Raw genomic sequence first — 144,179 nt, 5'->3', positions numbered from 1 at the left:
TATAAAGAATTAGAAGGGAAGGTGAACGAAAGAATGAAGGAGAGAAAGAAAAGAGATGATTGGGAAGGAAAGAAAATAAAGGAAAACAGAAAAAATAACAGAAAGTTAGAATAAAAGGATGAAAGAAATAATAAAAGAGATAAAAAAAGGTTTCCGTCATTCTTTGAAATGAATATAGAAAGAAAGAAAGGAAGGAAGGGAAGATTAATAAATGTCTCGCAAAATAAAGGAGACAATTAAAGGGGGAAAGGTGAGAAAAAGAAGGAGGAAAGAAAGAATGAAGGAAATAAACATGTTTCCTTCATTCTTTGAAAGAAAGAAACAAAAGAAAGAAAATAAAAATAAGGGAAAAGAATAAGAAGGGAAAAGAATGGAAGGGAAGAATGAAGGGGAAGAGAACGAAAAATATAGAAAATAATGGAAGGAGAGAAAGAACGAAAAGAAACAGGAGACGAAGAGAGAAGGAAGCCAAGGTAATTATAAGGAAAGAAAGAATGAAGGAAATAAAAAAGTATATTGGATAAAGAAGGAAAGAAAAATGAACAGAGAGAGAGAGAGAGAGAGAAAAGAAAATGTCGAGGAAAGAAAGATAGGAAATAAAGATAGATGGAACAAAAAAGGGCAAGCAGAAAGGATAGGGTATATATAAAATAAAGAAAAGGGAAAAGTTCAAACTTCAAGTATACAAAAAATCCAATCATCTAATAAAAATCATAACTTTATTTGGTGTTTTTAAAAATGTATTTTTAAAATTTTAAACATAAAATGTTTTAGAAATGAATAAAATTTCAAAGTGAAACATATTGTCAAACTTAAAAATTAGATGAAACATCGCGGCATCGTGCACACCAAGACTCAAAACGAAAGCTGAAACAACTAGATCTATGAAAAGTCAATAACATTTTCCTCCGATTACATCTCCAAATCATTAAACTGAGAATCCATAGTATAATTATAAGAATTTCCCGCCGATTTTGTGATTATTTTGGTGGAAAAACTGTTTATCATGTGAGGTGTTTGCACCATTGAGAATTTGCTTTGATCCTCCATGCCTAGCTAGTAGCCTGCCACACACAGGCAGGAGGCCAGTTCGTTTGCAATGTATTAGCAAGAAATCATCGCAAAACTTGCAAAAGTTTACAGTTATCGATTTAATTGTTGTCCCTGCTTCGTCAGCTGTTGGTTATTTAATGAAAATTCGTCACTTTTAAATGTATTAACTACATTTTGTTCAATATTCTGAAATACGGGACAATCCCGGGAAATACGGGACGTCTGGTCACCCTGATTTCACTGTTTTCATCAATCATGTCTTCAAGTTCCAAAGGCACAAATTGGACTGACGACGAACTCAGGGCTCTGCTTGTGCTTTGGGCTCAGCCAGCATCCCTTAAAATTACCGGGATTCACAGAAATATAAGACGATCTACGAGTCCCTTTCAGTGGCGCTTGCGAGGGAGGGATTTCAACGGAGATGTGGCACCGCCTGTCGAGACAAAATTAACAGAATTCGTGCCCAGTACTACGGCTACCGAACACCATTTTTGATGAACCGACAAGATTGAATACAAGTAAACAAAAACAATACGAGGTACAATACACGGAATTCTGGAAGTAAAAGATTTATTTTTCGGAAGCCGAGTTGCACTTGCACAAACGATCGCGCGTTAGCTCCGGTGGCAGCAAAAATCTAGCAGCGCAGCCGACGTGAAGTTAGAAACACGCGCGAAAATGTTGACCTATACTTCCTGGGTCAAACTGCGCACTGGATCGGCCCGAATTCAGAGAGAAACAGCGTTAGAAAGATGGTCGTATAAACGCTGATTCTGTCGGATCGTGATTCATGTTGCTGTTTTGAATCATGATTCAAATCGTGATTCCAATCATGATTCTGGGTTGAGGTCGCATAAACGCAGCCTTACACTCCAAAAGGAGCCATAATGCACTCTAATACGATTTACAGTTCACTCCAAAATGACTGGTCCCACATAGAGGAATATGATTAGGTACAAGATTAGCTATTATGCATTTAGAGAGTTTTATATATATTTTGCAGTGAAATGGAAAAGACACAAGAATACCTCTGTGATAGAAATTTAGGTTAACCTGAATATTGCTGAAGATTCATTCTATGAAAAAAGATCTTTCCTTATTGGGATAAGAACTTTTAAAGCTAACGTTAGTTGGACACCTTCCAAATTCGAATGAACATGTAAACTCCATGTAACATTATCATGTAACATTATCTCTACTCACAATTATTAATGGATAGTCTTCATACAATTTTAGCTTGGATTGGACACGGTTATTTATAAAACTTTTCTTAAAAACTGGATTGTAGGGAACCAAAACAATCTCGGTATAAGCTGTAGCAATTATACACAAGTGCATGTAAAGTATCTTTATTTTCCAGAAGCATGTTTTAGGTTACCTGTTATGCCATAAACAAAATGGAGACCTCATGGAATCAGGATCTCTTGAGGCCGATTGTAAGTGTCTAGACCACCTTTTGAGAAAACGCACAACAGCATGCATTTAGGCACAGCACTCTAAAACTTTCTGGCAATTTCTATTGTGTATCCCAACTTTGATTATATAATTTGTATTCATTGCTATTTTCCTACGTGTTAGAAGGTGGTCTTGTTGCTCTACCACATTATTTCCTACTTTTGTTATCGAGATCCCTTTCACCGAAAGAAAGATGTCATTGATTTGGTGAAATACTTTCAACTGCCATCTCTTTTTAGGAGGGTCAGTGAATTATGGCTTCATTTACATGGTGGGGAATTTTATAATTTGCTTAAAGTATTCTATCGTTATCGACATTTTGATGTGTTTTGAGAGGGGTTCTCTCATTGGTTTGGTTTCTAGATTCGTTGAAAAGCCTCAAAAAAGCTTAAGGAAAATTACTGAATGTCTTACAAAAGAAAAGTGAGAAATTCCTGCAAGAATAATTTTTGTTCGATCCATGCATAGCTCTTTCATATATTTGGCTGCTTATTAAATGTTAAGAATACATCAATGAAAATTTTAATCAACAGAAATACCATTCTGGGTAAAGCTTCCTTTTAGAGTTATTGTAATTCCAATTATTTTGATCCCTTGTCACTAATAGATAGATTAATTGTGGAAGTGTGTCATAATTCTATGATAATAGAATGTGTGACAGATGCAGGAATTCACCACAAAGAACTGAAAGGAGTTGTTATCATTTGGTATTGTCAATTTCTGTTTATAGACTATGAGAAAAAAACAACATTGTCTGCTATGAATTTATATGATCTCTAAATACCCTTTGAAATGCATACCTTTTATATAGCCAACAACGGGCGTGTCTACATTGTAATAGCTTATGGGTGCAACTTAACCAAACTTTGAAATTTAATTCGCAGAGAAGAAAGGGCTGAATATAATTTAAAACTTCTACAGCTCCAGCCTCAAGAGATTTATAGTCAACTACCTTTACACAGTAAATTTGCTGTTTAAAATTTATGCAATGCTGTATGAACTTTACAGTATTTATATAATACTAAATAAGTAGTTGCTCAACAGTTTAAACAACCATACTTGATTTATCGCTTGAAATAAACTTTGCTGTTTAAGATTTTAAACACTTGTTTAAACTGTTAATCAACTCTTGTAAAGTTTGTATAGCAAGCTGTGTTGTATTTTAAGCAGCGTTTTTCCCAGTACTACCTGAACCAACATCAAGGAATGTTTCATGAGTATTCTATTCAGCTTCTTGTCAGTATAAAGTCATTCTTTTAGTATTATTCTTGTAAGTAATCTGTGAAAACCACTGACAGAGTTGAGCTGATACCTTAGCAAAACTTAATTTAAACCGTGCCTTGCTCAATTTGGTAAAGACTTGACTGCACATTTGTTTGGGCTAAATATAGAGGATTATTCTTCAACTTTTGACTCCAAATGACCCTTATACCATGGTCACATTTGTTCTACGGCGGCCGTACGGCGAGTCGAAAACAGCCGTTTTAACATTTTCGTACCAGCTAAACATAGGTGGTTTGAATAAAAATGAATAAAACGGCTGTTTTCGACTCGCCGTACGGCCGCCGTAGATCAAATGTGACCAAGGTATTACAATCCTGATTCCTATTATGGTTTTAAATGCTGTTCAAAACTTTTCATTTTTTCTCTCAAGTCAATGGTTTTTGTCTCACCTGCGAAGCAAAGTGAGACTATAGGCGCCGCTTTTCCGACGGCGGCGGCAGCGGCGTCAACATCAAATCTTAACCTGAGGTTAAGTTTTTGAAATGATGTCATAACTTAGAAAGTATATGGACCTAGTTAATAAAACTTGGCCATAAGGTTAATCAAGTATCACTGAACATCCTGCATGAGTTTTATGTCACATGACCAAGGTCAAAGGTCATTTAGGGTCAATGAACTTTGGCCGAATTGGGGATATCTGTTGAATTCCCATCATAACTTTGATAGTTTATGGATCTGATTCATGAAACTTGGACATAATAGTAATCAAGCATCACTGAAAATTTTGTGCAAGTTTCAGGTCTCATGATTAAGGTCAAAGGTCATTTAGGGTCAATGAACTTTGGCCGAATCGGGGGTATCTGTTGAATTACCATCATAACTTTGAAAGTTTATTGGTCTAGTTCATTAAACTTGGACATTAGAGTAATCAAGTATCACTAAACATCCTGTGCGCGTTTCAGGTCACATGACCAAGGTCAAAGGTCAATGAACTTTGGCCGAATTGGGTGTATCTGTTGAATTACCATCATAACTTTGAAAGTTTATGGATCTGATTCATGAAACTTGTACATAAGAGTAATCAAGTATCACTGAACATCCTGTTCGAGTTTCAGGTCACATGATCAAGGTCAAAGGTCATGTAAGGTCAATGAACTTTGGCCATGTTGGGGTTTTTTGTTGAATAACCATCATATCTCTGTAAGTTTATTGGTCTAGTTCATAAAAAGTGGACATAAGAGTAACCATGTATCACTGAACATCTTGTGCGAGTTAGAGTAGTATTCAAAGTCAGCACTGCTGCTATATTGAACCGCGTGATGCAGGTGAGACGGCCAGAGGCATTCCACTAAATTCTTGACCACTGTCTCTTGTCCAGGGCCATAAACTGTTCCTTTGTTAAAAAAAGAAGAAGAAGATAAAAGAACGAAAATAGAGGCTTAGAAGGAAAGGACTTGATTTGATGTTTTCATGGTGTTTTGAAGCCAAAATAGTAGCCATTCATGAAATTCTAAGTAATAAATGTTTTCTGTGCTGGATCTGAATATCATGCTGCAATGAATCTTGAAGTATTCTCCTATCCATCCATTGATTCATTCATGCATTTTATTCCCATTGTTGTGTATAATCCATATTCATTTGCATAATTCTGAGAATTGGGTCAGTTTATGTATTCCCTTTGATATTAAACATTCTGAAATGGCAGAATCACTATAATTTGATAGAAATTCAGAGTGGCACATTTCTTGTTCATATTTACCATCAAGATAGTCAGGGTGCCCTCAGCAGAAGTCATTGGTTTCTCAGTGGTTTCTCAGTGGTTTCTCAGTGGTAGAAGGGTGCGATATCTTCATGTGATAGTATTTTATATTGCCCTTCTGGCTCGAAATATATGATATAAACCTAATTATTGTATATATTACTATTCACCAGAGAGTGTTCTGTCTTTTTCTTTGGGTAAGATGCTGCTTGGGAGAGAAAAACCACAAAGTCACCATGACGCTTGAAGTTTAAGGTAGGTGATTACGTGGGCCCTTAGAGGTAGGGTACTATAACCACTATCTTAAGGGCTTGTCAGGGTCTCGTTAAGAGATATATCTGGAAAGGATTCAAAATTGATTAGGAACAATTACCAATCTATTGCTTTCTTGGTGTGATGATGGAGGATTTGATAGTAAAGACCTAATTTTGTGCATGGTGATACTCAATAAGATTGATATGCACTAATCTAAAAGTGGTAAGTGAAGCATGGATATAGTTTTTTTGAAAACAGGATTGCCTTTGGGAATCAATGCACAGATGAAATAAAAATTTATATCCATATTTGTTAGAGTTTTTGAGTTTGAAATCGTTTAGTTCAATTATATTTTAGAATTACAGAAATGACCTCCAGAGCCATGGTGTGACAAATCTTGTGTAGCCTATGAGCCTGCCATGAAATTTACAAACAGGCCCCAGCGAAAATGGGCCTTAATATTCATTTGGGAAATAGAGAAATATGAAAATGTCACCATCCGACGTCAAAGTACCCTGTCACTTGCCATACATCTCAATTTGATATTATCTCAGGTCTTGCTAGAGATGTTAAATGTTTTGAAACTTGACTTCGTGGTTGGCCCACTTTGAAATGTCAAGAGTTGAAGGTATTTTTAGGATACAGCCATAGCTAATAATGTATTTTTCCTCCACACTTCTGTGTGAGAATGGCAAATGTGTCAGTCAGTGACACTCTCATTTTCAGTGCCTTCCTTCCCGTCATCATCACCTTGTGAGGATGTCATCTGCTCATCCTGGAAGTCTTGTTGAAGACATCATCCTTTCAGGAAGTAAAGAGGGAGAAATAGAAAGAGGGTAGGGAGGAGGGAGGGGTTGGGGGAAAGGAGGAGAGGAAGAGATTGAAGAAATAGTGACTGGAAGTTTGTATGTTTTCCTTCTTATCATTGAATTATAGAATGTATAAGAAGCATGTAGAGAGATTTTCAGCTTCAGTTGATATCCCAGTTAGCAGATTTCATTGCTTTTTATGAAAATACATGGGCTTCGTTGTACAAAAGTTACTATTAGGGTAAGTTTGCCTGTATTGGTTATTCCCATGGTAACAATGCTCACCTAGATAGATTCCATGGAAGTTACCACTGAGTGGCAAGTTTTGGGCAAAACAACCATGGACGAAAGCATGATATGCTGATGGAAAGTCGTCTTCCACTTCCATCACCAGCAGTTAGCATCTGAATCATCCACACTGTTACCTCCCCTCATTCCTGTCAAGTTAAACAAGGTTGAATGAAAGTCCTCAAGTTCAGTTATCCCGAATTAAGTCCAGACACAACCCCTTAGAAATCTCCTTTGCTCCGTCTTCCATCATATTTTCATCCAAAATAACAAATATTTGATTCCCCTGTCCTTGACTCCTACAAATGAAATTTGGCTTGGTAGGCGAGCGAGCGGAGTTGGTGTCTTAACCCCCTTGTAGTTCAGATCCAACTATTGCAGACATATCCAATCATCAAAATATAGATCTTTCTCAGGATGTTCGGTATTGATTAGCCCATAGCCCTTGGTTTCATGTACTGTTCCATGCATGGTTTGCTGTGACTTTTTAAAGTATTGTATTGATTTAATGTGAACGGGAAAGAGGCATAAGGTCGTAGAGGCGTATTCATGACCTGGGAAATATCACCTTGCATGTTTGGTATTGATTGGTCTTACAAAACATGCAGACATGGGCTGACTGACTGACTAACTGACTGCTGATTAGATGTGTAGCAAAGATTTGCTCTCCAAACAAATCTATGACTGTTTGATGAAATATGATTTATGATTGGATAAACTCATTGCATGGACAAGGACATAGTTTGGAATAAAAAGGCCTACATACCAGAGATCTATTTATAAATCTTGTTTTTACAAATTTTGTATGTGTGTGGAGAAGGCAAAAGGCCAAGGATTTTTCAAAAATCAAGATTAGTAATAAAGTCCAAGTGGATATCAAGATTTAAAAAAAAGAATCATCTGAAAAAGGAACAGTTTTCAACAGGTTGAAAGTTCATAAATGAGGCCTGTTTGTATCATTAGGATGATGAAGTCCATTTTCACATCCTTTTCAAATGCATTATGTCCTATTTTCACTTCCACTTGTATATTTTTGTTTTATCTTGTCTGAGGGTGGTGTGGTATTTGGTCATTTAAAGGGGTAAAAAATGCTTGATCTTGCACTTCTAGTGCATCGTATCAGGGAACATTACCACCCCCTCCTGGCTCATGTATGTGGACTAGTGGCTGACATTCTATTTTTTACATTAGTGATGAGGATGGTGAGTGATAAACTGTCTATTACTAAAACCATGGACCTAGTAGGTCCATGCTAAAACAGTGTTCACGCATCCTGTTTTTGGTGATCACTATCTCCCTAACAACTAAGGCATGATGATACTAGTCAATCAACTATGTGTAAGAATGTTGTTTGGTTACATGGATAAGAAACTACAGTAGTGGGGGGGGGGTATATGTCATTTGCTTATGAACTATGTTTGAGAAGGGGTAGTTTACTACTGTGGGGGGGGGGGGGGTAGTATGTTCTACCATGGACCTAAGGTTCTACAGATAAGCTGCTGGTTCTCTGAATACATTGATTATAGGCTTGTCATCACAGCCAGCTCTAGGGTATAATGTGCTCTTTGTATAGATCCTGACCAGGGGTGCAACGTTTCCCCCCTTTTCTCCTCTTGTAATTCATGTGACATTTTCTTGGGTGATCGGAAACGTGTGAAGAGTCATTACACTGAATGATTCATTTCGAAACTGGTCTGAGGGAAATTAAAAAATGGGCCACTAAACTTTGAAGCATGTAAGATGATGTCATGATTGCTATTTCGTGTTAAGAAAGGAGCATCTTAGTATCACCACTGAATAAAGGGGGTTGTTCACCATTACACCACTGGGTTTGCCTAAAAGCAGATATAAAAGAAGGGTTTAGTAATAACCCATTGAAAATGAATTAAAAGTGTTAATTTGTTGACATTATGTGAGTACCAAGTTGCACCTGATATGTCATGTGATAAAATTCTATCGAGTGAAATTCTCTCAGAAAATTGAAAGTAATTTCATGTGTATTTGATACATAATCAGACACATTATTTCACACACATTCAATAATAAGACTGTTCAGTCCAAAAAAGGAGAAAATTACATTCATGGATTACATAATGGATTATATGACTCAAAGGGGCAAATCCTCATATCAAGAATTCAACAATTCATATAACCTACATGTACTCTTTGACAGATATTTCCCAAGCTTTGTTCGTATCTTTCTTGAGTGTTTCATCTTTCATGAAAATCAACTCGGTGTCGGTGTCATACTTACCCTTTAAATGTTTTATTTTAACTTTATTCTGTCAGTAGAATCTGGATCCCTGTTTTAGTAAATGTTCTCACCTCCTTGCATGGACCAAGAAAATCACAATTATAATTTTGCAACCAACACCAAAGTAAGACCCGAAAGAAAGTAGGCACAGCCTACAACAACCAGCCCATTCCCTTCCCCGAGTTCCTTCCTTCCCCAATATGGCGCTTGATAAGGGTTCAAATTACACCCTTTCATAATGAATTAAGTAATAAGAGCCTTTATTGTATCTTTAAACCCTTTCCATTGTTCAAAGTCTAAAGACGTTTGATATTGAAGGTAATATAGGTCAAGGGTACCCCATTCATCTGTGTTTTATTTACTTCCAGGCAGTCTGGTCCAATTTCGGTTTTTTAAACTTTTTTTCTTGTTTGGTACCCTACTCTCCAATCCATGAATAAATCAAGAAGCTGTTGGAGAGGGATTATTTTGGGTCAAATATACTCCCCCTCCAACTAAGTTCCAATTAAGTTTGCTGTAGGTTATCAGTGAAGCTCAATTTGTTTTTCATTAATGAAAGTGAAACGTGTCTTTAGGCTGATATAATCCACTAATTTTTTAGACAAGAAAGATCAAAGCTGTAATAGTCAAGACAGTGCCTTGCAAGTAAATGAAAATTGCTTGTTTTGAATTTGACAGGGGACGCTGATACCATTTTTACATACGACTCGGCTAGAGTGTTGAATCCTTAAGCAGGGTCAAATGCTGCGAAGATGGCAACTGTGATCGCGTTTTTACTGAAACAGAAAAGACGAGTTCGATATGGCCCGCGGGTCACAAGCGGAAGTAGAATAGACATATACGGATATGCCGTGTTTGACCAACTTTATGTGGGTTTGACACGGCTTTCTGTTTACACACGAAAAAAATAGGCCAGTCTGACTCGGCTAGCTGGTTGAAACCTACAGGTTTGGCAGATCAAAAAAGCCATGTTCGACACGCATCACACTGATCGTGTTTACACAGCATAAAATTGGCCGTGTTGAGCACAGCTCGCGCGTCGAACCCCAAAGCCGAGTCAATGTGTAAACACAGTATTGGTCAAGAGGTTCTGAGGTGAAACAAAAGATTGTAAGAGTCCTTGGATTTTTTTTTATACTTTAATGATTATTATTGACTGTAATTGACATTTGTAGATACTGTGCTGATTGCAGTAATTCATTACTGAAGTCAAATACATGCTTGTTGTAGATAGGGATTGATTGACAACATTAGCCTTGAGTGACGAACCAGATAGACACTTGAAGTGACACTTGTTTAATGATGTATGTTAGGTAGAGAGATTAGATTTGGAAAAATTCAGAGGAAAGGATAATTGGACCAAGCAGAAAGTATGGTGACTTGAGAGAAAGTTTTAATGAACACAAAAGGAAAAGGAAAAACCAAAGTGTGATATAGTGAAAGAAGTTTTGAGGTTAATTTTTATAAAATGGGTTTTAAAATTCCTTTTCATGGACAAGATAAGTACATGTAAAATCACATAAAGGGTTCAAAACTTAAGTTTTAGTCTTGACAAAATGGTAAACAATGCAAGGGCAAAAGCAGATAAAGTGTTGAAATGGTTTAAATTCTATCTTGGAAATAGGTAAATAGCTGTGTGTTCCTCTTTTGATATTGCAATTTAGATCTGCAGATTATTTCATTTTTAGAGATGAAGATGATTTTGAGTTAATTTGAATTTATTTCAGATGAAAGAACAATATGCATGTACATTCATCTTGTACTATGGTAATACATGTAAATGTTTCTCACAAACCAGTCAAGCTAAAAAATGGTAGAGCAGGCAGTAGCCAAAACAGTGTGGATACTGTTGCTAAGTCTTTGAATAAGGACTTCTTGTCTTTGATGAAGTGTCTTGAAGATATTCAGTGCAGTGGACTTCAAGACCCTTGGTGGCATGGGGGAGAGGACCATTACTTCAAATACAAAAGTTCCCTCCCATTGTTGCATCCTCGGAACCTTAAATGGGGGAAGAGATGGTGTAAATACATGTATGTCAGGACTGAGAAGACCCTTGTAATGGTGATTATCTTCAACATTGTTTGAATTTATTACACTCATTATTTTCTGATGCACCTGTTTCACCTGTACACTTAATAGCTCTTGAAGAACACCTGATTAAATCATGGAGGTAGTTGATTAAATGTTCTGGATGTGTTTGGCATCTTTGAGGAAGATGGGTTTTATCTTGATGACTGTGTGTGCAGCAAGTGGGATGAACAAGTGTGGATGTTTGAAGGAGGGGAAGGCCTATATGTGTGGCCATGAAAAAGAAGTGTTCATCAAAGGGAGGTAAGTATCATTGGCAAACATGAATGTGGTTTTGAAAAATGCAAGAGATGGATATAAAGAATCGGGAGAAAGAGAAAGAGAGAGTGATAGAGGTTTTATATTTGTGAGGGTGTGTGTGTATGTGGAAGGGTGGGGGGGGGGGTAAAGAGAGGGTTAGACTATTATTATAAAGTATGTATACATATTGGAGTTATTCTGAGGCCTTAGGAGAACTGCAAATGGTGAGGAGGGGCATCTTGATGAGAGAGAGGGGTAGTGACTGAAGAAAAGTCTAAAAACAACCTGCCTTGTAAAACAAGCCAATGACACCCCCTTGTGTCCCCAAACAAATGAAGATCTCATTTTCCTTACTTTAAAACTGACTCCTGCAGTTAAACACCTCCCTGTCCAACTATCCCTCCAAGAAACCATCTTTGTTGTGATTTGGACACAGACACCTCAGGAGTGGCTCTTTTGTCATCCAAGCAGAAAGTGATATCCGCACGTCTTCTGCATTCCGATAAGAAATTTTGTCCCTGTCTCTTAATATGACTTGGTCACGGAATTCATCTCACCTATGTCCACACCTTGTTGAGTTCTATAAAAAGATATATGTCAATCAGATTGCTTTTGTCTCACCGTAATATTTTCCTTCCAAACCCTATCTGCCCGCTGATTGAGTAGACAATGCCGTATTTCCCATGGCATATTTTTAAATCGAAAGCTTGGCGCTGTCTGTCAAATTGGGCCAGGTATGGAGGCAAAAATCACATTGATGTGCACTTTCATTGAAAGAAAATTAGTTCAAGTTTTGGAGTTAAATTTTACCCCCAACCTCTATAAAATGTCTAGCACTGTATTTATTGATAACAGACCTTGCCTACAAAGGCTACATGTTATTTCTGTGAAGCAGCCTCTGAAAAGGAAAGGCGATATTAATGTTAAAGGGAATATTAAGCCAAGTGACCTACATCCAATTACAGTACAGGACATATATGATTTATTTTAGCTTTGCAAATTCCATCTGGTACATTTCCTGTACAAGACTCATTTGGAACTAATTAATTTTCTTGACAAGCCCTCATAGATATTTAGCAGTAGCTAAGTCCGTTCACCCTCTTATAGAGGAGGCTATGCCAAAATCCTGGATGAAGTAATTTGAGGGATCAAACAATTTGTCTCCTGCCCTTTAATTTATAGGGATGTGATTTGGATGAAAATGTGATGGACATTTGCGATTAAGAATGTGTTACCATATAGGCCTTCAAAATTGATGATATCATTATGTTTAGGCTTATGTGTAGGAAGTTTTGATTAGTTGGTCATCCAGTCGCGTGGCACAAATAAATCTATGTGCTGCGCTATACTTAAAACTTCACAAGAATTATGGCAAAATCATAAAGCAATCAGGCTGAGAGTATTTCTTTTGTATAGAATCAATAAAAATATACAATAATAGAGTTTTTATTTGCTAGCCTGTATGTGGTTTCCATACTTCTTAATTTCTTTTTATTTGGCAATCTGTCAAATGAAATCCAAATTATTTAATGAAATATTCTGATTTCAAGACTGAACAACACTGTGTGCAAGTGGAGGGGTACCCAGGGTTACAAGTCATATTTCTTACCAGAGACGATTGTTTTCTGTTATTATATTTTATGTCGTTTTTAATTTTCAGTTAGATTTTAAGCATGATGCTTTTCTCTGGAGACGGGGAAAATATTCAAAGCAAAGAGGACCATCTTCATCTTTCAAGGTGTATGATAGACCCCCTACTAATATTTTCAACAAATATTGGATGTGGGGTGTCCCATCAGGATAGGACAGGTAGGAGGAGGGGTGCAAGACAAAGAGTTCAGTTCCCTCAGTTGATACACACCCCATTAATAGCCCCAGGAGGCTCGTTATTGCACCCCTAGGGGGATCATGTTTTTCTGTGAATGTTTCATGTCATACTTCACACCCCTTTTATGTGTTCATTCTTGATTATAGGCCTACATAGCATACTGCTCAGTCCGAATACAAATTCAAATCTTTGCTTTTCAATTTAACTGAAATATGGAAAAATGGTATTAAAAAATGCTGATTTTTCATGTTTTACAGTGTTAACCAATGTAGCCTACCATTGTTACTTGATTTCTGTCGTTATGGGCTTAATACATATTGGATCCTAAATCATGTTAGCAGTAGCCTATGTAGATATTTTTTTCATGTTCAACATACATTTTTGCCATTACCACAGTTTCTAATATTATTATTTTATTTATCTGTCATTGCTGCTGTTGATTATGCCTAATTTGTAAACTAATAGTCTTAGTAATTATGATTGTTGAAAGATTTCTGCAGGCTCTTATATCTCAATGATATTTGTGCTGTTCAATTTGTGTCAACGAGGAATTTTAGGTGAAAGTCTTTCTAATCTAGAATTTACAAAAGGGATTCTATCTTTAAAATGGGAAGAAACAAAAACAGTTTTATTCGGGCAGATAGAACAATTTGTCTGCAAGGGATATAGGGTAAATTGGCAGCATCTATTTTTGAGGGAAGAACTGCTGTTTCAGTCAGTTTAGCTTTCGAGAGGAAACTGACTAGATTATGGACCTGACCGGATTCATGTCCAAGTGACCCGCCAATCAGAGTTCAAAATTATGGGTGCAGTTTTTACTGTTGATATTGTTCATATTGTTTTCATCATTTCCGGCTTCTGTTAGAAGACATAGATCCTGTTGCAAGGAAGTTTGTACAAATGGCAGAACTTTGAATAGCCATTAGAATATACTGTTTGTGTTGTTGTTCTTTGCTCTCACTAGTATCGACCAATCAAAATGATTGATTCAAATTGTGATTAATTGCAAGTTTTGTATTTATGCTTAAATCCTGTCCTAACCTTAACCTGATGGCTTCTGAGATATAAGCGGAGAAGAAATTTTCACAAGAGCAAATATTGTACTGTATTTGATTACTACCTTTAGCTTTAGGCCTACATGTACATGTCCAGCCAGGGAGAATGATGGCAGTATTGTGTATCTGGAAAGGAACATTTGATGGTGTCTTCTAAAATCAGAATGAAATTGAAATTAAAAGTTTATAAACTTGGAGCTGTAATCAGTCAAATGTTATTGGGTTACTCTACCTCTAAATACTTACTAGCACTGTTTTGATCCATTTGTCAAGAACTTCCAGTTTTAACCATAAACAAGAATACCCCTGAGTACTTCTTTGCAGGTCCCCTAGGAGAGATAAAACTGGCAATTTAAGGATAAAATTTAAACTTCAAAATCCTTTGCAGATTGACCAGCAGAATATTGTCATGGGGATAGAGCTATTTGAACAGAGTTTCAAACCACACTTTTGCCAGAACTTGTTGATAAAGCTTTTCCAGGCAAATAAATGCCTATTATGACAGCACAACTGGGGGAAACTCGACTTCAGCAAGTGTGTACATAGGATTTTTGTATCCTACCTGTAAAAAAAGTACAATAGACATCTAAAATGCCCAGTATTTTCATAAGCTTAAAGTCCAATGTCAAATAAGCAATTGTGTATTTAATGATGTTTGGACGATGACGCAGAATGTTTTTACTATTCCATAGACATTTCACTTTTTCCTGCTTTAATATTTAGTCCTATTTTGACTGGACAATAACAATTATGCCTCTGCATCTATACACATGCATGGTCACCTTATATCACCTTTGGTCTTCTTTTTTTCTTAAGTGAATAAAAACAAATCTTACTTTGTTATTTTGCTGAATCAGACAATTTTTTTCTATTCAAAAGATTTATGACAAAAATATGAGTATGTTTTTTTTTTCCATTCCTATGGTAGTAAGTGTGAAGTCAATCCATATGACTGGTAGAAACAACATCAACAACAAAAAACCCCTGGTTTATGTCAACTTTGCCCATGAAGGGAGAGTGCAATTTATGGCATTTGTTTGGAAGGAGGAAATCAGTTGGGAGAAGAAATAAGTAGCTGTGACCTGGTAAGATTTGGATATAAAATGTTTGTTTTTCCCCTAACTTCTATTTAACTATCATCTTGGAATGTATATCTTGTTCAGCAGATGTTTGTCTGTTTTCTCCAATGATTTGTTTGAAATTGACCGAAAATTGCACTTTGTCCGACCACAAATCATGCTTTTTTTTCTCTCACAGTCGTCTCCAATCGCTGGTATTTCTGTTCACACCACCATGCAAGCTCTGTGGACTTTAGTTGTAAATATATATATGTATATATACAAGTTCACTGGTCAATGTCCATTGCTACTGTAGTACTAACAGGAAACTACACTAATTTTTGCAAAGAATTTTTAGTCACAGTAATCTGCTTAAACTGATTAAATTTTCAAAGTGAAAAAATAAGTCGAGCTAATCCTGGCATTTATCTCAAAGCTACACTCATGCATATTCAACAGGTACCCTTGTTCAAACTGGGCAAAGAATGGGTTGGGCATTCAGAAGCATGCATTATTCATGAGCCACCCCTTTGAAGTATTGTGTGTACATGAGCCAGGTGTAGAAAAGGAAAGGGAAGAAAGAAAAGGGAAGTGTATGAATTAGTCCCTGCCATTGGCTGTCAACTTTTGACCAATCACATGCATGCTTTCCATTAATTGACAGCTCTAGTGTAGGGACATACATGTACATGTATGTTGCAGAATGTATGTGGTAGATGTACAAAAGTGAAAACAGCACTAGATTTCCATGAAGACTTTATGTAGTTTCACATTATACACTACATCTCATTAACATTGCTTATTTTGCATATGCTGGCAATATCTCAAATGTTTGAAACACTTGTGCGGTTGAAATTTTCTTTCCAAAAAATCATCAGAGAGTAGAAGAACTGAAACTCTGAAGAATTTCAGTCTGAAATTAATATCGTAGGTTGTTTTCTTGAACGGTGCCCTTTATCGCAAGAAAGGCTTCTTTATTTTCCAAGAATCATTTTTAAGAAAGGTAGTTGAACTTCACTTTCTACACAGTTCCATCCTCCTGAATTCAACCACAATTTTTATGTGTTCCAGGAGAGGGATGTTAATTATCATCCTGTTCTTTGCAAAACGGCATTGGAAATCACTTCAAAACAAAAAAGAAGTATATTTAGGTTTTGGAAACCCACACACTACAAACAATCTGCATTGGAAATCTGTAGGGAAGTGGGTATGACTAACATGATTTAGCTGCTAGAAGTATGAAGGTATGTTATCTCCCTATTAGCCGTAATGTTTTAATGTAGCGTGAATGGTTAGGTCATTACAGGAAATACTAATTACCTAATCTGACCTAGACAGTTGACATTCATAGTGGTTAGTGTCGGCTCAGTGACGACTCCATCAAGATTTTCAAAACATCGCTTTTGATAAACTTGTCAATTTTTGAGTTACGAACTTGATTACAGTATATATGTCTTAAAGTAAGAGAATTTGGTAGCTACAACACATAAACAGAGTTATTAAGAGGACCATGCTAAGTATTACACACCTGTGTTAAATTCTTGATGTTAATTCATCACTTATTGTTGTTATAACACATCACATTAGTTTTAACAATGTAGTGGTTGATTTTACAATCATTTTCATTATGTTGAATTTGACAGGATCTCCGATTAATTTCTAAACAAAACTTATCAAAAGCTGCATCAGGAAAGGATTTGAGAAACAGTATGAGTATTTTATCATTAACATTTCCATTCATTACGTCATTGAGTAATGCTTTGAAACGAACATGAAACGAACATGAAACAATGTGCAGACCTTCTGTATACAAATTTGTGAAATTGTCACATCAGGTTATACAGTAAACTAGTTGAACAGTTACTTGCATTTTGTCCGAGATTAGTGAACCACTACACCACATTCTTCTTGCAAATCATGGAGGTTTGCTTATCTTTCAAATGCCAATTTTTTTACTGTTCATGGACATTTCATGCTGCCAAGTTTTCAGACAGAAGTTCTGGTAACTCCAGGGTTTTATGGCATGATATTCTCAGAATGGGAACAGGGCCATCACAAGTGAATCCTTGAGCGAACAAATCAGTCCATAAATCTCGTCTCCTTACCAGGGATAGGAGAAGTTTATGAAGTTGGACAGGACATGATGTTCAACTTGAGCCAGAATGGGTTTTCCATCCATATTGACTGGGAGGAGGTAGAGGTGGTGTAATGTTAATTCCATCATTTTCATGGACAAATTGATGCAACCTTGGTTTCGCTTACAGAAGCAAACTTAGAGGCTGTCCTCATTACGCTTTCTAAAACTAGTTTACTGGAAACCGATTCCGGAAACCACTTTGGAAGATCGCTTTGCTAGCTTTCGCACTTGATCACACGAAAGTGGGTTTGAAAATCACTTCACGTAAAGCGCTCTTGTTGCTATGGAGACGCTCTCAGTGGGGTGACACGTTTCGCGCGAAATTTGAAACCGCACCATAGGCATTCTACACCTGTCGTGTGGAGTAGCGCGCTCAAAATGTGCGAGGATCGCTTCCCGAAGAACGGTTGTGTCCTCACGCTAAAACCAGTTTAACGAGGCAAAGCGATCTTGAAAACTACATCGCGAGGTGGTTTTCCAAACTGGTTTGGAAGATCGCTTCCAAGACCGCTTTGACCGTTCTCACTACGCGTTAAACTAGTTTCCACTAAACTAGTTTCCAGTAAACTAGTTTTAGGAACGTAGTGAGAACAGCCTCATTGTGACCTTCCTTCATCCATTCTTGCCATGTTCACACTTTGGAAATTAAGCTGATAAAATGTTAAGAAAATACTTGAACTTGACTGAACTTGGAACTCACACCTGTGATTACTTTTGTTTTAATCCTAAAGCTTTGTCATCTACCAAATTATAAATCTGGCTCATAAAAAAAGTGTTTATTATTTATCTGAAGGATATTTATTAAGTAAACTACTGTTCAAATCTTTTATATTTTAAATTAACATACAAAGCTCAACTTTTAAAAAATTCTGATAAAATTATTTGAACAAGTCAAATTCAGCACATGTAACTGAGCAATTTCTTTAACAATATCTTTTAGTTGTGTGCAGTGGCGTACCTAGGATTTTCCAAAGGGGGGGCAAATTTGTCCGCCAAAAACATTTCGCACCAGACTCATTCATTTGTGTTTGTTTGATTGCAAATTTTAAATAGAGTTGTCTAAACTTTTTAAGGATTTTTTTCTTAAACATTCACCAATTTTTCTTTATGTTGCTGATTCATTAAGGACAGTAGCATTCCAGGGTGGACTTTACTTTAATAGATGATAATTCATATTCGTGGGTAGAGCTTAACCTGTGTCACCTTGGATTGAATTGTGTTATTTAGTATTCAGTTTTACTCTGTCTTCATTTTTTCTATGTCAATCAAATTTATGTCATGCATTGATAGTAGAATATTACATTGAAGAATAAAAAATACTTTATTGTGCCCCAATACATACTTCTAAAGTGTATTCAATGCACATTTTAGTACAATGCAATGTTTTATTCTACCTGTATGTACGTGAGAACGGGAAATTGGTTTGAATAATCGTCGTCTTAGAGAGAGATGACTTCTGCTCTCTCATTTCTTTCTCTCGAGGGGCACTCGCATTGAGTCAAGTTTAACCAAGAGTGCAGTTGGGACAATGCATATCCCGAGGGCCCAATTGAAAAGTTCATTTGACGAATTCTTTCATGTAGCGGTTTAAATATGTGAGTCATTCATGTTTTTCTCTCTCTGTAGTTCAAACAGCTTGTTGATTCGATCTGATGTGGAAGTTTTGAGATTATAAATATTTTCTAATTCATGTTTTTTTTTCTTACAAAGAAAATTTATAGGTCACTCAGAGTATGAAGGTTGCATTGCAGCATGATATGACACTACGTGATAAACACTTTTCAATAATTTACACAATGGGCAATATATATTAATGTCATCGGAAATGATTCATGTTTTAATTTGTTTTTGTGTAATTTTGTTTTAAAAATCAATTATTGACGCGTTCAAAAATGGAATATTCCATGATGTTTGACATCAACCTGTGCATGTAGAAATATTGGGAATGTGCGGAAAATTGGTAAAAGTTGAATTAATGATTGATGCGTTCCTTGTATACACCACAAAGCCCTTTCCCTTTGTGGTTATATCATATAATTTCATACATGATTTTCTCCATCATACCCAAGATTGGTCCAGACATTTTGCCCCTCCGATGCCCTCTTATCCTCCACTCAGTAAGGTCATCTGATTTTTGGTAGGAGGAGATGGAAGAGACCAAATGGGGACCAGATGTCCCCCTTTGATGCGGGTTAGGAAGCAGAAACCATATTTTGGGATATGATCACTTTCTTATTCTCTCCATTCCTGTTATTGTCCGGAAATTTGTTGCATTTTGTACCGTAGAAGCAGAATAATGTTTTTGGTCATTCATGCATCAATCTGTTTTTTTAATTTTTGAAACTACACTGAGTATCTTTGATTGGTCTAGTATATCTATGACTTGTACTAATATACAGTAGATTCTACATGGGACACATTTAGGATAATAACTTACTGCAGAGCCTGCTGCATGTGGTTTGCTAAATTGAGTATATACCACCTGACATGATGCTTTAGCTCTTCCTTTCACCAGAAAAAAATGATACTAGTTCATCACTGTACATAATTATCTCTTATGTTCAGCAGGCCTGCATTTAACTTTCAGCAGTAAGAACCCTGATCATGTTTAGTGAACATATATACCGTCCAATTTGCTGGCTTAACATGGTGAATGTGAGCACATATTGATGTCACTCTCAACCCACAGTCCGGGAGGAAAAATTATGACTTCTGGGGTCAGGGCATTTGTGCACTATATGGATGGATTAACGACCAAAAGATACACAAACAGCTCATCATTTTGTAGGATGTAAGCCAACTGCTTTGGTGGCCTGCCCTGAAGAGGAAATTCAGTCAAGCATAGATTTTAAAACATTTTTTTTTATTTAAAAGATGCAGTGAAATATGATTATGACTATTTTTTCAGTCTCTTGTGTTGATCATCAGTTGCAATAAACTTAAACCCATGGGAAGGGATATTAGACATGATGATTCATGTTTAAAGATCTCAATTCCTCCTTCTTGATACGATGTTATGCATTACATTGATAGTGTCGCATCTCACAAGAGCTGTATTTAATAGGTTTGCTTATTTCTTTTAATTACATTATCCTGGTCATGGAACTGAGAACAGATCTATAAGCTTATATATAGGTATAGTCTAAATGTTTTTAGAATGTGAGAAAAACTTTTCTCACATTATCTGTATTGTAAGTGATAAATTTCTGACTGCTGCTGTTGCCTGAAAAGGGGAAATAGTATTGGTAATCTGTCTCTTTGAAATCTTTACAGTTCATGTCTATTCTATGAAGGACAGTGACTTTATGAGCAGTTTAGTTTTCCTTACAAATTGCTTACAAATAACCCAAATAGACCATCATGAAAAGGGTTTATGACATGAGATGATGAACTAGCAAACAAACTGAATGAATCCCCCAGAGCATAATCACAGGTAACAGTATCGAATAGTGAGACGTAACTCGGTCATCACCGCTGCGACAAACAAATATACAATTCTGTTGCGCAAAATAATGACTGTTTGTATTGTAGGAGTTAAAATAGATAAAAAGGAAAGGCCAGTCAGTGTAGGAAATGGTAAGCATGGATATTTTTTGTCATGAGGGAAGCTTCTTGGATTCATCTTTTTTTTTTGGTTGAACCTAGGTTAATCCACACCTCCCTCTGTGTGGAGGTCGTTCGGAGGTCAAGTTTACAGCTGTTTGAATTCTAAGGGAAGACCCAAGAGAGTGATTGTTTAGGCCTGAAGGAAGGGAATAGATCTACTTCTTAATTGCTTGCATAAGACAGTTGGCGTTCTACTGCATGTTTCCAAAGTTGAAATCTTAAAGAGATTGCAAATGTGATTTTAGAAGGAGAGACCTCTGTTTTTTTTTACTTCAGTGTTTGCCTCCTCAGGCAGCTAGGCACAGATGACACATAAACAACACATAATGATATTATTGAAAAGTAATTAATTACTACTGGTCAAGGGTATCATGGGAATATTGTTACTTTCATGGAAATATGGATATACATGTAGGCCTACAGAAAAAAACACTTGATACACAGTCAAAATTTCTGGATGAAAACCACAGTTTAACAAAGTTTAGATCATTGTCATGTTAGCAAATTATCTTTTGTGCCATGTAAATACTTTTTTGGTGGGAGTTCAGATACATGTCAATGTATTGTGGGTTTACCAACAGTTATTACTTACCACCACCTAATGTATAAATGTGCTTTCCAAATTAAAAAAAATAATTGCTTGTCAATTTTTTTCATGTAACTCAAACATAGCAGTAGTTCATGCCATGAAAAAAATATTCTCAGGTATTTTGCAAGAGTTTGTATATATCTCAGGAGATTGTATCTGGTTGTAATGCATGTTTTCATACCACTTCCCAAAGGCTAAAATAAGCATTCATTCTTTTTAAGGAAAAATGTAATATTAAGGTCAAGTGAATAAATTGATAGTCTATTTTTTCTCAAAAGGAAATAGGCTTTTATTTTTTTTGCGTATGTTTGGCATGCTATATTATGTACAAACTTGCCCAATTCAGAGCAGAAATATTGGCATTTGTCAGCAGACATGTTGTTTGGAGTTCTCCCTACATATTTCAGGGAGGATTTTAAGAAATACATATGGTTAATATTTAGAGGAAATATTTTGGACTCCTACCATGATGACCAGGTGTGCAAAGTCCATATATGGACTTCAAATATGGGTTTGATTTTTTTCAATCTAGATGGGTGTGAAAGGAAGTTTGAAATACACAATTATTATTTTTGATACATATTATTTAGTTGTTAAGTGACTGAGCCCTCATATAAAATGTACAGGTAAAAGTAGTAATGGGTGTTATCCCTTTGTATGTATGGACCGTTATCTATCCTTAAGTTTTTATTGTTGCAAATAGGGCCTTTATTGCTGATCTTTTACTGTAACAATCAATACAGATTAAGAAAGAAAGAATGTAAATTAGTATTGGATTCCTGTAGAATCTGCAGAGGACTAAAACCTAAGTTTAAAGGAAGAATTGAACAAATTCTGTCAAGGAAATGTTGGGTTACGTTGCAATGCATTAAAAAAAATGATATTGACAGAAGCAGTGTTATTTCATTTCCTAATATTAATCATTTATATGATATCTGAAAATATAAGCTTTTATAATTATATTCATACTTATTAGAATTGAATATTTGATATACAGAGAAATTTAGTACTTCAGATTCATGTCAGGTATGGAACCTACTTTCAAACTTATTGCAATAGGAATTGCCCTACAATAAACTTTTATGCTATAATATGATTTAATCAACGAACAAAAAAAACAACAATACAAATGAACTGCTAAGCCTCCCTAAGTCCAATCTTTCCTTTAAGATCACGGTGGGAGTTATCTGCTAATAACGAGATGTAAACTTATTGATCCTTCTCATTGTCATCATCTCTTCTGTAAAAGCCAATGAGATCTCAAACATACAACAGGTCAATATTGGATTGACTTCTGAACAAGAGTATGATTATGGGATTAAATTTGCCTTATTGCACCTGTACTCTATGGTGGGTTGTCCAATTACCTCTGAATTAATGAATTTTCTGAGCTGGTTAACTGGAAGAAAAAAAAATTAACTGCATCTATAGTTCATAAATACTTTCTCACTTGAATGGAGGGAAAGTCCCAGTGAGGTGTGTGATCAGAAGTTACTGTTACGATGTAGGCCTACCTGATGTACATGTACACAGTTTACAGATATAAAAACCAATCATTGTCAATTTCCTCCTTCATTTGTGCAAGAAATAGAGGCAATCCATTAGTGACAACTGATAATAATTCTTATTTGCCCAGGGTGGTCACTTCAGCTGAACCGTTTCTGGTGAGGCGCTGCATAAGATGATCTTATTATCACCCTTCTCCATTCTAAACATTGAGTGCCTGACAAGAAGGTAGAAGGTCCCATTTAAAAAAGTCTTTGTATGACTTGGCAAGGGATTGAACTCATGACCTCCAGTTCATGAGGTGGACACTACCGCTGAGCCACAATGTCTGGTTAAATGGATATTTAATTTATAGGCCTAGATAACTATAAATGTTTTCTCATTATCAATTGTTAATTTCGTAAGAAATCCAATGATTGATGAGGTGGATTGGGATGAATCCCAGAGTCTCTAGCAAAGTTCACCTTGGGTGGAAATCTGTCTGGTGAGGTAGCAAATCAATCCAGTTAAACAAACCACGGTCTTTTATTTGTTTGGATAACATTTCAATGTTGAGATAGCATTTCATGTTGAGCCAGGGTTGTTAAAATAAACTCCCATCCATGGTCCAACAATCCTGATTTATTGTAATGTTCATCTCTTAGAGCTGCCCCAATCATCTTGCTGCCAGACGGTGGAATTTTTATGTTCTATTCAGGATTCAAATCCTGAATATGGAGGAAATCATCAAGGAATTTCCACTTGAGAAAAGAATTTTTATGTGGGTATAATTGGTTTATTCCACTCTCAAATGATATGATTTGTGTGAGTCTGGAAGTAACAATTGACATTGTTATTAACCTTGGAATAAGATAACATTTTTCAATGTTTGGTTGTTTTTTTTTATTCTCTTGTGAGCAAACACAAGAAATAAGAATGATTGTATAGAACTTGAATTGTTAACCTCTGATGGTAGGTCCTTGTCTCTTGAAATTGAGTTGTCTTGATTCCAATGAGTAGTGTGATTGTATACAAAACTGCACAGATTGTCTAGCAATATGGGAATTACAAGAAACTCCTAATTGAATTGAGAATTAAATATGTAGTTAAATCAAGAAATGAAATATTTGGCCATTTCAGGCAAGCATATGATTTTTACTTCTAAAAGTTTAACGCAATAGGATATTTAATTCACATCAACGTGTAGACTATTTTCAGGATTTGAAGGCAAAGATAAGTTTGATTTAATCTGGATCACAACTAGTGGATCTATCACAAATTGTCAGGTGTCAGTTATCAGGATAATCATATATGATCACATCAGATCGCAATCATAATAAGTTTATGATCCATAAAGCAAACGCAAGAATTCCCCATAGAAGACTAGTAATTGATATCCCCAGGGGGGCGGGTAAGTTACCCTGGGTTAGGTAAATAGTTCTCTGCTATGAGAAAAAGCAAACACCGTTTATCGAGCACCAACAAAATTTGCCAAGTTTATTCCATGTCCATGCAGTCACGCTCTTCATGAATGGCGATTAATTTTTGAAGGGAAAACTTCCGAAGTGGAAAAAAGATCTGCGGTTTCTCTAGAAATCTGTTGTCAGGATGGGAATGTATGACCCTGTGACCTGACCCATAGATATGAACGAGTTTGAATTAGCACATTTTGCCTCCAGCCATCTGATAGTGTAATTAGATGCCACATTAGTTTGGATCATTTGAACCGTAAATGCTAGCACTTCTCTCTCATCTTGAGGGTGTTGCGACTTTGACCGCCTTTGATGATGAAGCGAGATACCCTTCAACCTTAAAATGATCTGTGAAATGTCACAGCTTGATCTGATCACCTACCTGAACAATTATGTTTCATCTCTTGTTCATACAAGAGTAATATTATCAGGTTAATTTACTTGTATCAATAAAGGGCTTTTTGTTTTCATAAATTTTAGGAGCTCTTGCCCTTCAAGCATGTAGGGTTCACTTTTATCAGTGGAGTCCATGGTCATATCAAGTACAAGGTTATGGCAAATTTCAAAGTAGAATTAATCAAATCATGCAAAAAGAGCTTTATATGAATTAAATCATCTATAGGTATTGGTTTTTGAAGTTGTTGGATGTGGCAAGTAGCTGGGTGTTTACCCATCCTGAAAATCTAGACTCCGATTGACCCCTAGCTTTTATTCTCTTCTTATCCCTTTTCCTTGTATTTTTTTTCTTCATGGATTGGAGAAAGTGGCCTTTTGAGCGTTACCATTTCCTTGAAATTCTTTTATATTCAGGTATTGGAAAGTAAATAATTTTAGGTGGAGATATGGATTAGAAGTACAGGTCACACTGTGTCCAAGGTTTGCCCAGATTGGCAGTGGATGCTGTACACCTCAACTTTGTTCTTTTCAATCCCTTTCTTGTAGATTGAGTATTTTAGTTCATTCATAACTTATATCATTTATGAAGAGTTTTGTAGATATATATTCTTGAAATCCTTTAAGCAAACACTGCACTTGCCTGACATTCATGGTACAAAGCTCAGTAGGAAAATTTTTTCATGTCATTGAAAATCATAACATTTTTTTTCAAATTAAGGAAATGTGTTCTCATCGAAACTCATGCTGATTTTTCTTTTGCGGCCAGCTCATACAATGGTATGTACAATCCACATGACATAATTTGGGAATAATTTGTTTACTACGTTCCTTTCCAAGAATTTATGAAACAGTTTTAGTAATGTAACAATAACTTCTTACCAGCTTCTCAAAATAATTCATTTGAAAAGTGGGCCATAGAATCGCTCATGCAACGGGGGTGGCAGTCGTATTATCTGTGTTTTTTTCTTCAAGAGATTAAATAAGTCTTATACTTACACCTATGAATGTTGAGTAATGGAAGCTTGTGATGGTTGCAAACTGAATCAGAGCAACATTTTGGGCAATTTACTTTGTTACACTTTTTCAGTGATAGATGAAAGACAACATGAGATAATGGTGACAGAGTCAAACTGTGTACCCTAAATTGACTGAAACTGCCTGTAAAATGGAACTCTAATGAAGGCTTTGAGTTTACAAGGAGTAAATCTTCCATGTAAAGATTGAAATCAGCTATGAAATATCAAAGTTTGTCTAGCAGAAGTGATTTTGGGACAACTGATCTGGTATTACCCCATAGATAGCCAGAGGGGAGGAGTTGATTGGTCTCTATCAGATGACCCGACCCCTAGAGGTCAAATCCCTTGCTGACCTAGGAACAGAGGGGTCATTCATTATTCTCTCATCATGTACCCAGATGCTCCAGTGTGCTCAGAGAAAAAAAATGGAAAATGTGATGGGAGTTTGATGGAAGTTCAAGTTCGGGATGTGTTGTACTCACATGAATGAAAATGTAGCAGGGCCGTCGCCAGGGGGGGGGTGCGGAGGGTGCGAACGCACCCCCTTCAGAACAAAAAAAAAAAAAATTAACAAAAAAAAAAAAAAAAAAAAAAAAAAAAACCGGAGGGGGGGGTAGGGATACTTGAGGGCTATATCCATTCTGGCCGGCGGGCTATATAACTGCATGAAATTGAGTTAATACGTTGTTTTTTGTGTTTTTGTGGTTTTTTTTCATAAAAAGCACCCCCCTAGAAAAAAGCTGGTGACGGCCCTGTGTAGTGATGCATGTTGGTTGTAGTGGTGGGGAAGAGAGTATGCGAATATAAGGAAATTTTTTTTTTTTAGAATTTAGAGTCTTAGAATTATTATAAAAATAAAAACGTCATTCGAGAGGGATGCCAAGATTTTTTTTTTTGCTCAGTAAGATTTTCTTTTTCTAATCAAAGATTATTTTCTGACTTTGAATCATTTGTTTTGTTAGTTTATTGCATTATGATATCATGCTGATATTCTATTTACTTGTGGGAGTTACTAACAATAACATTCTATTTTTTATTTCTTCGGTTTTAGCTTTCATAGTAGGGTCTAAAGTTCTGGCTACTTGACAATGTCTTTACTACATAAGCCTTTTGTATATATATATTTTTTTCATTGTAAATTGAAAAAGTCCACCCCAACTGGTAAAGTTATTACCAAAGAATTGTACAATGGGTTGTAGAACCCATTGCAAAGCAACAAGGGAGGTCTGTATGAAATATTACAACTTGCCGCCAGAAGTGTTAGGGGGTAATTCTTTATCATCAAGAGACGTCCCTAGTCATACCAGAGACGATGCATCGGGGGATCCCTAATGAAGTCAGATTTGTATTTATATCTAGGGAATTGGAGTTTAATCTAATTCCGGCTCTGATCTGCAAGGAAAGTTGCCAAGTGAATTCTGGAGTTCTGTTCAGACTCGTACAAAAACTTTCCAAATTTTAAGCACAAATGCATTTGAAATAAAAATGAAATACCTTGTTCCTAAAAGAAAAGATAACATGTTCATTTGGTAGTTTATTTACAAATCCAAGTAAATATGTGATATTATGATTCATTGAAATGTAATAGAAAATGTTATTATGATTCATTGGAATATGTAAGCCTATGTTGTCTTCTGAAAACTAACATCCCAACCATTCTGAAATTTGAGTCACATATGAACTGTGACATTTCTGAACTAATGATAAATGAGATTGTAATTTTTTTATCGTAATATAACTTTTTTTTACGATCTCCTATGGGGGAAATACTGATTCTTTCCATTTGTATTCTTATATTTTAAAAAGGAAAACGCCTTGTTTGAAAGATTTGACAGAAATTCAGTTGTGAGGATGGAGGCTAGTGCATGTATTGTAAATGGGTAGGCTCTAAACCAATACCATACTTTCCATTTTGATACACTGTAGTTGTCTGAACAAGACTTAAAATGGAACCCATTTTCCTTCTTCCAAAAGGAAAAGGGGTCACATGGTGCCCCCCTTATAACCAGATAACAGGTGGAAGTATTGTAAGAAGGGTGTGAATATCTGCTTCTTTCAATTTCGAATTAGACTAAAAATGGACAAGGACTTGGTCAGAGAGAATTATACTTCAGGTTCCTCTAATAATTTAGCATGATTCGAGAAAATAGAGTTCAAGATGACCACATTCCATTCTACAGATGATCTGAGCAGGTGGATTAAGCAATAAACATGAAAATACTATATAAAATGAAGATGTTAATGATTCGTTCTTTACTTTTGATGCAAGTTTGTTGTAAAAGGTAAGACATCCTTGAATGGAGGAGAAGGGGGGGGGGTAGTTTTTCCTGTTTTCCCTTGGATAGGTGGTGTAAAGCCCCTTTTCATCTCATTTGGAAAGAGGGGAGATAATTACATGCCATACATCTGCAAAGGTTACTGCCCATGCAATGTAATTATAGTCAAGAACAAGTTAATCTTACAAATGAGGATTAACAAAGTTAAACCAAGGAGAGAACTTGTAACGCTTTGTATCTAGCATAATGCTTCACCATTCATGGATGCATCAGGATGGAAGTGTAAGTCAAGCATGTTATATCCATTAGAAAAACCCAAAGAACTTGCATTTTAGGGGGTGCTAATGTCTGGTGACCTCACATTGCATTCTAGTTGGTATAGGTATAAATTAATCTCAAGAAAAAACAGGAAACATATAGGCCTACAAATGATTGAAGGTATAAAGGATGTCAAATCAAGGAGACATATCACAATTCAGCAGTTTTACTGGTTTACACAGCCCCGTTCCCCTTTCTTTAATGCATCAGTAACAAACTATGTAAAGTGGAAATAAAGCACAATGAACCACTAATCCTCAATGGTAAATTACAAATTTCAAGAACTATCTTTAATCTAAAGGGAACTAATTCAACCATGTAAGAAGTTTTTTTTCTTGTGATCAAGCTATAAACTTTTTTTCTGCAACATCAATAGTCTTTATTGCATAACCTTTATAGAAAGCATTATTTCTGGGCATTATCCCTAGATGAGCCCAAAACCTTAAAAATAGAAGACAGTCTCTCAACAACGAATAGCGATATGTTTAGCTGCTCTTTCCACCTTTCTTCCAAACCTCAAAACATATGACGAGTTTTCATCACAGATTCTGCCACTCAAAATGCCAAAGGAAGTTTATTTCTCCATTTTATTTCAGAAACATAAAAATATGGGAATGTAGGAGACGGTTGCTAGGTAACATCAAATCTCCGTTGCCACCTGTTGTGTCCATGTGGGACCAATGTGTGTTGGAGGAGAGAGAGTACCCCAGGCAGATGTCCTTTCTTACTTTTGGTTTTATAAGAAGTCATAACCAATTATACTATCACAACAGTAATTCAGGAACCAGCCTGTTTCCTGCGCAAGTGTATGGTTTGGTAGCATAAGAAATCAAGATCCAGTCCTGGTCCCATAAATTATTATTTTGATTGAAGTGATTTTCATTTCAATTTTCCATTCTTTTCTTTAAGATGGGAATGAAGTGTTGAAATGTGTTTATTCTTAAGACAGCAAGTCTTAGCTATGAAATTGGGACTTTTTGAGCAAAAAGCCTTCCTCATGCTTATATACCTCCTTGTGGCAAGTCAGCAATTTATCAGTGACTAGCCTACATCCATCTTCAGCTATTGCACCTTTTCTGACAAAGTATAGTTAGCACAAAGAAGTAAACAATGTAAACTGAAAGATGACAATTGCCCTTCAGAGATGAATGTGTTTACAAACCTATAAAATTATATTATATCATGAACATTTTCTCCAAAGGTGTGTCCACTGAATAAACCACTGCCAAGTAATATCAATAAATAATTTGAGGCCATTTGTCTCTAACAAGGACATCAGTATAGGCAGTACATTAATTATATGGCAGATTTACTTTATGTCCAGTATAGAACCATCACATTGAAGATGATCTTGCCTAAATAGAATCAAAATGGCATTATTTCATAGTCCTTCATGGTTACCAGATCAGATCACTAATACCCTTTTTAGACAGGCTAAAATTTCCTTAACCCCGTACTATTGGTGGGGCTAAATGGCAATTTAGCCCCACCTATAGTACGGGGTTAAGCTTAGCCCATTTTCGTTTTACACAGCGTTTTTGCAAAGTGGGCTAACCCCACCTATAGTACGGGATTATTTGGCCCTGCAAAAAAGCAGGGTTATCCCACCAATTGCGGTGCTAAGAGCAATAGTACGGGGTTAAGATCGCATGTGTAAAACGTAAGTGGGCTAAGCTTAACCCCGTACTATTTGGCCCCACCTATAGTACGGGGTTAAGGAAATTGTAGCGTGTGTAAAAAGTGTACGAGTGAAGCACTTGTACTACGAATGATCGACAAAAACCACTAGTCCGGGGTTAGCGAGTTTCGTGTGTAAAAAGCAAGCATTCCTTATCCAGGGTTAGCAATAACAATTTGGCATGTGTGAAAAGGAAAAAAAATAGTACGGGGTTAAGGATAGTACGGGGTTAGCGATAGTCCGGGGTTAAGAAAATCCTGTGTAAAAAGGGCATAACTTGTAACTCCGGTAAGCCTTCTCAAACTTCAAAAGTCTTATGTGCTCCAAATCAGCTTCTTTACCTCCAGGATGACAGAAATAAGTTATATTCCATTGAGAATCAGGTATACCGGTGTGAGTTGTCTGAATCTTGACAGATAGGTTGTTTCAGTGTGATTTGTGACCTTTTAAGATGCATCGAGTCACATGTGTTTCTCCCAGACATATAGATAAATGGTATATCCTATCTATCTGTGACATAGGAATGTTATTTACGAGGCTAAACATTTATGTTAGATATCTACCCTCCCAACCACACACCATCATGTGTGACATTGGAAATGAAAAATGTTACACAAGTGGGCAATAGTTTCCTTTTCTAAATATTTATTTGATACCTTTCTTCCTCCCTAATGATACTCCAAGGGGTGCAGAAAATAGCATCTGCAGAACAAAAGTACACTGGACGATGTCAATTGCTCAAAACTTTTTCATAACCTTCATTCTTACTTCATCGCTGGTTGAGTGACATGTATTAGATGTATGAAGCAAAGTAAACACATTTCCACTTTTGTTATATTTTCATTCAATGCAGCATGAAATATTTTGCTGTTTTACCTTTCTATAGAATCTGAAGTTTTAGGGATGATTTCATTATAAACATGGCCAACATAATGGGCATTTCAGGGTTTATGACACATTGATGAATGGGAGTGGAGGCTCTTGTTTGCTTTGAAAGTCTTTTACAAGCATAAAGTGATATCATATAAACCTTGCTGGGGATCACCATCCTAACCCTTGCTAGGGTCCTTGCATTCAAACATCCTAGTAGGTGGGACCCTACTCATTTTTCATCTTTTCCTTTATTTTTAAGAAAGCAAAAAACTCACTTCAGGAGTAGGCTTTATGCCTTACATGTAGAAAGAGAGAGAAGTAGAGTGAAACTTATAAACACAGAGAGCACTCAAAGAATAGATTGAGTTTAAAATAAAGTTTATTATACATTCATTCAAAATAAATTCTTTTTGAATGATTCAATTCAATTCATTTCATCATTTTTCTAAGAACCCCGCAGTTACTCCCAAAAAAGGTTGGTATTTATGAATGAGGCAATGAGTGTTGAAATAATTTTGTGCCATTGTTTTGGGTAAAACATTTTTTCTGCTGGTTAATGTGCTTCCGAAATTAGAATAGAAGCTTGAAATAAGTGAAAAGGCAAATATTATAACTCATAAAGCCCTTGTGTTTCAGTGTTGCATATTTTCGTTGTCAAAATGAAAGAAATAAGAACCTTCGCAGTTGCAGGTTCTATCAAAATTTTAAAAATATAAACCTTCCCACTTCTAATTTGTTCCCATGGTAACATCAAGTCAAGTGGCAATCCCATCACTCTGGAAACTTGTTGAAAAGTGACAGTAATTGTTGCTAATCTCCTAGAGCAGGTCTTAGTGAAGAGAATCAAGCAAGGTTGCGATCCTACCTTAATCAGGGGATTTCACATCACATAGAAGTATACAAGATCAAGAAGAAGTAGAAAGTCAAAGTTTTTTAATGGATGCAGACGACAGAAGGGGAGGGGAGAGTGTGTGTCTATTTATATCTCAAAATATTTCATAAGAGAGCGGGTGCCTGGATAATCACATTAAAATACTGCTTTCAAGTTTAGGTTGAAAATCATGACATTTCCTTGCCCCTCTACCTCCTGCTTCTTAATTAGATGTCGAGACATCCAGGAATAATCCAGGAATAGTCCAACATGGCAAATGAGAAGTCCAAGGGTATTTCTTTCTTACATGAAGTGTTAAAGCAAGGATAAATCACTCTTTTCTATAAATCAAACTTTCCTCATGGAGCCATCAAAATATGTAAAGGCTGAATTATATTGATGATAAAATTTAACTCATAACAAGAAAAGTACATTAAACATTTACCTTGGCACCAATTAAGGCTTGCTCATGCCTTAATCTTTGGAAATCTAAGTATTAGAGAAAAAAAACTTTGAAGAGCATTGACATTCTCACTCTATATGATTTCTTCATTGGACAATATCACAATACCTAAAACAAGAATCCAGTGTCAGTGATGGTGAATTATTTACTTTTGATTATGGTATATTAGAAAAAAAATTATCTATATGCAATAGGCCTACTACTGTGATACTGGCAAAGCTGGCTTCAGACTGACCTGGAGTCTGTTTCATTGATGCGATTGTAGGATGAGTATGATTTTTTTTAGGTTCTTTGTATCTCATCAAAATTTAATTTTCAATATCTATGTGTATTTGAATACCAAACGAGGGAATGTAAACAAAAAATTGTTTAAAGGTAGTGATTTTGTACCTGATTGCTAAGCATGAATGCTTGGCTTGTAAGCAAGCAGCCAGAGGACCGACAGTTTAAGGTCGTCTCTGAGGAACCTGGTAGTGAGGATTAATGCCTTACCAAAAGGCACTAGCACACCAAGTGGGAATCGAACCCAAGTCACCGGAATTCGAAACCCCTGCTCTACCGACTGAGCAATAAACCATCGACTTGAAATTCTAAGCAAATTAATTCATCAAAACCTCCAGTAAGTGTTGATTTCCACTCTCTATTCATCCGCCTCCCATCGTTCTAAAATAGATCTTCGCGAGCGATCATTAATGACTTTTAAAAGTTTTTAATGATAAGGCATGATCATTAATTGACCTTTGACAGCCTTCTGGGGCATGCCACTGTCTGTGACGCACTTTCTCCCCCCACGCCAAGCTACTATCTGTTGGCTTAGTCCTAATGAAGTCATCAAGCATTAATAGATAAGTGCCTGAGTTGCATGCCTTTCTCTCTAGATAACGTTCCGCAGACCCAAAGAAACAACATTTCTTCATCTATATATAGTGAGTGTGTAATCGGCAATTAGAGGTTTCGAACTTTGCATTCGAAAGTTCCAATTTTGTTGACTTAATCTTGTGGTTTTAGCTTGATTACAGGCTGTCAAGTGCATAGGAGATGTGGATTTTAGAATCAGAAGTTTGTAAATCAAATCTAAAAGACCTGCTGCATGTGCTGATAAATACCCAACATGAATATAGAAAGTGTGGTTTATTCAATGAAATTAGTATAAGGATATGTTAAATTGGTATGTTGTGACAGTTCTAAACTGGTTGAATAATTACAGCTCCTTAAACATGAATGATATGGGAATGATATCTAACATTACTGTATAAATCTAGGCTTAAGTCATTTCTGTGTTAAGTATGTTTCAATACAACCGTCATTTAACCTGTAATGATGGCAAGTGAGCCAGTTACTAGCATGCAGAAGGGGTGTACCATAAACAGAGGTTAGGATACTTTAAAATGAACCAAACATAATTTTACTTAAACATTTTACTCCAAATAATGAAAATTCTCCTTTTTAATGCCTTATTCCTTGCTTATCCAGACTTTTAATATTTCAGTACTAAGTTTTGACAAAAATTTAGCTTGTAGTATAGTCCCACCTACTGACATTTTATGTACAGCAGATGACTATATATTGACAGTCAATTCCGGTACTGTCATTCTGAGATACATCTCAATATAGCTTGGACTCCAACTGGTCTAGCTTAAACATGGAAGTTTATACAAGGACATCTAAATAAGAGAACTCAAATATAAAGGTGTCAGTAGGGTTAATAGCATTATTCGTTGCTATGTACCAAATATCAAACAGTTTTCCCTTCCTTTTTTTATATAAAATTCCGGGGGATGATGATACGTGTAAGAAAACACTGAAAGACGTATTGAAAATGAGGTTTAGTTTCCAAATTTATTATTTATTTTGAGTGGTCATTGTGAGTGTCTTTTGAGGGTCAAATATTTGAATGATATAGGCTTACATATAGTTTCCACCATGATATGAAATTTTTGCATCAGTTGTTTGTAAAGGAAGGAATGTTTGGAAAATGCCTTTTGAAAATCTTGGATTTTGCTTATGAATTGCACACCAGGCCAAGTCACTGATTAGAATATCTAATATGTATTCCAAATACTTTGTATAAATCCCCCTGCTAATTATTGCAAATGTCTCTCTACTTTAAACGTATATATGGATTTTTTAATAACATATTTAGAGTGAGGAGGAATGCAAGTGAAAACCTGTTAGTTGGAACCTGTTTGTTGGATAGTCATGAAATCATGAAATTCAATTTTTTTAAGACCACCTCCTTTTTCTATTCTTGTTTCATCTTCTCTGTATACTTCTATGTAAATATTGTATATACATGTACCTGTATACATATATACCCTTTCATCAGTTTTTTTGTTTTTTCTGGTTAGTGTAAAATAATGGTTTTGTAATGACTCAAGCTTCAAGCTTATGTTGCAAGACCTTTGTGTGCTCTGTTAATAAGAGATTATGTAATATTTTCTTTACGTAATATTGTCTTTATGTAATAATCATGTATCACTGTATTTTCATATATGAGATTGTGGATGATGTGAACACACATGAAACAGTAAATAAATAAATAAATAAATAAAAGTACAGCTCAAAGGGCAAAACACAATGTGAAACTGGTGCTCAAAAGGGGCCAGTGATAATAAGGAAATAGTTATTGAAAGTACCTGAGCTATGAATCAAATTCATACAATCTGCACATTTTATGTTCTCTCTTCATTGGATACAGAAAATAAGATAAATTGGTAATCAAAACATAATGTTCACAGTGCCCACCATGGGAAAACAACAAGAACATTGGGAGGGCATTTACTGTAAAGTGGTGAGATGCTGGAAAGTGTTTGCTTTGACACCAGGAGGTGATAGTCAAGTTTATGGAAACATGGAGTGAATGAATAACTAGAGAAGAAGAGAAAAAAGCCCCTCCCCATTTTTATTTCATGAAAACATCTGAATGCTTTTTGCAAAAAGAAAAAAAAATCACTGAAAAGCAAGTCTGAAATCTACCATTTAGGTATTATGGTATTATTATAGTTATTATGAGGCCTTCCCCATTCGTATTAAAATTTTGTGATTTGAAATGAAGACAGAAACCTGATGTATTTTTTGTGGGGTGGGGGGTGCGGGAGTTGAGGATGGATAGGTGGGGAGAGTGGGAGACAAGAGTTTAAAATTGTCTACATCAAACCTATATCAGGGCAAATTGAAAGGATGAGCAATAATAAGTAGACATTTTGAGATGAGGTCCCACTGAGCAATGTCTAGGTCCTTCTGACTGGGATGCAATGTTTCAGTGAATGTTACAAGAACTTTGTTTTATTTCTCCCAGCATGTTTCAGGGCAGCAGGTGTCAGTTGGAACCCGTTCTCATTACCATCCTAAAACCAGTTTAGTGGAGACTAGTTTAACGTGTAATGAGAACGGTCAAAGTGGTTGGGAAAACTACCTCGCGATGTATTTTTCAAGATTGCTTTGCCTTGTTAAACTGGTTTTAGGGTGAGTACACAACCATTTTTCAGGAAGCCGTCTGCGCACATTTTGAGCGTGCTACTCCACACACTGTGTGTAGAATGTCTACGCTGCAGTTTCAAATTTTGCGCAACCCTCTGAGAGTGTTCCTTTAGCAACGAGACCACTTTATGTGAAGTGGTATTGAAGACCACTTTGGGATGATCAGATGGAAATGCTAGCAAAGCGATCTTCCAAACTGGTTTCCTGAACCGGTTTCCAGTAAACTAGTTCTAGAAAGTATAATGAGAATGGGGTCTTTGAGAGAAAAGAAATGAAATGTTCAGAAAATTTGAGAAAGATTTTTTTTGAGGGGGAGGGGGGGCTTGGAGAGCTGGGCAGAGAGAGATGAGAAATGAGAGAAAGAGTGTAATGAGGGATAGGGGAGGATGAAAATGTAAATATGGAAAGACAGAAAGAAGAACAGTAATATGTACATGTATATATATATATAGGTATTCATATAATTTGCAAATACACAAGTCCAAATCTCAACAAGTCCATATCTTGATCAACAAGAACTTCTGGTTAAATTGTGGGTCCCATTTTAGCACATTCAAGGGCTATCTAGCTTTGAGTAGGATAATAAATCAACCAGAAAAACCAAATGGTTTGGAACTAGGGTGTAAAATATAGCATATTTTCAGTTGACCACACACAACTCTAAAAATTTTAGCAGCTTTTATTTCACCATCATCTCAGGTTTTGTTTGTCATAAATATTGAAAAGGGAAAAATCACTGCTTTGTTTGTTTGGGGGTATTCATCAGTCAGGGTTAGCTGATTTATATGTTTAAAGGACTTAACCCAAATTCTGGGCATTTTTTTTTAAATATTTCGTATGAATTTGCTTTCTTTAGAAATAATAGCTTTGTTGTTGTCTGTAGAGGGAATGGATCAATCCATTCAAGCATAATTGGAGTAAAGTTATGAAATGAGTTTTTGGTCTATTTGACTTTTAGTATGTACAGCACATTGGATATGGTTATACTCATCTTCTAAAGCCCTCCAAAATTACCACACATATTCGTCACAATAAGTGCACAATATATTCTTCTTTCGGAAGATGTGTATTGTATTCTGTTTTCTGATAAAGAATGCGTATTTGAGTCTACATCACTTCCCACTCGTCCTTCCCTAATTTCAGTAAGGAGATTAAAAAAATCTTTACTGAACTGAAATATTTTTTATACTGTAGGAATTTGGATCCATTGCATGTGCATGTTTCAAACACATGAGCCTATTTTTTCTCATGAATAATTATTTTGACACTATTTTTAGACTCAGAAGGCCCATTTGAAAAAGGGTAGATTATTTTTGTTATAAAGTTGGACCTACAGCATGTTTATGATTCATACACCTAATTCATCGTCTCATGTAACAAATTTTGACAAATCACTTGTTGGAATCAAAAGGCTCTTACCTTTGTTGTTAACTCCTGGACATAAAGACTTTCTGGCTCTCAAAGTCTCAATGACAAAAATATATGATTGAATTGCAAATATTCATGCTCAGCAACATGACAAGGTCAATTTAAAGGTGATCTTGGGAAGTGCTGAAAGGAAGCATTTCCCAACCTCAAACCAAGTGCACTTGAAGAGAGAAGTCTTCCTTGTAGATTCGGCAGGAAATATCACTCTCTGTGTTCCAATTTGAAGAACATCATATTTTTATGAACTGTAAGAACCTATCACTGATACTTATCAAGAAAAATATGTTTTTTAAGGTTTTAGTGATGCATGTCACTTTGATTTCCCCCTTTCCTTATTTCTAGGTTTCCATAAACAAGTCTTGTTTAGGCTGTAAAATGTAGGTCTACACTGATAGCACATTAAAATAGTGTATTTAATGGAATGGAAAATATTCGCTTAGGCATGTTTGATAAAAATTATATGGTGGTGCATGGGTAAGTGATAAAGTGCTTTTAGGCTGCGTTTATGCGACCTCGACCCAGAATCATGATTTAAATCACGATTTGAATCATTCAAAACAGCAGCATGAATCACGATCCGACAGAATCAGCGTTTATACGGCCATCTTTCTAACGCTGTTTCTCCCTGGATTCGGGCCGATCCAGTGCGCATCACAGTGCGCAGTTTGACCCAGGAAGTATAGGTCAACATTTTCGCACGTGTTTCTAACTTCACGTCGGCTGCTAGATTTTTGCTGCCGCCGGAGCTAACACGCGATCGTTTGTGCAAGTGCAACGCTTACTCGGCTTCCGAAAAATAAATCTTTTACTTCCAGAATTCCGTGTATTGTACCTCGTATTGTTTTTGATCGGGACCAGAAGGGGTCATCATCCTCCTCCACCTCCCGATCGATTTTTCTTGTCTATGATTGTCCTGTACTGGGAACGAATTCTGTTAATTTTGTCTCGACAGGCGGTGCCACATCTCCGTTGAAATCCCTCCCTCGCAAGCGCCGCTGAAAGGGATCGTCTTATTTCTGTGAATCCCGGTAAGGGATGCTTGTGCTTCAGGCTGAGCCCAAAGCACAAGCAGAGCCCTGAGTTCATCGTCAGTCCAGTTTGTGCCTTTGGAACTTGAAGAAATGATGGATGAAAACAATGAAATATACAAATGACGCTACAGTACAACCCCGGGGGTACAATACACAGAATGATAATTCCTAAATGCTGGCAATACTGCTACACGAAAATTAACCTGCACGAAACACAGCGCGCGCCTTTGAGTCGAACCCTGAAGAAGCACGACACAATGACGTCATAGAATCATGATTCAAATCACGATATCGTTCATACGACCTTTTTGGTTCGTGATTCTACAGAAACGTCTTTCCAAACGCCCCTTTTTTCGTGTTTCATGTTTGTGATTCTAATCATGATTATATTCAATTTCGACTAAACGCAATCGTGATTCTGCAGAATCGTGATTTGAATCATGATTCTAATCATGATTCTAGGGTAAAAAAGTGTCGAATAAACGCACCCTTATATTAACATGCAAGTAAGTTACTGCCGTCTATGATTACCAGTGTCATTTCAAAAGGAAAAGATTGTTTGGGGGATGGGGATGAAATGATGATTGTTGAATGCAGTTGTGTTAAAAAAATGCCCCCAACTGGTGTCTCCTTTTCATGTGACTGGGATAGTTTCAATACAGATACATCGCACCTGTATGAAGGGAAATGTCTATATGATGAACAGGTTCATGACACATTTTTCCTTTTCCTGACTGACTTTGAGTGTCTGGGGGAAGGGTGTCATGTAGGTGAAGGTCAAGGTGAAAAAAAATATCACCCTGATTGGAGCTTGAGGGATTAGGCTGGGGTTAAAGAAATAGATTTATACTAAGTAGCAAGGCTTGCAAAAATGTATCTGAGTGAGCTGACTTAAAGGGGAAGTTCACCCTGAAGAAAACTTTGTTGCAAAAATAGCAGAAAAAATAGTAAAAAATATTGGTGAAGGTTTGAGGAAAATCCGTTAAAGAGTAAGAAAGTTATTAGAGTTCAAAGTTTTGGATTGGTGACGTCATAAACGAGCAGCTGCCCCATGTGTTATGTAATATAAAATGCATGAATTTCAAATTTTGCATGGTTCCTGATGGCTTAATTTTGTTTTCTATTCATGATCGGGTGTGAAATAATTTGTCTATTGATATACAAAAGGTACAGTGAAAACCATTTTCAATTTTCTGAGAAAATAACATTTCATTGATTTTTTACCATTCGCTATGTAGGAATGCTGCTCGCATATGACGTCACAAATCAAATAATTGAAATTCTAATAACTTTTTAATTATTTGATGAATTTTTCTCAAACCTTCGGCAATATTTTTAATTATTTTTTCTGCTATTTTTACAATAAAGTTTTTGTCAGGGTAAACTTCCCGTTTAAGTAGGACCATTGCATTACAAAAAATGATAATAATGATTACATTTAGGGCCTATATAGTCATGATAGTGCAATTCTGCCCTGTAAAAATGCTGTTTAAAATTTCAGGTGTGCATGGTGTTTATGCCGGTCACTGTAGCAACCATTTGAAAGTTTTAAACAAGTTGTTGATCTTAACATCTTGGCCCAATTTGACAGTCTTGTTCATGTGACATTGTAGAAAGAGAGCCAAGTACCATTTAAAATGTTTGTAAATTATATCTTTAAAATGTTCATATCATAATGGCTTCATGATGATACTTATAAAGACTTTTGCTGCAATGCTTCTCATTCAAAACTAGTTAGGCCTACTGATGAAGACACTATGCAAGCCTTGCTTACAACTACCCTTTGCCAAATCAATCAAAGTTCATTTTCAGTGCACAAAATACAATCCACAATGGAACAGATATGAAATTCAAGATCAACTTTTTGCTCATGTGTTATCATTAGCAGTAGTATTCTATTGGGTAAATATAACATTGTTCATGAACTTTGTTCATGTTTGTTTTAAGCACATACAATTTACACATTATCTACCAAGTGTCAAAAAGACTTTAACCATGATAACTATGCCTTTGCACATTATTAATTTCTTCCAGTTTCAAATGCCGTATTTGCTTTTGTGGAAAATGGTGAATTTCTGCTCCTTCTCTGCTATTTGTTTTGTCAGTTCAACCTGTTCAACTGTGGAAAGTATGGCATATTTACATTGAGATTAATCTATTTATTAGTGTACCCAACAAAATTATCAACAATAAAATCAGACTGACAGACAGGCCGACAGCTGAGGCCCAATAACATTGATGGTTGCATATTGGGGGAAAATCTTTGAATTTTTACGATTTGGGTGCTTACCGAATTTCAAGGGTAAGGGTTAGTAAGTCAAGAGTAAAACTACTTTATTGATTGTAAATTGATGTATGAAATGGGATGTGAGCATGCTCATAAATGACAATGACCATTAGCCTTGTCAGGCATTGATTTATGGGGAATTGGAATAAACTTCAATTTTTATAGGCAGCTCACATCCTTCCATATTTAATTCTTCTCCTGTTGAATTGATTTTGAGCAAAATAATGAAAACATTTCTGACAGTTTATTTTCTACATTGTGCTTTCCCTTGTGAAGTATGACATTTATTCTTATTACTATCACTGAAACACTCCATATCTCGTTCCCTTTCTCTGGTACTGTGTACAGCAAAATTGTAGGCCGACATTGAATCAAATAGTATTTTTATGAATATTTCTTTGAGCAAAGCCTACATTGATATTGAGAAATAATTAAGAATCCTTAAAAGTACCAATTTGAAATTTTCTAACATACATGCATATATCATGTTTTACTGTTATTCACCTATCCTCTGTGTATTGAAGGTTAATAAAATGGCTTCATGATTTTTAGAATGTCTGTTCATGTTTGTGCTCAGAGCCTATGCTTGTTTGGGTGTACTTTAAAAAAAATAGTTTTCATGCATAGCGTGTATAGTTTGATTTTGTATTTCGAAGGAAATATAAATCAAATTATATCTCTTTTGAAAATAAGGTTATATCTACAAAGCAGTAGAAAATTACTGAGTAGATACCTTTCTAAATGTGTTGTTTCATTTGTACGTTTGTATATCAAGATGCATGCCCTATTATACTGCACAGAAGAATACGCTCAAAATTTGTTTGTAATAACCAATTTATAACACTGCATTCATTTCACAGTTGAATAGTTTTAGGAAGCTAGAAGTTGTTGACAACAGGAATATAATCACACATTTCACCTTGATTATATTTAGTTCAATGTTTGTCTTTAAAGAAGGAAAAATAAAATAATTATGAGGTTATTTAATCACAATTGATTGAAAAATAATGTTCATGATCATTCAGATTGAATGAACTTTTCAAATGTTTATTCAATGATACTGTTATCAATGCCCCATTCAGACAAACCACAGTGACAAAGTCTATTTTTGAATGAACTGAAGCACCTGATGGTGTCACCTTACTTCATAGTGACATTACAATTTCTGTTACCTCCCCTAAAGAGAATGTTTGTTATTTCAATCTTTCCATTGTTGATTACATTATTTTATTTTGATAAATGTCGTTCGACCGACTTCAGAAGTGGCGTTTTGTCAGGTGCTGGTAACGCAGAACTGTCAGCGCCAACTCCTGCTCACCCAACAATACCACTGCAAGAATGTCCTCCTTCATTTTAGTAGGTCAACATGAATGGTTGGATGCATGTGACAATGCCAGCCAGTTACACCTGAGATGTTTATGTGAACGATACCTTCACCGGGGCAATGAAAAGTCAACTTGAATATCGCACTCAATTAAATACAAGTCAACATCTTGTCAAGCGAGAAGAAGTTCACTCCATCACAATCCCAGTCAAAACACAGTTCCTCTCGTCTTTCATGGATCCTTCTCTTTCTTTTATCAGACAAAATCAAAATGTCTGGAACTCCAACTATTCCTTCAGTCGGCCAGCCGGTCGGCACTTTGTGCTTCGTAAACCCTCCGCGAATCAGATTTTGCCGCCCAATAGGCAGCGTGACGAAAGCGACACCTCGGAAAATGTGATCTGAGAGGTGCCCTTGAGTCGTCGCAAGCAAGCGTTGAACTTGTTCAAGATTTTGGGAGGTGTGGGTTACATTGTTTGGGTCTTTAACAGTTGATGTGATGTAATGATTTCCCTTTGATGTATCTGCCGCCTCATTCTCATTATCACCATCCTAGGACTGTTTTGGTAGCCGCCATCAGATGTGTCACTTCTTGATCAAACTTGAGAGAAATAGGTTTCCTCTGCCGACACCTTCAAAGAAGAATCAAGACGAAATTGGAGATCTTTGAACACATACTCCATGCCTTGATTACCTGTACTACAAACCCCTTTTTTCTGTGAAATAGATCATTTGGCAATGTTGTAAAATGTCGTCCATGGTCCATTATTGACATGATAATAGTGAAACTTTTGAAATGTCTGCACTCCCATAGAAATGTAAGGGCACAATTTGTTTTACTTCTTTTAGTGAAAATTGCAAAATAAAATGCCAGAATCTAATTATAAGGCTTGCACACAACTTACATTTTCTGTATTGGAAAGTGCTATAAGATATTAAAATAAGAGGATTAGTTGAAAAATGCTGATGCTGAGCTTCATAAATAGATTTCATTCTCAATTATGGGCTATCCATGAAGCAGTGTTATGATTAGGTATTAGGTCTTTAAGGACAAATTGCTCCCTTATATTATTCTTTGTAAATAGGTCTTGTTTCGGAACAACATCAATTTGAATTCCCCATCATTAACCCCACTTCTAGGGGTTATGTAACCTTCAGAAGACTGGGAGTAAGGAATCCAAATATTCCTTTTCATTTGATCATCAAAGTGGAAGTGAAGATCATCAATTAAATGGCTTCTTTAATTCAATGATTTGTTGGATGTTGTCCATTTATTGTGACTTGAATGAGGTGTTAGTGTATCTAAATTGAAAAAGCAATAAATGATGATAAAAGAAAAAAAGGAGATTATTCAATTCAAACAAAAAAGACAAGGATACTGGTTTATTTGAAGCCAGACTGATCGGAACTAAGTAAAAAAGAAAAAAAATAGTATTAAAAGTACTAGATCTTGAAGATCTCCACATGTAATAGGATGTGTGCTGCATGCAATACACACTGGCACTGCCCTTTTCTTCATTCAATTAAAGTTTGTACATTTTTTTTTATTTTGAATATTTTCAAGAATCACCCCAGGAGTTCTAAATATAAAACATTTTTATACGTGACTCATAACCTACATGGAGATTGAAATGTTCTCAGTGCCATTTCAATGAATGGCCCCCATGATTAATTCTTTTCAAGATCACTTCATAATTCAAGATTTTGGTTTGATAAAACAGGTTTCATGTATTTAATCAGATTGCTACACTTTAAAGCTAATGTTCAAAGAGTCTCATATGCATAGCCCACTTCTGTAGTGAGACTTTTCATTTTGCATCCAAAGCCTGTGTTTTTTATGATCACCCATTCCAACGAAGGTCCGTACCCAGAAATTAAATTTGTCTTAACTTTCAAGTATTTATTTATTACTTTTTATATTGTTGACATTCTTAAAATATATAGATATAACTCTTTAAAGTATAGCTTTGATGATTTGTTGTACAAGTACCTTTTCCTCTATGAAACTTAAAAAAAATGTTTTATCCTATATTGAGCGATTTAAGAGAGTCACAGTTAGTAATAAGCGTATACAATTTAAAGAATATTTGTATATGATGAAGAAATTTAGTAAACTGGATCACAGCACTCTCCATCCTAACAAAATTCCTATATTCCGAGCACTGCTCTACTCTTAGCATCACCATCATGCTTCAGTAATAATGAATCCCTTGAGAAACTTAAATTTCCCTCCTTATTGCTACTTTTCTTTTTAAACCACTGATGCATTGATGCATTCCAACCTGATTAACCTAGAATGTGAATTGATTGCATTTGATAAATTGAAGCTAATCCTGGGATTTCATATTTAGATATAGAATACCAAGGCACTGCAAATCTCTTTTTGGGTATTTTAAGTCTACCATGCCAATCTGAAAAGTGTTCAATTAAATGTACAGTAGTTGCATAATACTCATGCCTGTCTGACTGAGAACTCCTTGTTGAAGTGCATTGCAGTTGCGGATTATACTGCCATTAGATATTCTGAGTAGCTTTTGACATTAATGATGATAATTTTACTTACCCCATCAGCCGTAAATCTGTTGAGTAATGACTCATTTACCTACCACATCTGAGCTGAACGTGGCAAAATGATTTAAATCCTGCCATTGCAGAATTTGAACCATCGACCTTCTGGTTCCCAAACCCAAGTTATTTACCGCACTACACCTCCAATATCATGGCAGGCCTATATTGTCTATCAATCTTTGACTAATAAAGTTGCATATTGTTTTATGGTGATGTTATTGCCAATTTTTTTATGCTGATTACTACATCATAATTCATATTCAATACATCATATTCAATATCAGAAGGTACTTAAGTGGATGTTTATGTAGGCTCTGTAATGCAGACAGCTGGACATTCCTAGAAACCTTTGAATTTTGTCAGAATAATATACTTGGCTATTGATTTCTGACTGTTTGAAAGAAGAGTCAAGGGCAACTACTTCACTGTGAAAACAAAGTCATGATACAGGTGACATTCTAACACCTAGTTTTACAGTAACAAATATGCAGTCAATGCAGGGTTTCAATAGGAAAAGTAAATACAATTTGAGTAATCTTTCTTGTGCTTTATTTACCCAGGCTTCAGATTTTAGCAACCTTGATGCTTTTGTGCAATTTAAGGTTGAATTTTCATTCTCTTTTCTTTCTTTGTCTATCTTCTTGTGAAAGTCAGAGGTGATAAGGCAATTTATTACATGTATAGGCGCTGTCACACCTTGGCGTTTTAGACAGCGTATGCCCGACGTATTAGGAATTTGGCGAATACGCTGGCGTACGTCGAATTCGTTACGGGTAAGTTTTGCATACGTTAGTACGCTAAAACACGCTGGTATACGTCGTCATACGGCGAGGTCGTCGAAAAATTTTGTGCAAGCACAAAATTTTTCGACGTATGCCAGCGTATGGCTCATACGTCCCGCATACGCGGGCCATAAATTGTAGGCAAGTTACGCGATCGTTGATACACGTTGACACACGTTACTCTTAAGTTACTCATAAGTCGATGTACGTCGAGATAATGTCCAGCGTACCCTAAAACTTACTTCTAACCTATGAGTAACGTGCTTTGAACGTATGTGTAACTTAACCCCAACGTATATTGACGTATGAAGACGTGCTCCGGACGACCACAAAACTTACTGAACGTGTTTATAACTTACAGCTACCGTATAATGGCGTATTGACAACGTTTATCATGTTTATAGGAATTGGTATGTAAAGGTGGGGTTCACAGGAGTTTTCTTCGGCATGGCGGTGGTGTTGATAGGTGATGTATCGCAGCCTTTTTATAGGCTACGACACGTGTTCGTCAGCAATACGCTGCCGCGCGCTATGCGTAAGTTAGGCTATCGTAGGGCATAAGTTGTGTACGCCAGCAATACGCTAAGCATTCGTTGGAATACGTTACTTATAAGTTAACGAAGCGTTCGCTATAAGTTACTAATACGTTATGTATACGTCCAACTCGTTATGAATACGCTAAGTATACGCCCAGAGTTGAAAAAACAAATCAAAGTTCAGCGTATGCCGACGTTTTAGAGAAATTTTGATACGTCGGGCATACGCTGTCTAAAACGCCAAGGTGTGACACCACCTTAAATTCATCTGATGTGGGGATCTCCATTCGGTGAAACATGATAGGTCCATGGGTGAAATAACTTTTTTTTCAGGAAAGGAGTTTTTGGTTTTATATCATTTTCTTGATATAATGAGCCCTTGTATTTATATCAAATGCATAATCCTCACTTCACCCATATTTTCTCATCCACTACACCGCCCCTTATCCGTCTAATGCCAGAAATGTGTATCAACAACAAAAAAATAACATTTATAACACAAGACTTTAGAAAAAAAGAGATATTGTAAATTGAGATGATAATGCCAAAAAATTTCAATTACAACAACCCTTCATATACCCTCCACCACTATTATATTACCAACCTTCATCACTGCAGCACCCTTCCACTACCCCTCCATTACCCCTCCAACACTCCTGCAGCATTACCCTTCCCCACCCTCGCCATCATCAGACCATCCCTAACGATCTTTCTACCATTGAGGCACGGATTCAGCCAGATTGAACACAATAGTTTTTAGAGGCCAACAATTGTACAAAAACAATATGGCCCCTGAAATGGTATTGTGTTTAATCCGCCTGGATCCGCACCTGGAGACCATCTCTTTACCATCATCTTCCATCCTCTTCCACTCCTCATAATGCTTTCGATCACCTTTCCAATCTCTCATATCAATCCTCCTTACGCCAACCCTCCATCAGTATTAGAGATGCATTCAAGAAAATGGGACATTAAAGCATCATTCCGTAGCAATTTGTTTGAGTTATTTCACATCTTGACAGGACTGCACTGCAGCACCTCTTTGCTACTCCTCTGATACCACTTCAGTTAACTCACCACCACTTCCATTTTACCTCCATGATCCTCTTCCATTATCTTCACCACCTTTCCATAAATCCCTCATATATACCTCAACCCTCCATCAGTATTAAAGATGCATTGAAGATGTGGGACAGGATAGAGACACCAGCGCTCTCATCTGATTCATCACCTTACTTCCACTCTTCAATGGAAATATCCAACATCATTTGTCAGCATTAACTCTGGTATCTATCAAGATGTACTCAACTTCCTTAGCCTTACCATCCACCCCCCCCCCCTCTCTCTCTCTCTCCAGCTTTACAACAAGACCAAGTTGTAAAGTGTGTGACATGTTCTCTATGGTCCGATTTGTTTTTTTGACCCACTAGATGCATTTACCAGACTTCGATAGAGGTCTTTGTACAGTCTCTGAGACTTAAATTGAACCTTAGATGTACTTTAAGATGAGGAGGGGGCTACAATGTCCAACATCAACGTCTGTGTCCTTTACAAATGTTTCTAGGAACATTTGAAGCTTTCTTGGTGGAGTTAAAGTGGCTTGGGGTAAATGTAAGCACATTTGGTTTCAAAATTATGTTGTGGTTTGTGCATTTGATGTGTGTGCGTTACGTTTTGTCCTTGAATGGAATCTGTCGAAGACGTGACCTGATGAAGTTTCTTAAGCTCCTTTATTTGGTAGGAACTTGTATCACAGTTGATGTCAAATTTTCTTTGTGACACTGCAAACATTCCATTTTCATGTTTAACAAAGTGGAATCAAACATAAGGCAGGTTGCCATGTTGTTTAAAACAGTATGCTTTTAAAGATTACATCAAAATTATTATAATACAAACCAGAGAAAAAAGAAACAATATGAAAATTCTTATACATTGAACATAGTTAACACTAAGATTCTTTACAAGATTCCTCAAAGATACTCTTTAGAAAAATTTGACTGACAACAAAATGTTCCTTCATGGTCTGCTGCAATCACATATCATTTTGATACTCTCCCAATGTTCAACAATTCATAAACATGCTGTGTTACTATCAGATATATTTGAAATCTGGTTCCCATACCCCCGAGGTTGTACACACTTCTTGTTATTTATCAAAACTTGCTAATGCATGTGTTCCATACCTCTTAAAAATTCCTAAACTATTCATATGTTTCTTGTTAGATAAGTTGGGGGAGTTCAACGACCTAGTGTTGTACTGGGTATCCCAACATTCTTTTACCTTGTCTTCTCATGCTCAATCAAAGTATCATGAATTTTTGAGAACCAGTCATTGATTTGATACATTTTGTATTATATATATTTATTTCATTTTTTCTATTAATCACTCTATTGGCAAATCTGCATATTTAAGGAAAAGATACATTATACCCAGGTCTCTTTATTTTTTAGGAGGAAATGCATGGCAATAAGATATTTTGTAGATGTACATCATTTTAAAAATAATTTGAATGTTTTATTTCATGTTACAGCATATGATCCTGATTTGATGATTATTTTTTGTTCAGATTTAAAATAAAAAAACAAACTTGCACTGCTGTAATTTTTCTGAAAGGAATGATCTGAGAGGAATGCATATGTTTTCTTGTGTAATTGGGTAGAACACATACAGACTTGTCAAAACTTTGTAGCATTCCTTTGTTTCATGCTCATTGAAGAATTAGTTTTGTGTGTTTTGGGAAGAATTAACAATAGTTTGGATCATACTGATATTAATTTTCTTTCATTACTTTTCGCTCATGACAGCATGGTTTGATCAGGACAGAAGACGAAGACTTCATGATCCAGCCTCTTCCCGAGCACCTCATTCCTGCAGACCACAACTCACCTGTAGTTCCACATGCGGTATATAGGCGTTCGGTAAACTCATCAAGTGTCAGGTTTGCAGAGAAGAAAGGGCATCGAAGGGAAAGGCCCAGAGAGCATCATTCCAATTCAACCAAACAGCACTATTGTGGGAGGAGAAAGAAATGTAAGTAATGTTTATTTCAAGAGTATTTCGCCCACGTGAGATTTTCGTAAAATTGCTACTCTGTAGTCCTAAAAATCAATGAAACTTGCACACGTCTTGCCTGGGTGCTATGTTAGTGCAGTGCACCAGCTACTCTAACACATTGGTGAGTAGAAGAAGAATGAAAAACTGTATTTTAATTCTTTAGTGACTATCCAACTGACTTTGGATGGGTTCAGTTGTTTTTTTTTCAGATTCCCAATCGTTATATCACGAATGTTTCAAGAAAATAACATCAGAATGCATGTAAAATGGAGTTAATCAGAGTGTATAATATAGAGGAACCAAGAATATCCCTATTTGGAAATTAAATTTGTTGGCTTCAGATGTGGAAGGAGGGCAAAACTTAATAATGATAGTAATCTCAGTTGATTCTCCGTATTCTACAAAGAGCTTGTTTAAGAGAATGAAGTGCCTTCCCCCTATTCATTTGCTTCATTAATAGAGCACATCTCCTCTGTGTCCATACAAATGAATTATAAAAGAAATTATAGACGACTTTGAAGAATAAAAAATAATTATCTAGTTCTCTTTATCTTGGTGACTTTATCGACAGACTGCAGGTCTGGACATTTGGCGTGGTTTGAAAGAAATCATATTCAAACCCCTAAGCCTTGGTTGAATGGTCTGATACTCCCTAACTAAGAAACTTGTCTTTGCGGATGCGTTCATGTCCCCTCCCATGGGAAAAGTTTTGTTTTAGACCTGATATGGTGCCAACTTTGTGGTTGTCATAGGAGAATGGGTTTAATTACACCCTTCATGGTGGCAGCGGCTATTATTCCATTTGAAAGGGGTCCGCCATGCATATTGATATCCAATTATGATATTGATTTAGAAGCTAGATGATGGTTTAACAAATGGACTCTAGGTTCCGGTAATTATTTGATGAATGAAATCGGAGCCCAATATGAATTATGCTTAATCCGATAATCTGATGGAGCCACAGAGGTTTTTAACTGCAATAGGGTCTACAACCTTCATGTGATGAATTAGGCTCCGGACAAGAAATGTATTTTTCATTCTTATTTAGCAATTTTTTTGGGGTAAGGTGTCTAATACACCAGGGGTTTGGGTTAGGAATTGGTGACGGAAGAGGATGTGTACCTATCTAGCGAGATTGTGCTAAATGATTGGTATTATTGAGAGAACATTGTTTGTGAATAGATTTGTAGCAATCAGAATGGGAGGCCGTTTAGCATGCTGTATGCTGTGAAGCCCAGGTAGTGGTCAGATTGCTTTGTCCCCAAACCGTGATCCGATTTTAAGAATGACTGTGCTTTGCCCAGTATGGAATTGGGATTTTCTAAAAGCTTTATGCAAAGCATCTATATTTCAAGGTTCTTGAGTGAATAGCATCTGAGCCATGGGAGTAGGTATGTGATTTGAGCCTGTGAGAATAAACAGGAAAGAAAAAAAATTGTTTAGTCATGGGATGAAATGAGCCTCAGATTGATGTGAAGTTCCAATGTAATGTTTGAATTCCAATCACAATCACGGGTCGTGTGGTCCAGTGGTTAGAGCATTGGACTCATAATCGCAAGGTTGTGAGTTCGAATCCCAACTCTGCCATTGTTTCCACTTTGATAAAAAGGCCCGAGAGTGATATCTGTCGTCTATAACGTCAGCCACTATGACTGATTAATCTAGACGTTAAATGTTTCATAGGTAATTGGTTATATACCAGCTTGGCGTTTACCAGCAAAATGCTGTCCTGCCGAGTTCCTACGGGAGTTACCAAAAACAGAAACAGAAACCGTGGATCAATTCCAATCACAATATTGTTTTGTTTATTATACAGTTACAAAATTCAGGATTCAATATTATGCTTGAAATAAGGTATAAACTGAGTAAATTATAATTACATTCATAATTAAGATGTTTGGGAATATTGTTTAAAAAATATGGTTTGATCTTATGATGTATTGTAGCATTTGTAGGATTCTATTTCAAAAAAGTGTATAATATATGTCACAATCAATCTGTACCTTTTGTATTTGCTTGTTAATCATCCATCATTTATCAAAATATAGAGCTTCTCTACAAGAGGCCCCGGGCTGCATTTGTAAAAGAAGACCCCAAAGTGACCATTGACCAAGACCAAGTGCTCTTTCGCCATGAATCATATGATTTTCCAAATCATTTCATTTTAATCGGTGTGTACTTTTGTAATATTCACTTCATAGATCAGTGGTGAGATAAGTAGCAAGCCGTAAAGTGAACTGACCCAATATGTTACAGTTGCAAAGCATTATTTTTTTTTTAAATCTGACTTCACAGTCCGGCTAATGTTTGATCTGATATAATTGTAGCATTTGTAGGATTCTATTTCACAAAAGTGTACAATATATGTCACAATCAATCTGTACCTTTTGTATTTGCTTGTTAATCATCCATCATTTATCAAAATATAGAGCTTCTCTACAAGAGGCAATGGGCTGCATTTGTAAAAGAAGACCCCAAAGTGACCATTGACCAAGACCAAGTGCTCTTTCGCCATGAATCATATGATTTTCCAAATCATTTCATTTTAATCGGTGTGTACTTTTGTAATATTCACTTCATAGATCAGTGGTGAGATAAGTAGCAAGCCGTAAAGTGAACTGACCCAATATGTTACAGTTGCAAAGCATTATTTTTTTTTAAAATCTGACTTCACAGTCCGGCTAATTTGGTCTGACCCCATAATGTCTGTGAGCGAGCATTCCTAGCCCATCACTCAAACTGCACAGCTTTTGTTGTTAAACCTTTATATGAAAGAATGCTGGAGTTAAGATTACCTTAATCAAAGAATGGTCCCATGAATACAGTAGACTCAACAGATTACATTTAAAGACACATTGGTTACAAAATATTTTCCTTGATTGCTCCTCATATAATATGTACACTTTCACTTTCTGTTGAAATCTATAGTAGATGTTGACCCATTTGCTCTATACCAATTTGTCTTGTTTATTTTCAAGAAGAATTTCATTAAAATTTTTTTATATGTTGCACATTGGAGTGACAAATAAGCATATTTCTTCAACTACTATATATTTTTAAATTGAACAGGTCTTACCATCTTTACTGCGTTCAAAAGGAACACCCACAATCTCTCACTATTATAATACACCCTTCAGTTTATCCACTTGAAAACTTTTTTCAGATTTACTTTTATCCCCTTCAAATGCATTCCTATGTGTGCCTTTAAGGGACGCACCATTAGATGGGGGGGGGGGGCTGAAAGTTCGGGTTGATGCAAATTTTTGTTTTCATTTCTTTCAGTTAAATTTTTTTTTTCCTTAGTCCATTGAGACAAGTTTTTTTGGGCCCCTTTCAGATGATTTTTCAGTGGACCAATTTTTGTTTAGTTTTTTTACTCTGATGGTGAGTCATTTTTATTTATTCATTTTTTTTGGGGGGGGGGAACTTTCAGCCCCTCCCCCTGGATTTCTAATAGTGAATCCCTAATAGTCTTATGAACAGGGAAGCATAAGGAACATCATCTTCTTATAATTTTATTGACCTCAATGCATGAGTTATCTTTCATCTAGACAATAATAGCTACAATAATTCTCTCTGTGCAAAAGTGTTGTATTGTGACATGTAATCTTGTGCTGTTATATACCGTTCTGACCTAGCCTTCACTTTTAGAATGAGTAGGGCTATATACTCAAGGAGTGTAGGATTACCCAGATTTAGGATAACAGACAATTCATTTTAGGATGCTTGACTCATTTCTCATAAAACCTAAAAGAGAAAAAAAAGGATAGGACATTTGCACAAAGTCTTTATTGGGTCACAAATATGGAAAACAACCAGCAAAGAATCGCTATGTTCAAAGAATCACATTGTTGAATGTATCTAAGATGTAATATTAGGAATTAGTTTTGTTTTGACACTTAGAGATAAATTCCAGTATTGGTAACGATCTCAAAATGACTTTTTACAGAATCTAATATAATGACCACCCAAGTGTCTGTTTGTATGAATAAAAAATATGTGCCAAAGGATTCTGGAAGAAATTGTGTAATTGCTGAGAAATAAGCAAAATAAGCGCGGATTTGGTCACTTCCGTCGGGTCTTTATTCCAGCAATAATAATACACTGTCCCACGTGTGCCTATCTGTGTTGGTGATCTTCAGTGTGAATATTTTTCGGCGTAGATTTCAAGATTTCACAAAGTTCAGTTTATGTAACTGTACCAGATCTAGATCCTCGATGATATACTGACAATTAAGCCTGGTTTTACAGACTTTCTCATGAAATCAGTGTTTATTGCAACTACTGGCATTTCTCTTTAATACTTGTCAACACTATGTTTGGCCGGGTTGGGGCTGTGGGATGCTTTAAAAGGATGTTCATAAAGTTTACTTGTGACTCTATAAACAATTGGAATATGAAGTGCCAAAATGAAAGAAAAAAAAACAGTCAAAATATTAATTGACATGAATTTCAGCTTATACAATTGTGACACTCATCCGGCTTGCCATATATTCCAGTTGTTGTAAGGGCATGCATATTTGCACACAGGTTTACGAAAGTGTCCCCTAAGATGATTTATGAAGATGTGTGTGTGAAGTTTAATTAGCTTTAAGAATTATATGAAAATAATGAAAAAATTAAGTCTCAATCATTTGTAATTTGTTTTAACTAAGATTAGAAGTGCATATTAGGATCATCATTTTATGGTTAGCAAAAGTTTGTGTTAGAAGGCGTTAATCCACACTTTGACACTCTCCACCCAGGTGTTAAATGGGTACCCGGTAGGATGTGAAAGCCTATATGTAGTATGCCTAGCAATTGAGTCTGAACTCTTGTTGGAATGCTCCCCAGGGAGTGGAGAAGGTGCATACATTGTATGCGGGCATGCAAGGATCCGATGACCGGGGTAATAATATGTCTGTAAAGCGCTTAGAGACGTCGTTCCAATGTATTAAGTGCTACATAAATGCGGAATATTATTATTATTAGAAAATTATTGGGGTTTCCACTTGACCAGGCTAATCTGTAAATCTATCATATCTTGTTCCTTTATTAGGAAAACCTTTCATGTTCTATGACTTTTCTGGTTAAAATTATTCATTAAGCAACTTTAGAAACACCTTTCTGTATCACTTCCTTAAAACTTTTTGGCATGTATATGATTGTGTTTATCTCTGTAAGTTGGGAATACCTAAGTAAAAAAAAATGATTTTATTCTGATAGCCATGGTTTAGTTAAACCTGAGATAACTTATAAAGACCAAACTTTTACGGAGTGCCAGTTGTCCACTTATTCACCCATTAAAAATTATTCTTATGCTGCAAAAAGTTGTCAAACAGGAAGATTAGGAAAATACAAAAATGTGATTTCTTCTCACTCTGTCTGTCATGACGTCTTTTCCAACCTTATGTATTGTGTGAAAGATTGATGAAAGATAGTCATACATGGATTAAAAAGAACAGAGGTTATGCTTGGATGGTGCTTATAGAGTGTATCATTTAACGGGAATCAAATATTGATGAAGTACTGATTAGATGAGCTGATATGAATTTAGATTGGTGAACAGTGTTGTGAAGCTTGAATTATGAGGTGTTGGTTCATTAAAATTCTTTGGATGTTGTTTTTTGCAATTATCCAGATTTGAAAGTATGGGAAGATAAAATTATTTCCTGGTCAGATATGATGTTAAATTAAAGTAAAAGTACGATAAACTTTTGGAAAGTAACTTGCATATTACTTCACATATTATGCAGTACCCTCAATTTTGTTTTGTTAGATGGGCAATAGGCATAATGAAATAACCTTTATTGGAATAAAGGAAAAAATAAAAATTCCCTTTGCTCAGGATAAAATCCCTTCATGCAGCATCATTCAGCACTGTTTTGGTTGGAACTCCAAGGTTCAAGTTTAGTGGCACTTCTCACTTCAGAATAATTTTAACCTTGAGCCAATTAAGTTAAGCCATTTTATATAAGATGTTCGCCCATTATGAACCTTTGATTTTGCCTCTAGTATGGAATAGCATTTTCTTTATCACTGTTCAACAAGGGCAAAAGTTGCAGTGCAGTGGTATTTAGAAGTCTCCCCCCCCCCATTTTCACACACATGACACCAACTTCCAGTTTCATCAACCCTATTTATTTCATCTTTAGTAGGGCAAAAACTACCTGTACCCTTCATTTGACTTCATGTCAGGGGTAAATTGTGTTGAAACCCATCACTGTTTTAGAGGAAACAATGTTCCCAATAGATCAATAATCATTCAGTGGGTTATCCCTGGGAGATGAATTGTTTTAGAAATTAACAGCAGCTGCAAGATACCAAGTAAAACTACATACCTTGCTTTCCCCCTTGGAGACATCATAAAGAAAAAAGAAATGGTAATATATGGTGTATCCCTTGTGTAGTAGCACTTCCGCTAAGGACTTTTAATTTTTAATATTGTGTCATATTTGCGGTATGAATTTATTGCTACAGGTGTCGGTGTGTAGTGTCCGTGAACTGTTAGTAGGATTATCATTCAAACTTTATAACTTGGGATTAAACTAGAATGATTGATCAAACTTTATGGGGTGTTTCTTCTGTATAAAGTAAAATATGTGTTGAATATTACATGTATGCTTTATGTTGATTGTGCATTATTTATTTTTTTTGTTTAAGTCATTTATTTATTTGATTTATTTTTTCCTATTCCCTTTTTTGGGTGGGGAAGGGGGAGAGAGGCTTTTGAATTTGAGTTGATATTAAATGATTACAATCTTTAGTAATTGGCTGTAATACATCTGTAAAGTACATACTCTAATGCGAATAGAAGAAGTGGATTAGGACTTTTCAGACTCTGTGATCTTTTATTATCTCTTTCTTTGAATTTCTTTGTACTGTTATACTTAACCTTTATTTCTGTGAAAACAGGAGACACCAGCTCTGAAGGAAAATTTGAGAATTGTAAAAAACAAAAACATTCTTTGAGGAGTACAGGTTTTAAGGATCTTACCTCAATCCTCCCTTATCAATTCATTTCGTGCTATTTACTATTTCTTGTGTATTTTACCCTGGATTCCTATTTCTATGAACAAGGAACACTTCAATCAAGAAGTCGCTTGGAGTTTATCAAGAAAAGACACCTCAGAGAAAGTCCAAAACCTCAATCCTCCCTTATCAATTCATTTCGTGCTATTTACTATTTCTTGTGTATTTTACCCTGGATTCCTATTTCTATGAACAAGGAACACTTCAATCAAGAAGTCGCTTGGAGTTTATCAAGAAAAGACACCTCAGAGAAAGTCCAAAACAATGTTCCTGAATAGTTTGGAGGAAATTTTTCTGGTTAAAGTTTTGTAAACACTCACCTCAGTAAGGGAGAATCCAAAGGATACATGTATCCCCACCGTGGTTATTAAGTTCATATCAACCAAGAAATCTTAAGTGTATCATCTATGAGGCAATTGATCGCTTGACTAACTTAACTTTTCCTTCTGCAAACAAAATAGGCCAGGTTTTTTTTGGCAGGATTTTATAGGAAAAGAATTCTCTTGGTCCAACCTGTCTTTCTGTTTGTGTATGTAGAAGCCATGGTATTTGGGGCAAGCGCTAGCATTAGTCCCCCTTGCAACACTCGTCATTGGGAACAGGCGCTCAGATGACCCCTTTAAACATCATTGCCAAGGTTAGCATTGAAATTTTACCCCTTCAAACTTCTGGTGTTTTTCGTTTCCTGTGTAGTTCATTATTTAAGACCTGGTGGTTTTCGTTTTATTTTCCGTATCTTTTTTTTTTCTTAAGTCTTAAGAAGAGTTTATGAATGTTCTGTTAGTTGTCAACTGTTGGCTTAAGATCAAATAATAAAGAACCCATGTATCAGGGAGTAACATGATAGGTCACATTAATGTTCAAGCATATCTGTTTTCATTTAGAATCAATAGAATTCTGTCTTTTAAATGTCCTTTGCCTGTTTCATATTATTTTTCGTCTTTTCATGTTACATACAATCATGTCAATGCATGTGTCATTTCCTTCTTGTTCTAGTTCTTTTTTTTCCAGGATAATACCCTCCATTCTTCAAAGTCTGTTAACTTTTCCTTTTCTTCTATCCTCTAGGGCATAGCATGTTTAGGTTTTTTAAGTGTATTAACTTAAGTGGCATGAAGATCTCAAGCAATTTCTTTGGAAAAAAGGGTGCTAAAGCAAAAATCGTTAGAACAAGATATAAAGAAGTGCAGAATGATCAGGAGGAGGAAGGGGGCAGAGGGGGTATATCTGGGTCCCGTAACACAAAGGTTAGCGATTCATCGTACGCTTGATTTTTATGATTGATTGTACATTTTAGTCAATGGAATCAATCGTAGAAAAATATTCTACGATCATTGCTAAGCTTTGTGTTACGTGCCCCTTGTCTGTTAAAAGGGATTTTTGTAACTGTGTACAAGTTTGATTGATAAATAAACTTTTTTACTATGACTATGCATTTTTTTAAAAGATATTTCAGTACAAAGATGTCCCACTTTTGTGCACTTAGAGGGTGACTGTGAATGAAGTTGATTCATGAACTCATTTATTGTGGCCTTTAGAGAATAATAATTGAGCAATTCCCACCTGTTAGACAGAACCAGTACTGTAGAACATGAGTGTGAATAATAATAATTATATAACACTCATTGGCATATATTCAAGGATTCATCTTGGTAGCTTTGCCATGGATTTGTATGATTACTTAATCTTGGAACAGAGGACATACTAGTGTCAAGATTTTTGTTAATTTCTCTGCCAAGAATGGTGTTAGTGGCAATGGAGGCATAGCACATCACAGCTGAATGATTTACAGTTCAGTTCTGTAAATGACTAAAGATGTGTCAGATATAACTTCTAAAAACTTTCTCTAAATCTAATCATTTTTATGAGCTAAAGTGGTACCATTGGGATGGGTTTTCCTTCCTCTATATATAGCTTTTTTTGGATTTGTAGGAATATTTAGTAATTTGACTCATTTATGTCATTATAAATGCCACCACAGTCCTATTCAATTTCTATTTGAAGTGTTGTTTTTCTAGATTGAATCATTACTGTTCAGTCAGTGGCAAAGCAACCACATAACAAATTTGTTTTCATGACCTTTCATTTATTTCATTTTTTCTGCAAATGAATTAAACCAAATTTCAGAATTCTTATAATTTTGCACAGCATCATTAGAGGAGCCTTAATATGAAATATGGACAAAGATCATTTTGGGATGTGAAATCAGTCAGACATGCTAACAGTCAGACCAAGTTTTTAATGATAGATACTGTTATTGTATTTGTTTGATTTTAATAAAAGGCATATAAAGTTATTTTAGTAAATCTTGAGTTAGAATCTTATGAAAATTTCTGTTGTCTTAAAAGTTTCTGACAATATCATTTTGAAAATCAGCTATCTTTATTTTTAGAGTTGTCCATTAAATATGTGTTCTTTGAAGGTTTTATAATATATAATGGAAATTGTCTCTTTTCATGCTTTGTGTTATTAATCAACAGATGGCATTATTGTGTTGATGTGTTTTTGGATGTTTTGGATATATATAAGGTATTCATTGATATTTAATTGAAATTTTATGGTTTGTTAATAGTTATCTAATGAAGATGTGGACTTTTTCGTATAACGTCATCCACCCTAGAGGTCTTTATCTCTGAGGCCATACTTCTGTGACCTACATACTGGTCAGGAAGAGAATGTGGCAGATGCATAGACGTTATCCTCTTCCTCTAGATTTCCTCTTCCTTTAGATCGGCTATCAGTCGTGCATGGCACATCAATTAATCTACCCCATCTTGGGTTTATTCTAGTCTTTCTAGTCTAGGGAACTGACAAATATTTGAAATGTCTGGTGTGATGATTTGGTCACCAGCCCTCTTCTCCGCTGGACTGGACCCTTGATAGAAGTAACATGGAGGTGTCTGTTCATACAAGCCCCAGTATGCCTTGAAACCTCTTTACCCTGGATTTATTAAATTTCAGCTGACATAATTTCTTGTAATGAAGATGTCAGTTACGCTTTGTTTCCCCATTCTTATTAGACACCTTCTCTTTCTTTCTTTGTTGCAAGATTATATTGTCATTTTGTTGTTTGAGAGGATAAAATTCCTCCAAAAGAATCAATTATTCGCAGATCTTGTTTCCTGCCTGAAGAAGTAGGTATCTGCATGATCATGCATCTGCCAGGGTGATATAATAGACATCTCCTTGCACCCCTCCTCCAAATAACCACCAAAACCTTATGTCTCTTTATATGTGCTGTAGCAGGCATAATGACAACATCCACTGGTCTCAGACATTGCTTCTGATAGTAATTACTTAAGGTATACATGAAATAAACAGCTGTTTTATCTAGAATGAGCTGTTAGAATGTAAAAGATAACTTTCACTTACAATTGATCAGGAGATGACCTTTGTTGAAAGCTAATTAGTTATGGTCAAGTAATAAGTAATAGTGGAAACGAAAACATCTGGTAATTAATTTGACTTCCGAAGTCCAAGATGTTTCATAGAAGTGTGATCATGTTCTGGATGCGGTTATTTACAACTGATATAGATAGCTTCTAAATAACAAAATGGGAGGCTCAAATGTTTTGCTGACAGATTACATCTGTTATTTCCCACATCTATATTGAATTTAAGGAAACATTTTTACAAAAGATAAGTTTCATCTGTTTTTGAAGGGGTCATGTTGGTTTGATAGACAAAGAGTTTATACTTGCATTGCAATCTTGAAATTCATGAAATTCTACTCCAATTCTGTGTCACATTAAAAACAAAGAAAGAAAAACTAATGATCATGTTACTCCACTGTACATTTTGTCATCTTTCAAATCTTGTATTCGTATTATTAATTTCACGTATGTTCCTTACAATAACATGACTCAATTAATTAGTCTACATCTTGTCTTGTCAGTTTTAAATCACTTGAAATCACTTATCATCATTCCAGCTTGCCTCATTCAGTGACCACCATAGTACTGGGGACTGAGCATGGTGCCTGGCAAACCTACACGATTTTAGCAGCAGCTCTGGTGGGATATGAATAGTCCTAATTCATCTCCCAGAAGTCTCGTTTTAGAAATATAAGTTCATTAGGTATATCTAATTTGTACATTTATTGATATTGAAGATTCATATTACAGGAAGAGCTCTGTCAGGTCTTTCACCTTGTAGAGTCTGGTGGAGTTTCAAAGGTATATTTTACAATGCTCGGTCCCTTTCATTCACTCTGAATGATTCTGAAGTGTTTCCTAACCATAAGACTTTTCAATCACCCCATCTTAAACCATGAAGTTGTAGAAATTTCAGTTCATTTTGCCTTTTCTTTGAATGTCTTATTTTACAATTTCAGATCATTATTGTAGGAAGATAATTCATAATTTAGTAAATATGAGCCTTTTTCATCATGTTTATCATATGTGATCGTAAAATCAGGTCTTAAACATCAAATGAATAAAAAAAATTATCAAGTCTGTAAGGTGTCGATTGTATCTTTGCGGCGATTAAGTGCTTCTTTCGCTTTTTTGTCTATGATTGGTATGCACTCTCCCAAATAACATTTGGAATTTTATGTATAAGATTTTGTAGGATCCCACATAACATTGTTAATGCATGAAGATGAAATCTGTAAACCTAAATTGGGTCCTGACCTCTGTATTTTGAATTTTGATATCACGTTGTGTTTGGATTATTGTATTCTGATATTGGGGTCCCTCTTACCAGTGACTGCTATGCTTAATAGATTTATGTACCATGCATTAAGAATTTCATGATAGGACCTCTTCATATTTATCACTTTCAAACCTATAGGCCTATAGTGTGCAAAAAAGGAAATTCTTAGAATAGAATGAATGTCTGTGGACTTAGCCTCAGCATTTAAGAGAACTCTTTATTAAATTGACCAAAGAAGAACTGAACGAATATCCGTTATCAATATAAGGAACGTTGTGAAAAGTACAATGTAGATCCACAGTATTTGGAACAGAAGATGAAGATTACGTTTAGAGTATGAATGGGTCTATTATGATAACACTTGTGATGGGGAAATAATTGCTTCCATATGTCATCATGACTAATTAGAAAGACACACTTCTTTTCATGTCATCAACTTCTAAGTGTGAGTTCTTCCAGTGGTCAGACGCACGGTAATGGTTCAGCCAGGTCAGATGGTCCAGGAATTAAAGAAAGGTATAGACCAGTTCAAGTAAGAGTTCATTATCATGGAGGGAAAGAATTTTTTTATTCCTCAAGTGCTGCTGATAAATCAATACACCCAGATGAATCACAAGCCATCAACTACATCCATCATAGAGGAATATAAACATTCTTAGAACAAAGAGCAACATCTTTAAGCAATATTACACTTTACAAACAATAGATTGCAAATTTCCTGTCCAGAAGAGATCAAAAGGTTGGATAAACTATGGATCTGAAAATGGGGATCTCAAATGTACTTCAAAATAAGCAAAGGCTGAATTTATCTAGCAAAGTAAGAGGTAATGAATCATTGATTTTCTATTATTTCATTTTATGCTATTTTGTATAGTTTACAGATTATAGTATGGAAAATATGTAAGGTCCTTTTATGTAAGTTGTCTTTGTCACCCTACGCAATTAAGATGTAACAAAGATCACAGTAGATGCAGTCTGCTTTAGACATGTTCATTTCTCCCTAGACATATTTATTACTAATGTAAGACAGAAAAGTGGAAAGACGTTTAGGAAACACCTTATTTTGTTACATTGACAAGTGTTGTGTTTCGTCCAGGTTGCCAGTGCCTTCAAAATATAAATATACAGTTGTGGTAAATACAGATCCCTTGGATTTGTTTCTGAGGAGAAATGCAGGATAATTTTGGAGCGGAATGCAAGTGGGAAAAATAGCCTCTACTCCTGGGAATTGACAATGCAAGAGGATGTCCTCTACAGACTTGGAAGACGGGTGATAAAAACTGTTAACCTATTGCCTAATAGAACTGGTTGGTCCATTTGGTCCATGTATAACATCTATGGGAATTATAGAATTCAGTAGTCAGTGTGTTAATGGTTTGATGATTGATTAATAAATGTTGGTTTCATTTCATAAGTCAAGAGAATGATTAAAAAATCAAAGTGAAATGACGTTAGATAAAAATGAAGAGGAACATGCTGGAAAGCATAGGTTGTCTGGGTTCACTGTAATAATGATTACCATTTTAGAACTGTAAATATGGCTATATCTTTTAACAATTAATGGAAGAACAAATATAATAATTGCTTTGAGACCTGAAGTTGAATTTGTCCTCAAAATACACTTAGAAAGTAAATTGTTTCATTATGAATTGAGAGAGAGATTATGACATGAGCAAAATTTGGGAAATATGACAAGATTTACACTAGCACATGAAACAAATATGAATGTAAACGGGATAAGACTGTTAGAATTGCAGGAATTACTTAGGAGCAAACAGCCATATATCAAAGTTTGATAATCCTATATGTTTATGATTATTTTACAAAATGATGCATTGTTTATCATTTAAAAGCTACCTTGTTTATCAACAATTATATTTCAAATTAACTGAAAAAGTGACATCACAGTAATAATTGTCACTCTTCATTTCCCTCGCGAGAAATTGTCAATTGTATTCACTGTCACTCTTCATTTCCCACTCACTGAATATTTCAAGCTGAGTACTTCAAAAGAACAACCTTCAGATTTATGACGGAGATAATAGCTCCATTAAATTCCAAATTTTTAATGCTGCTCAATGTGGAATTGTCATATTCTGAACTTTTAAACTTTGCTTTTAACACTCAGATACTCATGTGTGGAAAAACCACAGCTATTTGTGAACAAAAGTTTGATAACAATCCATAATTGGGTGATATACTCTGGATGGTAGCTTCATGGGTTATGAGCACTTTATATTAGACTGCCAATCCAGTATGGTCATCTTTTTTCTATCATTATTTCACCTCGCGCTCCACTCTAGTTGCCTATACTAATAAGCCTGGTTCGGTGGTTTTTGTGCTTGACCAGTGATCGACATTAGATTATGGATTCAACTTACCTGTCATTGATTAATTAATGACCCACGTACAATGGAAAGCTGTTTGATTTAAAATATGCATCATTGGATCAATTAAATGATTATCTTCTTTCATAAAACGTTGTGAACAGCAAAAGTGCTAATCAAATAAAGCTCTGTATAACCTTAAAATCTAAAAGGTTAAGCACATGAGAATGTTCTTTGATTCCTTTTTGCAATCAATGATATTCACACATCTATGCCTTAAGCACCACAAATAGAATCAATCAGTGATTTCTCAATCCGTACTTGAAGGTACCAAACTTATTTTCTCGGCATGTACTGTCTTCCATCTGGCATTCCTCATCGCCATAGCTACCATAGCGCAAAAACAGGTACATGGACGTCAACAGTTTATTATCCCTACATGCCAGCCTTCGCAGCCTCCTCGACTTATTTTCGTCAAAAGATCGGGATATCCCGTACATGGAGGGGGTGTTTTGTTTCCCCTTTTCGGATTTCCTATGTTGCAGAGAAGTTTGTTCATGTTCCATGTGAATGTCGTGAATGAGCCGTTGACTGTAACTTGACCTGTTTGTTAAAGGGTTAACCCCAAAAAGTATAGCTGTAAAATAATTTTAGGCTTTGCATTAGGATACTTTATTTGCCCATTGTGGAGGATAGCAATAGATATGATTATTCTGATTTATTTGTAGGCCTAAACAAAGTGACATTGATTTTTTTTTCACAAGGCTGGATTTTGTACCCTGTCTCTAATATTGATTCAAGCATTTGTTTTTTTAAACATCCAAAGCTCGACACCTAGCTTTTTGTAATGCAAGTTTTATACAGACAATCAATTGATATGTGTATAGAAATTCAACCAAAGATTTTACTGTAGCAATTCTTAAATCACACTTTTTAAGTCTTGAGTTCCTTTAAAGGTTAAACATGGTTTCTAGCAAAATAAAGACGTCAATCCCTGTTCATCATTCAAACGAGGACAAGAAGAATTAAGAAAAAACAAATTTTCAGAAAAGTAATTTCCTTTCTGAAACCAAGACTGGATCACATGGGGTGTGTTTTTATCAAGCTCATTTTATCCTGACATGGGGCATATGAAAAAAAAAGTGTTGTGTTTAAACACAACTTTCAAATATGCACTTCCGATTGGTCGAAGTTCAAATCATGTTTAATTTCAGGAGTTGCAGTTGATTGCAACTCTTTCTGCAACAAGCCCCCAGCTCAATATTTTTAAACAAAATCTTAGCTTTTGAAACTTTTATTCCTATCAGCATATGATGCTCAGGTTTCTGCGTAAAGGCCAGGTGGGTGTTTCATAAAGCTGTTCGTAAGTTAAGAGCGACTTTAAGAACGACTGGTGATCCTTTCTTGTGATAAATGATGTATTCATTGGCAATGGGCGCGTATCAGAAAGGATCACCAGTCGTTCTTAAAGTCGCTCTTAACTTACGAACAGCTTTATGAAACGGCGCCCTGGTCCCATTGGCCGACGTATTCATAACAGATACAGCGGACAAGCAAAATTTCAGGGTGGCTCCATCAGTTTTCATCCGCTCTAGCTAGACAATGGACAAAATGGGTGAACAATGAAATAACAGTGGACAGATGCTTGATGGATATAGAGCGCATGAAACACAAATGTAAAGAGTACCCAACGGATTCATAATATTCTCCAACGTGTGGCAAGATTCATTTCCATTTTTCATCCTATCTGCATCCGTAAATGCAGTGGGACCAAGCCTTTAATTGATCTAAGACAATATCGGAATACTTCTGCTTTCAGTAGGCAGGCTAATTCACTGAATATCAGCAAAAAAAAATGAGTTAAAATGGCTTGGGCTTTTCATATGATAGAACTCTGGTGAGAGCCTTCTGATTTTGTCTGTTTTGAAGTTTGGGGTGATGAAAGCAGGTCTGTTGAGGTGGATAAATCTTTCAGGAAGGGAAGCTCAAGAAACATCAATTCTTGTTGTTTTTCATCAGTGGGTGGAAGGTCATGATTGACATCAAAACTTTTGTGTAAAATAAAAATGTTTTGAGAAGGGATGTTGCTTGTTCATTTTATTTTCTTGTTGAATCTCCTCCTAGCCATGCTAGCTGCAAGAGTTCCTTCTCTTGATGTTTCTGCCAAGTCAGGGACCTGTTTCACATAACAAACTTCTATTATTAGGTAATAAAATTCTGCCATTCGATTGGTTGAAGGAGAAGAAGTGGTCATTCTTGTAGCCATTATCATTAAAACAAGAGTTTCATGAATAGGGTTCAATATGTCTGATTGGAATGAGTAGGAAAGATATTTCAACTTTCGGTTAAATCATCGATGGTTCTTCTTGATGTCAAGTTTGACTCCTTTTAATGTTTAGTATTAGTTACTTCTGTTTATAAGTGATGATTTCCAGTGGACAATAAAGTCGATATAAATTATAATACTCAATCGATCAATATAATTTTTTTCTTAGTTTTTTTATGTTTGAATGTCAAACAAGCCCCTGAAAATATTGAATAAGAGAGAGACATTCGCGAAATGGGGCTTCAAAAATCATTCATGTGGCTAACATACACCACTGAACCGCAGGAGGCTTTTCTAGTTTCAGAGTCAATGTACTACTGTATGCACCGATATGATACTCCATTGACTAAAAGCAGTTTTGCGATAAACTCGATATGACTCAATCATAACTTCATATCATGAAGATTGATCTTTCATTGTAAAGTGCACTTTCGGTATATGACCACATCATATGGTGTAAAGTGAAATTTTGTGATCCATCAGTGATTGTTGGGATTTAACTGGAGATATCATCTTTGATTGGATTATGTTGGATTGCTGAGATTTAATACCACTTGATCGTCCTGATTCAGGTCAATGTTTGATATTAGTAATAACAATTCTAGTAGATTATTCTGGAGCTGAAAGGACATTAATTCATTAGAGATTCATTTGCTTGTACCCTTCTGCCTCTAAGCACAGAATGGACCCACTTGGAGTAGGGTACAGGTTAGCCACCAGAAATTGATTAAAAAGATTAATATTTCAATGTTTGCTTAAGTAATTGTAGTATTCACATTTGAGGTTAAAAATGTATGTGGAGTATGCAGCTATCATGTTGCTGCAATCATTTGAACTTAAAGGGGAAGTCCACCCTGCTAAAACTTTGTTGTAAAAAATAGAAGAAAAAATATATTGGTGAAGTTTTGGGAAAATCCTTAGAGATCAAGAAAGTTATTAGAATTTCGAGTTTTTGATGTGTGACGTCGTAAAGGAGCAGCTGCCCCATATGTTAAGTAATATAAAATACATAGATTTCATTTTTTAATCATTCATGATGACTTATTTTTTATTTTCTTTTTTAGGAACAGGTGTGAAATCATTTGTGTATTGATGTACTGAAGGTTGCAATAAAAACCATTTTCAATTTTATACCAGGTTTAGAAATTATTCTTTAAAAGTAGCTTGGAATCGCTTGTTGAATTTAAAGAATTTGAAGCACATCAGTGCGATTTTCATAATTGTCTAATTTGTGAGGCTCTTAAAATGTTTTTCACGTGCCGCGATGATTGTCTGAGTTTGATGTGCTGAACATTGGTGGCATCAAGGGATTTGAAGTCTGGGTACCCTAGAAGACAACGCCTTGACACTAAGGACATGACTGCGTGATCTCTGAGAGGAAATTCAAAGAACGTTTGATTTCCTATAGCTACAATTGAAAGAGTATTTGACCTTGCAGAGAGGCTAATGTAGAGGAGGGAAATAGAACAGGTTAGAGTAGATGGAAAGATGGGTAAAAATCAAAGAGATTTGAAACAAATTTTCAGTGAAAGTTGGATCTGCATTGATGGTTATTTCCATATAATTCAGTGTGTGTTGCTACATAGGCACTCCCTGAAATTTGCACTACATTTCTCACACCTGAGGTCCATTTCATACAGGTCTTTAACTGTTGCAACTTTGTCATTATAGCAACTACCATGGCAAAAAGGCTCAGCAGCCAATTAAAGCTAAAAATTTTGCAGCCAACTCGTCAGAAATGAATAAATTTGGCTTAAGTTTCACCTTACAGTAGTTGTAGGACTGCATCCGATGCAGTGTTCTTTGACATACGATCCCCTTCCCTTTCTAAGTGTAACATTGCCTCTTTAAAGTGTTCCAACTGTGACAAGACAGAATGCAAAATATCTTGCGAAAAATAAGTTAAATATATATTTAGAAACTGACAGAAACATACAAATTATATTATCAGTCCATGTGCAGAATTTTACCAGCAGTTTCTTAAAAAAAACCCTAAATCATGTATAAAATGTGATTCTGTCCTTGAAATCCTTTTCTGGAAGTAGACTCCAACCAAAATAAGGCATGCTCAAATATTGTGTAGGAGGCAAAATTGGAAGGGATGTCAATCACTCTTGGACTATTATCACATCCAGAGGCTGTTTCTCCTACCAACATTTCCTACATCATGAGATTTCTTTGAATTTCTCCTAAATCCTTCAGAATTGTGTTCAAGACCCTTGACTTATTCAACAATAGGTCAAGGATATTAGATGATTTTGATAGCTTTCCAAACATCGGTGGACTTGACACATATCTTGATTGCCAACTTCAAAGGAATAAAAATGACATTGCTTTTCTTTTCAGTAAATGTCAACATGAAGTCAAACTGCAGAGTGAATGTTAAATTCAATTAATGGATATGGAATTTTATTTTTCTGAGGTTTGGGAGAAAATATCACTTTAAAATAAGAAAGTTATGATTATTAAGATTTTATAGAATAGTATCACAATTTAGATTTTTAAAACTAAATTTTACCTCTTGATGGTTAAAGAAATATGTTGAAATAATAAAAAAAGGAATGAAAATAATTTTTTTCCTAAAAGATATTAATTAAAATTGAAAGAATATTAATTCTATGGTGAATGTGGTACCCAGTCCTGATGGACAGCAACATATTAATTCTGCCATTTCCAGATTGAATATCCTGCATCTCCCCCCAAAAAATGCTGTTTAAGGGGCGCCCATGAAAATATTTTTTAAAGGGAGAGAGGACAATAAAGTAAGAAAAAGGGCAGTGAACGGGAGAGTCACCAATTCACTTTTTTTATAATCAATCTTTCTACTGATAATTTCAGTTAATTTTTCTCAGATCAAAACCAAATACTGTCATCACGGAATATCCCTTTAACTATACCAACACCATCAAACGGTTCACCTCAAAGAGTTGGAGAGGCTGAAAGATCTAGGTCTTGATTGCCACTGGAAATCATCAAATCCAGCTTCAGCGTCAAATGTCATAATATTTACCATGACGGAGATAAAGGGTGTATGTATCTAGTGGCCATGTTTACAGTGGCCACGATCTAGGGGGCTGTACTTGAGGTAGAGGAGCTTCTTCAACGGCTCTTGAAGAAGTCTCTTGAAGTCTTATCTCCGATTCTTGGAGAGGCTGTAGGATGATAAGGAATTAGATATGTCCCCATGATGGAAGGTGAATCAGTGGACTGAAAAACGGTTTCTTATGTATCAAGGAGAGGAATACATAGACTGATTGGGATTAGTAGGACAATAATAGGATAAGTGGGACAATGTCTTTTAACTCCAAACAAGGAGGGGGGGGGGTAGATCTGGTTCCATATTGGTGGAGAAGGGACCTATTTTCATGGAGATTTATGAAGAAGTACACTTGTGTTCACTTTTGCATGTATACTTAAATGATAATATTAACGTGAACATGACGTAAAGAATTGAACATAAAAGAAAAATCTTCATATTTTTCATGAAATATTTCCATTCACAAAGTGAATAGTATTAGTAAAGATTTATTAAAGGGGAGTTATAAAGGTGTGAATAAATATTTCATAACTTGGGTATACTTGTATATTGTATATTCAGGAATAAACTGTTAGAATCATTATGCACAGTAGTGACAGTGTACAATGTATACATGTTAAAAGAAATATGTTATGTCTCTGGTTAAATGTCTTTTCTTCTCAACAAATCAAGACCTCTTTATTTCACATCTTTACACTCACTTCGGATATCTTGAACTTAAAGGTCAAGTCCACCTCAGAAAAATGTTGATTTGAATCAATAGAGAAAAATCAGACAAGCACAATGCTGAAAATTTCATCAAAATCGGATGTAAAATAAGAAAGTTATGACATTTCAAAGTTTCGCTTATTTTTAACAAAATAGTTATATGAACGAGCCTGTTACATCCAAATGAGAGAGTTGATGACGTCACTCACTATTTCTTTTGTTTTTTATTGTTTGAATTATGCAATATTTCAATTTTTACGAATTTGATGATGAGGACCTCCTTGCCTGAAGTACAAAATGTTAAAATAATGGAATTCCACATGTTCAGGGAGGAATGAAACTTCATTTCACATGAAAAAGTGAGAATAAGTCACATGAACCTTATTCCTCTACATGCTCAAAAGCATATATCTTACATGATATTGGTATTGCTAAAGTGTCATTAGAAGCATTGTTCAGTCATAGTCCATTCTTCAAATTTTACTCCTGAAAAGAAAAATCAAATCAAATGACTCCATCAATAAAGATTATTCCAGTCCTGGAAAATTGTGGCAAGGAAGGGTCCCAACTCCCAAGGATGTCAAATTGGGCATGAAATTATCTTGCTAGTACTGTACAAGCATATTTGCTTATCGCATTCTGGAAAAGGTACATCCTCGTGTTCTACAGAAGTACATTTTACATCTCAATCAATTGAAAATAAATGACAGTCACCATTTTACCTCTTTGTGTTTTATTATATTGAGCCTTGTCTGTTGTCTTTGAGATAATGCTCATAATAACGGTGAAACTACAGTTCAGTTCATGACAACATTTTCGTTGGACACCGTATCACTTTTTCTTTGGACTCGATGGTGTACTTTACACTTTTCATTCAAGCCCAACCCCCCCTCCCCCCCCCCCAAAAAAATCATCGATGCAAGGAAGGAATAGAGAATGAAAATGTTTTTGATTCAGATTGTACATTGCATCGTTGGTGAGGTGGACCTACTTCGGAACAATTCCCAGAGTGTTTCGGATTACTATTTTTATCCGTAGTACCCCAGAGAGCAACTCCAAATAAAGCCGCTATGTATGGCGCAAGGTGCGAAGCGATGTCCTGAACTCTAGGAGGTGTTTCATGGGCCAGGAGAATTAGACCGAAAGTCTTTCACCAATTCTCATGGCTTAGTCTGAAGAAGAGGTGTCAAATTTGGGTTTTCCTCCATCCTTCTCTCTCTTCCAACTTTGTTTTCAATTTTTGTGATGGAAAAATAGGAAGAGAAAAATAGGTAATCTAAGTTATGTACAGACATATTGGAATGCAACTGGGAATAAATGAAAGAAAGAATAAAGCTTTAGAGCAAAGATTTGGGGCAAATAAAGATTAGGTGTAAGTTTTCATCTTGGGAATGATGGTGTCAATGGTGTTAATAGTAATGTATCAAGTTATCTCTAGTTCTAATAGTTCTTTTGTAAAACTGTATCAACTGATATCAGTATAAAGAAGGCGTTTTCTGAGTTGTTACAGTTTATATTACTTGACTGTCTTTTGAAAATGAGGGCGGGTCGCTAGCTTTAATATTGGACAGAAAGATTAAAGTGAAAATGTTTGTGTTAATACTTTAAAAATTGTAAGAAATTATAGATGAAAATTTCAAAGTTTAAGTAAACCATGGTATAAACCAGATTAGTAGCAACATGAAAATATTGCTTATGCTACAGTTCAGTTTTATACAGGTAATCAAATAATCCATGCCTCACTAATAGATGACAGATGAGGTTGAAAACAACGTATTGATGTTCCATTTGGTAGAATGAGAGATGTTTCACTTGTCCTTTTGATTCCTTGGCAGAGTTTTGTCAACTAGAGTTTCCTCCCAAAGACCACAATTCAGGTGATGAGTCACATTCCAAGGTCTCCCCCTCCTCCTCAGGTCACTTTAAGGTCATGGGAGACCCCATGTAGTGGCTAGACCCTACATTCCCTCCTCTTCCTCCTCCTCCTTATCTCTCCCTCTCTCCCCTCTTCTCCCCTTCCTCAGTTCTGTTCACCTCTCCCCTCTCTCTCCCTTTCTTCCCTCTCTGTTCCCTCTTTCCAATCTCCTGATTTCTCTCTTCACCTTCTTCCCACCTCTCTCTTTCACACTCTCTCATTCAATTTTTTTGGCAACCAGGGCCAGTCAAATTCCCAGGGTCCTGTCTATAATCTTAGTCTTGTTTATTCAGACCTCTTCATTCTTATCACCTCAAGTGGTTTGAGTGTTAGTATCGGGACAAAGCAAGATTGATGTATGTCGAGGTATGCTTACTTCTTGTCATTTAATGCAAAGTATATCTTTGTCATTAATCTGCAATTATATGCTTTATTTTCATTGATACCATTAAAAGAGATTCAACAGTGTTCAAAGAATCAAAGTACAATTTGATAACCTATATAAATGAAGGAATGTACAATAGTAATAAGGAAGTTTATAAGAGAAAGAAGTTTAGACCAATGACAAAAGAAAGAAAGATTATCTCGAAACTAGATTGACAGAGATATTTTTTTCTAAGCTTAGAGGGTTTTCCTTTGGTATATTCAGGGTATAGGCCTAATTGTGTTGGCTTTATACTGTTATACAATATTTATCTTGTTCTCCACATAACCGCACAAAAGTTGGTGGCCTACAATACATACCAAAGAAAAACCCTTTAATTTCTTTTTTATCTTGAATAATGTATATTTGTTTATCTTGAATAATGTATACTGTTCTGTTGGGGTGTGTGGTGTATTGGTTACGACTCTCATCTTTCAATCAGAGGGACGTGGGTTAGAATCCCAGCCATGGTGTGTTTTCCTTCAGCAAGAAAATTACCCACATTGTGCTGCACTCGACCCAGGTGAGGTGAATGGGTACCTGGTAGGATTTATTCCTTGAATGCTTTACTGCCTATACGGCGGCTCAGCTCCAGCCGGGGTAATAATATGATACCGAGTATCAAGCGCAGTAGAGTATATGCAATTATAGTAGCTGTGCTATACAAATGGATTATATTATCATTTTTATGAATATTCCTTATATTTTATGTGAGCCTATGATACATAATAAATTAGAATAGTACTTGTTTTCTCTTAAATAGTTTTGCAGTTTATTTTTGAACAATTCTGTGAGTTGACTGTTTATAGAATGGTGTCTCCATGATGAGATCTCTTATACATTTTAATGTGCCATCTTGAACGTCACTTGTCAACTTGTTGTTAAATGATTTACTTATTTCCAAATGTTAAAGCATTTTCCATTTCATCTTATCAAAAATGTGATAAATCCCTTGAAGCAAAGAAAAAATGTTAATCTTGCCAAGTGTGTTCAAATGTTTACCCTTGGGGAAAGGAAAATACCAACGTTACCTGTTCTCTGGTAGCGCAATCCAATCAGTGTATGTAATGAGCAGTCTTAACATTTTTCAACCTTCACTGCTACTTGATGTTGATTTTCAATTTCCCAATCCATTGTTAGGGCTCAATTTACTCTTTGAAGTCCCTCTTTCTGGTTTAAACTGCGCTTGATTGGAAACATATTTGCTGGAAATGTTATTCAGGATTGATCATTGTTAAAGGTCTTCATCCGAAAGAATATTGTGAAAAAAAAGAGGCAGGAAGAGAGGGAGAGGAGGGGGTGGGGTCAGATATGAAAGGCGCGGAAAGACGGGTAAATTGAGGGAGATAGATAAATTCAGAAAGGGGTAGGGAGAAAGTAGAGAGAAAATGAAATGAAATTCTCATTCCAAACCTTTTGCAACTAACGTAGAGATCATAAACATAATTCCATCAATAATCTGGTTTTTAAGCTAGACAGAAGAGTGAAGAGTCTGGCAATTCTTATGTCAACAATATTTTTGTCTGGTTCCAAATGTGTATTTTCATTGTCTAGAATAATTTGAAGAGGAAACGATTTCTTGGTTCATAGCTTACCCAAATTGCAAAAAGTGCTCTGTTTAAGTCCTCTATTGAATTTGTATTTTCAACTCTTTAAGGAAGGAGATATGAAGCATTTCATGCTCGATCATTTGTTGCTTCTCCCTTTAGATTGAGTACATAAATCTTCATGGTGAATACTGCAATATGATATCTGTCACGATTTCACAAGTATGTTAACATTATTCTTAAGGCAACTTAAAGGGGAAGTTCACCCTGACAAAAAGTTTATTGTAAAAATAGCAGAAAAATAATAAAGAAAATTGCCGAAGGTTTGAGAAAAATTCATCAAATAATTAAAAAGTTATTAGAATTTCAATTATTTGATTTGTGACGTCATATGCGAGCAGCATCCCTACATAGCGAATGGTAAAAAATCAATGAAATGTCATTTTCTCATAAAATTGAAAAAGGTTTTTGCTGTACCTTTTGTATATCAATAGACAAATCATTTCACATCCGATCGTGAATAGAAAAAAAATTAAGTCATAAGGAACCATACAAAATATGAAATTCATGCATTTTATATTACATAACACATGGGGCAGCTGCTTGTTTATGACGTCACAAATCCAAAACTTTGAACTCTAATAACCTTCTTACTCTTCAACTGATTTTCCTCAAACCTTCACCAATATTTTTTACTATTTTTTCTGCTATTTTTACAACAAAGTTTTCTTCAGGGTGAACTTCCCCTTTAATGTTTGACTTTGTTGCATCTTTTAGCAGGTATCCCTCAGCATCTTTCCAGAGCCACTTTGCCATTAATCCATATTGCTAGGAAAAGATGCTGACGGGGTTCATACTGAAAGGACACCATCACGTTCTTGAACACGTTTCCCTTAAACCAGTTTATAAGATCTCTTTGCTTGTGTCCTCATCACCATCTCCTGAACTGGTTTTCAGAACTACTTCAAAGCGGTCAATTAAAGTAAAGCGGTCTTGTTGCTATGGATACTCTTTCAGTGCGGTCACGTTTCATGCAGAATTTGAAACCAAAGCATAGACATTCTACATAGGGTGTGTGGAGTAGCATGCATGTGTGAGGATTGCTTCCTAGAGAAAAGTTGTGTCCTCACCTATGCTTAAACTAGTTTAATGAGGCAAAGCGATCTTGAAACCACAGGAGATGGTTAGTCAAAACTGATTTGGAAGATCGCTTCCAAGACCGCTTCAAGCATTCCTATCACACATTGAATTATTTTCTGCTAAACTGGTTTCTACTTACCTAGCTTTAGGACTGTAATGAGGATGGGTTCTAACTAGCCTCTTAATCCATTTTGATATCAGAACTGCATTTATGATTAACTCTACCTCAACCAATTTGACACAACTTTCCTTCAGTATATCTATACCCTTTTTACACAGGGTAAAATTTCCTTAACCCCGTACTATAGGTGGGGCTAAATTGCCATTTAGCCCACCTATAGTACGGGGTTAAGCTTAGCCCACTTTCTTTTTACACAGCATTTTTGCAAAGTGGGCTAACCCCACCTTTAGTACGGGATTATTTGGCCCTGCAAAAAAGCAGGGTTATCCCAGCAATTGCGGTGCTAAGAGCGATAGTACGGGGTTAAGATCGCTAGTGTAAAACGAAAGTGGGCTAAGCTTAACCCCGTACTATAGGTGGGGCTAAATTGCTATTTAGCCCCACCTATAGTACGGGGTTAAGGAAATTTTAGCGTGTGTAAAAAGTGTACGAGTGAAGTACTTGTACTACGAATGATCGACAAAAATCACTAGTCCGGGGTTAGCGAGTTTCGTGTGTAAAAAGCAAGCATTCCTTATCCGGGGTTAGCAATAACAATTTGGCATGTGTGAAAAGGAAAAAAAATAGTACGGGGTTAAGGATAGTACGGGGTTAGCGATAGTCCGGGGTTAAGAAAATCCTGTGTAAAAAGGGTACTAGTTATCAATTTTAGTTTTATTGCACTGAAGTATTCCCTCAGTCATAATCTGCTGATACTTTGAGAATGTTGAACATCTAGAGAGAGAGAGAGAGAGATCATCATGATTAATATTGAGGTCATTTGAAATGGCTTCTGCAAATTTATAGCAGAACAGAGGAATATCTGTTGATCTCTAGAATGATTCATGTTTGGCTGTTGAGGCTGTCTTATGCACAGATTCAACTTATCCCTGAGGTTATTTGAAATGGCTTCTGTAAAATTATGGCAGAAAGAATAATATCTGTTGATTTGTATAATGATTCATGTTCAAGTATCGAGATGATCTGTCCTGTAGGTTTGATGCTGGCGGTTGATGCATATCTGCGGTAACAGCCATTCCATGGCTGACCACAAAGAGACTGTCATTGTACTGAAATGACTGCTAGTTTAGTATAGTAAGGTAGTATAGTTGGACAGAATAAACCGGTTAACTGTCACTCAATGCAAGCCATTGCATTTTATTATATGAAATCTGTTCCAAGTCTGCAGCAATATGTGAAATTTTTTTGTGGTGTTCCTGAAAATCTGTCATGATAAAAGCTGTTCAAGTTGATGTGCAGTAAAAAACTTTTTCATAGCAGAAGAACATAAAGAGGAGGAAATAGTGGTGATGGATGAGGTTGTCAAAATTATACCAGGCAAATGCAACGGGCATAATGGTAAAACTTGCCAAACATGGGTTACACACAAAGTTGAGGTCACTCATGAAGAATGTAGGCCTAGGACACCTCATGATGTTTATGTGGCATCTGAGGTATATATCTACTTTGACTAATATTGGCTTATGAAGGAATGACAGAAGGAGCATTTAGGTGTGGTTTATGGAGTGGTCTGTGGATGCTCATAGATCTCAAACCAAAGCTTGAGACCTGAGGGTTGGTGAACCCTGCAATAAGAATTGCTGCTATTGTCCATCAGATTCTACCAAACTTGCCACAATGACATCAGCTTCTCCTTGTGAATAATTATGACAGTTAACAATCTACTGTGTGTTCCAATGATAAAAGTTTCCCATACAATCCAGAGTTCTCAATCAAGGATTGTGATCATGAAAATATTTTATTGTTCGAAATAGAAATCTGAGAATAGAAATATTCTGAAAATTCATTTTGCCCAATTGATCGTGGGCCCGGCAGCTACTGTGCATCTCCAAATCGACGAGGCTCTATCCCTTAAAGATAAATTCCAGTTTTGGTAACGATCTCAAAATGACTTTTTACAGAATCTAATATAATGACCACCCAAGTGTCTGTTTGTATGAATAAAAAATATGTGCCAAAGGATTCTGGAAGAAATTTTGTAATTGCTGAGAAATAAACAAAATAAGCGCGGATTCGGTCACTTCCGTCGGGTCTTTATTCCAGCAATAATAATACACTGTCCCACGTGTGCCTATCTGTGTTGGTGATCTTCAGTGTGAACATTTTTCAGCGTAGATTTCAAGATTTCACAAAGTTCAGTTTATGTAACTGTACCAGATCTAGATCCTCGATGATATACTGACAATTACGCCTGGTTTTACAGACTTTCTCATGAAATCAGTGTTTACTGCAACTACTGGCATTTCTCTTTAAATATCAAATGCCAAACAGGGTAGCAGCAAATCCCATCTTTTGGTCTGACGCAGCCGGCTTTCGAACCCCCGACTTCCCGGTTGTGAGACGGACGTTCAACCAACTGAGCAAACACGCTGGTTCTGATAGTGTACAAGGGGTGGTTCATTCGTTCCTGCATCAAAATTGACCTGAGATTGTCTTCCAAAGAGTCAAATATTGATAGGCCAATGTAGTATCTTGCAAATCTTGGCTGCACCTTTCGTTATTAATTGGTTAATCAACATCTGTATGATATTCATTACTCTTCAAATGTCATTGGTTTGATCATGGGGTCCCACATGTTTGGATCTAAGATGTCCTTTGTATGACGTATCAATAAAGTCACTATGGACCTTGCAGCAATCTTACAACTATCAAAATGGTAGAGCAAATGCCATATAAAGAGGATTCCATCCAAAATTACTGTTTGAAAATGATAGAAAAGACAATTCTAGCATCGTTGGGGATTCCACCAGAAAGGTTACATCCTGTGATGCTATGACAGGTCTGTTCACAAACCAGCTGTTATGATCAGCCAGACACTGGCAGTGTCATCCCAGGTCAAGTGGGGTCAACGGCTAGACACTTGTCACTTTTCTGTGGTCATGTTCACACTTAACTCATTGGATCTTTTATAGTTTGATTTTGTAGTATTGACTAATTGTTTTTTATGTTTGTGGTTGCAATAATGGGTACAGGATTTTTATAAGTCTTAAAATATTTCTGTTTACATTCTTTATATATGATATTGACTGTTCTGGAAGGTGTTTCTTCACCCATTCTGTGAGTTGGGCCTTTTCATTCCTGCAAGGCTTCATGAAGTGCCCTTTCATTTATCATTTTCCATTTTCATTTCCCTTGAAGGATAGGTCAATGTAAAGAGGCAAATACCATGATTGATCATTGTCTGTATCATATTCTTAGTCAAAAAATTAATATTCTTCTCCATACACATGATACAGAGATAAAAATAGAATGCATTCTGATTCAAATAACATCTTGCAAATACATGGAGATGTTGCAGATGTTGCAAGCATCATCCAACTTTTCAGCTCAACTCAGTTCAAAAGTAGGTCTACAATCATAATAAATGGAAAATGTTATCTCTTCTATTCCTTACTAATATGTGAAGCATCCGGGATATAGTCCTGGAGTGTGAAAATGGCCTGAAATCCGAAAGTACTTCTCTAGTCTCATTTTGTGAATCATGATGAGAGAATCAATTGGGTTTATGGGGACGGCGTTATGTTGTCGTACATCAGCGAGGTTTAGTAAGTATCTTTCACAGCTCATTGTGAGTAATACATTAGAGCGTTTCTCAAATGCTCTTTCCCTGGTGTTTGGTAAATTTTGCCAAGTTCCATTTCCTTACTCTTTGAAAGTGAAAATTGAGCAGGATTTGAATTGATGATTAAAGGAGCTTGGCAAATGTGACAAAAGTTGTCTCTTGAAGCCCTTGGATCCTTGGAGAACCAGTTGATTCCTGTATGAAATCTTTTAGAATGTGGATAGTCCTGCATTCGATGGGTTAATCCTTAAGTGAAACCTTGGAGATTGCTTAGTTTCAGTATGTTCTATCTTTCAAATACTTTTCTTTGAATATTGTCTTACATTTTCAAAGTTTTAACAATCTATTTTCATTCCTGCTCTGTATTTCTCTTCTATACTTTTCATGAAATGCCTTTATTTTAAGCTATGTAACCTGCAAAAAAAATGACTTACAGAGGTCACATTAAAGGCAAGTCCCTTTTCTCTCTTAAGTCCTCTGGTAAATCATTAATTTTAAACAAAATAAAAAAGTGAATATGATACTTCATGTTATTGTTAAGGTTGTAGAATATAGGCCTATTCTGAAGGGAGCCCATGAAAACTGCTTGTAAATTGAAAGTGAATCAGCATTTAATATTGTGCTCTCACTAATAAGCCTGTGAAAGTGGAAATTAAATCACAAAAAACACTTATGAAAAATCCAGATTCTCAGTGTAATTCTGGTAATAAACTCAAAGAAAAATTAAGATTAATTTCATCATTATTCATCCATATAATCTCATCAAATGACTCAAACACATGTCTTGGTATTGACCTCGCCTTTCACCAAAATTCTGCGACAAAAGAATGCTGGTTGAAATCGTTGCCCACCAAAGCAGTATATTCCTAGATATGTGACCCGACTTGATTGCTTTACCAAACAATCTCTATAACAGTGTGGAAGGATGTAATTCATCTCTGTTAAGTGATTGTGACGTCAAGTTATATTTAAACACATATATTCTATATGATAGATTTTTTGAATGAAAAAGTAGATCTCTGAGTAGAATGTATGAATCCTACCAAAATAAAATAATTTTCATTCTGGTTACCAAAACAAAAGAAAAAAAGCAACCTTTGAATATCGGCTAGGCCTGAATGATTTAGATTTTTGTGATGCTCAAAACGTAATATCATAATTTGTTTTCATTTACATTTAGGCCTATGTGTTTGGAATTATCAATTCAAACTTACTTGATTGTTAAAAAAGCAATGGGAAATAATCTTCATGAATTTCTTGAAACCACAGTAAATAGATATTCTGCTCAAAGTGGTTCCAAAATTGACCTTGGCCAGATAGCTTTAGAAAGAGAAGACAGAAGAGCAAAAATCTTTGGTATAATTTGTTACAGTCTATGGGGGGGGGGGGGGGTAGCTATTGAAGGTTGTCACTGTGTCAGCAAATGTACCATTTCAGAGAAATCTGTCTTGCGGCAAAATATGCATAATGATGGAAATATAGATTTCATGCAGAAGAAATATAATAAATTTCTCCTGACATTCCGGGCTCTTGGCTTTGAATTTGTTCTTGACCTCTATTCCCTAAAGTTCCATTTCGATTTGGAGTGCCATTTTATTGTTATTGCTAGTGATGTTTGTCATTCAAAAACACTCGCTTTTTGAAGACCACTGGTCTTTCTTCCAGACTTCTTATTGAGTAAGTATTGATGAAACATGACAGTATGTTCTTTTATTCTAAACTTTACTAGATAAAAAAGAAAGATAGTTATCAATGATTTCATTGAAAAAAAAAGCCTTGTAAACTTTTAGTGGTAAAACTTTTGAATATTTAGAAAGTTATTAACAAAGGACAAGGCGACACCAGTCTAGATCTCAATAGTCCACATATTGGCCCGAATTCACCAAGATGATTTGGAAAACTAACGGTTGAACCAGTGGTTTATGCAGATTTCCTGTATAAAAATGCCTATTTACTGCATATACTAAACAATATCCAATGCTGATGCCTGCTTTTGTGACAGTGCACTTAATCCAAGCCAGGTTGCCATGGATAAGCACGCTATTTTGTTCTGAAGAGTAGACTCATTAATTAAAAACAGTAGACTCATGAATAAAATAGCATGCTAAACCATGGCAACAAACGTTAATTTGGCGCACTGTGACAAAAACGCGCATCAACATTGGAATTTTGTATTATATGCTGTAAATAATTGTAATTTATACCGGAAATCTGCATAAACCATGGGTTCAACCGATTGGTTTTAAAAACCACCTTTGTGAAATCGGGCCTTAAGGTTTAGTTTCTGGATATTTATATGGGCTGTATTTTGATGAATGTACAATGATGAGGGGGGAAAACTCTCTAAATTATACTTTTTATTATCATTAGTTCTATCAGTGATGAACTCTGGAGGATATTGGGTTGGGTTATGATTGTGGGTATAAAAGGATGCTGGCCTATTCCCAAAGTTTGGTTCAATGAAGGAAGAATTGTAGACATCTCTTTCTTTTGGGTTGGTCAGTCTTCTAGTGTGTCAAGGTCTAGAATGTACAATGTGGTGTCAGAAGCCAGTTAAGATGTAGGCTAACTTGTAGTGCATTCAACCTCCAATGGGTAATTCCAGCATTTGGTTTGAGTGGGATGCAAGAAGGTTGATATTCAAGGGGTTAAGAAAGTAATCTTAATAAAAGTCCAAACCATTTTCTTCAAGTATCCTGTAAAGCCCCCCCCCCCCTTTTCTGCAAAGGCAAAAGGATAAGAAATCCACAGTGAAATATGATGCGTGGAGGTTGCAGATAAAGAAAATGCATGGGAATTCGTCACTAGTCTAATATGCCTATATTTTCACTAAATTCTTACTATCCATTCTCGATATTAATGATAAAATTTTGGTCATTGATCAAACATATAAAATCGCAAGACACAAAGGCATTGGAATTGCCTTAGGTGGATTTTGTTTCAAAATCCGCAAATGTGATCCATGCTGAAATCACAAGTGACAGTACTAGTAGGCATACAGAGCATGTTTGAAGATTCGCAAGGTTATATTTTAATGAGAATCAAAGAGACTGCACCGTGCCCCTTGTGATACCAGGGGATATCTTATGGTATGATACTAATAGGAAAGGATTTGATTCAAAGACGAGGGGTAATGCCTCAACCCCCTGAGAAAGTTTATCTGAAGCCAGCACTCTCATCTTTTCCTAAACATTTGTTTCCAATTGTCTGAATCAAATGATTTCAGGAAACAAACGTGAATGTGGTGGACCCCTTGAAATGATCTCCCGTTCAATACTCCCTGTACATGAAGAGAAAGTCAAATTGAATTACTAACTTATCATACTGCAAAAGTGATCTCTAATATGCAGCTCATTAAATGCCTGTTCAAGAGTTCAAGACTTCATTTTCATTTCTATTCAAACATGATTAAAATTAATATGAATAGAAACACAAATTAACACATGAACATTATTACAATAACACAATTGGTAGAAAGCATATGGAAACAGAAACAAGAAATCCTATTTGAGAAAAACATGTTTTATTATCATAAGTACAATAATCTCTGCCATCTGATATGAAAATCTGAAAACTGATATAGTTAGTCATTTTAGGTCTTTGCAATTAAAAAGCATTCACATATGTCATACATTGCATTTTATTCAGTTTCGACAGTTTCCATACATCAAAATTCATTAGCTTCAATTTTGCAATTACAAGTCATGATTAATTTATTGGCAGGTCTTCTAAACAAGTTACAATTGATTGTATTTAGATATCATATTAAACTTTTCTTTTCAAATTAAAAATCAAATGATACGAAAATATTACTAATTATATGAGCATGATCAGGAATCAATTTAGAGATCCAAAAGAGCTATTCAACTTCTGATCGTGCTAACTTTGGGTGTGTTTATGCTTTCATTGCGAGGACAGAATCAGCGATTTCAAACGTCGATTCAAAACGGCGATCGTAAACGTGGTTCTGGGAGTACTGTTTATGCTTAACTTTCCAGAGCAAATCATGATCTCCAGCTGGCTTCGCATCGTAAAGCGAGATCATATTGGGCGCACCTTTTTTCGAAAGTTTTTTTTTCCAATTGTTGTTATTACGTAGAGATAACATGGAGCAATACGACTGTATTTGCCCGCGGATTTTCATCTCACCGGAAGCATGTACCAAATGACGTCATTTAAACACGTTTACGATCGTGGTTCTGTTTATACTTCCCCAGAAAGCCTGATTCTGGTCAAACGACGTTTACAAACGCACCGTTTTGTGAGTTTACAATCGGCGTTTTGAAACAGCGTTTAAATGAAAGTAAGCATGGATGCAACCGTGTTTTGGACCATACACGTTTGGAAACGCTGATTCTGGCCTGAAAAGTGGAAGCATAATAAACACGGCCTATGATAACTCATATAAAGAGGTCTATTGTAATGATGTAATTAGCCTCAAACAATGCATATATCATAAAAGGAATTTTAGATAACTTGAATGTATACAGGTATAACATCCTGATTGTAGAAAATTAGTGCATTAATGTAAAGATCCCTCATCACGATGACATATTTTCAAAGCAAAATATTTCATTCATAAGAGCGTGGCCTTCCTTCCCTTTGAGGTAATAGTATTGTACAGATGGTAATATTTTCTATCTGTCTCCATCAACAAGTATACGATGAAGGACGGAAATAACTGGTGTGGGTGGGAGGATGGAATCCTAATTCAGGAAATCTCTTTGACAATATGTGGCTGACAGAAAAGAAAGCCTCAAACCATCAGAATTTTTTCAATGTCCTGAGAGCTCAAATCGCATTGAAATTAACTTGTAACATAAACAAAATTGATTGTATCTACATTAGCCTATGTTCTTCCTGCAACCAACTGATTAATTATCATATTGCCAAGTATTTTTGAACTATCTTTGTCAATTTTTATGATGAGGATTATAATTTGCTGATAACAAAAATGAAAATTACTGTCAATCACTATGAGAACATTGCATAACTTGATTAGCAATAGACAGTCTTTGCCTCGTTTTTTTTTTTTTTATTTTGGGGGTATGGAGAGTTATGGAAGTTTTAAGTTATGGAATTTGTATCTTACTATTTGCTACAGGTGATGGACAGCGTCTGTTTCTGGATAAGTTTTAAAAATCCTGAAAGATTTATGATATAGATTTGATAGTTGTTATCATTTTTTTTCAAATATCGTATGAATTTATCTTTCATTTGTCTTTTTTCTTTCTTCTCCTTTAAACAGATCAACCGCACCCTCCTGAAGAGCCAGTGTTCTTCCTAGATGAATATCCTGATGTGAATAGATCCTTGTTAGAAACCAGAAAACGGCGTTCAATAGCAGGGAACGTTCACAGGAGTCAGTATGTCGAGACCCTGGTTGTGGTGGATAAATACATGATCAAGAAACATGGAAGCGATAAGATCACAGCATACGTTCTCACAATATTTAATATGGTATGTATAGGCCTATAGGTTACATCTTATGTATGAAATTGTAGATTTGAGCCCCCTCTGCATAATTTGTTCAACCATTCGTGGCCATCAGTGACCATGTGCGATAAAGTGGGTGACCAAAAATTTCAATGATAGCAAAGGTTTAGAGCTTAGAGTTATTTTAAGATATGTATGCATGCTGTTGGTACTTGTGTGGAAATGAGTTGATTCATAACATGATATCTTTGACTTAAGAAGTTTGTGAGCCCACCCTTTCAACTTTGATTGAACTGGGTAGTAAAATGTCAGACATCCTCTTCGCTAAGTAGGCAAGCTAGAATGAATGAAATGAATGAATTAATGATTGATTGAGTGAATAATAATGAAATGAATGAATAAAAAATGAAATAGAAATACATAATCCAGATATAAGCAATTTACCATAGCAGATTTTATATGTTGATTATTTATAAATTATAAATTGTAATTTTATAAATATGAACTCGGTTTCCCTTTAGCTTCCATTTTATATTAGTTTGTCAGAAGACAGTCCTAACTGCTTTTCATGACAGGACTGATGACATTGGCAAAAAGCAGTTAATGTAACCCCTATCTCCCCTCATTATATCATTCTCATAGGGTTAATACAAGGATCACTACGTTCTCGGAGCGTATCATGAAAGTAATTATCAGACAAGAATGTTGCTGAAATGCTTCCCTGGAAGTGCAAGAGTTAAGAGAAATCAATGGTGACTTCAAGATGAACCCTCAAACAATGACCCCATAACTCTCCTTTTCCATGATATTGCCAACCAATATGAAAGAGCCAAAAGTTACTAGCCCCAAACTCCTAATAGTTAAATGTAATAATAAGGCGGGAATGGGGGAAAGGTCTTTGCCGTCTTGGGAATGAATGGAAACAAGTGGCCTAGTTTCAATCCAATGATCTCATTGGCGTAAATGCTGTGAACTTTTCATCAAGGGCATTTCTGTTATGAATCTTATAACACAAGAGGGGGTTATTCACACTGCAAGTTTAATCTGCATTTTTTATCTTATATTCTAGAATGTTGTCTGAAATTTTGGTTAAATAACCATCAATATTTCATCTCTCGGTTGCAGAATTTTTGATGGAAAAACCAAAACTCCAACCTTTTTTTGCAGCACCTTTTAATTGTGATTAATAATCGAGAATTTTACCATACACTTCTATTTGATGTTTTCCACATCATAGCAAACATCACATATCCATAGAGTGATGTTTAGAAACAATCTAAAGTAATTCAAAGTGAACAAAATAACAATTTAGACTGTGTGTGGTGAACACAACTGGTAAGCAAGCAAGGATGTTTTTACATGATTTTGAAATATTGATTAAATGTTGGATAGAAAAAAAATTAATTTCTCTTATTTCTATAAGTTTAAAAGATAGTGGTTAACTATTCTAATCTTATTACAGCATGTGATTTTTCTTGCTCATTCATATATAAATTCACAGAGTAGCAATAAATTATCGGGAAAAAGTCTTGCAGAGTAGAGTATTTTTTGTTCAATGTAAATAGGACAAGAGTTCTAGTTTCTTCCCCTTTCACATTCTTTGGATGAGAGAAAGGTAAATAACCCCCAGAGCAAGGTTTATTTCTCCTTCTTCAATGATGTGTCATTTTTCTCATATTGATGAATTTTCATATGCATTAGGGCACAATTGAAACAGCTATTGTGAGGGGGATTAGGAATATTAGGTAGGAAGAATAGGAATTCAACTACTGTCAAATTGGATAAAAAAGAAATTTTTCACCTTTTTGATGAAATGTATGTGTATTGGGGGTACAAATACATTGAATTTTGAAAAGAAAAATGGTTTATGGAATGGGTTTTCCGTGTGTGCAAGTATTCAATTGATCTAGTTGCAAATTATGTGGGGAAGGGGAATGGGTGAAATACTAATATCGGCACTCTTTGATGTAATGGTTAGTTCTTTGGTGTCTTTTCTAAACCTTTGTCTTTTGTGTTCTTTCAATCCTTTTCGTGTCATTGTCCATTAATGAGATGGGTTTATGGTGGTAGGGATTAAGAAATCTGGTTCAAAGCTTTAATGACTTACAAAACAGCAGTAGAGCAAATTGCTTGTGTTAGAGTTGTTGTTTCCAAAAATAAACTGAAGATTTTACATCAGAAATAAAGAAATGCATCTACAGTATATTGGATGAGTTCTTAATTTGAAGTTTTGTGAGGTGTTAGTAGATATACTTGTAATGTTTGTTAAACATGTTGCCAACAATTTATCAATGCATTGAAGGTGGATTCAAGGTTGTTGGTAATTGCATCTTTATTGGCCTACAAATCAATTTCTTTTATTTGCAATATTGCCTGTCAACTACTTCCAAGAGCAGCTTTCATCAAATTATTTGTCAAAGTATACCACTCAACAAATTCAACCAAGGAAAAAAAATCAATCTAAACCTAGCAAAGCAATGCTGACATATTTCTGTTTCATAAAGTTGTTCATGGTCAATAGCACTTTTGAGAATGGAATGCGTGAGTTTGAAGTGTTTCTGACCGGTGGTAAAACTTCAGAAAGCGGGCAGTCTTCAATTAAGCGGACGTTGAATGACCGCAATATTGGAAAATCCACTCCCTCAACATGCTGAATTGATTTGAAGCTAATCTGATATGAATTACTAGTTATGATCAAGAAAGGGGAAATTGAATGGGCAGTTTTTAGTCCATGGTGTGTGTCCCGATTTGTATTCTTGAGGTATAAATCAAAGGATTTCGTAGGATTGTTTGTTTCTTAACACAGAATTGGACCAATCTGCTCGTTCTTTATAGGATGAAATGGAGAGTTAAATAGGAGTAGATTTATTGCACCTGCAATAACCTGAAAATTGATTTTTATTTTTCTGTTGAGCATGTTTGTTTTCAACAATTGATCTCTCCTGAGATAGTCTGAAAGATTAGGTGAAATCTGTTGTTAATTTTAAGAACCAGATTGCTACAATTGCTGGGTCAAGACTAAGAGTGAGATATTGTCATAAATACATTTATTCAAACATATATATTTTTAGATTGACATATAAAAACACATTTAAAAATATTTTTGAGCCATCGTTTTAAGTTTTGAATTAATTTCAAATATGCGACAGGGGGAGATATTTATCAAAGTAATCAAAATTTTGTAGGAATTTAAATCTTGTGGGCATGATGAATAATACTTCTTTGAAAAAAACTTGATGAACAATTCCTATTTTATAGTAAAAATTATCTTGAAAGTAAAAATTTTACATGAAATTAATCTTTCTTTATGATTATGTGCTGTACAGTAGATACTGTTAGGGCTAAGTGTTATGAGAGGCAAAATTTATTTTTTTATTCTTTATTATTTTTTTGAGGGGTACAAATGTAGATATGGCCATAAACCCTCCTTTAACTAAAAAGTTGGGAAAATATTAAAGTGGGGGAAAAAGTTTACATACTGTCTCTTGCGGGGTTACTTATCCTAGTTGTGATTTGGAAGATATCTGATATGTCATGAATAATTGTTTGTCTTTTTATATTTTTATATCTTCCTAGGTTGCAAAGCTATTCCGGGATTCATCCCTTGGTCATACCATCAACATGATTCTTGTGAGTCTTATGCTTCTAGAAGATGATCAGGTAAGTTCTTCTCATCAAGCCTTATATGATATTGGTCCTGTGCCATTGGTAATACCTTTGGTCCTATGTGGTACTGTGTTCGTCTCCCTGTGTAGGATTGACATTGCCTTTGACCCAATGTGAAATCACTCCTGCCTCTTGTCCTTTGTGGTATTACTCCTGCATTTCATCCTTTAACACAATGTCATCACTTCTAGTCCCATGCGGCATTGCTTTTCGTATATGGTCCTTTACAGCTGAGGTGCACTTTGTCGTCTTATATAGCAATGTCTTTGTTTTTATCCTGTGTGTAATTAGTATTGCCTGGAGTCTTATATAGCAGCGTTCTTTCATCTGATAATTTTGGCATTAGTTTTGTTTCTGATCCTGTGTGGATTGGCATTGCCTTTGGTACCATTAGTCCCTAATTGCATGTCACTAGTTTCCCAGTGTAAGCACAAGCTTAAAACCTGTGCAAGAATCAGGCAAGACTTTGGACCGAAGTATAGAAAACCATTTATCATATGGTAAGTGAAGAATAGTACCATGATACATCAAGAAACTTTGATATTTGTTGGATCTGTTTAAATCTAATATTTTGAAGCACTTTTATAACTTACTTCAAGATTTAGCGACCAACATCTCTTCTAACACTAATGATTTTATCAGCCAAGGCACGAAATGTGTCTTCATTTTGCTGGTTATTCTTGTTATGTACTGTTTGGAATCAACCAGTCCTTGAACATAATGTTTCTTTCAGACTTTCACTGAGAGAGTATAAAGGCTTTCCTATCATTAGATTACACCCTCATCTTTTAATAACATACATTTGGTAAATCAAATGTAATTGGATTTCTCTACACATTAATCCATCTGACTTTGATGTGTTTAGTTTCAGTTTCATTCTAAAGGCAGATATTTTATCAGCCATCTTTCGTACTCTGATAGCGAGAAGGGTACTTATCCGTACACTCTCACATAGCTCTAACACCCTTCTTGCTCTCAGTGGATTATATTACCCTTGTTAACTTTTTTTTCAAAGCAATTTGTGTCTGTTATTTGGAGATCTATCATCTTAATCAATTGAATTTACTTCTTGTTGCTCCCAGAAAGAAAGAAAGCAAGCTTGTACCAAGCCTCCAAAATGTTCTCAATTGCACAAGGAAAGTTGGTGGCCGGAGAAAGTTTAATCTTCACCGTCAAATTTGTATATTTTATGTGAAGAGGCGATATTTATTTCATGTTTGATTAAACAGATTTAATGTTCATTTTTTTTTACATTTGACAGTACTGCATTAAAAATCAGTATATTTAGGTTTTAGCTTGCGAAAGTATTTTGCCTTATTTGGCATATTCTCAGGACACATCATGGCTCCAAAACATTTAATGTTCCTTTTTTCGGAACCTGATAGATGTGCATTGGTGTTGTGGTTCTGTTTATCACTTTTAATTCAGAGGGTCCCGGGTTCAAATCTCTTGCCAAGACATTAACACTCATCAGCAATATATCTATCCATGTGGGCTTGACCCAGGTAAAGAGGATGGTATACAAGTGTTATGTTTCATTCATTGCATGCAATAAGTGCTGGCTTGGAGATTAGGGGGTAGTGATACCCTAGTCATTTGGGAAGTGCATGGAGACACTTAAAATTAATGTGAAATGTTGATATGATGTGCATTGTACGAGATTTGCTTATTCAATATCATCATTAAAGTAATTTTTAGTTTGGAATTAGAAATAGTATTGTAGATCACAGTAGAGATGCCAACCCTCCCGATGAAATCGGGAGGCTCCCGAAAATTCGTCCCAACTCCCACCCTTACCATTACCATCCTTATCCTCCCGAAATTATGATTTTTTTGCATTGATCAAATTGGCTTGGAAGTATATGTATCGTCTGCTAACTTTAGCATGTATTAACTCCATTACGTTCGCTGCTACTAAATTCTGTGTGAAAGGCAGACAAATAAGGAGCAGCGAAAAGCTGGTGCATGTGATAGGCCCAACGGGAACCCACTGTGCACCAGGCCGGTAGGCCCGGCTAGCTTCGTGAGCCGTGTGCGCTCGCGGCTGCTGGATTTGTCGAGTCGTGCGGTGGAATATCGGTGTGTGATTTCGGCGTGTTGATGGGTTGATATTGACACGAAATGGCGGAAAATCAACAAAAGAAGACCAAGAAATGGTCTCAGAAGTATAACACTGAATACAGTCTCTAGTACCTGTGTATTCGGAAGTCGGAAAGAGGAATTTACCATGCATTTTGCACAATTTGCAGCGTGGACATTTCAGTTGAGCACGGAGGTCGTGATGATATTCAGAAGCACTTTGGGAGCAAACGGTATACGGACATTGCGAAGACAAGATCTTTACAGGTAGACGTTACCCGCACTGAGATTTTCTGTACTGGATTTATAGTGGAACATAACCTGCCTATTGCTGATAATTTCTCCTTATTATTATTGTTGAACGGGTACTTTTCTTCTATTGTCCCCTCATTTTTTTTACATGTAAAAATGCATATTTTATATTTTTTATGTTAAAAAAGTGGGAACAATGTTTTTTTAAAAACATGTGAAATGCTCCAAAATAAGGGTCAGATTGCACCAGAGAGCATCTAGAAACCCAGAGCTTTCAGGGCCCTGGACCCCGGCCGCAAGGGTCGAGCGCTGCTCCGCGCTCGAGATGTGCGCTATGCGCACATCTCGATAATTTGGTGTCGGTTGCAAATCCTCCCTAATTCTGATTTCCAAAAGTTGGCATCTCTGTCACACTAGGGACTGTATAGAGGTGACCATAAAATCCTAAACTTCATACGTTTCTATTTTTTTCACATTTATTCTGGCATCTTTGTGTTAGGACATTCATATGCCTATCATTCACAGGACATTCATAGGCCTATCATTCACCATACCTTGTTGTACTTTTTGAGATATCTTGAACTCAGAGAAGGTACTACTTACCCCTTTGCCTGAACATACAGTAAGACAACATACAGGTAACAGAATGAAGATGGTATTCTCGTTAATGTGCTTGAGGTGACGTGAAGGTCATGAACAAGATGGTTCATTCATATGTTTAGATTGGGGAATTAGCATTCAGGGTGGTTCTGCAATTCCATCATTGAGCACCTCTCTAACTGAAGAAAGTGCTTAGTTACTTTTTTAAGATGTCGATTTTTAAAACTTTGTCAGATTTGTTTTTCTGTCCGTGTAATGCTCATCGAAGCTATATTAAATGTACGGTAGTCATTAAGTGAAATGTTTGATTTTGTCTGTTCTTGTTTGATGTTAATGTTTTTGCTTCATGTCCCAGTTCAGTCGGATGTACATAGATGCCCGTTAGTAGGTTCGAAGTTTTCTGTAGTTTTGTAAACCTCTTGCTGTTCAAAGTTACACATGAGTTATATTCAGTATTTTGCCGAATAGTAGCTCAACATTTGGCAGTCGATGGGGTGTGAAAGTTTAGCCCACACAAGCTCATCTTATATCAATGGACTGGCATGGTTGCACGACACATCAAAAAGTTTGACAGCCGGTTATTGTTTCAATTAACATACCATGTGTTTGCATGGGCAATGTGTTTCATATGTGCTCATCCATGTTGGTCCCGAACAAAACAAGAGCAGGAATAGGGATGTGTTTGTTTTTCAAAAAGATGTACACACAATGACTGGGTAGGAAATGTGAGTAAACCCCTGATGTCATTATATTTGATATTTCAATTTAAATTCCATTGTTTGTCCATGTCACACGGGACCTTACATTATAACTACCATGTGCTTTATTTTTGGAGTATGTCTCTTTCAACTTTGAGAAAATTCAATATCCTTCCTGCTTGCTACCCCCAACATACTTCCCACCCACCAAAATACAATAACATGATACAACTAGATTTGGGCTGGAAATGACAGTGTCGACTATTTCCCTTTCATGTTGTTATTTTTTCCTCAAATCAATCATTTTAGAAATATATGAAGCTCATGTTGGTAGGAGAAATAGGTTGTCCAGTAGATTTATCATCCATTTTGACTTGGTATGGTGTTAAAAAAATGATTGTGGAGCGTTGTGGCCCAGTGGATTAGTCTTCGGACTTTGAAACAGAGGGTCGTGGGTTCGAATCCCAGCCATGGCGTAATTTCCTTCAGCAAGAAATTTGTCCACGTTGTGCTGCACTCGACCCAGGTGAGGTAAGTGGGTACCTGGCAGGAATTTATTCCTTGAAATGCCACCGCGCTGTAAAAGGCTGCGGGGCTAAAGCCAGGGTAATAATATCCAATGAAGCGCATAGGGATGCATTTGGCAGTGATATGCGCTATACAAGCGTGTTGGTATTATTATTATTATAAGATATGTTTCTGGGCTACTTGTAAAAAGGGTAACTGAGTATTAGATGGATTACATTGAATGATTCAGTTGCACATACTAGTAATAAGATTTGATGGTCCAATTGAAAGTCACACAGGGAGCAACATTTCATGAGACGGAGGCTCGTATTCTCAAGTCAGGTGTAACTTAGACCATGGTCTAACTCTGTGCTAAAATTATGGGAAGCCAAAAGTGTCAACATTTGTATTAAGTTGTATGTTTCGTATATTTACTGTGCTCTTTCCCATTCTTCATGGTGAAGATAATCTATGTATACTTCCTAGACAATTATGAATGATTTGAGAGTCAAATGAGATGAAATACAATATCTCTAAATTGTTAATGATTTTTGTAACGATTGGCTATCCATACTTGAACCAAACTTTAAACCTAACTTTAAGTTGAACCCAACTTCAGAATACGGGCCAAAGTGTTTGTGATTTCCACTGTTTAAGTGTTATAAGCTACCGAAATCATCGAACCAGACTGGCTTAGAGCAAAATTTGTCAGTAAATTCACTGTCAAAAGGCCTTTTTAATCATTCCTGTGGTACTATAAGAAGAGGTCTCATAATCAAATGACCTTAGTTTGAAAGTTTGTCGATGAATCTTTTTGTAAGTTATCATTCCGCACTACCAGGTCCCTTGGTTAGGACAAAAGTCTTTAGGTGGTTTCAGTTCCAGGTATTCTCTGATCGGGAAATTGACCCCGATCAGAAAATACCAGGTATTTTGGTAATGTGAAAGCAAACTACGCGTAATTTCCCCGAAAGAAAATACCCGCTAAATAGTAGGTACTTGGCGAAATTACGAGAACTTTCGTGGGGATTTTTCCAAGGTCGCAGGTATTTTGGCGATGTGAAAGCAAATTACGGGAACTTTTAACCCAGCGTGTCGTTGGGCGCGGCGGCGTGGGTGGCTGCTGGGCTAGTGATTTTGAATCTCGCGCCTAGCCTGCTTATCAGACCATATTGCGCATACTCGTAACTTCGGGAACATATCCCGAAGGATGTGTTTCGGGGCGGTGTGAATGCAGGAATAATTAACAGGTATTTTTTAGCTTTAAAAAGTTCTCGTAATTTAACGGGGATTCTTGTGATCGAGGCGGTTTGAAACCACCTATTGTCCCTTTCTTGCTTGCTCAAAATAATCTTGTTTCATGGTAGTTATTTAAAGTTATCATTCACATTTCTACCAAATCATAAATGTCCATATATAGGCCTATATGTCCGTCCATAAACAGTGTAGTAAAATAACGAGAAATCGTCATTACGGTGTAGCGTTAATTTCGGTGAAAGTTACGTAATCTTCGCACACCGAATTCGCATAGCGGCAGCATGGTCGAGTGATTTTTGTAGCCTGTTATTAGTCGTTTCGCGCGTATTTGACACACAAGCTTGCACCGTGCAATGATGCACACAGCACCCACGCTCTTGACCGAAGAGACGACCCAACATGCCCAATGAACTTACACACAAACTAATGCCTATACCTCGGCTATCTTTCCTTGTGTATGCAAACGTTTATGCACACACCAAACCCCATCTCCCTGGTATACACATGATACATGTAATGATAAGCATGATAAGAGAGAATTGAGATGAATGAGGGAAATTGTTCTCTGACCATCGACGTGATCATTGTGAATGTAGGCCTACAAACATGCATGCTAACTGACCACGGGACCATACAGCCAGTACCAAATTATTCACCGTTTCCCCCTTTTCTGCACTTAACAGTCATAAGCCAAAGGAAAAATAAGGGATATTAATGATTCATGCGATATTGGACATCTTGGACAAGTCATGTAAGTTTTATAATTTCATCATGTTCATCTGTTTTGTAATTGACGATCCTGATCCTTCACTGTGTCGGTGAACTGCATCAAGGACTCATCATTTTTAAATAGTTTTTACTGGTTTTTTATTGTACATGTCAATCTTATGTTCGCCGTTGCTATCACCTATGAATATTAATACTATAACGAACCTTCAAGTACGACGTTGTGTGCATATTGATCAGTACACTACGTGTAGACTGAAAGTTTACATATCGGATACAAAAGTTTACGTGAATGACGGCTGTCATAAACGCCTATCAGTCGTTTTATTCAGCTCGGCAAAACTGATGTACAGGTTCTTTTGGTAATTTATAACAAAATGCCACGGTAAAAAAAAAATCGGCGCGGATAGATCGAATGCTAATAAAGTTGAAAAACAAAGTATCGTACTTTCCAGAAATCCTTTTGTTTTGGGACAAATCGCGGGAAGGGAAAGAAGGGGGAAGAGCTCGTGGAATCGTTCGCTCTCGCCCGTTTCTCATAGGTTTGCGTGCAAATCTCCGTGAACCGCTGGCAATGTGCAGCGCTCTCGCTGTTATCGATTCACTGTGGTGACCTCATTTTATTACATGTTTGCGTAATGACGATTTCGCGTGATTTTACTACACTGATAAAGATATATAGTAAATTGTGCATATAATAATTTTGATTAATGGGGGTAATTTGTACCCATTAAAGTATCGTGAAAGTTTTTCCTTTCTTTATTTTGTTTGACAAAGGGTTAAAAAAGTTATATCTAAAGCTTAATATTTCAGAGAATATATTTTCAAATAAAAACAACAACAAAAGATTTACCAATTTATAGAGATATGTAAAATAAGAGGAGAAAGATTTTTGAAAGAACCAAAATAACTATGAATGGGTAAAATTTTATGATTCTATTAAATCACAATTAATACCAGAGCATAAAACTTTTAAAAATTAGCCATATTTGACAGCATAAATAGCCTGTAGTTAGGAAAGTTAGCAGGTAAAGTCAGTAAGATTTCAATAACTATTAAAAGTTACATTATGAGAAATTATGAGGATTTTTTTTTCATTAACATGTGATGCTACAGATCACTAATATGTTAATTTTTCATGTCTGTTGTGAAAACAAAGAGAGCTAGGAAAGCACAGTATAATCATGTTTTGAAATAGTATGAGAGAGAGAGAGATTGAGAAGGAGATGAGGGATAAAATTGAAAATTGAAAGGATAGGAGCCAATATTGGTAATAACTAGAAAATGGAATGACAGAGGAAGGTGAAGAGTCAAGAATTAAAATGAAAGCTCTAGTGCAAGACAATTTCAAAACAGCACAAAGTTAGGAGTTATACTGAAGGAACCTGACGAAGGCTCAGAATACAAATAGGAGTAAGACAGGACATTGACGAATGGTGTGAATAGGATTTGGTAAGAGATGGGTAAAGAAGGAGGGGCAGCACTTGAATATTTGGTGGAAGGTAGGGTAATAGGAGGGGTGCGAATCAATACTTGGTTGATTACAGGTATTGCCTTATCAAGGTAAAATGCTTCCTTTGTTCCGATTCTGGAATGATATGTACCTCTCCATCAACCTCAGCGGTCCCAACCTGCTTGGGGTAGTCATTGGATGACAGATGATTCTATCAGTCTAGGTCACCCCAGACACAATAGACACTAGTATGTCCTTAACCACAGTAAACAAATTGAATCATCCAGTCTAATCTATTGCATTTACTACCAGACAAAAACTCAGGAGTTTGGATTTGGGCCATGTGACCAATAAATCAACCCCTACCGAATTATTCACACAAAACAAACTTTTATATCTGCCTTTTAAGCCCCTTCCCCTTTACAGTCTGAAAACACAAAGTTGGTTGGAAAAGGTTATCCTTCAACCAGTGACCCAATGGGTACATTTTGAAAACTAACATATTAAATCATCATTTGAAAGACTTAATTTTTTTTTTTTTCAAATGTCATATTAATGCTTTACCATGATGGGGATGGAAATGACAATTGTGGCATCGAATGCAGCATGTTTAAAAACGTTAATCTAAACATTAATTTTGTTTGGTCACTCCTTGTAAGTGGTAGAGCGTACATCATAGTGGGTTTTAAAAGATAAAACTAGACTGCAACATCAGAGTGTTTCGTGTTGTAATTCATAATGCATTAACTGTGGTAGTATCAACCATTATTGGGATGGAAATGACAGTTGTGGCACCGAATGCATCATGTTTAAAAGCGTTAATCTAATAATCATTTGGCTTTGGTCACTCCTTGTTCCTTTTAAGTGGTAGAGTTAAATTATAGTGGGATTTAAAAGATAAAAACAGACTGATACATGGAATTTTTTGTGTTTGAAGCGCAGCATTCCCTTTTTAAGACATCTTTACAAAGAGAGAAATGTTTCTTTAAAGCTTCATGCTTGTCACACAATAACATGTGGAAATACACAAAGTAAAACAAGTTGGAATATTTCTTACTTTACCTTTCTCATTAAGAAGAGAAAGCCAACCCCATAATCAGGGGTACCATGGCATGGAGAACTCTTTGACTAGTTTAGCAAAAAATGATCTGGTATAGTGGTGGAGAGGTCTGGGTGGATGGACAGCTCGCCCACCAAATTGGCCGTGACAGAATGAGTGGGTGAGGATTGAGTGATGCTGGTTTCCAGGGTATTATGAATGTGTCTTTGATTGGAGTATGTAGGAAGCAGAATGGTTTGTGGTGATGTCTTGTAACCTCATTGTTCAAGGTGAGGGTGACAAGGGTGAATAGGAATGCCTTCAAGTCCCAAGGTTATTATTATCATTATCGTAATGACACTGGTTTGTAGGGATTTATGTGTCTTTGATTGGAGTATGTAGGAAGCAGAATGGTTGTGGCGATGTCTTGTAACCTGGCTGTTCACGATGATACTGACAGGGGTGAACAGGAATGTCTTCAAGATCCAAGACAATCACTGTAATGGCCTTGACTGGCTACTAAGGTAGGATGCAGGACTATGATTATGATCATGGTGAAGATGAATGGGAATGTCCCTAAGAATGAAAGGCCATCATTGAAAAGGTTCAGAATAGTTTCAAAGGTATTGTGAATATATCTTTGATTATAGAGTATGCAGGTAGCTGTGCTCTTCAAGATGAGACAAAAGGGGTGAACAAGAATACTTTCAAGTCCCAAGACTATCATTGTAATGGCCATGACTGGCTTCTAAAGTATAGTGAATGTGCCTTTGATTGGAGTACATAGGAAGCAGGATGATCGTGGTAATGCTCTTGTTCAAAGTAGAGATGACAGGGGTGAAAGTCGAAGTCCCAGAGAACCAAAGGCGATTACTGTATTGACCTAGTTTGGTAACGAGGGTATTATGAAGCAGTCTTCGATTGGAGAATGTAGAAATCAATATGGTCATGATGATGTCTTGTAGCTTCAATCTAAGGTTAGGATGAAAGAGTAGAATAGGGATGTCTTCATGTCTCAAGGCTACCATTGTAATGACCAAGACTGGTTTCCAAGCTAGTGCGATCATCTAAGGGTGCGTTTATTCGACACTTTTTTACCCTAGAATCATGATTAGAATCATGATTCAAATCACGATTCTGCAGAATCACGATTGCGTTTAGTCGAAATTGAATATAATCATGATTAGAATCACAAACATGAAACACGAAAAAAGGGGCGTTTGGAAAGACGTGTCTGTAGAATCACGAACGAAAATGGTCGTATAAACGATATCGTGATTTGAATCATGATTCTATGACGTCATTGTGTCGTGCTTCTTCCGGGTTCGACTCAAAGGCGCGCGCTGTGTTTCGTGCAGGTTAATTTTCGTGTAGCAGTATTGCCAGCATTTAGGAATTATCATCTGTGTATTGTACCCCGGGGTTGTACTGTAGCGTCATTTCTATATTTCATTGTTTTCATCAATCATTTCTTCAAGTTCCAAAGGCACAAATTGGACTGACGATGAACTCAGGGCTCTGCTTGTGCTTTGGGCTCAGCCTGAAGCACAAGCATCCCTTACCGGGTTTCACAGAAATAAGACGATCCCTTTCAGCGGCGCTTGCGAGGGAGGGATTTCAACGGAGATGTGGCACCGCCTGTCGAGACAAAATTAACAGAATTCGTGCCCAGTACAGGACCATCATAGCCAAAACGATCGGAAGGTGGGAGGATGATGACCCCTTCTGGTTCCCGATCAAAAACAATACGAGGATGACCCCTTCTGGTTCCCGATCAAAAACAATACGAGGTACAATACACGGAATTCTGGAAGTAAAAGATTTATTTTTCGGAAGCCGAGTAAGCGTTGCACTTGCACAAACGATCGCGCGTTAGCTCCGGCGGCAGCAAAAATCTAGCAGCCGACGTGAAGTTAGAAACACGTGCGAAAATGTTGACCTATTTCCTGGGTCAAACTGCGCACTGTGATGCGCACTGGATCGGCCCGAATTCAGGGAGAAACAGCTTTAGAAAGATGGTCGTATAAACGCTGATTCTGTCGGATCGTGATTCATGCTGCTGTTTTGAATCATGATTCAAATCATGATTCTGGGTCGAGGTCGCATAAACGCAGCCAATGTGAGCTGATTGGCAAACAAGGATGTACAATTAACTTGTGACAATTATTGGACTCGACCATTAGAATGAGCAATATTGGTTTCTAGTGTACTGTGAATATGTAAGTAATTGGAGTATTTAAGAAGTATGATGATTGTTTTGATGTCTTGTAGCAGTGAATAAATGTCCTCAAGACCCTGGTCTCTATCATTCTAGTGATCAAGTCTGATACCTCGAGTATGGTGAGCTGATAGTAAATGGGGACAGCAACCGAAGTTTTCCTTTCCTAAATGAAATATACTCTTTATTTGCTCTGTAATTCAAACAAAAGTGTGTATATGGTTTATTATGCTAATTTATTGTTTTCAGGGAATTCCAACTTTCATTGTGTCGTTTTATGCATTTATGTTATAGAGAACTTGGATGACGTTTATTGGGATAATATAACTTATTCATATGGATCTGATATTGTTTTCTGAATTATATATTTTCTTTATGATGTATAGTGGGCCTGTTTTATGATTTTTGTAGCATTTATGCATTATTAATTTTGTAGGAAAATGGTAGTTTGCAGACCTTTTGATCAAATATTACCTGGTGAAGTTGTGCTTTTTGAAAAAGATAACCAATCAAATTTCTTAGAAATGTTTTTCAAGAGCAAACAATTTGTCATATGATGGTCTAGTTGATATGCCAATAAAAGGATCTTGTTAAACTTATATTTCTGCTACAGCACAGAAATTCTAAGACAAGCATTATATATGTTGAACAAGCATTAATGTGTACCGCTCTCTGCTCAGGTTAAAAGAGGTTCCAATCATTTGTAGTTTGCTCACCATGATGTCTGACGTCCAGGGAGTGGAGGATGTGCATACTGCGTTTCTCCCATTTTCTCACACTCTCAATTTCTCTTCAATTAATTTCAAGTCATCTTAAATTCTAATTTTATCATCTCCCTGTCATGGTACCATTTCAACCACAAACTTGTTCTTTAAGAAACCCATATCCATCTCAATTCCAAACTCTTATTAGACTGCTAGTCTAAAATGAAATTGAATTGTTAAACAGGAAATAAAGATCTTTATTTCTATAGGTTCTATGAGATGTGTCAAATTCCACACTTTCTCTCCCTCAACATGATCATTATGAGAGAAATCCCTTTTAAGGCCAATCTTTTAAATCTATAATTTCCTTTAGAAATGTTCAAATTAAATACTCTTACTAGTAATCATACAGTGTACATCTGTTCTACGTTCTCTTTTTGCTCGCTTGTGAAGACAACATAATCTGTTCTATAATTCTTCCATTACCTTACTTATTTGACATAAACCTTCTAAGCTTGGTCTTACAATGGATGTAAAATGCTCTTACACACCAATTAAGAAAATCATGTTTTGGTTACGTAATGGATTTCTTACTTCAATAGGCAATGCAGGATATAAGCCCACTCTTCTATTCCATCACTTGGCTCTTTGCAACCTTATTGTAAGGAAATGTGTCGGATCAAATCCATCTTGGGCATTTTCAAGAAATCTTACTAGATTATCTACATATGATTAAGGGGTCGCTTAAGAATCAGTATGTCTAGTTGCAGTGCTATCATTTCAAGCTTTTCTTTCTGTGTCATGTACACTGCACTTCTCTGTCCCTCCCCTCTTCTTCCCCTAACCTTCCCCCTCCCTCCCTAATGCTATAAAACAAAATATTTCTTGCATGATCCACCTGTTACTTTTTTTTCGTAAAGTGCACCAAAATTGTTTGTATTTATTTGTAAAAAAAAGTTCTATATATCATTACGACCCAGTGTTTTTTTTTGTGTAATGAAACTAAGTTTATTTAGGGGCTTGACTTTTGTACAAGCTTTGCTTTTTTTGGCAAGACCCTCCGTTTTACTTTAAAATACAAATGTCATATTAGGTTTTTTTATTTATTGAATTGTGTTCCTTAAGTCTAAGATTATGTTATATATATTTTATTATATTTTGCAGTATTTTCGACCTTGTCATGTTATATTGATCATACTTATGTTGTGAAATGGAAATCAATCAAATCAAACTGGAGTCATCTTTATCCTGGTGGGGAGTGGGGGGTGGTGTCCTCTGCAATCTTCTTTCCTCCCATTTTGAAAGATGCATGATGCTTTAGAGGACATTCCAGGGCTTCATTTTAATACCATTACATAATTATGTTAAGAGCATGCAGGAGCATCCATAGAGCTGTGATTTGTTGCCCAAATCTATCTGAACCATTCGGTGAATAACGTGCTAGGCTTTTATTCTAAATGGATTAGTTGAAGGTTGTTGTGTCTGTCAGCTTCCCGAAATCTCCTCCATGCCAACCCCTTTCTTTTCCTTTTGAATACATTCGAGGTGCTGGTGTGAAAGTAAGAGAGAGAGAGAGAGAAAGAGACAAACATAAAAAGAAGTATTGATGAACAAAGATGAGTCACACGCGATGACAAGATACCTAGACCAGATCAGACATGTAGGTGAGATCTGTCCTAAGATTTACAGGATTGTTGACCTTCAGAAATGGCAAACAGAGAATGCATTTTGGAGGATGAAATGTTCCAGCCTTGAATGGTTCCATTTTGAAACATCCAAGTGCATCCAAGGAGTGATATGTTCCATTCAAAGTGTTTGAGGTGTTGATATTCCTTGATAAAGTCTTGCCTTCTATTAGAAGGCAAGACTTTATCAAGGAATCACCTAGTTTTGTGTATAAAATACTATAAATCATTCTAGTACCTGTCCCTTTGTTGACTCTTCTGAATGAAGGTTTTCTCTTTTTTTATTTTTTTAAGGAGCATTATTGTCATTAAAATGAAAGAAGCAGATTTTTGACAATTTTTTTCAAGACTAGTACTTCATCAACCCCTGAAAATGAACCCTCCCCCCAAAAAAATCAGTAAGCCATAGTATTGAAAGGGGGATGGAGTAGAGTTGCAATCTGTTGGTTTAATAGAATAAGGTCCTTAAGTCCTGTCTCCTTCATCAGGATTTTCTTTGAAGCTATCAATATTCTTGTGTTCTTGTGTACATACGAATATTCACTTTGTTACTATACTTGTGTGATAATCACCTTTTTTGAACAGATGAAGAGCTTTGAATCATTTTTCACAATGGATATGTAAGAGTTTTGCCTAATTCTGATGTTAATTTTATTATTGACATGCTAATGATTATCTCTTTTTGACCTTGCACAAATACTGTGGTTCAAAAGCAAGAGAAGTGTTTTCGGCAGATTAAAGCACTGCTACTCACTGTCTGAGAGTTAATAATGTACTCAAGGTTGATTGTTGCTGCTGCATTTACATTTGAGCTCCATGTTTTCCTATGGAAATCTGATAAAATGTGTTTAGGGGAGCAGCACCTGCCCAAAGTGTCTGAACTTGTCATCATGTAAACGAACATCTAGCCAATAATCTAGAATGGATTTGACATTTTCTGTTTAGTACGCTGTATGTTTCCTTTTGATTTAGCTATATTTTTCACTTTCAGTTTAACGGAAATGGCTTTCAAGAAAATTGTGAAGTGCCTTGATCTTTTTTATGCTCCCTACGAAGTTTTTGGATTTGTTTACATATGTGCTACATTGAAGAAAGTAGCAAATACTGTGGTGCAGAATTAGAAAATTCTTAACATTATTCACCTGCATATAGTGGCAATCATGTAGTGTCTTCTTCTTTTCCAGATTCCTATTCATAATTTATTGTAGGATTTATTCCTTGATTACTTATATGGCAACTCAGTAACAGTGGGGGTAATAATGTGATACCAAGATTCAAGCCCAGTAGAGTACATGTACATTGCACACCTTCGATTGGTCTGTGGCCCGATTTTGGAATAAAATGTAGTGGAATTTGGTGCTAATAGTGACACATGGAATATCTTACTATGTAATGTTCTAAATCGTTATACAAATGTCTATGTTCAAATCCGTGACTATGCTATCATTATAATTAGAATAAAAGCAAATTGAATATCTAGTCCTAATAAGCCAATAGCAATTGTACAAGTGGCTACAATATGAAACTAATTTGGCCTTTACTCCGAAATGAAGGCTTGCAATCACCAAAAACTTTTATATTACCTCAGTTAATTAGAACCCCAAATAAAAAGATCCTTTTATTTCACATTTTCCGAAAATGAGCAAAATGCTATTCTTTCCGAAATAAAATCAGATCGTGGTCAAGTCATAAGGTGTGTGTTTGCCTTTATATAAACAGACATATTATTAATATTTATGTAAATGAGAGAGAAGTGATATGTCAATTATTTTGCAGGTGCTTCATTGTCTTGTGAGAAAATAAATGTTTCTGAGAAATATATATATATACAGACAATAAAATGTATTGTAAATTCAAATTTTCTGTATATTTCTTTACCACAGCCTGGCTTGACCATCTCTCATCATGCTGACCGATCGTTAAATAGCTTCTGTCAATGGCAGTCCACCTTGACCACACCAAACGGAACCCATCATGACCATTCAATACTGCTGACCGGAAATGATATATGCTCCTGGAAAAATGAACCATGTGATACATTAGGTAAAGATCATGAAACGATACTAGGAACCCATCTCATCAAGGTGGTAACTGTGATTTGCTACTGAGCCCTGTTACCATGGTAACTTCTTTAATTGTAAAGTTACCACAATAGTAAATCCTTATTGAAATGGGTCCTTGGACGTGTAAAATAAAGACATGACAGTATAATTACGTTCTTTAATATAATTTTTAAAAAGTTTTATGAATGTCTTTTCGTAGACTTATAGTTCCCCTTATTTACATTGATTGTATCTTTGAGGTGAAAGGGTCCAGTGTTCATTTAACAGATGACATCATTCTTATACATGGACATTCTGTCATAATTACTGAGTATACAATATACAGTAATAGATCTTTGGTTATGAGATTCAAGTATAAAATTTGTCAAGTGTACATGTAAAAATGATCATCTGCAAAAAAAATAATTGAGCTACTTGCATTAAGGGTTTCTGAACACACTGTTTATAAAAAAAAAAAAAAAAGAAAAGTGATTTGTGGATATTACTCAATGAAAAGTATATAAATGATCTTTGATTTGCTATCTACTGCTGATGTTGAGTTACTGTTACAAACTATCCTATGATAAAAATATCACTGAAATAGACGCAATCACTTGATGACGTGTAAATGTTGGAATCATTCTAGTGATGAAACTTGACTTGTGTTTGTCAGAAAATTAGGGTGAATGAAGGATTATAGCTTAGTTATGTGTTTTGTTTGTATATTTTTAGTATGTGATTGATTTCTTTTTCTTCTCTTTTTTTAAAAATATGTATCAGGTTTTGCTCCTATTGGTGGGATGTGTAGTAAATATCGGAGCTGTACTATAAATGAAGATACTGGATTAGGATTAGCTTTTACAGTTGCTCATGAATCAGGTCACAGGTAAGTCTAACAATACTTAACCCTTAGCATTCCAAAGACATTGTATGACACTTAATGCCACACATGGAAATCCACCAAGTTATGTTTCTCTTGCTCAATCTTAAAAGAAACTTGGGAAAAGTTACCTTTATTCTGAGCAGTTGTCAGCAGATTGGGAATTGAAATGTCTTTGAATTGATTGGATGTTATAATTTAATTTCTTACTACTATATTCTATGTATGGTATGGGAAAATGTTTTCTTAAAGATATGGATGTTGTATGTAGAGGAGTCCAGTCTTCATTGCACAAGTATATAAAAGGGGAGAAATTGAAGAGAAATTACCAAAAGTTGCTTTGAACTATAGGTGAAGGTTATTGAAACATTTTTACAACTACAAATGAAAATACAGAAGGAAATTAGTCAATCATAGTCTCTGAAGTTCAAACTTATTTGTGGACTGTAATGAAAGGACTAAAAAATCCTTTGAAAATGCTGAATGGGTCTTTATTCAATTGAATTGTAATTTACTTACATGTGCAGGTTTACATTCGTTATATTTTTCTTTCTGTGTATTTCAATTTGAAATAAAATAGATTTAGAATCCAGTATTCACTTGTCTGCCCTTGACATCCTGCTCATGAACACTAATGACTTTTTATTGGACTAATTAAGGATAGCATGTGAAACTTTGGTGATGTTGATTATGGTCATTGGAGCACCCATAGCCCATACATGGCACCATTGGTTTCCTGAATGCATAAAACAGCTTACCAACCACAATTGGAATATGGTAGAAGTTTGAAATGTAAACAGCTGAAAAATATTATGAATAATATGAACTGTTAGACAACTTGTCTGTGAAGATTGCATGTATAGTTTTCAGTTTACCATTGAATACAATTTCACATTTGAGCACAGCATAATGAAGAAACCTGTCTTTAAAAGTCAACAAACTATTCATAAAATTGTGTGTGTCTTCATTGAGCCGTGCATCTACTCAGATAGTTTAGTGAGTGAGGAATAGGGAGAAAGATTTAAGAAATAAATGAATATGACAATACTCTTACTTTATTTTATTTAGGCATATGGTGCTATTGAAGAGGAGATGAGATAAGCAGATGAAAAAAAATAATGATTTATAATATCCTGTATGGTGGAGTCAAATAGAAAACAACAATGGGATTGCCACCTGTTGGGTTGGGCAATGAACTTCAAGGTGCAGGTTGTTAAGAAAAGGACACAGGGTTCACTACTATCATATCAGAGTTTTGTTTAAATGAAATTTGTTAAAAGTGGCAAGTTACAGACTGCAAATTGAAGCTACTGATATCTTGCCTATTTACAATGGGTGAGAGTCATAAAGTGTAGAATTTGTTATTGATACCAAAAACATGGCATGGACTGATAGCACATTTTTCCGAGGAAAAATTTGACAAGCAATCCAAAGAAAAAAAGGGTTTTTAACCAAAAATTAAGTATATTTCGTCCCAAAAAAATTTGACACGTGAAAAAAAAGGTCTCCACTTTCAAAAAGGGGGGGGGGACACTGCTGTTTTGACAGCATTTTTACATTACAAATTTTAATTTTGTTTCTCGAAAAGGGGGGGGGGTTGGGCATGGGACGGCTGTGCCACCCCCCTGGATCTGCCAATGCATAATGATAAGTACAGTCTTACTGTTGAAATTAAAGAGTGTGCGTGTCAAGCTCAAGATGGAGATTGATGTTCTGGAGAAATTCACTTTTCAATGATTCAAATTTGTAGGACAAAATATGTTCACAAGATTTACAAAGGAATCGTCAATCAGACCTTGTTAGGTATCCTGAAAACCTTGATTCATTTTTTGGCCAATAAGTGCCTTGTTTTGTTGAATCCTGTGTCAATTGTGTCATTTGTTAAGAGTGATTCATATTTTCTGCTAGGTGATAAGAAATAGGTTGCACATGGGACCTTTTTTTTTCCATCACTTGAACATCATCCAATGATAAGAAAAATGGGGCTAAATCTGTCAACTACAAACAAACAAAGTCACTGTCAGTTTTCGTGGGAAGTGGGAATCGTAACATGATTCATGCAACAACATTGCACCTGGTTATTTTGAAATATGAGTTTTCATGTGCATCATACCTAGCATTAAGTTCAAATCTTTAACCCTTATAGAGCCAACATTTGCTCATTGTGTGTGATGACTGAATATAAAATCCAACATAGGATAGGAAGAGTTAACTGCAGCATCGCAGAGGTGTATAATGTGTGAGAAACAGATGATGCGTTGTTGAGAGAAGCAAATTTGTTGTATGGATACTGATATGCGAGGTGTTAAAAAGGGGAGGGCATCCTGGATCATATCACTTTAGGTTCATCATCCGTTCAAAGATTAGGGAAAGATTCATAAGTGAAGATAAGTGTACCCTGAGTCACTATATTGCTTCAAAAGATAATTACATAGACCCTTCCAAGGTTGAGCATTGTTGCCATGGTAGTTACTAGTTTCCGGGATGTTTACTTCGAAAAAATTGGAATGTTCAAAGCAGGCCTCGCGCCTGAACAGCAGAGCATGGAATAAAGTAATAGCACCTCGGTTCTGGTCCATTGGATTGCAAAGGAATCATATTACTAATTTTTAAGCAGTTGGGTCCATGTCATCAATGTAAATTTTTCCTTACTGAATCATATTAGTTTATTACAGAGATTACCAGATCATGTATCTTGTGGATTAAGGTTTCAAAAAATCTTGGGACACCCCTGAACTGCATTGTGGCAGAAGTAATAAGTAGAGTGTCCAAAAAACAGGAATAAACTTAGACAACTTCCCAATTATTTTTAACCATGAAAAAAACAGATGAAAGTAACAACTTAACAACCTCCTCTATATTAATGCTATTTACTATGAGAGGATTCAAACTATCAAGCAAAACCCTGAATTTGAGCTCAACTTGCTTTATACTTTCTGGCCATGATTTCTTGTGAACAAAATAGTTTTATCTTGGTCCATGTATATTCAAATACTGTGATCACTTCTAATGTTAAGGCATCCTCAGGTGTATCTGTTGATCCCATCCAAACGTAGCCTGGTGAAGCAATAGGTGGTTTCAAACCGCCTCGATCACAAGAATCCCCGTTAAATTACGGGAACTGTTTTCGGCTAAAAAATACCCATTAATTATTCCTGCATTCACACCGCCCCGAAACATACCCTTCGGGATAAGTTCCTGAAGTTACGAGCATGCGCATAGTATGGTCTGATAAGCAGGCAAGGCGCGAGATTCAAAATCACTAGCCCAGCAGCCACCCACAGCTCCCGCGCCCAACGACACGCTGGGCTAAAAGTTCCCGTAATTTGCTTTCACATCGCCAAAATACCTGCGACCTTGGAAAAATCCCCGCGAAAGTTCTCGTAATTTCGCCAAGTACCTACTATTTAGCGGGTATTTTCTTTCGGGGAGATTACGCGTAGTTTGCTTTCACATTACCAAAATACCTGGTATTTTCTGATCTGGGTAAATTTCCCGATCAGAGAATACCTGGAACTGACGAACTTCGAGGCGGTCTGAAACCACCTAATGAGGCTTCAGGTTACCATGAACTCAACCAAGGTACAAAGATCTCCCAGGAGAAGTCAATATGTAACCCAAGTCAATTCATAACACTGTACCTCACCCATGAAACATGGTTTATGAAACATGAGTTTTATTTCCATCATTGAAGTGTGCATTACGGTTCATTCTGAAATTCGGTAACGTGTGAAAACAACTTGCTTTTACTGAGTGAGTCGGGGTGTCATGGGCAAGCTTTCGGGCCATTTATCATAATCGCACTGAAATAAGGAATTATTACCAATTAAGTATCTTAATATTTATGTCATATGCTTTTCAATGTTCATATTTTGATGCTTTCATTCTTACTTTGACTGAGTGTAATTCAAGTGAAGATATGAATTAGATCTTGTGGGTGTTTCATAAAGCTGTTCATAAGTTAAGAATAACTTTAAGAGCGACTGGTGATCCTTTCTTTTGGTAAATGACATTCACCATTACATGTTCATTGTTGATTAATTAGCGTGTAAGAAAGGTTCACCGGTCGTTCTTAAAGTCACTCTTAACTTACCAAAAGTTTTATGAAACGGCCCCCAGGAATAAAGTATGTTACATATTGATTACTAACATTTCGTTACTACTGTATTGATAACTTGATATTATTAATGTACATATATTATCATTCTTAAAAGTAGTGTTATGCATATCCACTTGAATGGGGATTCAAGACATTGATTATTAGTATCGAGACTATCCCATCCTTTACTTTTCAATCCTGTAATACCTAGAATCCAACTTTTGAACTTTTTATGGCGTGCCAGAGTTGGTACAGACATAATGTTATGTTTTGACAAAAATTTGTTTCTGTTTTGTCAATTTGCTTAGTTCATCCATTACAGTTGGATGCTTATTTTTTATGATCTCTATGAAACCTCTACCAATCGATTCTTTCTGTAATTCTGATCCCTTCACCTCTCTTTCCTTCCCATCTCTCTGTCCTTTACTCACATCTATGTCCCTTCCCTCTCTCCATTATCATTATTTCATTATTCTATTTTACTCACTTTTATTCAAATTTTTCTCCTCCTAGGCGTATTCTTTCATACTATGTAAATCAACTTGATATTCTCTTTGTAAATTGACCAATTATTGACAGTCTCCATCTCATTTCTCTACTTCTCTACTTCTCTTCCTCTCAGCTTTGGGATGGTCCATGATGGCGATGGCAACGCCTGCAGGAAGTCAGCTGGTGACATCATGTCCCCCACCCTCTCTGGTCACAGTGGCAGGTTCACCTGGTCAGCCTGCAGCAGGAAAAGCCTTGATGATTTTCTGAGGTAATATAGCAATACAAGTGTTCGATTAGTCTAGCATGCAACTGACCTATTGGTCGATGAATCATATGTAGTTTCATCTGTAAATGTGATCAAATTTGACAGGAAGAGATATTAGCCCGCCACCTCTCTAGGCACACTGGCAAGATCACTTGGACCCCTGTTACATCTGAAAGTTTCCTACCCGAGACCCGACCGAGTCCACTTACAACCTTGACTGGATTATTGGTGGATTAGCTTCGCGAACGGACCGAGTCCGAAATGTGGTCTGTCTACATCACAGTGTTCATTCCCTCCCCTATCGCCCTATCTGTACTGTTTCGAGCGGCATCCGATTGCTGACACCTTTAAAAGGCGCTCTCGATCTAGGCTCCGAATAATTCGCGCGCGCTAATTGAAGTTACCCGAGATTCTGAAAGAATGCTGATGATCCCAGCAGTCGTTGAAGATATGATCGACTTGAAAAGGATACGTTTAAAATGCTTCTTTTCACTCAAATCAAAGACTTTATCAATCACAATTCACGTGTCGCATGCCGCAAAAACATTCGAAGAACGACGGGGTTGGGGAGGGGATAGTGCGCGCTATGACGTAATTTGACAGCTGGCGAACGGACTGAGATAGGTTCGAAAGCTTGTGTGCGTTTACATCTACGAATCGGTGGACCGGGGCCGGCCCGATACCTACCCGAGACTACCTCTGGATGTGGTCTCGGGTAGGTTCGCTAAAAGGTGGCCCGAGGTAGGTTTGGGATGTTTACATCTGATTTCTTTCCGACCCGAGGTAGGCCCCGGGCCGGCCCGAGGTAGGGAATCTCTCAGATGTAACAGGGGTCTTGGTCAGCCTGTGGCAGGAAAAACCTTGATGACTTTCTGTTAAAGTTACCAAAGACAACTTAGGCGTAATCTATATTTACACACTGTATCAGTTATTAGTAGTAATTTCTCTTTAAAATATGGTCAGATAGCATAGGTAGACCCATCCCCTATCATATTGTGTCACACTGGTAGATTTTCTTAGCCTGTAGCAGGAAAAGCCCTGATGACTTTCTAAGGTACAAAAGGCACCACAGGCTTCATCTGAATCCACCTGCTGTATATGTACCATACTACCTTCCTTCATCACAGCAACAGGAACACTTGAAGCAGGGAATCCTCATTGTCGGGGAGATACCAAGCAAAAGACGAGATTAAAATAATATGGGATCATCCATTGTCGAATTGACCTCTTGATCAGTGAATCATTCTTAAAGTTTTTTGTTTTAAGTCATGAGGAAAAGGATAGGAGGGGACATGTCCCCATCCTTTCTGTTCACAGCAGCAGGTTCCCTTGGTCAGTCTGTAGCAGGAAAAGCTTTGATGATTGTTTTGAGGTAACAAATCAAAAACAACTTGCATGAGCATAATCTGGGGTTACCCGGTGAAGAAAGTTCTGACCTGTTGGATGGTGAATCATATGTATTTTTTTCACTCCTGAAATTTGATAGGAATAGATGGAAATTGCAATTTAGACTCATCATCAATAGTGTGAGGATATAGTGTGGAAGGAAATTGGCTTCAGTTTCTTGTTTTTATGATTTGAGATTTGTCAGAGGCTGATTTCAAAAATACTTCAGTTGAACCCTTTTAGGCCCCTGAAGCATCTTGTTTTACATGGGTACAGATTGGGCTTAATAAAGTTTATATTTTTGTTTAATTCGTTGATAATGAATGATTTTCTTTAAAGAAAAAATGCATTCTGAGACTTTAAGTATTGGTCAGTGCTTCAATTCAGTAGTTTAATAATGTTAATATAAAATTTACTCAACGCTACAAGTATGAAAACTTTTCTGTCTTTCTCTCCCCCCTTTTTTTCTCTCTCTCTACCAATTTGCCTACCTTCAATATTCATATCCCATCTTTGGCTGATTCTCCTAATGCAATTCACATTTCAAATTCATCTTATTTTGTACATCCATCCATACACCCTGTTTATCTCATTACAAAAACGATTTCCTCCGTGCTGCGATGAATTCAGTCTGAGCAGAAAACCCATAATTGGTGGGTCTCTTTGCACCCTGACTCAGCTGTTGTCTATTTACCAAGTTCAAATAAGGTAGATCATTGGCATGAGTTGCATGAATATAATCTTTGAAGGAGATGAAGCGGGAAGAGAGATCGCCAGACTTAGCCCCCAGCTCATCCTGTGATGGTCATAGCATGGCAGTGGGGGAGAGAGTTTGTAGAGCTTGAAGCGAATGTGGGTCATAGTAAACATTCTCTTATATTTCCCTTTCTCTTTCACTATTCCTGTTTTTGTCTTATCCAACACTCTTGCAAAATATCATGCATACATACATGAGGCAAAAATAGATGTTAAAAAGTCATACTTCTTTTCTATATATCATCTCCTATTTATTGCAATAAATTTGCATAACCAATTTCCCTTCCTATAATTGATCTATTAATTGATTTGCAATTCCTGGTTTAAATCAATTCATTCCATGCCACATACCATATTTTCCCTTTCCTTTTTTACAATGTCTTTACTGTATATATTTTGTTTCTATAATAACACTTTAAAATCTATTAGCAAGGAGATATTGCTTCATTATCAGTGTTTTGTGGGGCTTTTATCTCCTGCTTTATTTTTAATTTGATTTGTCTGTTTTCCTCAGAACATCGCAAAACATCTTATTGTAACAGAATGGGAAAACAATGCAGAATTAGATTTACAACATGAATCATAGCATTCACTGCACAGGGGATCCGCAATGTGTCACATCGGCTTTTAATCTGAATATCATTGTTTTTTTATCTGATTGTGTATCTTTTATCTGATTGGCAGGACTGATCGAGCTGCATGCACCTGGGATGAGCCGATAGGTATAGCCGAGTACCAGTACCCGCCCAGTCTACCTGGAGAGCTGTACAGCGCTGATCAGCAGTGCCAGTGGCAGTTTGGACCAAAGGCTCGCCTCTGCTCCTTCAATCTTGGAAAGGTTTGTTTGCATTCTTTTGATGTGAGTTTTGCTGTTTTGAAGGGGCACAACGGTGACTAATTCTTCCTTCTCTTGTAACTTTTTTATTGGATTTGAAGTGAATATTACCCCTTTCTGTGAACATTCTGTTCTGGGAATAGGGTAAGAATGAAAATAGTATTGTAGTAACAAACAATGATTCAGTAGTCTTAACAGGTGCATGAAACCATTTGCTGGTTAGGGTATGAAGCAGATTATGATGATGGTGGCTATGATGAGGATATTGAAGATAGATGATTGATGATGATGATGATGGTGATGATAATGATGATGATATTTATGTATATGGAGATAGTGATGATGATGATCTAAATGGTCATGATGCTTCTGCCAATGATAATGCTGCTAATGATGTTCAAAGATTCAATCCCAGAAAGTGACCAAGACCAATAATTTGGAACTTATTTACTAGACTGATTCCGTCTGCGTCACATACTCATTTGAAGCCTATCGTTGAAAGTACTCGCTCATCAACAGTGAAGCCATCGGTTGCAACTCAATTACTCTAGTTATCTTGGAGGACACAACCACTTATAATTAGCCCAACATGCCCAAGAGACATCCATTTTATGCATTAAGATACAGACCCTGCCTAATATCCCATTATTAGCTGGTCCCTTGTCCCCTCATTACATCTAATTCTATCATCTATGTCACCATAGATCCATGATTTAGTTAAATATACTCCTATGGGGTTTTGAATATGGCTTCTAAGTGACAAAGGTATTGTTCGGTGGGACTGGATTCTTCAGTTCTTTTACATGTATGTGTGAGTACTTTAAGTTATACTATCCAAAATAAGAAGAGAACATTCCCTGTAAATGTTTGTTTATGATTTGACAATACCTCAGAATTTATTAGATATTAAAGTAATCATGAGTTATCTAACAATCCCCCAAATTTGTTTTGAATTAATATTTTCAAATCATGTTAAAAGATTTGTAAAACTGAAAATGTACATATATCATCATCATCATCATCACCACCATCATAATTTGAGCTCTGTCCCAAATCTACAAGTAACTGACTTGGCCTACATTGTCTTAAACCTTAGGAAAACAATGCAAACGGCTCCCTCCAATCAAACATGAGTCATCTAAATTAGCTGCAACAGACCGACGATATAAGCTTTCAAAAGCCGGTGGTTATAGCAGACTGTAATTTGTCAGGTTCGATTTGAGAACCGGTGAAAGGGATGTTCTGGCCTGGTGTAATGATTCGTCATTCCCTACTCATTAATTTCATTTCCATCAAGAACGCATTAGGTTTATTAGGTATGTTGCTTAGGTGTGGTAATGATCGAGGGGCGTAGACGTGGTGGTTTGAATCGAAAGCAAATGTTGGTTTTGTTCTAATTTATATTTGCGAGGTCTGACATGATTGGAATTGACATTAGCTTTCTCTGCTCTTCCATATAACCCTCATTCTATCAATCCAACAACTGTTTCCCTCTCATTTCTAATTGTGTTTTTCTCTTTTTCAGAATTTAGAAAAGTAATTACATGTACAGTAATTTCCATCTTAAAGGTACACATTTTCATGAAATATTAATCTCATGCATAAAGTTGACAGAATGAGATGTTTAAGATTACATGTAGGTGAAAATTGTCAACATCATTTCACCATGGACCTAGTAGGTCCATGATTTCACTGAAACAGTTAATCTGCAACTGTAACCAGACAGATGTACAACAGTTGACATACATTACCATAATTATTACCACAAGTAAATTTCATGATAGTCTTTGTTAGATCTAAATACATTGAAAGATTTGATGGAGTGTCAGAAATATCCCTTTTACATGGAATAGTTTAAAAAAAACTTCAGTAGCCAGAGAGGTTTCATAGTGATCAGTGCGCTTCTTTGGACGTGCCAGACAAAAGTCTCATTTGTCAAATTAGATTTGGCTTGTGATCAAGGGGATGCCCCATACCTCTGTGTTGATTTGTCATCCCCTGCCCACTGATTGGGAATCTAATTGAATCAGTGGCCAGTAGGAATGAAAGGTTAGAGAGCTGCTAAAGGCATCACCAACATCAGAGCTATCCATGGATGGGTGTGTGCGTGTGTGGTGAGCCACTTGGATGAAGAGGCGCGACGAGCTGGCTTGTGCATGCTGATGTGGTGGAGCGACGAGACTGAGGTTGCTTTGTCCTTCACACCAGGAATTTGCCAGTCATGGCAGGCCCCTAGAAATCAACTTGTATGTCATCCAGTCTGAACTTCTCATGAAGTTTGCAGAGTTGGAAGAGTTGTTGCTGCAATATATTCATTAAGGACTTTTCTGTTGCTGAAAAATCAGACTTCTTGGAAAAAGGAAATTGATGTACTCCAGGAACATCATCTTTTTCTTGATGTTTTCCTCTTGAATAGATATGCCCCCTTTCTAATTTGTGTACCCTTCTTACAACATACCTGGCTATCTAATCATTTGCTCATTTCTTTGAGACATGCATGTGTTTCAATAAAGTTGGTTTCCCCCCTTTGCTCCTGTTGGTCTGAGGGAGCTAATCAAAACAGACGACTCCTTTTTCTTAAATCTAAGGACCAATACTAATAGCATTGTCATGAATACTTTCAACTGGACCACATCAAGAACAGCTAATGAGAAGTGACAGAACCCCAATCACTTGACCACTCTCACAGTATGTCCTTTAAGATGATTCTAGTTCACTATTAGACCATGTCCTTGTCTGGCACTTTGTTTTTCAGCCTTGTCTTGTTTAAAAGGGGACACTCAATTCATCCAAGATGTAGATTAGCCTTTTGTCTCTGACCTGGACTTGATGTTGTGCTTGTCTCTATACAGGAGGTGACCAATATCAAGAGGTGCCAGCGATGGTTTGTCAATTATCCTGTTGGGATGTGCAACACTTATTCCTGCAACATTTGCTCAGCATTGATTTTTTCTTTACAGTAAATAAATGCTTCACTCTATGGACCCAACACAAGTACCAATATTGGCCATAAACATAAGCTATAAGCTTCAAACAACTCATAAAACCATTCTAGATTTAGATCTACATTGATGATCATCAGCCATCCATTTTGACTTGTCTGAACAACATTAAGGATTTTGTGGTCATTGATGTTAATTGTATTTGACAGGGTTTATTAAAAAATATATTGGTGCCTTTTCTATTTTGCTCTTTTATAGTATGTGTTTTATTATTGTCAAGCAGTCTAAGACTTTTCAATACAACTTTGGATATATATCCAGCCCTTCATTCCATGGTTGTTGAACTATCCCCCCCCCATTTTGAAGATCTACTTCTGTTAGAGAAAGAAGGTGTGAAATTAATAAGGACCTTAAGTTGGAATCTTCTTACTCAGAAGATTGCTGGAAACTTATCTTTTTTGTCAAAGACTTACTGCAGATTATTGTACCTTGGTTTGTCATTGTGGAACTGGGAAGGATGTTTGAAAGCCGCAACAAAATTGACACCACGTTCCTCTTCTTCACACATCCTAATACCTTGTGTCCAGACAGAGTTCAAGAAGTGTGCATGGCATGGAGATCTTGACGTGAGTCATGTAATTCAATCAAGAGGGTCCATGTCCCCAAAACCAGATTACACCTAAAGACAAACTGATGTGGTGGATCTAGTTGTCACAATTGATATAAAAACACTTGGGGACTAAGGTGGAAAACAACTTTGCAGTGTCATCCTGTTATTGGTGATTTAGTAATGAATTTGTTGTAAATGATTTGTCTCTTTGTCAACTTTGGTAATTTTTGTTTGTTTTTCTATGACCATGGAAGAATGATTATGAACAGATGTGGCTTATTGATTACTGAGTTCATAATTAACACAAGCTCAAACTCATTTGTGTTGATTGATGAATGATTGTAAAAATTCCTCCCCAGTGTCACAAGATTACTTTGACTTATGTGAAGAAATAAGGAATTTATGGTATATTTTGCAATCTGTTCATTGAAATTTCTGATAAATGTTTTGGTTTTGGAAGTCAATAGGCATCTCAATGCTCTAGGCTGTTGGAACAGAAGTCACATTAATGCTAATATATATTATTCAAGCTAGGGAAGCACTTGAAATAAATTTAAGTAAGTACATGCATGGTTTTACTTATATCACTTGGAGCAATCTCTATGAAAGATTTTTTTTGGTAAGACACAATACATCATTTCCAATCCAAGTTTGAATAGGCTGGTCATACTGAAATCCCAAAGGCCCTGAGCTAGAAGACAGCGGAGAAATCCTCTCTTTCCTCTGTTGCACCCAAAGACACACAGAGCAATTAATGTGATTTCTAGAAATTTACTCAGCGAAGATTTCCTTTAATATATCTCAAAGTGGCCAAGGAAATACATGTGTACTATACCCATGTTCCTATGGGAAAGAGGTAGTTGAACTCAAAGAGTTCATTTGCGTTCGGATTAAAGACAGTTGCTTTGTAATCAAGTTTGGCAACATGTTTATTGAATACCTTTCTTAATTTATTTTTGCACCTTATTATCTCTACAAAAAACATCCACTTCCTATCTCTGAACTTTTGATGACTTGTGAAGAAACCCCCTTCTGCACACATTCAGAATCTCTACTCTATATGACATTTATATCTCTCTACTCACCTCATGCATGTGGCATTCATATATCCTGCATGTTTGGAGATGATTTCAGTTAAATTAAAGACCTACTCTGAAGTTACAGGGAACAATTTGTCCAGTCCACTTAAGAATGCAAGATTTGGAGAAACTTTAGAAACAAAGAAAAATTCTTTTGTATCAAGTTATATGACAATGGTGTGAATTAAATAGATTTGACTTACAGATGCAATAACTTTGAAGGGCCCACTTATTTTACAACATAAATGACACCCCATATCAATGTAGTTTTTTTTTATTCAAAAGGTAACTCTGCATAAAACAAATGAATGATTAACTATATACAGTTGATTGCGATGAAAGAACGTGTACTAAATTTCAGCATTCCTGAAAGTAACACATTTTTTTTTTACACATTTACTTTGAAGTTAAAGACTCCTTGGACAAATTATGGACATGCCATTATAATCAAAGCCTGGTTCATTTCCTTGTTCTCATATTACTTCTTTTAGTCTTAAGGGTATTGTCCCAGTCAAAATATTAGTTATATCCTAAAAAAAAAGAGATGAATCAAGCATTGACCAGGAAATTGATGAAAACTGTTTGTGTGGATCGTGCCGTTGCCCGCCCTCGATGGTGAACTCCTCCCTTCCTTTTTACCCTCATGGAGTCCTAATATCAGGGGGGCCTGTAAGATGGGGCTACACCCTACAGTGTCAGCCCCCATTAACAATTTAAGCCCTCTTTTTCATCTTTATTGTAATCTCATTAATCATTAAAAGTATCATATTAGTGGTGATGGTGATGATGACTATATGATAATGATGATTTGTTGGTTATATAACGAGGGCAATGATTAAAATCTGGAAATTTATCAAGCTTCTCTCATCCTATAGTATTTTTAATTTTTCATGTTTTGGAATTAGCTTTTCAGGGATTAAAAATTATGTAAAAAACACACAATAAAAAAGGAGTGTGCCTCTTAAGTTTCAAATTTACCTTATTCAGTTCTATAGACAGGGGCAAGAATATTGATTTACTGAATTTGATATAACTTGATTGTTGCTACTTGATCACAGAGTACAAATACATAGTAAAGTTTTCTGACTTGTTGTAAGGATGTATCAGACTTATGAAACACAAAACACGATAGCATTAAAAGGTGTCATTGAAAAGGTTTAAAAGTGTCAAAGGAAAATAACACATTTGAATGAATCTCAGTTGGCTGAGAAATTGACATCCATTGAAAATAAATCTGTATAAATCTCTTAAATTATCCTCCAGCCACCTTTCTTTTGAAGATTTTGTAAATGTTTGTCATTGGTTTATTTGTACATTTGTCTCGATGAAATTTTGAATTTGTCATAATTCGAAAGCTGTTAAATTGATAAATTTTGACAGTTCATGTCAATGACAACAAAATGTGCAATGTTTGCTTTCTGCTTCAAAGCAATCCATCGTAGCCAAATCCATCTAAAAAGATTTCATGCCAACCCACGCGTGTCGAAGTAGCAACACAGTCGAAGGTGAAAATTGTTCATACCCATTACAGAATAAGTCCATCTAGATCTCTTTCAAATCTGCCTCAAATCTAATAAGCTTTCCTGAATGTTACCCATGTTTTTTGCTGTGGTGAAAGATTTTTTTTGTAAAGCTCTTTCCACAAATTATGAGAAATTATTCTATCAAAACTTATGGGAAGTTTTGGTGGGTTGGTGGCTCAATCCTTCTCGTATTGTGTCAGGAAATTATCCATTTGGAAGGTTAGAAAATAATGGGTTAGAGAGATCACAGGATCAGAAGACAAGAACAGTTTCATCATAGCCGGAGGCCCCAGGAGCTAAAAGTTAATGCTCGTAAAAATACACAGTAGCACTGTATTCTATTACAATGTTCCCATTGACAGATTGGTGCAAGCCAATCACAGAGTCATAATTACCGAGGAAATTATTAATTTGAGGTTAAAGTAAAAAAGGTGAAACAGTTTGAATCATGTGAGAATCTTGTTTCCACTCGCCCGTCTTGCAAAGCGGTGGTTTATAATAAGGCCATGACCTGTGTATGTGGATGGCAAGAGAGAAGAAAGAAATGGAGTGAGAGGATGCAAAATGCAAAGTCATATTCTCATACATTAAACAAATTTAAATCAATGACTGAACAAATTTATTGTTTAAGCCATTCAGTGGTCTCGATGACAGTTATCTATTCAATAAATGGTGAAAGAATATTATCAAATTTGTAGGAAGTTGTCAGTTGGATTGAGTATATTTGAGTGAAAGAGGGTATGATAACTGCAGTTTATCGCATTATTTTTGTTTGTGTCTGGAGCACCCACTCTCACACCTTTTCCAATGTCTGTGATCATTTTAGGATCATCTGTGTAGGGGATTGTCTGTGGGATGTGAAGTTCAAAATTCATGGTCATGCACCACATGGCTTCAAAAGAAATTGATGAATTTATCAATTTCTTGCTCCTTGCAACTGTCATTTGAGCTATCTAATCTAATATTTATAGTGTCTGGGACCGTAAAACGTAAATCACTATTCTATGGATAAAAAGGGTTTAATTGGAAGATTAATTTCTTTTGTTGGTTGCGTGGTAGATTGCATGTGAGTGACATGAAATGAGTGATTAGATGGTGACTGAACACTTCAAAATACCCTGTGATTAATGTGATGTAGCTTGGATCATTCATCACATTATTGCTATCATAGTTTATGCAGGGAAATGTGACAAGCATTTTCTTGATCTTTGTAACTTTTTGTCTGATTATTGAATGTTTTGTGTAATATGAAAACTAGACTTACTACAAAACATAGCTCTATCTTTTGAGAACAACAAGACTTCTTCAGGAAATGAATAACCTTTGATATTCCTTGACAAAAAGTGTTGTAGACTTTGAATATGAAGGCTTTGATCCTTTGCAGTTTTTAAATGATGTAAATCAAGACTGATCAATTTAATAGATGATGTTGTGAATTTGCGATGTTATATCAACTGGTATTTTGCCCATAATAGGTGGTTTCAGACCGCCTCGAAGTTCGCCAGTTCCAGGTATTCTCTGATCGGGAAATTTACCCCGATCAGAAAATACCAGGTATTTTGGTAATGTGAAAGCAAACTACGCGTAATATCCCCGAAAGAAAATACCCGCTAAATAGCAGGTACTTGGCGAAATTACGAGAACTTTCGTGGGGATTTTTCCAAGGTCGCAGGTATTTTGGCGATGTGAAAGCAAATTACGGGAACTTTTATCCCAGCGTGTCGTTGGGCGCGGCGGCGTGGGTGGCTGCTGGGCTAGTGATTTTGAATCTCGCGCCTTGTCTGCTTATCAGACCATACTACGCATGCTCGTAACTTCGGGAACTTATTCCGAAGGATGTGTTTCGGGGCGGTGTGAATGCAGGAATAATTAACGGGTATTTTTTAGCCTTAAAAAGTTCTCGTAATTTAACGGGGATTCTTGTGATCGAGGCGGTTTGAAACCGCCTATTGTCACATTTCTACAAACTGTTATTTGTAAAAGATTAAGGCTTTGTTTCATAATAGTTTTTGTAATAAAATTGTAAAAGTCTATGACTTCTAGTTTCACTCCCTAATGGAGGTCCTCTATGATTTCAGTAACTTTTAGATTATCAGTGATGGAAGGGGTGCAAAATCAGAGCACCTTTATAGTGTCTTAAGCACTGTCCTTTCCTTCCTCTCTACCAGAGTCTCTGCCAATCCATGTGGTGCCATCGAGGGGAACGACGATGTGAAACCAAGTTCCTGCCAGCGGCCGACGGAACCCCCTGCGGCGCCACCATGTGGTGCATCCAGGGCAAGTGCCTAGACCGGGGCCAGCTGGGACCCACCATGGTCCACGGGAACTGGTCAGAGTATGGCGATTACGACGTCTGCTCCAGGACGTGTGGGGGTGGGGTGCAGTACAAGGAGAGGCGATGCGATAACCCCCACCCTCAGAATGGAGGCAAATACTGTGAAGGACCAAGCAGGATATACAGAATGTGCAACATTCAGGTAAAAACTGTTCTTTTTAAAAAAAAAATAATCACATCTGTTGAGTTCTAAAAACTATGCATATTACTTAGCTTGCTATTTTACCAAATGAAATCTTGAAGTCCATAGGCATTGACATGGATAATATAGGGCCTTCTTTATTTTCATGGATTGAGAAAAGTAGCTTTTTAAGGATATAAATTCTTGTATCCTTAACATTTGAATGTGTCGTAAAATATAAAGCTATGTTCCTTCCCCAATAATGGATATATTAGCATGGCTGTTTAGAAAAAAGATTTACCCGAAAATATTCAGATGGTTTGAAGTTTTTTTCTGTGGGAATACAATACCTGGTAAACACATGGTGTAAAGGTGCTAAAAATCAGACTTGGAGGGAGTAATGTCAGTGCAGTGAACTCAAGTCATTCTTCATCCTTTATAGAACACCAGGGACTTACGCTAATCCATCAACAGTGATGAAATTAATACTCATGCAGTTATGACAAATGTTTTTTATATTCTCCAAAGATTTGTGTAATATCCTCAATGTTGATCTATTTTGTGTTATACTAGCAGCATGCTGGTATAGTTCCATGAACTCTGTTCCAGAAGAACCTGTTGAATTTTGCTCTGACGTTTATACCTCCTTGCAACTGAATTTTGAATTTAAGGTGATCAATCATTAATTCCCTTTCCAATGCCAACACCTGTGGTTAACAGCAGAATGCATCAATCTGTATCGATTTCATCAATTTTGGATTGTTAATCCTTCTTGTAACAACATGGTACCTGAGTTAAGCTTTTCTGTAAACCATTTCCAGACATCACCTCAGAGCTTGTATCAGTTTCCTCAGGTGTGCTTTAGGGATTAGCCTTCCATCAATCAACACCAGCCACACAATACCTCAACATATCTGACAAATGTTGGTCATATTCTCAAAAGATTTATCCACTCTTTAAAAATGTTACCTTAGGCCGGCCTATTCGGTTACACCGTGAAGTCCTAGGCCTGCATTATACACACCGGCTGGTGCGATGGCTTCGTGAAGCAAATGCTGCAGACATATTCCCCAAACCGGGATGAATTACATGTTTTGCGGGGAATGTGATGAAATATGTTTTGTGAGCGATACCCTCTCAATTCCCCGTTGTGACGGAATGACTCCTCATGTTCTTGCCGACTTCCTGCTTATGTTTCTCTCTACCCTTTCATTTCCATGACAACAGGAGTGTCCGGACCATTCGGTGGATTTCCGAGCCCAGCAGTGCTCCTCCTACAATAGCCGTCCTTTTCGAGGGTTCTACTATGACTGGAAGCCTTATCTACATGTTAATAGTAAGAGATTATCCCTATTTATTTCTTTTTTCCCCAAATTTAATGTTAATATTTATTTAACCAGAAACTTTTAGAAAGTAATTTGCTTGAGCCATATGAATAGTTTAGTGTAGAAAAATTGATTTCATAATATCATCAATGAATATTATTTTGGTGCAGAAGAGAATTTTTTTTGATTGCCTACATAGTGAGGTTATAAAATAAATTGGAGGGTTTGTGTACGAAGCAAAAACTAGGTAAAAACAGGACAAAAGCGATGACCATATGAAAACCAAGAGCCATCTTGTTCTTCTGTTTTCATTATTGTCTATCTCTAACTTTTATGTTTTGGGGGCTCTCTGTCTCTTTTAGTTGTCATATTCTCTCTTCATTTCTCTCTCTCTTTACTCAGGGAAGATGTACAAAATCACTACCATGCTTTTTTTATTATTTCAAATGTATTCAATATCTTCTACCATTCCCCCTCCTTCCTGCGCCCACTTCAACAACCCCTCTGATCTGTCAAAACCCATTCAATCACATATTGGTGATGCCTGCCTTTGGGAGAGAACCAATCAGTGATTGTTTTTCTTTTCATTCTGGGTTTGTTGTTGAAATGGCTGGTCCCGCCGTGATTGGTTTAATTTTATGAATTTATATTCAGCACATGACTCATAAGATTGATATAATGTAACCATTCTATATGCAGTTCTCAAAAAAATATTTTTAGTTTGTTTGATTTTCAGCAAATTGAAAGGTTGAGAGTTTAGGGGTTGGTTGACTATTTTTTTTTCTCAGTAAAAAATATATGTTTCGTGTAATTTAGGAATCAACCTGTTCCCATGGACAATGTCATTCAGCGTTTATATCAATACATCAATTTATCAAAATTGTGTAATGTATTTTCTAAATTGAAATTGTGTAATGTATTTTCAGTATTTAGTAGTCCTTATGAGTTGAATAAGCTTTAAGATGTTTCATTTTTTTGCATGTAATCCAGTTCAATTTTTGCTTATCTGATTAAATATTCAAGTTAGGTATTTTGTCATTTCAAAACGATCTTGTGTCTCTCATGATCCTATACCCCTGACCAATAATATTGGAACCCTGTTTCTTCCTCTATGTGACTGATTTTGTGAAATTGGTTTTGATTCAAATAATCCATTATTAATCTCATTTTGCTAAACTTTTCTATTACTTGGATGCAAATGGTACTTGAAGTTGAGATTTGGGATATTTAGATTTCCAACCACCCTGATCGTTCCCCTGGAAAGGATACAATCTGCTCCCAAGCGTGTCTATGTTTTGACAATGTCGGTGGCCTTTTCTAAGAGTGTACCCCTCTGACTCACCAAGTCCCATTGAGTCTTTGGGCCAGACGGTCCTAGCTTCCATCCATCTGTATCCAATGTTTTCCCTCTCCCTGTCAGCTTGTTGCAGCAGACTAAACATCTCTCGCCTCCTTAATTCTCTTCCACTGTCCGAACCTTGCCAAGTTTCAGATGTTGGGACTTGTTAAAAAAAAGTTGAATCCACATCTGTAATGTTGATTGACCAGTAGAACATGGCTTGACTTTCATGTTTGCTCATGTATTCAAAGGTTTATATGTTTGAAAGATAGAAGGTGAAGGACAGATGTGATGTCAAATTATGAAAACTTTAGTTTGAAGAAAAGAAAACTCCCGGGGGGGGGGGGGGGGCACTCAGTATATAGTGCATAGTGGGTATGTGCCGCGGAGGGGACCCCCATTTTCACACCCAAATTTCCGTTCCAAGGCATAGCATTTTTGTCTTATTGAGAAAAAAAAACAAAGAAAGCCGCTCCAAGGCATAGCATTTTGTTCTTATCGAGAAAAAAGAAGGAAGAAATCCGCTCCAAAGCTTCGCATATTTTTCGTTACGCCGTTCCGGTCGCATTGATCTGCTGCAATTTTGGTGAAAAGCGGCCGCCGAGCGCTGTCAAACCATCGTCTCTGCCCGAGCGCACCCGGCGGAGGCCACGCTAGCTGCATCATGCACGCCTGCCCGTTCCATAGGGGTGCATACTCACGTACTCACAAGCTGGCGATCCGTTCCAAGGACCCCCGTTTTCACAAAATTGTAGTTCAGAAGCCCGTTCCGAGGACCCTCCTTTTTACAATAAGCCCGCTCCAAGGCCCCCGTTTTTTGTATCGCCCGCGGCACACCCCTACCACTTTTTTGGTCGAGTGCCCCCCCCCCTCCCGCCGGGAGAAAACTTAAAAGAAATATTACTGAAAATAGTTGTAATTATGATATAATAAAGAGATATGAAATAGAAAAAACACTGATGTGTGATTAACAATTACAGGGTGTAAAGCTTAGTAAATCTTATGACAATAATACTGACCTTTGGATAAGTTGTATTCACTAGGCATAAAGTTTTGTTGATAAGATATTTTTTTCCAATATGTCACAATAGAAATAAATTTTCTAAAGATACCTTATTTTTCTCGCGTCATCTGTGAGAGCAGGATAGACTTCTTTTTTACAAGGAGCAAACACAATCTGAGCTGTCAGTTTGAATTATTTGCTATGTTTTAATATTGTGTTAACTTCTACTGCTTCTTTATCTCAGTCACTTTCTTTGGTCAGCACATTGGTGTAAATCTCTGATGTTATACTATTCAAATGGGGGGGGGGGATGAAACAAAAGTACTCCCCCCCTCCGGGCCCTCCCGAACAATAGCTTTGCTGCTTGGATTTATGCCAGTGGGTCTGCATCATGATAAATTTATATTTTTTTCTTCATTTCATCCTTTGTAGAAAATGAAGCCTGCAAGCTGTACTGCATCGCTGATGGGTTTGACTTTTACTTCGCCCTCTCTGGGAGTGTGGTCGATGGGACAAAATGTGATGCCGATTCCAACAACGTCTGTGTAAATGGACGATGTGAGGTAAGTGCTATAAAATAAGATCATTATGTCATTTGTTTATAGGGGCAAAAGGGTTCTACTTGTTTCCAAAGCCTAAAAACCTCCTGCCTCTCAAAAGGTGATGCGTTCAAAGGAAATGTGATTCTGCTCCTTATCCAGGACAAGGCTTCTTTTTCTTCCTCTACGTTTGAAGAGTTCTGTTATATTTTTCTCTTTCATCTATGGTACATATTGATTCTTTCCAACTGTTCCCTTTCACTTTATCTTCTTGATTCATGTGTTTGTTTCTGCAGTGTCATTTCTTTTTTCTTTTTTATTCTAGATAATTACTATGTGTTTTTTTTTTGTCTTGTTTTTAGGAAAATTAATGTGCAATCATCATTTTATGTTCCTTCCTCTTTCTCTCTACATTTTGTTTGGCTATTTTTGTTTGGTTTTAAACTATTGTAATAGTTTCTTCCTCTTTTTCTATATCTTATCTATATTTTTCCAAATCCTTTCTCTCACTCCATTCACTTGTCCAGTCTTGAAGTATATATACTTTCTACTTTATATATCCTCCCTAAATGAGTATAAATGAGATTTCTTTTCATTGGTTAGTCTGGTGTAGATATATCAAACTATATGTAGTTGAAAATATTCAATATGATCATCTTTTCTTATTATGTATTTAGAAAATAAAAATGCTTCAATCAGTAGAGGAATGATATGTCTCATTTCACCTTTCAGAAAGTAGGTTGTGATCACATCCTTGGCTCCGATGCCCAACCCGATGCATGTGGTGTTTGCCATGGTGATAACTCAACATGTGACTTTGTCAGAGGCGTTTATTCTGAACAACATGAGAGAAATGGTAAGGTTAACATTCAGTGCTCTCTATCATCACATCACGTATTGAAAACTGCCTTTGAAGTATACACACCATTGCGAGCAATGGTTAATGAAGTGAATAGATTACTTTTATTTGATTTCTTCTCATAAGCCCCTGTTCTTTTTTTCTTTTCTTTTACATTTATTTTTCGTTCCAATTAAGTGCATAGGCCCCATATTTTTTTTCTCTCATTAGGAGAACCCCTTAAAAAAAAGTCATACTGATCAAAGATCACACCCCATCTAAAAAAATAGCAACAACAACAACAACAAACACCCCCCCAAAAAAAAAACCAAAAAAAACCAAGACATTACCCAGATTAGTGGGTTTATTTTCCGTTAGGTTAATGGCGGCAATCAATTTAATTCTTTAATGTCTCCTATTTTAGCCCTCATCTCTGTTGAACTTTATAAGATCACTCATTAATCCTTTGATCAGCCTCCCCCATCTTTTGGCAGCATGAGCAGTTGGACCCAAATTTATTAACAACTTTATCATTTTTACACACCTATCTCCAGTACCCACAAGATTGCATGTTGATATTATCAACACTAAACTGATTGGATTTAATTCATGATTTATGTAATAACACCATTCCCCCTCCACTGATTGCATTATTGAGATCAAGGCTAGATCGGTGCTTGAGGTTTTTAATTACATCACATGAGGGAGGAGGGTCTCCTCAAGTAATAGCTTTTCTAGATATCTTACACACGTTTAGGAAATGAGGATTGGAATATTTCCAATGATGGAAAAACGATTCTTGTAACATTCATGCACTTAATTTAATCTTTGTCAGTATTAAAAAAGCTTAAACATACTTAAAGAAAATAGGATGAAATGTTAAGGGACTTAAAATGGTTCTTCATTTAACTTTGAATGGATTGTTTTCCCCCTTATTATTGATGCTGTATATCATTGTTGAATCATTAATAGCAATTTATGGTTATGCATATGACACATATTTAATTATTAGTGACTTTTAAGCTCGATTAAAAAAAATGAATCACATTATTGTGTTTATTTGCTGGAAAGACAACACTTTATGTAATGCTGACAGTATATGAGCTGTTGTTAATTTCATGGAATTTTCAATCTTTGTACATTCCTGAAGGCAACATAATATTCAATGTGCATGTTATATTTTGAATTAGTTAAAAAGGGGAAAATATTCTCACACAAAAGTTCAAAATTACAATCGTTTATTCTTATTTACAATCTTATTCTTATTTATTCATATTCTAAATAGAACAAGATGATATAATAAAAATGAATTATAAATGAATAGATACATTATTATGCACCTCTTGACCCTCTATACCAAAAATTTAAAATATCTCTCATTAGCGGTTAATCTGACTAAAACTTTGATTAAAGTTAAACAAACTTCCTGAGGAGCTGCAAGGTCCTTCTATGGCCCTTCCCATTTTCTCTCTTTACTCACGTATCATCAGGTCGTAGACCGGCTATCTCTCCTTATGAGTCAGTCATTTGGCTATGGAAGGGGGACAAGTAGGGCTCTTAATCTAGATATGGGGTAACTCAAAGCCCCCCTGGATGCTCCATAAAGATGGCATCAGTGGGAAAGAGAGAAAGAGATAGAGAATAGAGAGGGAGAAGGGGGTATGGCATCATCCTTCTCTGTCATCACCTCATCCCTCGGTATTGGCATGTCAGCTCAAAATGTGTCTTTCTTTAGAGAGAGAGGATTTAATGTTTTCAGTTTTAGCTGATCCCCAAATGAAATAATATCTATCTTTCATTTGATTCTATAGACCCATTCATTTTGGCAGCCATTTCTTATCTCAATGTCTAATTGTGTGGCTCTAAGCATTCCTGATACGAGCACCTATATCTCAACATACTTTGCTCATTGCATATCCCTGAAATGAATTTGAATAGTTTATTTTCCTTTTCTATCATCCACGTCATATTTTCTAATTCCGACCAAAATTCCTAAAAGATATTGTCTTATTAACTTGAAGCAAAAGTGTAAATCAATCATTCAATGAACTATACACATATTTCTCAAATCAAGAATATAACACAGGGCCACTTGTCATTTCATAGAATACATTCACCAGTATTCAGCATGTTAATTGTTCAATACTTGACTGATGAGTATAAAATTATTAGGCCTTTCATTTCATCCTTTGAGGAGTTGACTTAGAACTTGATGAATTTTACACCATACAAACGGCAATATACCATACATTGCAGTTATGATGTCAGTTGTTCCCACCTGTCCAGGCAAGCAGTCTGTAATTACATAACAAAGACGACACTGAATTGACTCATGGTGCCAATTGGTCTGTATCAACTACCAGAAGAATGTACTTTTAATCCTTTGAGTTCTATGTTTGTTATGGCCAGATCATAATGAATTGGTCATAAAATGACTAATAATTGGCTGCTGTCATCAGATATCGGAGCCTAAACTTGTACTATATGTCTACAGGTGGGCCATATATTGATGCAACAACTTTTCTGTAATTGATGGTTCAAGCAAATACTGGGGCCCATTTCACAAAGCTGAGCAATCATCGTAGAACTTTTTTTTTAACGAATGATTGCATTGAATACAATGTACAATCAATTGTAAAAATGAGGCATATGATTAATTGCTAACCTTTGTGTTATGGGACCCGGCAAGGGATTTATAGTGAGGCTGTTATTTTACCAGTTGGTATTAGGACCTTTGAGTAAGAATTATGAACTGTGCAGACAGGAATGAATCATTGATACATATGCTGAGTATGGTATATGCTTTATTACTCCATTAGCAACATTACATTCAACGGCTCCTAAGATACAAAATATTTTTAATTGAAATATTTGATTGATTGATTTAATTGTTTGTGAATAATTGTTCAATAAACAAATTAAATGTGATATCTTATTTTGATAAAATTATGCCAAGGAATATGTAGAGATCAAGAAAATGTGGATTTGGGGGTGAAATGATGAAAATGGATTTATGGACTTTGCGTTTTCTCCTCTGGTTAGATATTTCACATCATGTACTCCTTTCATTATGTACAATGCAACAGTTTAGTAAAGCAAAATTAATTTATCAACAGATAGGTAGCTTTAAGAGAGGCAAACACTCAATAACCTGGCAAAAAAAAATCACTTGCAGATATATTTAGAGGACTTGAATCCTCAACTGGAGGGGGTTACCCTTGGGTTCAGTCTGAGGAATGACACTACAGATCTTCAGGCAAGATTGCACAGCCGTAATAAGGCCATCTCTAATTTGCATTAGGTTGTGAAGCAATGTGTGACACACGTGTGTCTCATATATACCTACTGGATTAAAGTATATTGCTTTGCAGGTAGTTGGCAAAATGCAAATTAAATGTGTCACCTTTAATAAGGTGGTATATGGATAGGGAAGGCTGTGAACATAAAATATGGACATATGTATGACTCACATACATTTTGGTTTAATAAGAATCTGAGAGACAGGGTTTGCCCCTTACAGTTGAATTTTGGATTGAAAACTATTTTTTAAAAATATCGAAATTACATTCAATCTGCATGATAATAACCTATGGACAGGAAACAAGTATTCTATAACATTCATTAACCTGTTGACGACTGAATTCTCTTTATTCCACAATTCTTTGTATGGCTACCAATCAGTACCTGTAACCTATGGGTTAAAAAAGATGTTTTATGTTCTTTCTGCCCACAGTTGCACTCCATGTTTTGAGAATTTGAGTGCAAACGTCATTAAATTTGAGTTGATACTCTCCACTGCAGAGTTTAAAGATTCTTACCATATTTCACATCATGAATGTCTCGCCTCTTCTTTTCTAATTCTAGATTACTATGAGGTTGTGAGGATACCGCAAGGTGCCCGTCAGATCAGCGTAGCAGAACTCAGCTCCTCGGACAGTTACCTTGCCCTCAGGAACAGCAAATATATGTATTACCTCACGGGAGGGTGGACGGTCGACTGGCCTGGTAACTTCAAATTTGCCGGGACTCTCTTTGAGTACAGGAGGCCTTTCAAGAAGCCAGAGTACCTGGAAGCTAAGGGGCCTACTGATGAGGAGTTGATTGTAGAGGTAAGTGCATGATGAGGGCTGGTGGTGTCTCTCAAGGTGCAGTAAGCTCTCCACCATTCTTCACCAAGCAATAGTGTTTTCATATCTGCATGAGATAGCTTGCTTCCTGTGTAGTTCAGATCAGTTACACATTGATTTAGATTAGTGTACATGATATTTCATAATTATTGCCAAATCAATGTACTTTAAAGGAAAATTGATTTAACAAAATTTTTGTCCTTTTTTAAATACAATATAACCAGTTATAGAATTGAAAATACACAATTTTGAGTCATGCTCTTTTGTAATTAGAATTTGAAAAAAAAAGAAAATAAGCCCTTAATTCTTTACTCTGAAATTTCTGCTGTTGATCAAGCCCTTAAGAATCATGAATATGTTATTTGTATAGTGCAGAGATATATCGATGCTTCATTATTGCCATGTTTTACCTGCTACATCATTTAGTCATACAGACAGCCAACATTATATGAGAATTATAGTGAAGTACTTTTAGTATAACTTTTCTGACAGTTTCAGTTTGATGAGTAATATCATACGTGTTATATCTATATATCTGCGGATATTCCATTTCTATCACTCTCATTTTGTTGATTTGCTATACAGATTCTGTTACAAGGAAAGAACCCTGGTGTGGAATATGCGTATACTGTTCAAGGCTCTCATATATCATCAGCTCCAGCAGTACACACATACACATGGAACCAAACCTACACCGGCTGTTCGGCATCATGTGCTGGAGGTATGTACCTTGTATTCACAAACTTATATTTGAATGACTTTGCAGAGCCATCACCATATGAAGATTTTTTTTCTTTGGTCTTTGAACCAGTGATGGTGGATTGGAATATTTCTTGTAATATCTTTCCATCTTTGGTGATATCTTTTGTCATAATGATATACAAATCTGTCATAAGTGTATGTATAATGTTATGTTGACTTTTATTGTTAATGAGATTCTAATAAGGCTGACAATTTAACACTTTCTGACTATTGGGGAATTTCATGAAAGAAATGGTGATTTTTCACGAACTATTGTTATCAGCTACTGCAAATTCTAGCATCTGATTGGCTCAGAACAATTTTAAAAAATAAAATTAAAATCAGTAATTGTTTGCTTTATAAATCAATCCATATGTGTAGATATCAGGGATGAATCAAGTTTGTATGGTGTTTTTAAAATAATTAATGCTATGGAAAACTTGTCAAAAGTCTGTGCTATGTCTTCCAGCAGGACTCCCACTGTAAAGGTGCTATGCGTCTTCATTATAGCATTCCCGCATTCAGCATTACTCTGTCTAAGATGAATTATGATGATAGGTCATGAAGAGCTTCTTCTAGGATTCCTGGAGGAAAGATGTGGCTCTGACTATGGCAAGGTGCCTAAAGTATCACAAAACTGTACAATTATAAAAGTAAATACAAATATAAAAGTAAATACAAATATAAAAGTAAATCTACAATATTTTACACTGATCTATGGAAAACCTGCCGAAATAAACTTGAGCACAACAATTTCATTCATGACAAAACCTTGTAGATCCTCAAAAACATTCATCATCCACTCCTTTTCTGTTGGAAATTGGTTAACATTAAACTTGTTTGTTATAGAAACTTATTAGCCAAATGATGAATCTATTGATATTCTCTGTGTTTGTATCAATCACGATAGGTGTAAGGACTGAGGTATTGAGTTGCCATCGTGATTATCTTCATGAGGTTGATGAATCGTTCTGCGATGCTGCCACCAGACCTGATCCACAAGTTGTTGCATGCAACAAGGATCCTTGTCCACCAAGGTACAGCATTAAAAAAATATTGATAGATGTTAACCTCATAAAGATTACATGAATACGCATATGCAGTTTAGGGGATCAACTTTTATGCAACTGATAGTATGATGTATTTATGCAGTGAGGTATGGATGCATGAATACATAAATATCTTTAGGGGATCAACTTTTATGCAACTAAGAGTAGGACATATTTATGCAATCAGGATTGGATGCATGTATTGCCTAAGTCTTTCCTACAAGTAGTAAGTCTCTTAAAAGACCTTCACCCACCCCTTCAACAAGGATAACAAATTGATGCGTAACTTTAAAAAAGTGCTAAAATAAAAAGACTGTATCTCCCCCCAAAAGTAATATAGATAGAAAAAAAATGTAAGAAATTACAAAATAAAAAAAAATCCCACATAATTTTTGTTTAAAAAGATCCCAATTCACATACCCTCCAATGCACACAGATCCACAATTGTCTACCTTGTTTAACACTTTTAAACACTTTGTATATAGGTGGACAGTTAGTGCCTGGAAGTCCTGCAATCGTCAGTGTGGCGGCGGTCGTCAGAAACGCAAGGTCACGTGCGTGAAGGAGCTATCAGGGGGCAGGAACAAGACGGTCAAAAGCACTTACTGCCCTTCACCAAAGCCACAGAAATGGAGGTCCTGTAATTCCCAGGACTGTCCACCCAAATGGGTGCCTGGCAGGTGGTCAGAGGTAGGTCATGTCAAAGTTCAGAGGTCATTTCTAAATTTCATGAAAAAGATACATGTACCAAATAAAATATTTGAAACTGAATATAAATCGAGGAATACAGCAGGTCAAAAGCTGGTTTAACCTTTGAGATGATTTAGGAGCTGATTAGTACTGTTATTTGTATAAAAACTTCAAGTCTATTTTTTAACATGTGTTTTATGGCATGATAATTCTCTTTTACCGCGTATTGACTCGATAACGATTTGTTGGTTTATGAATAAATTATTGCATGGTATTTGTTTTTAGTTTTGTTTTGGTTCAATTAAGTATTTGTCACTTGTATATTTTTGGCATTTGGATGGGATTTTGGGGAGAGGAGAAATTTTTATGGTATTTGAAAATATTATGGAGGTTGTGTAGTCATTATACACTATGCAATCAATTATTTTGGGGATTTTTTTCAATCAACAAAAACTTTATGATCACATAGATTTATTATTTCTAATATGTAATTCATTCATTATGGTTTCAGATTGCATGGCTGGATTTCTGTTGTTGTTTTTATTTGCATCTTCAAGATTTTGTTAATTTTTTGTCATGTCTCTAAATCTAAAGACTCAATTGTTTATGAGAATACCATCAAACTAGCATGCCACTGTAATTCAAATTGCCTGTTTTGTTATTTTTAGCAGAAATTATTTAACTTTTAATATTCAAATTTTCTCTTTCTTTTTTACCCAATTTCATCCCTGCTTCTATATGATTTCATATTCATCTTTCACATTGCTTCATTTGACTGTTACTTCCCTTTCCCCCTCAAATTTCACGTTGCTTTCCTTGAAAAAACATGCAAAATTCACAAATCATGAATAATTTGCTTTGCAATTACACAACGATTCAAAATTGATTGTTGACATTTGCTGAATCTCCACTACAACTGTACATTTCATTTCATACATTGCATCATTTGTATTAAAAAAAAAATCAAATTTGCTTAAACTGAAAACTTAAAAAAAAAAACAAATTGAATTTGTTTGCTTGTCTGCATTTGTCCTTGTCTTGATCGTAACCAAAATTTATGTCTCCCACAAAAAATCTGGTCTCCAAATCACACCATTCTGTGACCACCTCCTGCATCTTCTAATTTCCAATTCCCTGATGTCCATTTCTCTTCTGTTTCCCCGTCTGTTTTTGCTGTACTGTGTTGCCTGACCATTCCTTAATCACATCCCAACACTCAAATTCCCCTGTTCTTCCTATACCACCATACAAATCAAATCAACCTGTTGTATCACATGACCAAACCTACCACCCTTTGTTTGAACCTCTACCCACATGTCAATTGAAACATCTCTGTTGTACCCCTACAATCCAACCCACCACTCCTGTTTTACCCCCCCTCCTACCACCCCTGTTGCACCCCAACAGTGTTCCCGTACCTGCGGTGATGGGTTTCAGACTCGCATGGTGTCCTGTGTCTCCCTCACTGGCAATGGGGAATACCACCGTCAAGCTTCCGACCGGTGTCGGGGCACCATCAAGCCCCACACCCGCCAGCCCTGCAACCTCATGGAGTGCCCCCTCAAAGTTCAGTGGTTTATATCTGCCTGGAGCGAGGTGCGATCATTCGTCCAAAATAATTTTTTTTCCCTACTTTTTATTTATATTGTCTATGTTTATTTAAGATTTTCAGTAAATTTTCTATCTGCACATTTAGGTCTTTTTATTGGCTGCATAAGAATGATTACTAACAAAGCTTCAATAATTGCACAACTAACAAATTTATTGATTAAATTTAATTCTAACATTGTACTCCACTATTAAAATCACAATCATGTTCAGAAGTACCGACTCTTATGAGCACCGAAAGGTGGACCTTTGTGCTATATAAATAGCCACCATTATTGTTATTATTGTCTGTTAACAAACCGGACCTTCCTATTAAATTTTGGGGACAAAATCAAAGCTACCAAGTAAGAAACAATTTTTGTAGAGTTTTTTTTATATCAATGTTTATTTAATAATAGTTAAATGCTATTAAGCCTTATACCCTCTATTGATTTCCTCAAAAGTAATTATATACAGGCATATACAAAACATTATTTTCCTGGTCGACTGATGCTATTATCTAAACTTCTATCAGAGTACAGACACAATACTATCATTCATTAACTATTTCCTGTCTTGATCGGTCTTCAGTATGTCAAGGGTAGTTCTAAATTTTACTAACTAGTAAAGGTATTTAGATATGGACTATGTTAAATTTTATTGGAAAATATTTTCTTTGATGAGGGAAAAACAAAACATGGTACATAATAGAATGGTACAAGAAAGTACAATTTCTTGTTGCTTGTTCAATAGTTCTAAGAATAGAGTCACAAAGTTCTTTTATAAATGTTTTTAAAAGTGTGGTATAGTATTAGCTTGCTTCAGCTTTTGACCCGGGTTAATCTTTTAAGAGATGTAATTGTTCAAATCAGTTCTTACTTTAAGATTGGATTCATTCATATTATTGAAAGGAATTGGAATCAATTCAAAATAATGATTTATTTGAATCAATTTGTAATCTTTTTAAGATAGGTTATTTATTTTGTAAAATTTCAAATGGAAAAAAAATCTAAAAAAGAAATAAATAGAATTGATGAGATATTAACACCTTTCACCAACATGTAAGAGAATCTCTTACGTACAAGTTGAGAATGCAGTCCTTAGCACTTTTCTTCGAGAAGAGTATATCTTACCCCTTAGCTTTTAATACCACATGGTAAATTTTGGTTGCGGAATTATTTAACTCTGATTGTCCTTTGCAGTACCAAATAGCATCAATGAATTCATGAAACTTATTTCTTGTATATATCTTTAAATCTTATTTGTATTTCTGTCACTTTACTTTGATAACAATGAAATTGAACTGTTTTCGATATAAAAATATCACTTTTCCACTTTCACATATTGCTTATATTTTCAAAATGCACGTGTTCTTAGAGTAAATTTTCTTCTATTCTGAAAAGTAGATTTATGAAATTTTCCCAAGCTTGCTTACAGTACATCTCTTTAAAAAGCAAAGTTGTATCAATTTTGTGATATAAAAACAAATTTCAAGAATTGTTTGTTTAGTATGTAAGTGAGTTTCATGTAGATTTCTGCTTGAGTATAGTTTTCATCACATAAGATCCACTTTCTTGTATAGCAGTATTGTTTATAATTTGTCACTGGTCATCTTGATAGCATCATGATGTAATTCTAGTAAGAATATCATACATACAATGCACAGGCGAAAGTATGTCAGTGGTGACTTAAGAGTATTTACGATAGTGTGTTGTGCATGAGGGCTTTGTAATGACATGATGATTACCTGAGGTGCCTATATCGCCAAACACAACAACAACAAAAAAATCTGTGCATTATTTGTTTTATAACCCTGATCACATGTACATGTATGAATTCATAGGGAAAATTTGTCTAAAAAACATACAAATTGCCAAGAATATAGCACACACCAAGGAAACCAACTATATTCCATTATGAAGGGTATTGTGCGCATCTGAATAATAAGTGCAACTTTCTCATCAAAAGAATGAGCTTTTCATCGTGCCTAGATTTTTTTAATAAATCAAAGGCAAAATGATGAATTCAAAATGCACAATTCTGTATCCAACAACTAAAAGGCTGCATAGAATCTTAGCATGAATTACTCATGAAGTACAGTACAGAAATGTACTCACTAATGGCTACAAAATCTTGAGAACCTGTTTGATTAAAACTGCATAATATTTTTATATTTCCATATGGTAACGGATTTGATTTTGATTTGATATCTCAAATCCCCTTTTCCCACCCACCAACAGTGCTCAAGAACATGTGGTCTTGGGAAGCGACAACGCATCATGAAGTGCAGCCACCTTGATGACCAGGGTCAATACAGAGAGCTTCCAGCGGTCAGATGTCAACATCTCAGCCAACCTGTTCTTTCATTGTCCAAACCATGTAACCTTCAACCTTGTACGGTAGAGGTCAGAGGTCGTTGGCAACCAGGTGATTGGTCACAGGTAAGTTAGTGTTTTAAATAAAAATGAATAATGAAATTCATAAAAGCAGAACTGTTCGATATTAGTTATAAAAGGGTTGGTTCATCTAAGCAACAGGTTAATATCTATTGGATAAAGCTCATCAGGGCCCTTTAGCGTAAAAGTTACTATAATGGTAATTTTGCCCATCAATGGTAACTACCATGGTAACACTGATCCGCAGCCAATCAAATTCAAGGATTCCATGAAAGATACCATTGGATGGCAAAGTTACCATAATGGTAAATTCAAAACAACAGGGCCCTTCAATATGATATTGAGAATAGAAGTATTTGAATGGACTGAACTAATTTAAGTTTAAGTTAGGTATCCCCTAATATTACAAAGTCATGTGATAACTCAACTGTTCATTATTTGCCATTCTGTAACCCTACAGTGCAGCGCCACGTGTGACGGAGGTACTAAAACAAGACAAGTCCAGTGTGTTAGTACTAATAGCGTTAGAGTTGGACCCAACTCAAGACTTATATGTGACAACAGTATAAAGCCAGAAGAAAATAGAAATTGCAATACAGATCCATGTCCATCACGGAGTGCTTGTAAGTATAACAACTTTCTTTTCAATGACCTTATACTAATGATGTCATAATCTCACAGCGCCCTCCCTCAGAGGATATAGGAATATGTGTAAACAAAGTTGTCAGAGATGCACCAGCTGCTGAACACCAACGCATGCAAGGCATTTGGTTCAGCCTCTAAGATGGCGGCATGATGATATCAACACATAAGGTCCATTCACTATTTTGCGTAATGTTGTTCCATAATTTGAGAGGGCGATCTGTATCTTTCTCACTTACTTGGGCAGGCTTTCAGATATTACACTGTTGTGAATAAATCTTGAAAATTTTGTAAATAATTTTCCTGGAGCTGAAGGGAGTCCACTGAATCCTTGCATCTGATTGGATGAGTGCAATTTGGGTGGTGAAAATCATTGGGAGAAGCCTTGTGAAATCCAAATTTGGGGCCCCTTTCATAATGAACATACAATTTTGGGAACTTGGCCATAATGGTATCCTGCATAAAATCCTTTGATTGTGGTTTGGGGTTGATCACTGCTCCCATGATAATATAGTTAACATGATTGTAAGTTTTTTATGAAACATGCTCCAGGGTCTCGTAACAGGAAGGTTAGCGATTGATGTGCACTTGATTTTCAGAATTGATTGTACTTTGTAGTCAATACAATCAATTGAGTGTTTTATCATTGCAAAGCTTTGTGTAACAGGCCCCTGGTCTTGATGTTCTATGTTTTCTGGTCATACTTGAAATAAGACATGCCTACGTAATTACATCCTTGCAATTACCTTTTTTAAAATCATAAATTACCTGATTACTCTTTTCAAACAAGAAATAATACATGAGGCATGATATACACTTAGTTTTTATTCTGTATTCTTATCTTTATAAACTAAATTCTGATTGTCGTATCATTGTATCGTTCTGCAGATCCCTATGCAGCATGCAGAGATGAGTACAACTGGTGTTACCTCGTACCTCAACATAACGTATGCTCACATAGGTTCTATGGAGTCAAATGCTGCCATTCCTGCACCTACAGGGGTTGAACAGATGAGACAAAGACTCATATTAAATCTTTTATCTGATACCTCTCTCATGCTGTCCAGTCTACTTCCGTAGGCCAAAGACTACTGGATGATATCACCAGAGAGGCAGTTGTGGCATATGCTGCATTGGCATCTAGCAGACCTTGTTTCTCCAACAAAGAGTACTCTGATCTTGATGCTGATTTGAGGGAAAGGTGAAAGCAGTTTAGACCATTCCTGTTGGATGACAGTCATGCCTGTTTTTAAGGGATTGTCTTTTCTTTGGTGTAGGGGGTGTTGCTGAATCATCTAGTCATGTGACATGGTTTCTTATGATTGAGACACATGAATTCCTTTCATCTTGATGCTAACTTATTTGGAAGGAGAGGTTTAGAAGAACCAAACTTTCATCTTTTGGGCGAAAAGAAATTCAGTATTGAGACACTTGTGAGAAATTGTTTGTGGATATTGTTCCAGAGTGGATCACATTGATGTCCAGTGACCGTTATTCATCAACATTTGGATACTCTTTATCTTCATGATTATTGTGTCCTGGAGGGAATTGAAGAGACCCGAACCGAAGTTTCTGTTTAACCTTGATCAGCATTTATTTTTTTGGATTGATAAAAATTGAAATAGCTGAATCCTTTCTTTATGAAATTAATGGAAACTTATGAGATGACACTTATTAATGCCAAAATGGAAAGGAATAGTATTCATCTTGAAACCGGTGACAGTTTGCAGAGGACTATATAGTTGTGGATACTGTTCAAGTATCATGCCCACATAGTATTAAGTGTAAATTTTCAGTCATGGGTCATTCATCCTCTTCTAGATTCTCCAAATACTGGCTGAAAGAGAATATGGGAATACATGTAGTCTTTTCATTGGTCTTTCTGCAATCTTGGACACACTTTACAGATGCACGTTCTCAAATCTACCACCGTTACCTGAATCCCGGCAGATATGTGAATTATAAATGACACTGTAGAGAAGCTGTTCACCATCATCATCCGCTGTTTCTCCAAATATGAATGTCTCCATCGTGAATATTGCCAGTTATATATGCATCAAGCCCCTGAAGTCACAAAGTCTTCATTGTCAGAGAAGCATAATCTTTGTTTGCTGCACTGCAATTGGAATGATGGTTTTCTTCTGTGAACCAAGTTAAGTAGTTAACCAGTTCACACACAGCTTGAGTATTCGCTCACTCTGAAAAAAAAAGGAAAAGAAAAATATTCTCTCAGACATATTTGTTTGTCACATAAATCAGATTTTGTTTTTTAATCTGAATTTTTCAGTATTCAACTAATGCTGCTTGTTTATTGATTGTCATATCCACTATGGATTAAATATGTCTGGATGTTACAAAGTTGTGAACTCTAAATGTATCCATGTTAAATATATATGTCAATAATGAAGAACCTTCCAAACACAAGAAGAGATTTTATGTTATATTTCCATTTATTCATATAAACAGATGTATGAAGTCAAGTTATGTGCTAGTGGAGCTACTTCAAAGAGATTGCTTGAGATCTAATTGAAAGAAAAATGGTCCACAATCATGATCAATTACATAAACAGGTTTTTGAAATATTTGAAATAACTAAAATGCATATTTTATTATGTGAATATCCACGTTTTTGTTTCACATGCATTGCTTCACTATTAAATGGTGGTATCGTGGTCAATATTGAAATCTTAACCAAGATTCTAACTTGGAAAGCATACGGACCTAGTTCCGTAGACATAAAGGTAATCAGTCACTGATCATTTTGCATGAGTTTCAGGTCAAAGATAATTTAGGATCAATGAAGTTTGACCCTGTTGTGGGTATCATCATTGAAATTTTTACCAAGGTTAGGTTTTGTAAATGTCATCATAACTTAAAAAGTATATGGATCTAGCTCATGAAATGGAAGGTAAATCAATTATCACTGATTATTTTATGTTAGTTTTAGGTCACATGATCAAGGTCAAAGGTCATTTTGGATCATTGAACTTAGAATATTGTTATCCTGTGAATAATTCTTTTTTGGTGTGAATAATTATCTTAGTTCTTTTCAAAGTCAGCACTGCTGCTATATTGAATCACATAATGCAGGCAAGACTCCCAGAGGAGTTCCACTTGTTACTGATAAATTATAGGTATGGAAAGTTATGTATCAAAGAAATATTGATTGATACCTTTTGGATCGATAACCATTTGTTTTGTGTGAGGTGTGTGTTCTGCTTGTCTTTATGGTTGTTTCATTCTATTATTTATATCTGTTGAAATAATTAAAGATGAATGATATTCCTACAATCATAGAGACTTTTGGGGGGACATTGTGAAATCAAATCCACTGATTATTTATGACTACCTTCAAAATTTATCCCTTAGTGATTTCAGACTTTATTTCACCTCCATATTTTAGTAATGATTCAAGAAAAAAAATCATTTAAAGTATCCTTAAGGTTTTAAGTTCATGTGATAAATGTTCACACAACATTGTTATATACCTTTCTTAATGTCTGGTCTGCATATAATATTATATTACACATTATTTAGATTTTATGTAAAATATGGCCACCCTTGTCAAAATGTACAAATCATTTGTTTTGATATCTCATATATTTATGAAATATTCAAATTTTGTGTGACAGTTAAGAAGTCTGTAGTTTAATGCTTGTATTTTTATCATAATAAAAATTGCAGTACGGACCTCAACTCGAGTGCAAAGACATCCTTGAAGGATGGCGAATACAAATTTTAGATTTTTTTTTCTTCTAAAAAAAGAGCAAATATAGTGATTATTAAGCAAAATATGTGTAAAACTCTCTCAAGCCCACCGCATTCTTTATAAATTTATACACCCCAATTAGAAATGTTAAATGATGACAAAATAGTTCAAATTTTAAAGTATGAGGGTAATTTATAGAATATGAATAAATAATTTGTAATACATTTCAAGAGAAGGATGTGAGCATTTATTGAGGGTTTTTTCAGAGCAATAACAAACCAAGCTGTATGTTTTTTTTCTGGACATACAATGCTGATTTGGCCTTTTATTACAAGGAAAGGTGACAGATAAAACCCAGTAGTTGAATAATCTAGAACTAATGCAATGGCATTTTTTGCCTGCATTAATAACTTTTGCTAGATATTCTTGATATGGGTTAGACATTTAGGTGGTAAATTCCTCTGGAATGAAAATTGCCACATCCACAAATATGAAATTACAAATTTCAAAGATAGGTTTCATTTATTTAAACAAACTAAGTAGCTGAAATCTCAAGCAAACATTTGAAATGAATAAACATGCACTCTCAAATATCAGTAAATATTCAGAGAAGCAAGCAACATGCGATCACTTACTAAAAAAAAATCACTATAAACCACTATATGATATATCTCATGGACCTTTTTTTTTTATTAAAGAAGACTACTTAAATTTCAATCAGTTTCATGCCAGTTTTCACATTGCTCATTACTAATCTAGAATACTTTTTATACATTAATGTTTCTGTTATTGGCATATTCATTCATGTATTTATTTCGCAAATCAAAGGACAAGACTTTTTTTTCATTTCCATTCATAATATGATTGCCGTATGTAAAAAAAAATGGACTTGGCATTATCATATATTATGCAGTGGACTTTATCAATCTGGTGCTCCTTGTAGTTATATTTTATGCCATTAACAGTATAATTTTGCTGCATTTTATTGGTGATCAGGGTGAATGTACATGGGGGCAAGATATTTTACTTTAATCCCCCATCTATTATGAATTTTTTTAAAGGTAAACTTTTAAAAATTTTCTGTCCCAGAATCTACAATTCTCAAGTATTTTTTTTTAATTCTATTTTTAAAATGTTGTTTTTGTTCTTGTAGTTTGATGTTTATCATCCAATCCAATGATCTGAACTTTAAAGCAAAACTTGACAAATATGCCATGTAATATTCATTTTTTAAAAACCATATCAAATGCTTGGTAACTAAGTTTTTGAGGTTGTTGGTTAGCAATGGGGACTTGACTATGATATCAACATCATTTTGAGATAATTTCAAGTTGAGATTCAGTAAACTCTCAATCACTCATATCCATCTGATCAAATTGCTGTTTTCTATGTTATTCTCGATTGTATTCAGATGTCCATTTTAGGACCAAATAAAAACGATCCTATCATTGGACTAGAAAACGGGCAGTAATCAGAATATATCATGAATTTACATTGCTCAGGTATTTTATGTTTTCATGTAATGAATTGATATCTCTTTGAGATGTTATGGATTTATCAGCTGCAGGGGAGCGAGGGGGTCAATGGAAAATTCATATTTCTCTTCGTCTTAGGGCCAATCATCACCTGCATGTTGTTCAGAACAGATTGCCTACTTATATTTTTGTGCTATTGTGTAACTTGGGATTACGTTTTCCTCCAATGAACAATAAGATACCCTCAGATGGGCACAGAAACTTTAATATCAACTAAGCTTTTTACATTTTTAGGAGATAAATAAGCGATATATTGGAATCAACTTAATCGATCATGTGTAAAGCATGCACATTAACATATTTCTAAAAAGAATAACCCCCTCACTGTCAGATTGTTGATGTTGTACTCTTGTAATATGCCTATGCATATTCTATTTAAGCTATGCAATCTACATTAGTAACTATATATGTTCCCCCATGCCATTTTATGAATTGTATATGTTGCTGCATTAACTATTTAAGTGTTTGACACGCTCTTGTGTGCAAAAGATATTTCTTGTAAATTTGCTTCTTAAACTTAAAGTAATATGTTCTTGATTCGTTTTATAAGTAGAGAATGATAAATATTCTCCTTTCTATAATTTGAGTTGAATAGATAATATGGAATAATCCACAATGGTTGATAGATTTAAATTTCGGTGAAATAATTTGAGCTGTATGAAATTAAAATAATCAATATAATAAAAATCTATTTATTGATGAAGTAACTATTGATCAATGTCAGTGAATGGTTTTCTTCATTTTTAACTGTTAATTATCTACAAAGATGGATCATCTTCACACTCTAAAAAAGATTGAGTAAATGTTTACCCAATGTTGGGTAGAATGGGAACAAGCATGTTTGCTGCATATTTTTTTTAATATTTCAACGCAACGTTGCATAAACTTTACAAAGTATTTTGTATCATTTTACCCAGCAAGCATACATGTTCCCATTTTACCCAATCTTGGGTAAACTGTTTTTAGGGTGCAATAAAGATGATTTACCTGAATTACAAAATCATGATTTTGATTTTGGTCATATTCTGTGATGAGAAAACTAAGTGTCTGATTAGGAATGAAGCTCTTGATTCATAGTCATAAGTTTGTCTTGTAGTATTGTGTTCTATATGAATGAATCTTTTGGTGCTGTAGATTAAATATATTTCTATTTTGTTGTAATTTTTTATTCTGTAGAAAAAAATGTATAGTTCACTATTTCTATTCCTAAAATCCTTTCAGAGTAACAATTTGTGTGTTGTCTATTTTTTGTTGTACAATTGGGAAAGTTTTAAAATGTAGATGTTTTAGATATATAATATTATGAGCAAGAAATGGAGATACTATATTTTTGTCCTCTACTTTTTTTCTTTTCATTTTAACCTATAATCACTACCTTGAACAATGTTTGAATTTTTTGTTTCATTGACTTTTAACCCCTATGCCACCTTCGTGTTATATGTATTTTCATTCATTTTTGATTCTCTGATATTTTATTAGGGATAAGACATTGAATATCGAAACTGAAATTTCACACCTCTTTTGGGCTTTTTGCATGAGATGATTTTTCTATTTATCTTACCCAGTATCAATCGAAGAAGAAAATGGGATATTACAATGGGATATGCCTCTGTGTGGTTATGAAGAGAAAAACGTTTGATAGATTCTACGTCACAAGAAGAAATTGTGTTCAAAAATGCAAACCACGGCCATTAGAGGTGTGAGATGAATATGACCTTGTGTTCACTCGTCTGAAGTATATGTTAGGTCGTTAGTACTAATTTATTATCATGTATTATACTGAGTGGCTATTGTTGATTGTGAAGAAATTTTGAGGGCGAAATGGAGAATCAATTAAAAAAAATGTTTGGTCATGTTAATAGCTGATTCTTTGATTTTGTGATCAATGTTCATTTGTAGTTTGTGAGAGATAATGTAGTGTATATCTGTGGAGAGGTAATAATAGAAAAAAAAGTATAGAAGGGGGAAAGATGAGAAAAGGAGACTAGGAAAAGATAAGGGAGAGAAGAAGAAATGAGGGAATAGGAGAATAGAGGGGAGTTACAGATTTGTGTGACCTTTACAATGTTATTCAACAAATTAATGCAATATGACGATTTAGACACTTATTTAAAAATGTTATTCAACAAATTAATGCAATATGACAATTTAGATGCTTATTTTGCCAGGCTTGTGCCAAAGAACACAAAAATTCAAGTATTTAGCATGTTGATTAGCTAACAATAGTACTATTTTTCAGAAAAAAGGTGACAAAAAGAAATATTAGATTACTAAGTTTTTGAAAAACAGACAAGTGAAAATGATTTTAACCTTCCTGTTTCAATTTTCTGAAAACAATAAACGTACTATGTCAAGACATTAAAAACATACTATGTCATGAAATTGAATTGCTTTAATGAGAAAAAGACTATACAGATATAGATAAAAAGAAAAAGAGAGGGGGGGTCGGGGGAGATATCCATGTAAATATACACGTATAAATGAAATACCCGAGACCGTCGCCTACTGACACCAAATATTCCGATATGTGAACTTATGCTTTAAGTATTATCTTGACAACTCAAAATCATTAGCACACCACAACACAGTCCTTGACCCTATATGACATTTGACCTTGATCATGTGACCTGAAACTCCTCCAAACTTAACAGTGATATTTGATAATCACGACGTTTAAGTTTCATATATCAGATTAATACACTTTCAAAGTTATGAAATTTGACCTTGATCTTGTGACTTGAATATCCGGCACGTTGGTTATTGATACATGATTACCCTTATGTCCAAGTTCAATGAAATAGTTCCATATCATGTCAAATACTTAACATTCGTTGAGATTCCACTTTCTCCTATAGTGGATTTTTTTTCGGACTTTTAGTAATGGTCTTCTGTGGACCCCAAGGAAATGCAGTGTGATAAATTCTGTTGCAATTCGTTGAAAGTGAAAAGTTAAAATGTCTGGACTATTAGTACAGGGAATTGTCTCAATAACAATTACATGGTTGTTGTGAACCTGAATCCGAACGAGCCTGAAACATTCCCTGGTCGAGTACTGGTTGAATGTGGTCATTTCTGTAGAACTTCGAGAAAAGTTTTCAGATTTTCA

General features: G+C 35.9%; 1 protein-coding gene across 1 annotated transcript; it reads left to right on the top strand.

Annotated features, from left to right (window-relative positions):
* The first annotated feature begins 83,116 nt into the window (after window positions 1-83,116).
* On the top strand, window positions 83,117-138,120 carry LOC121407558 (A disintegrin and metalloproteinase with thrombospondin motifs 18-like). The gene is made up of 18 exons (XM_041598694.1): window positions 83,117-83,328; window positions 86,881-86,964; window positions 102,072-102,231; window positions 103,011-103,116; window positions 107,832-107,969; window positions 110,793-110,946; window positions 119,266-119,574; window positions 120,781-120,889; window positions 123,653-123,783; window positions 124,492-124,615; window positions 128,462-128,706; window positions 129,310-129,445; window positions 130,376-130,502; window positions 131,000-131,204; window positions 132,612-132,800; window positions 135,032-135,232; window positions 135,648-135,810; window positions 136,718-138,120. Exons 1-18 carry the CDS (start codon window positions 83,269-83,271, stop codon window positions 136,834-136,836), a joined length of 2,760 nt encoding a protein of 919 aa, XP_041454628.1. The 5' UTR covers window positions 83,117-83,268; the 3' UTR covers window positions 136,837-138,120.
* Window positions 138,121-144,179: the final 6,059 nt, after the last annotated feature.

The sequence above is a fragment of the Lytechinus variegatus genome, chromosome 2 (assembly GCF_018143015.1).
Source record: "Lytechinus variegatus isolate NC3 chromosome 2, Lvar_3.0, whole genome shotgun sequence".
Taxonomy (NCBI): domain Eukaryota; kingdom Metazoa; phylum Echinodermata; class Echinoidea; order Temnopleuroida; family Toxopneustidae; genus Lytechinus; species Lytechinus variegatus.
The sequence above is the reverse complement of the archived record's forward strand: the minus strand, read 5'-3'. Positions and strand labels throughout refer to the sequence as shown.

Coding starts and splice junctions, on each gene's coding strand:
- LOC121407558 (XM_041598694.1), top strand. CDS start 83,269: ATGATCAAGAAACATGGAAGCGATAAGATCACAGCATACGTTCTCACA. Junction 86,965..102,071: donor TGCTTCTAGAAGATGATCAG/GTAAGTTCTTCT, acceptor TCTTTACCACAG/CCTGGCTTGACCATCTCTCA. Junction 128,707..129,309: donor ATGAGGAGTTGATTGTAGAG/GTAAGTGCATGA, acceptor TTTGCTATACAG/ATTCTGTTACAAGGAAAGAA.